A 144,179-nucleotide genomic window follows, 5' to 3' on the forward strand; every position below is an offset into this window, starting at 1 on the left:
TATTTATCTAGAAAATTTCTTCCCATTGATGGTCACTCACAGCCTATGGATGGACCCAAGCCAACGTCACTATGTAGGTCTAGAAATTACATATTTATGTAATCAAGAAAATTTTTGTTGATTTACATTTGTAAACATCGCTTTCACGAAATCATGCACACAATGATGACAAAATCTTGCTCGTCTAAAATAATAGGAAATCGATTACTTATTGTCACCAATAAAACAATTAAATACCTCTGGTAATATTACTAATATCAACAATAAATGTAATAGTATCAGCTAATTTAGGCATGATTTTAATTGGTGCTACTATGTTTGGCACAGGTGCAAGGAGGTGCTACCCCGATGTTATCCTCATGGCATCCACAAAAGACTTCCATAATCGTGGTTATCTTTCACATCATTGGATTCATCTCTAACTTCTCTATTCCTCGACTCAAACACCTATCTTTGGAGAATGTCACAATGAAAGGTCTCAATCAAAAAAATTTTAGCTTTTATCAATGATTACAATGTGTAAAAATACATGCGAATCTTGTTCTTGCAAGTCATTGCAACATTGTGGACCCATCTACTAGTAGACAATATAGTCTCACCCCATTCACACAATCAAACAAATTTCATGATTTCATGCACTTTGCGTACAATCTCCTTAAATGATGGTACATGCTTGCACTAATTTTGCATATGATTGGGGAAACTAGAGGAGTCCACTAGCCTTTTGCAAGTCCCTTTGTAGCACTCTACTAGCATTTTTACAACTCTTTGCATTATCCATGATGACAGTTTGGGCAACTTCGTCTAGGCCCATCTCCCCTATGGTTTCTGCCAAAATACTTGCTATATGAACCTTGAATTTGTTTCATTTTGAATTTATGGACTTATAAAACTCATTTCCTCTTTGATTATACAATCATCACATTCAAAAATTGGCATATTTTAATATTTGTCCATCCATCTGAGATCCCATCTGAAATAAGTATGCGCATTAAGTGTTATGAAAGAGCTGAAAATACTATGATTGATGTGATGTGGTTTGATTAATATAGTATTCCACAAGGCAGGGTAACTAGGAGGTCTAAAGCTTGCACCATATCTATGAAAAATTAATAGATCCAACCATAGTCTCATCAATCACATTTTGCATAGCATCAAATGAACAGATCCATCCATAGTCTCATCAATCATATTTTGCATAGCATCAATGGGTGAGCCCTCTGTGTTATCATCTTGATTTGTAATAGCTTGCCTCCTACTTGATCTCATTCTCTTGTTGTGTACCATGCCCATCAAAGACTCATGTTCAAATGTGACACCCCAATGTGTTTGTTTTGACAGTCATGCATGATGGGTGGTGAGAAACAAAGAAAAATGCATCCTTGACCAATGAAAATGATATTCGATGGGGATGGCACTTTACAAAGGCCTTAAAGGAGATGATATTAAGGCCCATGCAAAGTACCATGCCCATTGGAGGTTCACATGATTGAATGAGGCACTCTGATATGCATTTTAAATGGCAACTAATTAACTTCTTTCGAGTAAGGGCTTGCTTTACGTGTTTTTTGATGACAATAAATTAGCTTACTTCAAACGTTTTTGACATTTACAAGGTGGATGGGGGGAAGAGGGGATCCAAGGACCTACGAGTCTAAGGACGGGTTGCAAGGGGGATTCAGGATTCATGGTGCTAGCCAACAACTCTTTATAGCCAATAAAAGCAAGGACAATTTAAAAGTCAAGCCATTTTTCCATCTCAATACATACATATTTATCAATTTGTAAACTAAATTATTAAAAATTATTCCTACTATTCTCAAAACATTAAATACATTAAGTCCAAATACATTAAAGGACGATTTCTTTCTAGCATAGTTTGGGAATCACTTTGTGCCCCTTGGCTTCAATCTTTGACAATATTATAAATATGGCCTCCTCCAACACCTCCACCTCGCTCATTTCCATGTCATGTGGATCTTTGTTGGAGTCTTGTAGACTCCTTGTAGACTATAAAGAAGGTATGATTTCTAAAACTCTCTCTCTCTCTCTCTCTCTCTCTCTCTCTCTCTCTCTCTCTCTCTCTCTCTCTCTCTCTCTCTCTCTCTCTCTCTCTCTCTCTCTCTCGCTCGCTCGCTCGCTATATCGCTCTCTCTCTCTTCACATACATGAATATGAATTTTAATGTCATGCCACCAAATAATTTTAAATAAATCAACAACTAATTACAATTATAATCTTTCTCTCTCTCTCTCTCTCTCTCTCTCTTCACATACATGAATATGAATTTTAATGTCACACCAAATAAATTTAAATAAATCAACAACTAATTACAATTATAATCTAGTAAATAAATGACAAATCAATTAATAATTATAATCAAGATGTAATTACATAATTGGCACCCCATCCATGTTCGAAAGATGGTTCAAATAGTTGTCCCTTGGGAATATTTCTTTCCAGGACACCATTATTTCAACCAAATTCTACATCATGTATAAAGGGGAGGTTAGGGACCAACCAATAGCAAAAAAGCATCATGCAAATCATATTTCTTATAGTTAAAAGCAATGCAACACAACTTGAGTTGCTTCATGAGTGGATGAGAATGACTAATCACAACACGCATGTAGATTCAGGGACTGATTTTCATATATCCAAGTATTTTTGTTAACTTTTGCATCGAGTACCTCTTGATGTGGATTCTAGAATGTGCACATCAACAAGGCCAACCATCCATGCATGATGCTGATAATTCTATAGAACAAGCCCTTGTATTTGTGTTTTACATAATCTTATAGTGTTGATAACTACATAATAAATTTAAGGTGATGAAAGGTACATTTCAATACTTAGTGACTTTACCCATATGTGCATTATAGTGACAAAAAAAGATAAATTTCAATTTATGAATGAATAAAAATATCATTCAAAAAACTTCGTCACATACCTTTACAAGCTTTCATAAATCTTTACAATCTTTCATAAATCAAAAACCCACCATCTTTACAAGCTTTCATAAAAATCATTCACTATATACCTTTGAGTGGCTTCCCACAACTTTTGCATTGGAATTTGAGCATTTGTTGCATGCCATTGTTGGGATGTTGATTGAGATTTTGGCCTGAGTGTAAAGAGTTCTGGTCATGCACTACACATTCAATTTAGCCATCAAAAGATTTTTATATTTCCAATGTTTTATTTATTACAAGACTAGCTTCAGTGAGCATCCATGGTGCAGAGCATTGTGTATTAATGCAATGATTCATTTAAAACTACATGCCTAATAGCATGGATGTTGATTGAAACTCATATCAGAGATGCTGTAATGCAGTTTAAAATTATCAGAGCCTCTTGTGACAAAGGGAACCTTGGAAGTACAAGCATCTTTTAATGGGCAAGGTTATGTGTATACCAAATGCCCAAACTGTTGTCAACTCACGACATCCTCAATTAGCATGCTAGTAATGGTGTACACTACATGCTCAAATTTCAATGCAAAAGTTGTGGACAACCATTCAAAGGTATATCATAATAGTGAATGATGGTTATGAGGGCTTGTGAAGATGTGATTATGTGCATAAATAAAGTGACCATTTTGTTACCATAATGTGCATATAAATAAAGTCACTAAGTATTAAGATTCAACTTCCATCGCCATGAAGAAAACAAACCCAAGTGTTATTTACATATCAATACAAAAAGACTAACGTAAAAGATAAGAAACAAAGTGGGTGCTTGCACATGAGTTTGGCGCCCTGCAAAGTTCCATTAAGAAGGACATTAATATTTTAATTAATTCATTAATTTATATAAATTAGGCGAATTTGAAAAGTATTCCATATTTAACTTCTTAAGAAATTCTTAAAGGATATTTTTTATTTTTTTATTTAAATCTAAAAAAAATTTCCAAATGACTACATAATTTCTATCACTCTCCTCCCTCCCTACCTCTCTGCATGAGGAGAGACTTAAAAATAAGACAGAAAATGTGATTTCATTACATCATCATAAGAAATGTAGGTACAAAGATATTGTTCTCTAGTACAATTTGTTAATCCACAAATCTTAGAGGAAGATCATTTCTTCAATAGGCCACATAGCCAACTCCCCATTACAACCAAACACTTTGTGTTCTTGCACAGGATCATTTCTTCAGCTGTTAGCCTTCTCTCCGATGGATCATTTTCCATCATCCTTTTTTTTTTTGGCACATATAAAAGTTTGTTAATTAATTACATAAACAGATTACATCACATGAATCTTATTAAAGATTCACCAAAAGAGCAACTTTCACATCTAAAGTGATTTGCAAAAGCAACAAAAAAAAACTCTTTTGATCATCAATCATTCAAGCCTCTTCATCCTTAACCTTCTGATTTTCTACAACTTTCTTTTTCTCGGCAACAGCCCGTGGGGTTGTTCCATTTCTTAGGGAGAGGTCTCGCTGAGTAGCATTGAGAGGGACTTAGGGAGGATTAGGCTTAAGCTTCTCAATTACATTTCCTATAGAGTCGGGTTCCATGTAGCCAGGCCCATAAGTAGCAAGGAGAAGGTTCTTCTTCTTGGAGAGGGGGCTCTGAAGAACCACTCAGCAGAGGTAGGGGTACCAATAGCATGAGTAGAGGGACCTGGGGAGGCTGCACAATTAAGAGGGATCTTCTTGGCTAAGACATGTCGATCAGCTTCAACAGGTAATTTTACGATAATGGTATGTGAGTCTTCAACACAGCAAACGGCATGTAGTTCAATTTCCATGTTCAACTAAGCATGTGCTTTGTGTAAAGCTCTATGTCCTTGTGGATGTGCTTTTGTTCATGTCCCACCAATCAGCACAAAGATAATTGTGTTATTAAATTGAAAGTTATTTCTAGCAATCCAAATGGACTAGACAGCCTTTGCTTGTGTCGAATGCCACAAGTCCTTCTTGACGTTGCTTGACTCCCCTAGAAGAATAGTGTTCCGATTTAAGGTTCCCTAGTAACCAAATAAACTAGTTTCCATACTTTCCTTGCATGAGGATAGGCCACAAAGAGATGAAATATATCTTCCCTCACTCCTAGACATCGTTTGCAAAAATTGTCCCCTTTCCCAATTGTTAGGCCTCCGCTATTTTTCCACACAACCATGTAAATAATCATCCATAACAAAATTGAGAAATTTTCTAGTGTGTTTTTGGCCTAGATGATCTCAAATCTGCTCTTCCACATGGCCGCATTGTCTCCAAACCTCCACCTTCTATTAAGTTCCTTGTAAACCTCATCAATGGTGGAATTTGGCATTGGTATAGGAAAAAAGAGAGAGCTAGCCACCCAGCTAAATTCCTTCATGTAGACCATTTGAGAACAAGCTGACATTGAGTTTCACCTTGTCAGAGAGCGAGCCTATTCATGTGACTAGAGCCTTGTTAGCAAGCAAGAATTCTCTCTGTATTTCCTTCCAGCTCTTCCATTTAAGATTTCCTCTCTACCATAGCTCACCCCAACATTGTAAGCCCTTTTTGAATCGAAGGCTTGCTCTCAAGAAGTCTTCATCATTCACAATTTATCATTGAAAACCATTTGAGACCCAGATGGAATCGAGCACCATAAAAGCACCTTTACTTGAAAACACAATAAATCTCTTGATTTGGCTCAAAAGCAGACCAAAGAGATCTCCATAAAGGGCTCCCTTTTGTGGTGCACGGTTTTGGGGAGCAAAGAGCCAAAAGAAGAGGAAATTTTTTCCACATAAGGGCTCTACGAGGACAGATATGGATTGTATTTCTAAGCAAGAGTAGGGCCCAATCTTCAAAGGGATTAAGAATCGGTTTGACTATCTAGGAGGCAACAAGCTTGTGAGTAGCTTGTTCAATATCCACTATCCCCAGCCCTCCTTCCCCTTTGGGTTTAGTGCAAAAAGACCACCTCACTGTAGAAAATCTAGAAGTACCTCCCTAGAGAAAGTATCTACACAGCTTAATAAAACTCTCAATCCCAGTCCTTGATGGTGCCCAGCAAGATAAGTAGAAGATGGCCACAAGGTAGAGGCAATGGTTAAGAATAACCTCCTCCCAGCTAAGTTGGCTTGGTATCCTCTCCGTCTATCAAACTTCTTCTTGAATTTATAGAGGAACCTATCCCATCTCCGTTTCATTGAAATTTGAAATCCAATAGGAATCCCAAGCAGGTGAAAAATAGAGCCATGGGAAATCTCAAATCATCTTGTTCATTTCCACTTAACGTTGCGTATCCAGTTTTTAATTGATTGATGAGGGATCCAAACGCTTCATAGAAAACATGAAGGCACTTCAATACATTTTGGATGTCTTGTCTTGTGTTCTTAGGAGTGAATTTAATGTCATCTGCAAACTACTGGTAGATTAGTTGTTTACCTAAGGGGAGCTCAATTCCTTTGATGGTACCACTTTCAATGTCCTAATTTGAATCCTTTGCATACTCATACCCTTCCCAAATATTGATGATTTCTTCTAGATCTTTGAGAATCCAAGAGTCCATTCTGTTTTTGAATTTGAAGGGAGAGGGCTTTAGCAAAAATATTGTACCTACAGTTCAGCATGGTGAGAGGCCTCCAGTTTTTAAGTTCTTCCCTAAGATCATCTTTAGGGATAAGTTTAATAACTCCCCCATTTATATGAGCATGTAGGGAAGAGGAAGCAAGGCTTTCATTCTAGACCTGCAGCAACAAACGTGGTCCTATAGTTTTCCAGAAGGACTTGTAAAATTCTACATGCAAACCATCTTCACCTAGCATTTTCCATTCTGCCACATTACGTGTACTACCTATTTGAGCTCTTTTAGAGTGAGGTTTTTTCAAGGTATATACTCTCAAAATTTTTGATAATCTCAGTCTTTCTCCTAGCCTCTTTGCATAACTACCTAGCTTGCATGATAGACTCATTAGGCAGAATAGCATCAGACAAGAGTTTTTGAAAGTGTTGATGGATGAGCAGAATGTTCTCTGTTGGTTCTGCTGCTATAGAGTTATCACATTTTTTCAAGAAAGGAATTTCTTCCTAAGCTCTCTTTCTTCTTATTAGCTTGAAATTTTCCTTGGTTGGTGTATCAATCTTACCTTCCCACACCACTCTCTTAGATAAGTTTTTAATTCATTGAGCTTTAGTTGCTCTTAGAATCTTAAATCTCATCAGTAGTAGAAGCAGTTCCTCTTGAGCTCTGGATTCCCTTGCCCTAGATACCCTCTCTAGTTCATTGATGGTGTCCCTTATATTTTCTATTCTATGTGCTCTAATTTTGGCCCTGTCTCACCTCACCCTGCAATAGTAGTTTCTGAGTCTTTTTTTACTACATCTAACCAGGAGACCTTAGCTGGTCTTTGATTAGTGAAGAAAACCTCCCAAACATGAGTAATTCTCTCTTGAACACTTCTAAGACAAAAGAGTTTAGGATCAGCCTTAAACCAAGAGGTGGAAGGTCTCCCCATTCCAAAGTCACATTGAAGGGTGACAGGCTTACAGTATGAGAGGGACAAGGTAGAGTGAGTCCGTTCAGTAAGAGAAGAGACCTCCCTCAACAGATCCTGAGACATAAAAATTATGTCTAGTTGAACTTCTCTTCTATTGAGTCCTATTTGGATATTGCAGCAAGTGAAAGTGCCCTCTTTGCCCGTGTTAACCAGCTGAAGTTTCTCCTTTACATTTTCCCAAGCATCTCTTTTTGAACCCTTTACAACTGGTCCTTTTTCCATCCACTAGTCAGTACCAGATTCAACCATATTAAAGTCCCCTAGGAAAAAACCTCTTTCCCCAATTGCATCTAGAGAATCCCAAGTGCTCTTTCCATCTCGATAACTATTGGGAAATAAATGGAGGTGATAGTAGTAAAGCATTGTCCTTTAATAAGGATGGTTAATGAGACCCATCTCTCCTGAGTGTCAACCTGCTCATGAAGGATACAACCCTCAAAGTGGGAGAGAACTCCCACCTTTGCCATCCTTGTGATTAGTGACAAACCAAATTCTTCTTTTATCTATTCTTTTTCAGTCTATCATGAAGAGTGAGGTCAATTACTTTGACCTCCCGAAGGGCTAAGAAAAGAGGAGAGAGCAAATTGGCTCTCAGCCAAAAAGAAATCTCCTCACTTCTACCAGGGTTAGTTAGTCCCTTGACATTGCAAATGAGGAGGAGACTAATTTACTTGCACTCTTTTTGGGTCCCTTTTTTAGCCCTAGGATTTGGGCTATCACTTTGAGGACTAGCTATTTTGTACATTCTTCTTTTGTTCTGCACAACTATAAAGGCACTATTCTAGGGGGTTCCTTGACCTCTTGGGTAGAATTGGGGAGCTTCTCTGCTGAGTTAGTACTACTTGCCATGTTGTTTGTAACCATATCATCACTTCTAATAATGTCTTATTCAGAAAAATTGGCCCATCTAGGATCAAAATCATCATCTTGCATTTTATATTGGTTTTCTCTAATCCACTCTTTAGCCTCTTCATCAACTAATGCTTCAAGAGAGTTCTTAGTGAGAGGAGCCTGATGGGGCTTAATCAAAGCTTATTTTTTAGTAGCTATGTGAGGATTGGAGAGAGATCCTGTAGCTATAGAAGTCTTCTCTACACTTATAACAAGGGCCTTGAGTACCCATTTCTTATTTTGTGCCATTGGCGGCTTGGGCGTGGGAGGGACCTGAGGTTTGGGTTTATTTTTCTTCTGAGGATAGTTCTTCATCGAATGGCTTGCAAGTCCACACAAAAAATAGGAATTGGAGAGATTTTTATACAACAAATGTTGTTCTCTAAATAAGCTCCCATTCCTATTGAGAATCACCAATGAGCTAAGCAATTCCTCAGCAATGTCCATATAAATACAAATATGGGGGTGAATCCCCCTCGGATTTATGAAATTTTCAACTTCTATGCCTAGCACCTTACCCAAGCCTCTACAGGGAGATGGAAGTTGATACAAAGGGGCAATGATAAATCAAGCAGTTCAATGGATCTTGGATTGTCTGGAGAGAATTCATGAGACCACCAAGAGAGATAGAGCGGTTGGTTATGGATGGTGCAAAGACCATGCTGTAACGCTCTTGCAACCATGTCAGCTCGTTCAAATAGAAAGACAGAGTATCCCTACCTGAGGAATCTAACGTTTGTTACCACTAACCCCTTCCTCATCCAATTGGTTCATATCCACATTTCATTCACCGTGAAAGGGGGCCTACACCTCATAAAAACCTAACCAGTGCATATGTGCTCAACCACTCCATAGACTCGAAAAGGAGTTCATCGTCGAGCAGTGACATGCGTACCTGGATCAGAAATCAACACTATTTAACTAGATTGAGCATTCTCTTTCAGAAGTGGGCGTGAGCTTTTCGGATAGCTTCCTCCCGTTCCAGAGCCTACGGGGAGAGTTTGGGGGGCCTAGACATCTTATGCTTTCGTTTGGCCTTCAACTACCTTGGTAGTCTTTCGTTCATCATCTCTTTGAACTTCTTCTCTGCTTCTTGATCTTCTTTCATTGTCAACTTCTTCTTTAGCATCTCTGTCTATGGGGCTATTACTGGCTCTCCTATGTTTCCTTCTCCTCCATGTGAGTGGGCTGCTTCCTCATCTTCATCATCTTTTCTTGAGCAAGAGGAAAATTCAAGGACTCGATCACCATTGCCACCTCCACATCCTCTTGCATGGGGACTATTTCCCCCTCTATTTTATTGGCTACAGAGAGACTTGACCTAGTGAACAGAGGTTCTCTATCATTTTCAGAGAAGAAACTTGCATGCAAAGTCTACAGTCTATTGGTGAAAAGATTTTGTTTGTCTTTCTTTGGCGTCAGGGGAGGGAACTCTAAGTCATCAGCGAGTAGGTCATTCTAACTTGGAAGTTGTCCTTCAAGCTCAAATCCCATACTAGTTTTGTCTGTAGTTCAGGCTCAAGATGTGAGAGGGTACGATGTAGATAGGCTTTCTCATCAAAATCACCTCCATCGTGCCATAACCATCTTCTATCTGCTCTTCTAGTCCTTTCCATCCATCATCCTTTTGCAAGTGTTTCTCTTGATATTGTCCACAAGTACTTGGTCAGGCATATTAAGATCCAAATTTGACTAATTTATGGGCATCCAAAAAGTATTGGCACATTTCCTTGATAATCCAACCATGGGCAAAACTGTCTGCCTCCAAAGTGTATCTCCCTCTTCTTGCAAAATCGTGCAACTTTGTTGTAGGCCAGTATTTTGCGCATGTTTGTGCTTGCATTTCTTAATCCATTGATGAAAATCCTATGAATCCTCATCCTACAAGTGCTTCAATTTCCTAAAGGCATTTATGGGCTCCCTTGTGATATCATGTTCTATGCCCCCCAAAAAAATGATTCGAATGCAACATGTACCATTTGAATTAAAATCGAGCAAGCTATTGCTAGGATGTAGTTCTATGTGGAACCATTAGATGCAATCATGCTACTCCTTGTAGGAGAGCATGAATCATATGGAGGACATTCATACAAAAATAGTTTATTCTTTGCCACACTTCTCCTAATTTACTAATTGCATCAACAAGCCTTCATAGTGCCTAGCCCTCATCTATACTCCTCCTTTTAAGTGCAAATTAATGTAATGCCTAAAGGACCCTTCATTATATGGCAGCTAGATGAAAAAAAGGAATAGGCTCCCACCATTGAAATATGGCGTGATGGTCCATATGGGCTCTTGATGTAATAACTTTCATGGCAACTAGGTGCACTATTTGCATCACCCCCTCTCTTGGTGCTTCTCATCTATGCACACCAATATTGCCCTCGTATTTCTTGCCAATATACCATCTGTGTTCAATGAAACCCAACAAACCTATTAAATGGATCTTATACACGGTCACGTATTCATCTCTCAAAAAGATTTCTTGCACTATAAGAGTGCAAAGAAAAGTACATTTCCTAATGTGACTATCTCGATGTTGTAACCTTTGTGCGGTACCTCCACGCACTCTCAAAACTACAGTTCTTTCCTTGGCTATCTGCTAAGCTCATTCCTTTGGAATTCCATATCTCTAGGATGCCTTCTTCACCCAAGTCTCAATATTATGATGCTTCTTGTGTGATCAAAGTATTGCATCCCAATCTTTCATCTTTGTTTTACTAATATCCTTGACAACAAGTAACAGATCTTTATCATTCATTCATCTTCTTAGATGGTGTATACACATTGCCGATTATGGAATCAATCCAAAGAAATTTGACTCCCAATCGACCATATTGGCCAGCTTATGGTTTAGGACATCCTATTCAAGCATTGCCTTTGTGCAATGTAAAATCTTCTCCTTGAAATTCCATAGCCCATCCGTACTTTCTAGCTCCCTCTCCAAGCCATTTATATGATCTAAAATTTCTCTTGAAGAATCTAGTTATTTAACAGCCCTACTTTGTTTCATTTTGTTAACCCATGCTTACACGCACTACTTCTAGAAGCTTCCATCTTGCCACTTGTAGGAAAACCTGTATGAACAATATATATATATATATATATATATATATATATATAGGTTTTAAATTTGAAATAAAAACCCCATGGGCCAAGGCCACAACAATGTTGTGAGCCAGCCTGGCATGGGACTCACAATTTGTGAATTTCCTAGAGTACATTATTTTATTTTCTTATAGTCTAACTTTTAAAAAAAATACATAATAACTACATAAACCTCTAGAGATTTAGATTTATTTTTTTATTTTAAAATAAAATATATAAATTTAAAATTTAAAAGGTGCAAAAATATTTACTTAGAATACAATGCATGAGACAAAGTACATGGCCAAAAAGAAACGAGAAAAACGGCATCCCTCCTTGAGAGAATCCAAGCACGTGATCCTTGAAGTTGTCTCATCTAGCTCTTATGCCTTGTGAGCACAGGGGCCAAGGACCACCCCATGAGCCAAACCTTGGCGTGCAACTAACAAATTGTGAATTACTATATCTTCATTTTTTACTTGGAGTACATTATTTAAAATTTTAAAAGCTTAAATCCCAAAATGAATTTACAAAATAGCTACACAAAACTCTTACATTCAAAATATAAGAGTGAATGAGATAAACCACAATAAAACCCAGCTCCCCCTTCGAGAGAGTCTCGGGATTAGGCCCTTGGAGTGGTCCCATCTAGCTCACATGCCTTGTGAGAGCACAAGGTCAAGGAAAACCCTGTGAGCCAGGCTTTTGCATGGGACTAACAATTTATAAATTACTTGGAATACTTTATCTACCTTTTTACTTGTACATTATTTTGACTTTTAAAGCTTAATTCCCAAAAAATATACAAATCTCTATTTATATTCAAAAAGATAAACTCTTAAAAAAACAATTCAAAATTATGTACAATGTTTGGACAATTTTGTAATTATGAAGCATTACTTACACATGATGTAGTCTTTTATTTTCTTAATGTTATCATGTTTTTGCAAAAAATTTACGAAGCAGGTTATTGGAAGAGATTCATCTAAGAGACATTATGTCGTAAAGAGTGAAGTGAAGAAGAAAGAATTCATTTCTATTCTTAAGGATCCCCATCACACATCATTATGACATGTACTATTAAAGGAGGTTGCAATTGATTTAGAGAATCTTGTAGATCCATCAAAAGTTGTCTGCGCATGCGATGTTGCTAGCATTACTCGTCATCATAGCAAGGATACTTATCGGTATATAATGTCTTTGTAAAAAAAAAATTAGGGTCAAGGTGTAAAGAATCCTTTATTGCCAAGATTGGTATATGTTAGAAATGCAAGGGAAAAAAGAAATTTTGCTATCCAAGATTGTTTGGTGGATTTATTCACATTTCAGAAAGCATGATGTTGGAGGGCACAAACAAGATGAAAAGCCAACAAAGAAAAAAGAAAGGTAGACCAACTACCAAAGGGAAAAGGCAAGGACCAAGCACCTATGAGTACACAAAGCATAACAATGTCTTTGTGGATGTACACAGGGTTAAAGCTCCAAAGGTAGAGTTTTACAATGTGAAAGCATCGGGTAGGTGGCATTTACATTGTTTATTTGAGATATAATTCATACATACATACATATGAATGTATGTATGTATGTATGTATGTATGTATGCATGTATGTATGTATGTATGTACGCATTTACATTGTTTATTTGAGATATAATTCGTACATACATACATACATATGTATGTATGTATGTATGTATGTATGTATGTATGCATGCATGCATGCATGTATGTATGTACGCATGCATGCACGCATGTATGTATGTATGTATGTATGTATGTATCTATATCTATATGTATACATAAACATATATGTTTGCATAGATATATGTATACACACACACACACACACATGGATACATACATACATATATATATATATATATTTTTTATACATATATAAATATATAACATACACACACATACACACAGTCTAGTTTACAGAGATAAGAATATATATATATAGATATATACCTATATCTATTTGTGTATTCTCTCTCTCTCTCTCTCTCTCTCTCTCTCTCTCTCTCTCTCTCTCTCTCTCTCTCTCTCATCCTCCTCCCTCTACCACAATTAAATTAAAAGGAAAAGGAAATTTGAAATCATACAAATTTTTATATTATTTAGAAGTTGGTAATATTAGTTTCTAATTGTTGGTGCAGCTTGCAAAGGAGATAGCAACAATGCTTGTTTCATACATGGAGGTGATTTTATGTTACAAGAGAGAAGTAGTTGCATTTGCAACTATCCATGATAGTGATCCAAAGTATCTCTGCCATTTTAGAAGACTTGGTGAAGATAAGATGGTTGTTATTGTATCAAGGATTCTTAGCCCGCATGTTGAGCTAAAGCATAAATGTAGAGCTATGGAAACACTTGGAGATGCTATGCCCTATAATACATCGTGCAAAGATTTTATCTCATTGGATAGAGATGAGACTTATCCAAAGGACTCCATGACAAATACAAAGCACATCTCATTGGATTTTATGGTGCAAAATATTGTAAAAACAAAGTCATTTGCAAATCTGGATCTAGCAAAAGGAAAAGTATTGGGCTTTGAACAAGTGGATCAGTTCTCATTTGCAAAGATGAGAATCATGAAAGTCACTCATGTGGTATGGATGATAACAGAACCTCCTGGGATGATCCCTACTATTAGTAGGTAAGGTTATGAGATGGAGTATGCAATTTCTTTAGATTAAGAGGAGGCATGTGGAGTTCAATGACAAAGACAAGATATATCACAATATGGAAGGGAAAGAACAGTTTCAACTCGAGGATTTGAAAGGTTCCATACCTTATCTGGAGTGGATGAATTCATGCACATTGAGAAAGAAAAAAGTTCCAATAGTGATGTTTTATGAGGCGTGGATGAGTTCACTATATCAACAAACTTAGTAAAAGCAATTGTGGAGTTACAACAACCATGCAAGGTGTGCCAATGAGGGATGTTTTCTCAAGAGTAGATGACTTTTAAGCTTCTAAACATTCTCAATGAACTTTTAATGCAAGTGGTTCTACTACAATTGACAATCCTAGTGAAAGAAGAACTGTTGAGTTTCGACAAGAATGCAAGGTGTGTCAATGAGTGATTCTCTCTCTAGGTTTGATGAGTTTGATGCTTCTCAACACTCTCAAAGAAAATTGAATACAACTCACCCTAGTATGATTGACAAACTTAGTGAACAAAGTTGTGGAGTTGTAACAACAATGTAATGTGTGTCGATGAGTGATGTTCTCTTTGACATATATAAGTTTCAAGGTTCTCAACACTCACAAAGATAAATTATTACAAATGGCCCTAGTTCAATTAATGAACTTGGTGAAAGAAGTCGTTGCAACAGCCGTGCAAGGGTCCATGAGTGATGTTCTCTTAAAGGTAGACGACCTTCAAGATTCTCAACACTCTCAAAGCACATTTTATGCATGAAACCATTGAGATATTATTTGGTATTTGACTTTAATTTTAAATTGATAAAGGATGCAATATGCCATGGATGCAATATGACAGACACGTATGAGGGAGAAAATAATGCAAATACAAAGAACTATGTACACAAGGAACAAAAATGGACATACAAATGCATGAAGAGAAATCGAATCCATGCCAATCCACAAAAGCAAACAAAGAGAATAAGAGTGTTGAATGAAAAGAATATGCTCAATCTATTATATGGTAAATCACTTTAACAACCACAATGAACACTCTGACTCCCTTTAATTACTCAATTGTGGTCTACTTTACCCCACCATCCTAAGTGTAGAAGCTATGGACTATAATATTTTCGAACGACGAGTGCCTGTAGCCACTCGCAAGCCTTCTATATGCAAAACATTTATCAAGAAATAAAGTCAAAAATACCGCTAATATATGTAACAATACCATGGTATTAATATTTATATAGGTGGTATGTAGGCATTTATTATGCATCAATGATGTAGAAATAAACAAGTTCTCAATTATCCTTACAATACCATGAAGTCCACAAATGTATATCCTCTGCAGGGGCGAATAGCCAAGGTTGGCTTCCAAGGCTTATCCTTTTCTATAATGTCATAATTTGGTGGCTTGGTTTGGTCAACGTCTCCAAGTCTACCAACCCATAGTCTCTTTATGTCCTTACCTTTCTTCTTTACTCTTTCTCCCATGCACACTATGCAAGGGTGCTTTCCAATTGCTCCATATGAAAGACCATACATAAATTTTATAGTTTTCAAATCAATAGTTACATGTCATTCGAACTTGCTAGGATCCAAATCCTTCAACTCCATTTATCACACAATAGATTGATTTTCAACATATCTTGTAATTATACAACTAAGAAATTAAATCCGTGTTACCTTAGATGAATGTAGCCACAAAATATCTTTTTCAGATTGAATGCATAACTACTTTGGGTCATCAAGGGTAAGTTCCATGTTCAAAATCCTATTCATTAGTATTAAACTTACTCCTTTTTATTTTTACTTTGACCACCTCCTTTCCATCAAGTTGAAGGAAAACCATTCTTCCACAACTATGTCATAAGACTTGGTACTCCATTAATTTCTCCATTAGCTCAAACTTCTTTATCTTCCATCATGAAATTCAACAATTATTGTACTACAAACATGTTGAGGCTCACCAACTAGTTCAAGTATTCCCAAGTTGAGAGTATGGAGAGTTTTATCAACATACATTGTCTTTGGTAGTGGGACCTTTACTATTTTCCCAACTTAAAGGCATGCTTGCTTTCACTTTTGAAAGAAAAGCCAAGACAATATCACACAATTCTTACGCATAGTTGTGAATTGTTCCCAACTTTTTGCATTGACTCAAATGTTATATTTGATTTGACTAAGTCAAATTTGGGGTGATGTGTAGTGAGTTCTAGTGTTATTTTTGTGACCACTTATCTAGATAGAGATAAGCTCTAAAGTAGTCCTACAAGCTCTTACCCTAATGCCCACTCTTCTTAGCAAATTCAGCCATTAGAGGTAATATTCTTAGCCACTTTTCTTAGCCAATTCATCATTGGACAATTTTATTTTGTGCAAGTGTGAACCCATTCAAGTATCTTTAAGTATATTACTTTTCGTTTTAAATTTAATACTCAAATTTTATTGGCATCTAGGATCGCAAAGCTGTAACATCGTGATCGGAACATGCTCTTTTTTTTTGCAATCTCTCTTTTTCTAGGTTATAACCATGTATTGGCTTAGATGTCAATAAATCTTACAATTTTTCCAATAGGTTATCCCAAATTCTTTTGACAAGCTTTCTTCAATTGCCTTCCATTCAAACCATATTTCATTCTGCATTCTTAACATGCAATATTTCAAATGACTCAAAGATGTCAATAAATCTTACAATTTTTCCAATGGGTTATCCCAAATCCTTTTGACAAGCTTTTTCCAATTGCCTTCCATTCAAACCATATTTCATTCTGCATTCTTAACATGCAATATGTCAAATGACTCAAGATCTCAATAAAGCTTACAATTTTTCCAATGGGTTATCCCAAACCCTTTTGACAAGCTTTTTCCAATTGCCTTCCATTCAAACCATATTTCATTCTGCATTCTTAACATGCAATATGTCAAATGACTCAAAGACAGCACCTATGCTAATATAGTAGCATCAAAGCAAAGCCATTTGTTCTGCAACATACAGAGAACAGCGCATTGTATCGAATGACAATGCATTTTAAAGGGTTCCAAAGCAGCAGCAGACTTTTATTCCAGGATTCCCAAAATTCCACGTCATTCAAGTCAAAGCCACATAGGTAGCTTTAATGGGTGTCATCCCGAATGATCATCCATTAAACATAAAAACAGAGGGATGATCAAACATAAAAACAGAGCCCCTTCCACTTGTGAAAAAAATCTCGGAGGGTGCACTCCATTAACCAGTTATAGACCAACCGACATTCTTTATTGAGATCCCCAAGAGAGAACAAAGGGATCATTGTCAAATGACCTGCTATTGTGTTTCTCGAGTATTGCCTTGTATGTCAACACTGGTCAGTAGAGCAACCCAGTTTTGAGGGAAAAAATCACTAGTTAACAGAGCGGCTCACATGTAGTTACGGTGGTCAAGGCTCCTGATGTCTACTTGAATATTTTCCAGTTCATGCCTGCAAAGCCATTTGTAAAGGGTGAGATGCAAATTGACTTCATTCCTACAAAGCTTCGTGTATAACTGAGGATCCTGTGCCTGCTAATCCTTCAAACCTATCATTTACATACGAAAAACCACATACTTATAAAGCTCTTACACAGACACGTGCAAGTAATAAAATGTCTTTGAATATACCATGCAAAATCTTCCCTCGTAAAAAGAACTTCAACTTCAATGCAGTTGGAGAACATGGGATTCTTTATGCAGTTGGAGAACATGGGATTCTTTGCAACTAAAGCTAGTCCCCTAGATACATCATACATAATTTCAAATATCTATGATACATTTTGGAGCTTATTTTCTTTCTCAAAAAATTTTATGGACAATCCTGCAAGTCGTACAAAGAAACGGGAAGAGAGAGAGGGGGCGGGCCGGGGGCGGGGGGGGGGGGGGGGGGGGGGGGGATAAGTGTAGGAGACATATCACAAATAGCCCAACTACCTAAAAACAGAGAGAGCTCAATTTAAGGGCAAGGATACACAACAGGTGAAAAAAGCCAAAAAAAGTAAAAAGCAAAACAGCCAGCCTTATTAACTAGAAGTAATTGAATAGTTATTATAATCTATGCTAGTATAAAAGATGCTTGATTATCTTTTAAATCATTTTAATCCTTGATTATCTTTTAAATCATTTTGCCTCTAGACCCATGCAAATAACTAATTAAGCATTAGGCCTAGAACAAAAGATTACCCAAGGCTTACCAGGCTTGCAAATCAAGCTAGATAATCACCTTTAACCCAACTAAAACTAACAGGTAGCTCTTGATATGCTCTATCTAATGTGCATGTATTATGTGACTAGATCGAGATGCAACTAAATTAACAAGGATAGGTTTGAAAAATAATTGGTTCCAAATATCACATCCACCTCGCAGTTAAACACTAAGCAGTCTCAATTAGTGCACATTAGGCTAAGCATCATTTCTTCACACACCAACGCTTGCCCTCAAGGCCAACTGAAGAGACTAGGTACCTAAATAAGTCCTTAGGGTCTGGATGTACAAAGCCTCTAAATCTTGTACCACATACTGATAATCTATCATCAATTGAAGGGTGATCCAATATGACAATGGTTTAAAAAGTCATAACATCACTCAATGTAAATTGCACCTCATGCACTAGCTTCCAACATCATGTCCTCGAATTGCAACCGACTAGAAATTATCTCATATGTGTATTATACCACTGAAAGGTCCAAGGCCACAAAAAGTCCCTCACCACATGGTTCAGCTATATTGTAGGTCTCACACCCACACATCTCTAGGCTTGAGATGGGATCCAATTGAGCTCAGCACTAAAGAAGTCATGCAAGTACTCATGCGATTCGTAGCACATGGCCTTCTTGGCCAACCAACTGGATTCTGAGTCTCATAGCAGGAATCTCACAAAGAAGCTGTCCTTGAATCCAAAGGCATAGATTTGAAGTCTGAAGTGGGAGGCACACGACTCAAAAAACGGGACAGAGAGTTGAGTTCAGTTGGACTCCGTACAATTCTTTTGAGATTCGGAAATGACAACTTTGACAGAAGTGCAAGACAAGCCCCAAACAACCAGGATTTCAGATTGAGGATGTCAATCCTTCAGCTAGGTAGCAATGAGAACCTGGCTACTCAGCAGAACAATGATGGACCTCACGTCCATGGAGATTCTGAATCCCCCAAAACCTACGACGAGTTGCTCAACCAACCAATCACCTTTAAAAAAAGCAACATGACCAAGCCAAAGGCGAGAAAAATACAAAGAGAGTGATGAGGAAGAAGACCCGCATTCATCTCAAAAAAGCAAGGAGGCCTCGATGGACAATCAAAGAAATCTCTAAAAGAGTCAAGTATGCGAAGCAGACCCAGAACCAATGAAAGGTGACTCCTGAGGCGAGCACGCAGAAGTAAACTGTCACACCACGTATTGTGAAATCGGTGTCAAACATGGTCATTGACTTTTAATAAGAGACTATGGGAGCGACAATGAAACCATGAAACCGTCCCTCAATAAATTAAAGGGCAGTAATAACCAGCCAACACTGTTACATTGACAATTCAGCAAATATACAACTAGCAAATTTGGGAGCTAGAGTGCCCCTACACCAAGTGAAAGACACAGATTGGCCCCAAACCTTGGCACCCCTTTTGGTATTTCTTTAATTAAGTGAGAGGCCCTGAATTCCAGGCTACATAAAGGATACATTATTTCTTGCACCTGGGGCATTCCACATCCCATTAGGCATCCACATACCCTGCATAGCCTCTACTCTTCACTGCACTCACCAATCCTAGAAGTAGGTCTTCATCCCTAATCCAAGAAGCTTGCACACAACCTGGAACTGTCACTAGTAAGCACGCTTGGCCACACAGTTCCCCATAGCTGTCACTAGTGCCCAATTAACCACCTATCTGCTCAAAGCAGAAAAGGAAAGCATGAAAGAGCTTTCTCCACTGTCCAGGACTGCCACACCCTATAGTCTTTCACCCTATTGGCAGCATACATCCTGGGACATCAATCTGTTTCCCATAAGAGAACTTGCATTCTACACAGCAAACATTATGGCAGTCACACCTGTACTGTCTCTCTCTGGGGTCCAGGGATACCTTCCAATCTCAAACATGGATACCCAACCCCTGTCTATTCAGTCAAGCTGTACCAATCGTGTGCCCTCTGCCTAGCAACCACTGCCTGTATATACATTATCTCTTAAGGAAACCATAGCATAATCACTACTGAAATTGTCCTCCATCAGCATAGCAAAAGAGCATCCATTTCAGTTCCAAAAGGCACACACTCAGCCTAGGATTGTTTCTAGCAGCCAAGACTTGGTCACACAATCCCCTGCAAATGCCTTAAGTGCCCACTTGTACACCCACCTGCTCACGTGGGATTCCTTACAGAGCATAGGCCTTCCAAAAACAGCTCGCAAATAGAGCAAGGCACTCCGTGTGCTCAGCCCGCTCTCCAAGGTAGCTCACAGCAGCTCTTTGAGACCAGCCCGAGCCCAAATGCTCAAAAATGATGACCTTGGTCACACAATCCCCTGCAAATGCCTTAAGTGCCCACTTGTACACCCACCTGCTCACGTGGGATTCCTTACAGAGCATAGGCCTTCAAAAAACAGCTCGCAAATAGAGCAAGGCACTCCGTGTGCTCAGCCCGCTCTCCAAGGTAGCTCACAGCAGCTCTTTGAGACCAGCCAGAGCCCAAATGCTCAAAAATGATGACCTTGACCAGCCCAAGAGCACATATGTACAGCTTGTGCTCCAAAGCATCAATCAACAGCAGCCCATGAATGCACGTATGGACCTCCTTCCAGCCTCAGCCAGCTCGTGGTCACACGTACAAACCAATCCCAACAGCTTGTGGGCACCGTACAACGTGTAATTGAGAGCGCCAGCCTGCTGTACAAAATCCTTGGCTAAGCCCTCCTCAGCTCTCCTATCAGCCATACGAAGTGCTTACGTCAGCCATGTGGTCGCTTTCTTCCTGGCTCCCGTGGTTCTACGCCAACCAGCCTGTGTGCCCATGAACCAACCCCAACCAGCCCTTGCACCTCATGGTCAATGCGTGCTCTCAAGCGCCAACCTCGACCAGCCCTTGATCGCCAATAAGCACACCACCGTGGCCTTCATCCAGCCTTAGGTGATCAGCCCATGCACTACCTACAGCCTGAGCGCCGTACAGCTCCATACACGTCCTGCTCCAGGCAAGAATCTCCGTACGTGCATACCCGTCAGCGCACAATAGCTTCTCTCACACCGCCCATCAGCCAGCCACCTTCTTTCCTTCGTGATTCTTTCTCCGAGCTTCCATGGGCAACCTTACCAAATGCATCCCAAGCATGGAAAAATGCCACATGGCATGCCCACATTTTACTTTGCCCCTTGGTCTTGAATTTGCCTCCAAGCCCTATGGGGTCAAATCAATGACAAACTTGAAGTTTAATTTGCCCCTTTCCCCCTCTATGCCCCCCCAGGCCTTACTTGCTGGGGGTTCTAGCACACCAAGCAACCCATGACCTTGCTCCTTGTTTTCCCAAGGTCTTGCCCACATGCATGCGCCAGAAATCACGCCCTCGTGATAGGCAACCGGATTGTCTCTGGCAAGCATGTAGGATCGATAAACGAGAGAGCAAGCACAAGATTCAAGAGTCGATGGATATCATCCGTCATGTCAACTAGATAAACAATGAAAAGAGAAGTACATGGTACTTGAAGGTAGACCCTAGGACTAAGTGTCCTAGGTGTCACACAGAACTAAATGTCCTATGTGGCATAAAAGGCACTAAAACACTAGAGTGCCTATAACTATGCCTACAAGGCACATACCAGGGCCCATAGGGCATCACTAGAACTGGGAGAAGATGGCCTACAAACCCCCCTCCATGGTATGGGCTGAAGTATTATGGAAACGTCTCAGAATACCTGGTATTTTCTGGTCATGGTGGCACATGTTCATCCAAAAGGATATAGCCACCTATGAATGTACAAGGGATGTCAGATCATGTAACAAAGGGAAACAAGTGTAAACCCTGTCGGAAGACTTCGAACTTGGGACGAGGAAGTGCCTTTGTAAACATATCTGCTATGTTGTCCTCTGCGGGAAGGTAGGACAACTCTCTGTCTCCTGCTCACAACCGCTCTCAAACATAATGATAGTGAACCTCAATGTGCTTGGTACGCGCATGAAACACTGGGTTACGCACAATGGCCAAAGCACTCTGGCTGTCAGTGTAGACCATAGTGGAGGATCTCTGGCGAATACCAAGATCTGTAAGTAACTGTCGAAGCTAGGCACACTCTACTGTAGCAGTGAAGGCTGCCCTGTACTCAGCCTCACAGCTAGATGTGGAACCTGTTGGTTGCTTCTTGCTGAGCCAAGAGATACATGAACTACCAAGTAAAAAACAATTGCCCGTATGTGACACTCTGGTGTCGGAACAAACTACCTAATCACTATCCGTGTAAGCATGCATGGTAAGTGAACCTTGATCACCATAGAAGAGGGCTAAATCCTGAGTGCCTCTGAGATACTTGAAGACTCTCTTCACTGCCTACCAATGCTGTGAATTGGGCATGTGCATGAACCTGCTTAGCTGAGATACTGCATACTATAAGTCAGGTCTGGTGTGACGTAAGTAAATGAGGCATCCAACAGCCTGCTGGTAAAGAGTGATATCACATGGTGGGCTCCCATCATGAGCTGAAAATCTAAAGCCAGGGTCCACTAGTGTAGAGTTTGGCCTGCAATCCTCAAACTGAAAACGATCAAGGAGCTGTCCAATATACTTGGACTGTGACATCATGATACCCCCCTCAACATGAGCAAACTAAATGCCCAAATAATAGTGTAGCTGTCACATGTCTAACATTTTAAAAGCCTGCTGCAAATCAGCCTTGAAAGCTGCAATATGCTGAGTATCTGGGCCCGTGATTAGCATATCATCCACAGATAAAATCAGCACTAAAAAATCAGATCCACTCCTACGGACATAAAGAGTGGGCTCTGTGGGGCTATTCTCAAAACCAGGGGAGAGTAAGTGTGCCTGAATTTTGGCATACCATGCCCTGGGTGCCTGCTTCAAACCATAAAGGGATTTTCTAAGCCGGCATACCTTGTTTTCAGAATTAACAACCTCAAAGCCAGGAGGTTGTGTCACATAAACTTCCTCCTGCAGATCCCCATGAAGAAAACCAATCTTGATGTCAAGCTGGTGCACTTGCCAATGGTGATGGGCTGCAATGGCAATGACACATCTAATAGTAGTAATCCGGGATGTGGAAGCAAAGGTCTGCTCAAAGTCAATGCCATGTTGTTGGGCATACCCTTTTGCAACAAGACGGACTTTGTGTCGATCTATACTGCCATCAGATTTCCATTTTAATTTGTAGACCCTACCATCACTCTTTACTGTCAAAAGCATCTTTATGGCACAAAGGCTCTTCATTGCAAGCTGTAGCAAGGAGTGCAAATTCAAGAAAGTGACCATGCATCTGTCTATTCCCTGATCTTGTCCGGGCAGCAAAAGGTTGATCTTGTTTGCTATCCCTTAATGTATCAAGAAGCCATCCGGGAACTTGCCTTTGCTATCTATTGACAGCTCTTTCTTCAATCACTGTATCATGAATAGTGGGATCATTTTGTGGTGGAAGAGAAACCTGCAAATCAGCATGTGATACAGGCTGATCATTGCTTGTTGGAGGGCCCGCAGGAGGCTCATGTTGCTGGTCAAAGTCTCCCTCTGAGGAAGGAAGGAAGAGGTAACCAAGAGTCAAAGGCATCAAACATGTCAACTTCTGGCTTAGCTTTGCAGTCCACAAGAGGAGAAGCCGAATGTTCAGCAAAGATTACATCTCTACTGACAATAATCTTCCCAGTATTTGGTTGGTATAACCTATACCCTCTGCTCTCCTAGCTGTAACCAATAAATATGCATTTGATTGCCTCGTCATCAAGCTTATGTCTCAGCTGAGATGGTACATGAACATATGCAAGAGACCCAAAAACTCTCATGTGTGAAAGTGAAGGCTTGTTGCCTTTCCATGCTTCATAAGGTGTAACAGTATTCAATGCCCTTGTAGGTGATCTATTCAGCACATAGTTGGCACACATTACTGCATCAAGCCAAAATTTATTGGGCAAGGACTTAGCCTTAAGCATGCATCTAGCCATCTCCATAGTGGACCTGTTCTTCCTTTCACGAACGGGATTATGCTGAGGAGTGTAAGGAGTAGTGCATGAGTGAACAATGCCCCGTGAAGACAAAAATGCATCAAACTCCTTTGACATATACTCTCCCCCCCTATCTGTGTTGAGGGTGACAAGCTTGCATCCTGATTCATTCTCAACCATATTCAGCCACCTCTGAAAGCATGAGAACAATTCAGATTTGGCTTTTAAAGCATATACCCAGCAATATCCTATGAACTCATCAATGAGAGTCATGAAATATTTGTACCCCCCAATGGCATTTGTCCTCATTGGGCCACAGACATCACTGTGCACTAGCTGCAATTTCCTTTGTGAGAGTTTTGGACAATTGTTTTGAAAAGGAAACCGATGCATCTTACCCAAAAGACAACCCTCACACACATGTTTGGAAACTGTGTGAGTTTGAGGTACATCATTTGCCATGTCCTGTGAATGTAACTTGGCAAGAGGTCTATAATTGAGATGACCCATTCTCTCATGCCAAAGATGAGTTTCAGCAAGCTATGAATCTAAAATAGCAAACGCTTCAATAGAGAGTGCAGTTGAGTGATCATCAAGGTGATAAAGCAGTGCCAGTGAGAACTATGGCATTGTCATCACGAAGATCATATACTAGGCATCTGTATCCATCGAAAATCACTCTGAAACCTGAAGTGGCAATTGCTGAAATTGAAATCAAGTTGACTTCTATTCCAGGCACGAAAAGAACATTAGTCAGAGTGACAGGATGGCTTGTAATGGATGTGAGCTGCACATCTCCAATTCCTTTTACAGCATAGGAGGCATTGTTAGCGCATGTGACAGTTCCCCCACGAGGTGCATCAGCTAAAGAATGAAACAACTGTCTGCAAGATGTGACGTGCTTGGAAGCACCACTATCAAAATAATAAGACTGAGCATCATTAGCAGTAAAGAATGCATCAACTTGGGAGGGATCAAAGGAGCAATGGACAGCCCATGCCCAATCATCCTGGAGAGCATGTGCGTGTGAAGCATCTGCTGGCTCGTGGGATTCAATTGCATGTGAGGCATTAACTGTCAATCCTGCTTTCTTTTTCTCCGAAGCAATGCGCTTTCTACATTCTGAAATGTCATGTCCAGGCTTGCGACAATAGTTGCATCTTTTCTTCTTTGACTTATCTGCTGTATTTTTAGATGCATTGGAGGAATTGCCACTGCTAGGCCCATATTTAGGCTTGCCCATAGGCTTGGAAGCCTTGCCTCTTCTTGTCTGCTGTGAAGCAAATGCATGATCAGGAATAGTGGCTTGTCTAATAGCACGACTTTGCTCTTCCTGCAAAAGCAAAGTGACTAGCTGATCAAAAGAGTAGTGGTTTGGATTACCCATGGCCACTATCCGAAGGGTTGTAGCAAACCCTTGATATGTATCTGGCAGTCCATTCAATGTAGTACTGACAAGCTGAGAATTTGGCACCACCTCATCAATATTGGCAAGTTGTTCCATGAGGTCCTTAACCTTTGTCAGGTATGCATCCATAGAGTCACCTTCATTCATACTGACAACCTACAATTGCCTTCTTAAATATGCAACACGTGCCTCATTGTGAATCTGACAAAGAGAAGCCAATTTGTCCCAAGCATCCTTTGCTGTCCTGCAAGACCGGATGTGTGGAATAATGATTCTCTTCCATGATAAAGCAATACAGGAATGTGCATTTGCATCTCTTGCATCCCATCTTGATTGTTCCTGAGTTGGAGGAGCCGCAGCAGGGGTGCTAGAGGATAAGGCATCAGGAGTACCCTCTGCAGAGGGACCAGCAGTAGGGGCAGCCACTGGAGAATTGGCTGGCCTCAAATCAATCCCAGAAACAATATTCCAAAAATGCCTTGCAAGAAGAATATGTTTCATGAGATAAGACCACATCAGATAGTTGGTGCCATCCAACTTATCATCTTCACGAAGAATGCCAAATAGATCATCACTGTTGCCAACCATTGCAAATGGGATACCCTGAAAAGAAGAGACCTATAAACCCAAAAGCCTCAAGGCTATCACTGCGAAGAGCTGGCTGTCCAAAAATGACAGCAAATGTCTGCGAGTAAATGTTCTGCAAATTTCCAGCCCAAATCAAGGGGCAAATGCAAATTTGACCCAAATGTGATTGTGTCAGGCAATGTTCACTGCAAAAAACAGCAAATCTAGCAAAAGCCCCAAATTTAATGAGGGCAAATAGGCCAAAAAGAGGGCAAATACAAAAAGCCCCAAATTTTGCTGAGATTTTGCAAATGTGACCCAATGTATTGCACTCTGACCCAATGTCCTCCAAATGTGACTCAATGTCCTACAATCTTACCCAATGTACTGCAATCTAAACAAGAAATTGCAGATTAAATCCCAAAACTCCAATGTTCTTGCAAAAGCCCCAACACTGGTTCACAGCCAATGCCAAAACAGGTACGGAACCTGAAGACAGTTTCGCACATGCAAAACTGTATGGAACACCTGTACAGAATATCACTGTACGGAATACTGCAGATTGTACGAAAGATGATGCAGGCACAAAGTGATCGCACGTGTGGCGCAGGGCTTCTGTTGTATGGAAGCACAAGTCGTCTCCAACATTGTACGACAGGTCTTCACGCAGCTCTAGGCGGGTCTTCACACGTGGCTGTACGACGGAGCAAGTACGGATCGCAGTGTACGAAGTAGGTACGTGGAGCAGTTACTTTGTACAGCGGGCGTCCTATTTGCATGTTGTTTGTACGGGCGTCCGTACAGTCGTACGGACTATACGGATGGAGGTGCAGGTAGATTTGATATCTAGTTGACGTGATCTGCAGCACAAAAAATGGCGATAGATGGCCACGGGTGCTGTAGGAGACCTTGAAAATGCTGCAGCAGGACCTAGAAGCAGTCACCTGAGCTGGAAAGCAGCATTGAGGTAAGATATGGCGACAAAAAAAGCTCTAAAAGCCTTGGACAGCAGCTGAAGAGCCTCGAACAGGCTGGAAATGTGACGACCAGCAGGGCAGCAGACTCCCAATGAGCAATGGAGGACTCGGGGGAGGCTAAGGAGAGCTGGAACGCAAGTGTAAGACTGGCTCTGATACCACTGTAGGATCGATAAACGAGAGAGCAAGCACAAGATTCAAGAGTCGATGGATATCAACTGTCACGTCAACTAGATAAAACATGAAAAGAGAAGTACATGGTACTTGAAGGTAGACCCTAGGACTAAGAGTCCTAGGTGTCACATAGGACTAAATGTCCTATGTGGCATAAAAGGCACTAAAACACTAGAGTGCCTATAACTATGCCTACAAGGCACATACCAGGGCCCATAGGGCATCACTAGAACTGGGAGAAGATGGCATATAAAGCAGACCTGTATGATTGGGTTTTGGGTTACAGTCTAGCTACAAGCTTGAGGCTAGATGAGCATAATTATCTTACCACTCCTCATGTATTGAAGGGACACAATAGTGCGATAGGACGAGCGACCAAGATTTTCAGACCACAAGATCTAGATCTACAAGCACACAACTCCAGTGCCTTCCTAAAGGCCCTTCTAAATGGCTAGTCACGCCCAATCCCCATGGCAGAGAAGGCATTGATTACCCTCCTAAACAAACCTACAAGATCATGGCAAAGGCCTTGAATCTATATTTCACCCCTTCCTTCCAAATACTATCCACAACACAGAGCCACGTATTATTAAGGAGTGTCAAAACTCTACCATATCCGAGATCTCCTCACTCTAAGAAACAATCATGGCGGTAGAAGACGAGGCAAAGCCAGGGGTTTGTGTGCCACATAGAGAGGCAGCCTAGGTAGAGGGCTAGGGGTCAATTGAGAGCAAGGGTGAAGGGAAGTCTAGTGAAGAGTCTAAACAAGGAGATAGGCTACGAGGGCAAGGGTGAGGAGCTAAGGGTCTACACAAGGAGGATGGCTTAGCAAAGTGGGTTACTTGAAGGTATAAGTGATTAGGTGCCATGAGAATCAAATGGGCTACTTGGGCTTGAGGGGAGGGACTAGCTATCGTGACAACTAAGGGAGTTGATTGGGCAAGAACGGTTGGATGGCAGAGAATCAAACAAGGCTTGGGGGTTAGTGAGGCCCTCGGGGAGTATTGGAGCGCAATTCCAAGGGAGGATTATTTAAGGCTTCGGTTCAGAGGGATCCAAGGGGCCAAAGCAAGGGGTATGAAGTTCTTTTGCTAAATCTGATATTCTCTAGTCTTTTCCTTGGTCTCCTAGCTGATCTGCATCTACCCGATCTATGACCTAATTCTTGGCATGTTGACTCTACTCCTGGCATTCTTAGCTAGATACTTGCTTCCTTTTTCTGTGTACCTTGATCCAAACCCCATATTCATCACAATAGGGGCTTGAGGAGGGAGCCTATGGCTGAAATAGTTGGGTTGGATGGGCCCGTTCTGGCTGCAAGAGTGAGTCCTAAGAATGAAAAGGATAGTCTAGGGAAGTGGCTAGACCCTCTACAATAAACAACACACCCGGATAAACTTGCCACCTTTACCTTTTGTCATAGATTTCCTCCTCCCACAGACTTTAGCAAATCTCAATACTCCCTCCATCAGCACCATAACTGCAAAAGTGGGGGACTCTTAAGGCAAGCCCAAAACAACCACCAAGGGAGGGGTGGATACTGATATTCCTTGAATAAGCATATGAAGCGTGTAGTGACTGGAACCATGGCACATAGTGCTTCATTTCCATGTCATCTAGGGGGAACTCATGGTAACATTGGAGCGTAAAAACCAAGTGCAAGACCAAGTAAACTGGAATTGTAGGAGCTAGGTAGTTGTTCAAAGTGAGCTGGAGAAGAAAGACTCTCTTATGGATAGTGACCTCCTAAATGTGGTGACTGTTGATGGATTTTTCCTCGCATGTTCTCTCGATGTGTACTCGCATGCAAGCTACTCACCTGTGGGAGAATCTCATGCACTCAAAGGGAGGAACATGTGTCAATATATACACAAGTTCATGCTATCAAATAAGTGCATAAGTGTATGAAGACGTGCAAGGACCTACCATGTGTGAGGTGTTCGATGGACAGAATCAAATGCAACATAGATAGAATTCCTCATTTGTATTCCTAGGCATCATGGGCCGTAAACATTATGCACGCAGATCAAGTCTGCGTGCAGTCGTGCACAAAAGTATGTGCATGCACCATTGCCTCACGGCTAGAACTTCCAAACTTTTGAGTTTTCGCCAATTTCTGAATTTCAAAAGAACTGAACGAAATTCAACTGAACTCAACTCTTTGCATTGTTTGAGGTGCGCACCTCCCTTTTATGCTCATGCCTCGGGCTTCAAAATCAGCCTCTATGGATTCAAGAACAACCACTCTGTGAACTTCTTGCCACAGAACTTGGAATCCAATCGGTTGAACAAGGTGGCCATGTGCTCGAAATCTCACGAGTACCTTAGGTACATGCAACGTTAATGCAAAGTTCGAGCATGTGGGTTTCGGGACTAACATTCAACCCGACTTAGTCTAGACCAAGTCCTGGTGGTCCAAATCTCCGAGGGAACTTGGTGTCCTATGGTTCGCGTGAGCTGGTATGGGAAAATTGGGAGGCTTCCGTGAGCTATTGGTGAGAAAAGGGGAAGGGCCTGTGGAAAAGGTGTGACACCTTGGCTAGCTTGCAGTGAGGTTTTGGCTGAGGTTGCTAGTGATGAGGAGTGCCAAGATAGCAAGCTTGGTAGCTCGATCGAGGCAAGGGCGTTAGCTTGGGGTCACCGTGGCATGCTAGATGGTCGCTACCATCTAGCTGGTACGTGATGGTGAAGGGACACTTGGCTCGACCGTGAGAAAGGGGAAATGGGGTCCAAATTTGCCAAGGTATAAAGTGTTGATCTACATGGTGGTATTCGTGCAAATGTGCCACTCCTCCTAGATTTGCAAACCTTAGCTGCATTGTGTGGGCTTCGATCCACTGGTTGAGGGGTCCCCTGCATACAAGTTGCAAGTGGATCCACATAAAGCAATGCTCTGTGAGGGTGATGGCCAGATATTTTTGAGTTGCCAAAGAGTAGCTAGGTGAAGTAATCCTTTAGGGATGCCCGTTGGGCTTAGGTAGCGCACCGATATTAGCGTGGATTGCATGGTACTCATCCTTGTAATTGACCTTTCCCATTGTATGATGGCCTTCTGATTGTTGTTGAAAGCATGAGCCACATTATCGTATGGTAAAATAAGCTTGCATCCAGTAATTTCCCATCCATCGATGCAAGAAACAAGGTAGGTAGCCCTACGGTGTCATTAAACTTTCCATTGGAGCCTTACAGAATCCTTCCTTGCAGCTTGATATATAGCAGTTAGCTAGCAACAAGACAACATAAGTGATGAGCATGAGCATATGAGAGGAGTGCAGAGACTGAATGAAGAGGCAGAACACTGCGGACACCGAGTGCAGGGGAGGCATGAGCATTGAAAAGGCTAATAGCTGTGCAAGGGGGGATATTCGCAATGTCGGCAGTAACATTTAATTTGGGGGCCTCCTTTTCTGAGAGGCCCTCAAATGCCCCTATAGTATGACGTGCCTCTAACCCAACCTTGGATCTCACATATACCTCTAAATTAAAATTAAAAGTATCAAGTCGGCTAAAAGGGTCCAAAATAAAAGGCACGCCTCAGTGGGGGTGTCAATGTGTTTTTAAGTGATAGACAAACGTTCTTAATCTTCTGCCAATTTTGCTTGAGAAACTAGATGCTCAGCAAAACTCCTTACTAAAATAATTCAAACACAAGATCACAAGTTATTGCACAGTAGCCTCGTATATGGCCATCTCTCTTTAAATATATAAGAAAAGCCAATAATTAATCCAGAATCCAACAAAGGCATTGGCACAACACATTACCTCTTCTTGTGAGTTTCAATCGTTTCAACCACCTCATCCTTCATGTGCTGAAGTTCTCCTTTGGCAAAGGCATGCTCGACCTCAACTTCCAAGTCTTTCACCATATTTGTATTAATCCCCAACCTGCACACAAACAGGTTCCCCATCAGAATTTCCTCTAGAGAGGATCTGTTCAGTTTATCAACATGAGGGAGTAAGCCCTGTGAAAACTGCAAGTGCAACTGTCCAACCCCTTATGATCATTCACCTTCACACATACCAATTTTCTGCATTTTGAAATACCAATTTTCTCACAAATGCAGATGCATCAATGCAGTCCCCAAAAAAAAAAGGTTGAAAATACCTTCCATTGTCATTCAAAATTTACAGACTTGTTTGCATATTCTAAATGTCAGCTTACTTCTTATTAATAGCTTCGAACTCTTTCTTGAGCAAGGCCATGCCCTCAGTGTCTTTACGAGTCAAAGTTCTTCCGATCTTCTTCTCTATTCTTTCTACTGCCTCCAACATCATCTTATCTCCAATATACTCCTCTTTGATACCCAGACTACAAGCCAACATTGTGGAAAGCGTGTGAGTCAAAGGAAATTTTGTACAATTTTAAAAAAAAAACAGAAAAAGAGAAATTTATTGTTCACATATTTTGATACCATTAAATCTTCTTCTAAAACTCAGAATATAGACACTAACCAAATTAAGAACAGCCATTCATTAGAGCATTCACCTGGCATTCTTATCTCATCTATCCTTCACAAGCCAGGCTGTAAAATCAGACAGCACATGGAAATAATTGAAATCTAGACACATACACAAAGAAAAAGAATTTTGTAGCTACAAGGTATTGTTAGACTGAACGGCATGAGCTGACTCATCTGATGAAGGGTGCAGATTTGCACGCATAGTTGAAACATGGATAAGATACGATGGTTCAATCACCCATCTTCATTTAATTCTGTTGCAGGGATCAGGCTAAAACGTCTCTGGGTTGACATACCACTACACTATCAGCCCCCTTGTCAGACCCACATACCTCACTGGGTAGCTACAAATACTATAAAAAAGAAGAATTTTGGATTTTGGCACTGTAACTACAAATTGGAAAGCACCCTTTCCCAATGACAAACACTGCATTCTGAATATTAATTCCTAAGTACAGAAGATTTTTCGACATCAAGCCATTCAGAATAACTTTGAATAAGAGGTGCACACGTGCAGAAACTTAAAACCCAGCAAAAGGAACTCAGAACAGAAGGATTACACCACCATGAACAGAATAACACATACCGTGCCTTCAGCTTTGGCAGGAACTTAATGAATGTTTTGACATCTGGAGCAGCCGCAGCTTCACGATCAAGAATCATTGCGATCTTTTGTGTTTTAGATGGTGCTCCCACCCTGCAAAGCAGGTCCAAGTGATATCTGAGCTTACCAGGAGCCACTAGGAAGAAAACTTAGAGATAAATGCAAGAAATATACATTCAAGATTCAAATCTGAGAGCTTCAAAAATGCAAGAAATATACATTCAAGATTCAAATCTGAGAGCTTGAAAAAGTAATGTACAAAAAAATGTCATCTAGAACTTTCCACAAATAGAGCAGCATTTTTATAATAAGAACCACGAGTCCCAAGGAACAGAATTCTACAAGACAAGTAAAAGGGACACAAAGCAAAACAAAGGAGCTCTACTAATCACAACAAAGCTTGTGAACTCATTAATCCACTAGCAAAACCACTCTCACATTTGTGACGTTCTGACTAGATCTAGGGGCTCTGTTCATTACAGTAAAGCTCATAAGCTCATCAGTCCACAGGTAAAACTGCTATCAGGTGTAGAAAAGGGGTAAGGGGGAGATTAGAGAACGGGGTTAGAAAAGTGGAACGGAGAGAGAGGAAGGGGGAGAGAAGGGAGATGGCGAAGGACACAGACACAGAGAGAGAGAGAGAGAGAGAGCATGTGTGTGTGTGTGTGTGTGTGTGTGTGTGTGTGCAGGCGGAAAGTAGGAGGAAGAAGGTGGGAGAATAGATTAATAGATGTCACATCAAAAAGTGTTACAATGAGTGGTGGATGTGAACTTATATAGTCCCTCCACATTTCCCTTTAACTCCCACTAGAGTGCTACTAACTTACCCTGTTTTTCCCCCTTTCTTACAGCCATCCCTTCCCATAGAATTTTTCCCTCAAAAGTACATGTAATGGCTGCACCACAAGGGTGCTGAGACAGCAAAGTGAACAACTGCATTTCCATATCCATTCCTATGAGAGCTACTACTGCATTTCCATATCCTTCACCTCAAGAATGCTGCCCGTATGAGTCACTGACACATTTGATGCATTTATGGAACTTTCGTTCTTGGGCTCTCTAGCAAAATGCCTTGCTGAAATGAGCTGCAGTTTTGGGGATGTCAAACCATGTAATACCACTATTTTGTCATTATGTACAGAGCGGCGAGTCATGGCATTCAAGTCAACATTAAAGTCCCCCCCAGGGATTTCATCCAATCGCATCCCCAGACAATGTCAATTGGACCATGTCTATGCAAAGAAATTACCCGCAAAATCATAATCATGAGAGAGTCAAATTCTTGCACTTGGCAACATCGTCATTAGCGACCTCAATTCTCAGCCCATAGTCTATCTCTGGGCAACAAGCCTGCAGCATGCGGGGACTAGCTGAGCGGAAACATAGATGAAGATACAAGGAGAACTCAAGCATGAGAGATACAAGAGATCTAACTAACTATAGAAACTGATTTATTTATATGTGGTTGCCAATCGGCATACAAAACTGTGCTGAGACCACTCCCCTAACCACGACATGCAGGAGATGCAACTATGCTACGGAACTAGGACCCCAAACCTCGCTGATATACTAGCTGAAAGCGTTGTTCGAGGCTGGAAGCTGCATGCTGAAATGAGGAGCAAGCTGGCTGGAGACTTCAAGGTCCTTCAGCCTGTGTAGTAGCGACGCCTTCCCCATGAAACCAAGAAGCGCATGGTGCATACTCTCTGTCGCTCACAGGCCTCTACATCGCTCTGAACCTCCAGCCAGCAGAAGCACCTCAAGCAACTACCATAGAGTTTGCTACAAGACTCCAGCCAGAGCCAATTGTGCCATAAAGTTCATCAACATGAAGCACCTGGAGCCCATCTACTCCAAGCTCCTCCAGTCCAAATCCCAAACCTGTCACATACGCAGTCACCACCACAACTTCCCTAGCTCACAAAGCTCTCTTTGTCAACACACACGATGTCTTCATGCACAGGTTTCAGCTTCCTGTTCACGCACGACCTCCCATCAACAACTACGAGCCTCTCCCACCTCTTTGATCGTTCCACCTTTACTTCTCAGAGCCCCTACCTACGTAGATTCTTGCAACGTAAAACCGAATCTGCTCCCAGACGCCATCTCCATGTAGCTCCAGCTCACAGCCTAGAAGCTCCCCTTCATCCATCACGTAGCCACCTTGCATGTGCAGGATGCCTTCCCAATCAGTCCAGCCACCTCAGCCTAATTTGCCACCTCATCAGTGACATTTTACCACTCTCAAGACATTTTCCCCAAATCACATTACATGCACATTTTGGACCTTTAGTCACACAATTCCCACACACATTTTAGCATGCACATTAAAGCTTGCATGCAACCCCGTACACACACATGAAAAGCCCTTTGACATGGACACCATAACATATCAAATTCCTGTAACATGCAAGTGCACATTGACTCAAGAAAATATAAAAAAACCCTTCATGACTTGACTTTACATGACCCCAAAAACATTTCGCTTGATCACACACTAGACACCCTTGCTCTGGAAGTCTGGTACAACCACATTGCATTTCATCATTTCCCATGAAGTCCCTGAAAAACATTCTTTATTATCTCAAAAAACTATACATCAGTCCATCATGCTTGTGAAAGAAAAATCCACAAATGCCAAAAGCCTACACCTACCCTAGATGTGTACAACTATGTGCCTACCCACAGCTATTTACAGTGCTCAAAAACTTGATACAGATTTTGTCCTATCATTTTGCCCATCCCCAAGTCTGCAGACATTCATGTCTTGCAGATAGGGGTATATAAGATTTGCATTTCTTCAAAGATATCCTCATCCATGAGGTCTTCCAGCTTGTCTGGTTTCATCACAGTAGGTCCACAGCTGCCCACACTCATGATCCTATGAAAGTATTTCTTTAGTCTGAAGCCATTGACTCTATTCTTATGCTGCTGACCATCCAAATTCTCAAGTTGATATGAGCCATTTTTTAATTTCTTCGTCACACGAAAAGGTCCATCCCATTTGGTCACAAATTTCTTCTTGAAGGTAGAATCCAGAGTATTGTTGTATCTCAAAATTAGATCACCCTCCTTGATTTTCTTATCCTTGAATTTCCTGTTTGCTCTCTTCTGATTCTCCTCTTGAATTAAAGCATAATGTTCCACCGCCTTTTGTCTATCTAGTTGTGCTTCCTGCAAATCCAATAACCGGTTCTGGAAAATAGAATTTGAATCCTCGTTTATCTTCATTAACATCTGTAATGGAGGAATTTCTACTTCCAAGGGTAATAGAGCTTCTTTCCCGTAAACAAGATGAAATGGTGAAAACTGGGTGCCTTCTTAGAGACCGAGACGCACGGCAAACCTTGACGGGCGCCAACGTCCCATCACCGGCTATGTACCAGCCAGGGCGACATGACATACAGAGGATTCCGCTCCGCTCCAGTCCTTTTCTTTTCTTTTCTTTTCATTGTTACATCCATATGTATTTGATTATGTATGATCAGACTTAGGGTTCAGCACGGGTGATGATGCTCGTTTCAGTAGCTCCACCCTTGCTGTGATTTGTATCAGGTTTTCTTTCAGTCTCATAGACCCATTGGTCTTCCGAAGACTCTAATAAAATTTCTATCTTTCTTTCTTTCTTTCTCTCTCACTACAAACACACTAGGGCCCAAGACAAACGTCGGGCTGGACCCCCCCGAAGGTTTTTATTTATGAAGAGAGAATCTGTTACAAGAGCTCACCGTAGAGCTGTCTGATACACATTTCAAACGTGAATTTATTTTACAAGAGCTTCAAGCTCATTTCAAAATGGCAACATGCCACTTGTCAAAAAACTAGACTAAATCCTATTACATGCCTCTAAGGGCAATTTATGGAATCTCGTAGCACTTGGTCACGTAGGTGGCCTTTAAAATGCTTGCTATGCTCCAAATTGCTTGGGTCTTTAGCCCCTCATAGTACCTGTAACAATTAATTAACGCGCACCACCATGGCACCCATTAATTGTTAGCACTTTGCATGCAAATAATAAAATGTCGACTAATCCTAGTCACACATGGGCGTCCCTACTAAACAAACGTGTGAACAAACACAGAACACAATTCTTGGTCGATCGAAGTCAACCCTCTTGGTCGTAATTAAGGGGCTTTGACCAATGGTCGTGACGCCTTAATTATGGCCAAGTCTCTCCAACCGAGGCTACCGAAGTTGGCACAACTTGGTTAACTGTGGTTAACCCTCTTGACGCATGTCAAGTCTCGTTGACCGAAGTCAACACTCTCTGACCGTAGTCATCTCTGTGGTTCTCTAGTTAACCGTAGTTAACCCTCTTGGTCGTAAACCAAGTCTCCCCAACCGAAGTCGGGCTTACTTGACCAGAGTCAAATATCTTTGACCGTAGTCAATTCTTTGACCATTAAAAGAACTCTTTGATCATAATTAACACATATGAAAACTCTATAATTATGATCACATAAATGGTCAACTGTACTTTAACTTAGGATATTTACATTGTGGTGACAATATCCTTTGGCAGCTAGTCGTGCCTTATACCGATCAATACACCCATATGGATTTCTTTTCACTTTGAAAACCCATTTGGTACCAATGGCATGTTTTCTTAGTGGTAAATCCACAACATTTTTTCTCAATGGACTGGAATTCATTGTGCATGGCATTCATCCAATGCACATTATTATTGGCTTCTTCATAAGTATCAGGTTCTTCCTCATCAAGAAGAGACCTGCATAAGCTGATTCAATAGAAAGCGCCCCCCTTCGTGCCTTACTGCACTACGAGTCCTGCGAGGCAAAGGTGCCTCAAGTCTACTCTCCCTAAGAGTTTGTAGCAGCCAGTTTGGAACTGTTTTGGCTACATGTATCTCTTGAATCTCTTGCCTGAAAACATCATCCACTGCCTGTGGAGGAACAAAATCAGCAGGTGGCTGAATTGGGGCATGAGGCTGCTGTAAATGCTGATTTTCAGCACGAGTATCAGCTGGGGAACCAAAGGAAATGGGAAGGAACCCCTCAAAAACATCATCTGAAGAAGCTGAAATAGTGAATTGAGCATGTATATGGGCTGAATTCTCTGAAAAGATTACATCTCTACTCACGAAAATCTTGCGTGTGGCAGGATTGTAGAGACGATGATTGTAGAGACGATAGCCTTTGCTTTGTGCACTAACGCAACAAAAATACACTTCAGTGCCTTATCTGACAACTTATGTCGAAACCCACAGGCACGTGGGAATATGCAACACATCCAATGACACGAAAATGATCCACTAAAGGCTTTCTCCCATGCCAAGCCTCGTAGGGAGTGATTGTTTTCAAAGCCTTTGTGGGAGCCCGATTCAAAACATAATTAACACACATGAGCCCTTCGAGCCATGAGGCAACTTCTTGCTAGTGAGCATGCATCTATCCATCTCCATGAGATTCTATTTTTCCGCTCAGCTTTGCCATTTTGCTGAGGGGTAAGCCGCACTGTAAGCTGATGTGTGATGCATTTCTCCGTAAAAAATGCCTCAAATTCATGAGACATGTACTCCCCCCCTCTGTCAGTGCGAAGTGTCTGCACCTTGAGTCCTGTTTCATTTTCAACCTTGTCCACAAAGTGTTTGAAATGCATAAACACATCTGATTTTTTCTTCACCTTTTTTCTTCAAGCCATAGACCCAAGGGTAATTTGTGTAGTCATCTACAAATGTGACATAATACAGATAACCACCCAAGGCAGGTGTCCTCCAGGGACCACAGACATCACTATGTATGAGCTGTAATTTCCAAACAGCTCGTATTGCACCATCCTTTTTTAAGGGAAATCTATGCATCTTACCGAGGATGCACCTTTCACAAGTATGAGGAGGAGGTGACTCCAAAGGAGGCAATGCATCAACCATAGCATGCTTCTGAAGTGTCATCAAGCTGCCATAGCTCATGTGTCCATATCTAGCATGCCATAACTCCGCATTCTGCATGGCAGCAGTGGGAGTGGTTGCTGCAAGTGCAAGATCGGATATTTTCTCATAAACATCAAGGTGAAGACCCTGATACAAAGTGACAGACAACATCAAAGCATAATCATTTTCTGTGTCTCGGACTGCACACTTGTCATCTTCAAAGCTGACCTCAAACCCTCCTCGATTGAGCGAGGACACTAAAAGTAAATTCTTCTTGATACCAGGCACATAAAGAACATCAAAAATTCTAAAATATGTGCCATCCGTGCAAGTAAGTACAACCTCACCAACTCCACAAACTGAATAAGAAGAATTATTTGCACAAGTCGCCCTCTTTCCAGCGGGTGGTGCATGCAGAGCTTGGATGCACCACTATCAAAATACCATGTGTCCAATGTCTCATTGACACTGAAAGTGCATGCATCCTTCGAAGAAACATAGCTGCAAGTCAAGAAAGCATATGAGTCATCCTCAAAAGTGGTTGTAGTATCTGGACCAGCCACTTGAAAATCTGAAATGCAAGACAAAAAGGCATAATCCTCTTCCACAAAGTTGGCTGTAACATCAGCTCCTTCATGTGCACAAGGGGCTGATGCATCTGAGATAGCCATACCAGGATCCTTTTTCTTTTCCTTTGCTATTCTCTTCTTGCATTCACCAATGTAGTGACCCGGCTTCTTGCAGTAGTGACAAATACCCTTCTTCTTTGGCTTCTCTACATCACCTTTAGCCTTGTGAAAGGGCTGTCCGGAATCAACTTTATGCTGATGTGTAAGCTGATTTGCATGTTGCTTTTGCCGCCCTTTCCCTTTGGACCTGAATTTTGAAAGCATGGCATGCTCACCAGCCCGTGTGGCCATGTTCTTCCTAGTTTGCTCCTCCTATAACAAGAGTCCTACCAACTCGTGAAAAGAGAGAGGATTGCCACCCCCCCTCAACAACAAATTCAGCGAGGTATGAAAATCGAGATACGACTCAAGAGAGAATTCAGAGTGGTGGTAATCATCTCTGAATCAGGAATGATCTCATCTATATTCAGCAATTGTTCCCTCAAATACTGAAGCTTAGTGAGGTTATCATGCATTCAGTCACCCTCATCCATATGATTGTGAGATAGCTCTCTCTTCAAGAAAGAGACCCGGGCATCATTTTTGGTTGCAAACATGCTCTCCAAAACATCCCAAGCTGCCTTCTAGGTCTTACATGACCGAATGTGCGGAATGTAAACCTTTTGACTGAAAGGGAGATAGCTGAAAGTGCTAGTGCATCACGTGAATCCCACCTTTTCTGTTTCTTTGTAGAAGCCACGGCTGCAGCTGTTGCTGAAGGTACGAAACGAAGAGAGAGAGAGAGTGCACGTACAAGACGAATCGATTCAGAGTAGTCACGTCAAATCTTAGATAAGATGAAGAAACACAAGTACAAAGTACTTGTACCTAGACCTAGGACTAAGTGTCCTAGGTGTCACATAGGACTAAGTGTCCTATGTGGCCTAGAAGGCACTAACACTACAAGTGCCTACACTTATGCCTACAAGGCACGTACCATGGCATATAGGGCATCACTAGAACCACCAGAAGATGGCCTACAAACCCCCCTCCATGGGATGGGCTGAAGTACTCTGGAAACGTCTCAGAATACCTGGTAGTTTCTGGTCATGGTGGCACATGTTCATCCAAAAGGATATAGCCACCTATGAATGTACACGGAATGTCAGATCATGTAACAAAGGGAACCAAGTGTAAAGCTTGTCGGAAGACTTCGAACTTGGGACGAGGAAGTACCTTTGTAAACATATCTGCGATGTTGTCCTCTATGGGAAGATAGGACAACTCTATGTCTCCTGCTGACAACCGCTCCCGAACATAATGATAGTGAACTTCAATATGCTTGGTACGCGCATGAAACACTGGGTTACGCGCAATGGCCAAAGCACTCTGGCTGTCAGTGTAGACAATACTGGAGGATGTCTGGCAAATACCAAGATCTGTAAGTAACTGTCGAAGCCAAACACACTCTACTGTAGCGGTGAAAGCTGCCCTGTACTCAGCCTCACAACTAGACGTGGCAACTGTCGGTTGCTTCTTGCTGAGCCAAGAAATACATGAATTACCAAGCAAAAAACAATTGCCAGTATGTGACACTCTGGTGTCGGAACATCCTGCCCAGTCACTATCCGTGTAAGCATGCATAGTAAGTGAACCCTGATCACCATAGAAGAGGGCTAAATCCTGAGTGCCTCTGAGATATCTGAAGACTCTCTTCACTGCCTGCCAATGCTGTGAACTGGGCATGTGCATGAATCTGTTGAGCTGAGATACTGCATACTATAAGTCAGGTCTGGTGTGACATAAATAAATAAGGCATCCAACAGCCTGCTGATAAAGAGTGATATCACATGGTGGGCTCCTATCATGAGCTGAGAATTTGAAGCCAGGGTCCACTGGAGTAGAGATTGGCTTGCAATCCTCAAACTGAAAACGATCAAGGAGCTGTCCAATATACTTGGACTGAGACATCATGATACCCCCCTCAACATGAGCAAAATGAATGCCCAAATAATAATGGAGCCGTCCCATGTCTGACATTTCAAAAATCTGCTGCAAATCAGCCTTGAAAGCTGCAATTTGCTGAGTATCTGGGCCCGTGAGAAGCATATCATCCACATATAAAATCAGCACTAAAAAATCAGGTCCACTCCCACGGACATAAAGAGTGGGTTCTGTGGGACTATTCTGAAAATTAAGGGATAGTAAGTGTGCATGAATTTTGGCATGCCATGCCCTGGGTGCCTGCTTCAAACCATAAAGGGCTTTTCTAAGCCGGCATACCTTATTTTCAGAATTAACAACCTCAAAGCCAGGAGGTTGTGTGACATAGACTTCTTCCTGCAGATCCCCATGAAGAAAAGCGGTCTTGATCTCAAGTTGGTGCACTTGCCAATGATGATGGGCTGCAATGGCAATGACACATCGAATGGTAGTAATCCTGAATGTGGGAGCAAATGTCTCCTAAAAGTCAATGCCTTGTTGTTGGGCATACCCTTTTGCAACAAGACGGGCTTTCTATCGATCTATGCTGCCATCAGATTTCCTTTTTAATTTGTAGACCCACCGCGTTCCAATGGCATGCTTGCCAGGTGGGAGATCTACTAATTCCCATGTGTCATTTTTGGCAATAGATTGTAACTCACCTTTCATTGCATCCATCCACTCTTTGCTGTCAAAAGCATCTTTATGGCACAAAGGCTCTTCATTGCAAGCTGTAGCAAGGAGTGCAAACTCAAGAAAGTGACCATGCTGTCTATTCCCTGATCTTGTCCGGGCAGCAAAAGGCTGATCTTGTTTGCTGTCCCTCAATGTATCCAGAAGCCATCTGGGAACTTGCCTTTGCTGTCTATTGACAGCTCTTTCTTCAATGACTGCATCATGAGTAATGGGATCATTTTGTGCCGGAAGAGTAACCTGCAAATCAGCATGAGGCTGTGGCTGATTATTGCTTAGTGGATGCTGCTCAAAATCCTCTTCTGATGATGGCAGAGGTAACCAAGATTCAAACGCATCAAACATGTCAATATCTGGCTTTGCTTTGCAGTCCACAAGAGGAGAAGCTGAATGTTCAGCAAAGATCACATCTCTACTGACAATAATCTTCCCAGTATTTGGTTGATATAACCGATACCCTCTGCTCTCCTGAATGTAACCAATGAATATGCATTTGATTGCCTTGTCATCAAGCTTATGTCTCCGCTGAGATGGTACATGAATATATGCAAGAGACCCAAAAACTTTCATGTGTGAAAGTGAAGGCTTCCTGCCTTTCCATGCTTCATAAGGTGTGATAGTCTTTAATGCCCGTGTAGGTGATCTATTCAGCACATAGTTGGCACACATTACTGCATCAAGCCAAAATTTATTGGGCAAAGACTTGGCCTTAAGCATGCATCTGGCCATCTCCATTGTGGACCTGTTTTTCCTTTCAGAAACAGGATTCTGCTGAGGAGTGTAAAGAGTAGTGCATGAGTGAATAATGCCCCGTGAGGATAGAAATGGATCAAACTCCTTTGACATATACTCACCCCCCCTATCTGTGTTGAGGGTGACAAGCTTGCATCCTGATTCATTTTCAACCATATTCAGCCATCTCTGAAAGCATAAGAAAACTTCAGATTTGGCCTTTAAAGGATATACCCAGCAATACCTTGTGAAATCATCAATGAGAGTCATGAAATACTTGTATCCTCCAATGGCATTTGTCCTCATTGGGCCACAGACATCACTGTGTACTAGCTGCAATTTCCTTTCTGAGAGTTTTGGACAATTCTTTTGAAAAGGAAATCGATGCATCTTACCCAAAAGACAACCCTCACACACATGTTTGGAAACTGTGTGAGTCTGAGGTACATCATTTGCCATCTGCTGTGAATGTAGCTTTGCAAGAGCTCTATAATTGAGATGGCCCATTCTCTCATGCCAAAGATGAGTTTCAGCAAGCTGTGAATCTGAAATAGCCAATGCTTCAATAGAAAGTGCAGCTGAATGATAATCAAGGTGATAGAGCCCTTTCTGCAAAGTGCCAGTGAGAACTATGGCATTGTCATCACGAAGATCATATACTAGGCATATGTAGCCATCAAAAATTACTCTGAAACCTGAAGTAGCAATTGCTGAAATTGAAATCAAGTTGACTTCAATGCCAGGCACAAAAAGAACATTTGTTAGAGTGACAGGATGGCTGGAAGTGGATGTGAGCTGCACATCTCCAACTCCTTTTACAGCATATGAAGCATTATTAGCACATGTAACAGTCCCCCCTTGAGGTGCATCAGCTAGAGAATGAAACAACTGTTTGCAAGATGTGACATGCTTGGAAGCACCACTATCAAAGTACCAGGACTGAGCATCATTAGCAATAAAGAGTGGATCAGCTTTGAAGGGATCAAATGAGCAATGGACAGCCCATGCCCAATCATCCTGAAGAGCATGTGCATGTGAAGCATCTGCTGGCTCATGGGATTCAATGGCATGTGAGGCATTAACTGTCAATCCTGCTTTCTTTTTCTCCGAAGCAATGCGCTTCCTGCATTCTGAAATGTCATGTCCAGGCTTGCGACAATAGTTGCATCTTTTTTTCTTTCCCTTATCTGCTGTATTTTTAGATGCATGGGAGGAATTCCAGCTGCTATGCGTAGAGGAATTGCAGCTGCTGTGCGCAGATTTTGGCTTGCCCATAGGCTTGGAAGCCTTGCCTCTTCTTGTCTGCTATGAAGCAAATGCATGATCAGGAATAATGGCTTGTCTGTTAGCTCTACTTTGCTCTTCCTGCAAAAGCAAAGTAACTAGCTGGTCAAAAGAATAGTGGTCTGGATTACCCATGGCCACTAATCGAAGGGTTGTAGCAAACCCTTGATATGTATCTAGCAGTCCATTCAATGTGGTACTGACAAGCTGTGAATTTGGCTCCACCTCATCAATGTTGACAAGCTGTTCCATGAGGTCCTTGACCTTTGTCAAATATGCATCCATTGACTCACCTTCATTCATATTCACTTCCTATAATTGCCTTCTCAAAGATGCAACACGAGCTTCATTGCGTATCTGATAGAGAGAAGCCAATTTATCCGAAGCATCCTTTGCTGTCTTGCAAGACCGGATGTGTGGAATAATGATTCTCTTGCATGATAAAGCAATGCATGAATGTGCATTTGCATCTCTTGCATCCCATCTTGACTGTTCTTGAGTTGGAAGAGCAGCAGCAGGAGTGCTAGAGGAAGAGGCATCAAGAGGAGTACCCCCTGCAGAAGAACCAGCAGTAGAAACAACCACTGAAGCATTGGCTGGCCTCAGATCAGCCCCAGAAACTCTATTCCACAAATGCTTTGCAACAAGAATATGTTTCATGAGATAAGACCACATCGGATAGTTGGTGCCATCCAACTTATCATCTTCACGAAGAACTCCAAATAAATATTGATTGTTCCCAGCCATAGCAATTGTGATACCCTGTAAAAGACCTGAAAACCCAAAAGCCTCAAGGCTATCACTGCAAAAAGCTGTCTGTCCCAAAAATGACAGCAAACATCTGCAAATTTCTGACCCAAATCAAAGGCAGATCTGACCCGAATGTGACTGTGACAGGCAATGTTCACTGCAAAAACAGCAAATTTAGCAAAAGCCCCAAATTTATTGAGGGCAAATAGGCCAAAAAGAGGGCAAATGTAGAAAAGCCCCAAATTTTGCTGAAATTTTTGCAAATGTGACCCAATGTATGCAAATCTGACTCAATGTCCTGCAAATGTAACTTAATGTCCTGCAATCTGACCCAATGTACTGCAATCTGACCCAATGTACTGCAATCTAAACAAGAAATTGCAGAGCAAATCCCAAAACTCCAATATTCTTGCAAGAAATTGCAATCAAAGGAGGTGTAAAGAACTGAAAACCCCAAATTTTCCAATGTCCTGTAGATCAGCAAAAGCCCCAAATTTCAGCCGGTGGCTGTACATAAGTACGATGGCCGTACGGTGTACGGTGGCTGTATGGCTGATTTGTACGGTGATATCACTGTAGGTACGACCTACGTACGGTACGGTGTACGGAATAGCGCGATGTACGGATGGAGTACGACGCAGTGTACGGTGCACGTACGGAATAACTCGATGTACGGATGAAGTACGCGCGCAGTGTGCGATACACGTACAGAAGAGCGCGATGTACAGATGAAGTATGCGCGCAGTGTACGATACGCGTACGGCGATGCAGGTACAACGATGCACTTCTGCTCACGTACGGACTGTACAGCGCAGATCATGTAGGCACAGAAGGGAATACACCTTTGTAAGAGGTTGTGGAAGCTGGACGCCTAAATCTTGGACAACAGCTGAAGAGCCTCGAACAAGCTGGGAATGTGTCAACCAGCAGGGCAGAAAACTCCCAATGAACAATGGAGGACTCGGGGGCTGAGGAGAGCTGGAAGACTAGAGCAATACCTGCTCTGATACCACTGAAGGTACGAAACGAAGAGAGAGAGAGAGAGTGCAAGAACAAGACGAGTCGATTCAGAGTAGTCACGTCAAATCTTAGATAAGATGAAGAAACACAAGTACAAAGTACTTGTACCTAGACCTAGGACTAAGTGTCCTAGGTGTCACATAGGACTAAGTGTCCTATGTGGCCTAGAAGGCACTAACACTATAAGTGCCTACACTTATGCCTACAAGGCACGTACCATGGCATATAGGGCATCACTAGAACCACCAGAAGATGGCCTACAGCTGCTGCACCTACCACTTGTCCTGCACCTTGTCCTCTACCCCTTCCTCCACCTTGTTGAGGAAACCACATTCTCTAGACGTGGCTCATCCCCATTTGGCATAGTCCCATAAGTGTTTGCCAACTAGGATATTGCAAACCATAAAACTCCATAGGGAGTAGTTGGTACCATCCAACTTATCCTCCTATGTGAGGACACCAAAAACCTCATTGGGATTGTTTTGAGCCATATCTGTCTAGATAAAACAAAAAAAGCAACAAATCTGACAAGTGAAATCCCTTCCTGGGATCAAAGATGCACAACCGAAGTCTGCAAAAAAATCTGCCCAAAATGACAGCTTGCTGCCACAGCCTATCAAAGGCTTAAAATGCACCAGAATGCTCTGCAAATGCCCAAAATCTGCAAAATCTGTCTGCAATGTGACTCAATCTGAGTCCAAAATTGCTTGCAACCCTCCCAAATTGTCTGTCCACTGCCAAATTGCATCCAAAATACAAAAGCCCCAAATTTTTGCAAGAAATTGCAACTGAAAGAGGGCAAATTGACTAAAAGCCCCAAATGTTGCCAAAATTGCACTTTGCCTGCAAAAGCCCCAAATTTGTCTGCAAAATTGGAATGCAAGACCAAAAGCCCCAATTTTTGGACAAATCTGCAATCTGGTTGCAATGTCTGTCCAAGAATGCACAAAAGCACTCCAAAATTGCAATGTGCCTGCAAAGGACTCAGAAGCCCCAATTTCTCTGCAAAAAGAAACACCTACAAATAAAAGCACCTGCAAAACGATCGAAGCAGCATGGAGCTGTACGTGCGTAGGTGCAATACGGACGCAGTACTTGTATGGACGCAAGTACGACAAAACAATTGTACGGATACCTATACCGAACTGCTGTCTGATGCGTCGCCCGTAGACCTGCACGAAAATCTGTACGATGTACGGATAGGCAGCAGACGTGTATGGAACGACGCAATACGAAATGACAAGCGTGGGCTGTACTACGGACGAATGGCGAGCACGTTGTACGGGCAAAACATGTTGGACGGAAAGCTTGCACAGGGTGTACGGACAGAAAGCAACAAGGGATAAGCAGAAGCAGAGGCAGGTCCGAGAGGTGCTGCTCTGATACCAAATGTGAGAAAGGAGCAGACAAGCAGGAAGCAGAAGAGCTGAAGAGAAAAAAGTAGAGTGTGCAATAGATAAGATAGATACAAGAGTGGAGGTGGTTTTGTATGTGACAAAACCACACTAACCCACTAGCTGTGGTTAGGGGGGAAAACCTCTAGTGAGGGAAAAGCGCCCCTAACTCACTTATGGATTAAATTGGTCACTGCCTAGAATATGTCAATAATTCTAACAGAAGTCCTAGAGAAATGGATATGAGGTATAATGAACCCCTTAACGGACAAGGCAATAAGAAGCATCTCTAGCATCCAATCTCCTCTGATCCTAAGTAGGTGCAACAGGTGCAGTTGGTTGTTCTGAAACTTGTTGCCTACCACATGGACTACCTCCTTAGTTAGGTGTAGCAGGAGCAATATTGCATCTACCTCATCACCTGTGACCAAGTCCCAAAGACTCTTTGCCATAAAACTCCACAAGGAATAATTGGTGCCATCCAATTTACGCCTATGGGCCAAAACCTCCAACACATCTCCCAAATTCTGATTTTATTCTGAGACATCTACACAAGTAAACTGCCATAAAAAAGAAACGTACTGTGAATGGTATTGCACTAACAAAATCAAACTAACCCAGTCAATGCTTGGCTACACAATACACAAAACCTCTGTTAATTATAACTGTACCAGCAATAAACCTCAGACAGATGTACAGCAACACACCTCGAAAAAAGTCCCAAAAATGACTGAGAATGCCAAATACACAAATGCACTTTGAGAAATCTTGACAGCCCAGGCAGAAATAGTGTTTCTACAACCTATGTCAGGGCTGGAACATGGAAATACAGAAATCTACAAGCACAAGAGGAACCAGACGAGGCAAAACTGAACTGGTCAAGTTGTCCAAGCTGGAAAAGTGAACAGTCCTGATTTTGATCTCCAAACTGAAGCAAATATTCAAAAATAGAGGCGATTTGACAGAAATCGAAGGCAGCAGCTCCAAAACCTCCAAAAAAATCAGTAGACCAGTTACAGAACCAGCTTGAAAACCAGTCAAAAACCACCAAAACAAGGTGCACCCAGGTACAAGAGGTCGTACTTCACACTAACAGGCCCAAAAACACGTCACACAATACAGTAGCACTTCTAGGAGTGCGACCATGCCTGTAGGACAGGCAGTTGATGGCAAAACCTAAAACTAGGTCTCAAAACCCTGTAGCAGCTGGAAATTTCATAAAAACGAGTCTGAAAACGCTGTAGCAGCTGGAGAAACTCTAGAAACAGGTCGAAATCGCTGCAAAAGCCTCTGAAAATCAGCTTCACAGGTCTTGAACAGCAACAGCCAGGTTCAAAGCAACTCCAGGAACATGCAGAAGGTGGTGGCCAGTTCAGAAGAGGTGACAGCTGGCTTTTCTGAAGTGACAGCTGGCTGGAAACAGTTTGAACAGCCAACGTCTTGCACAACAAAAATGCTTCAGTGGGAGGAATGGACAGAGACTATGGAGGCTAGAGCAACCTACTATGATACCAAATGATGGAGATGGGAGCCGAGTACACAACATAGAGAGAGCAAAGACCGAGAGTCCATGAATTGAAATTGTAAGAATGAAAGAATGAATGAGTACAAGAGTTGTCAGCATGACCAAACCCTAGGGCAAACCCAACCTAAAATTAGAGCCTTTAAAAACCCTAGAACAAGAGTGAATGAGTACAAGGGTTATCAAATGACCAAACTCTAGGGCAACCCAAACTAAAAATTAGAGCCCACGCCTAAACTCAACCACGAATTGTGGTTAGGGGAAAAACGTTAAATAAGGAAAAATTGCAGTCGCTACAGTTAGTCAAGTACCCCAGCTCTTACGCTGATCTCTTTGTCGATCAAAAGGTTTGTCATCCACACGTTAGGTCTTGCAGGACCTCTTTGCGTGCATGACATGTCTTACATACCATGTGTCAAGCAAAGAATGAGACAAGGGTTTCATTTCTCAAGAAGGAATTTGAGAATCTGAATATGCAAAAGGGTGACAGTATGTCAGAGCATCTGACTAAGGTCCACGATCTGAGAGAGCAGCGCATGAATAGTGATGAGATTCTCTCTGAAAAAGGCTTGATCTCAAGGACATTGAAGTCATTGCCGGAGTCCTACTTGAGTTTCAAACTTCTCTCAATCTGTCCTTGAGACAGAATGCTCAGCCTCTTCAGTTTGAGGAAATGGGCTTGTTGTTGCAAGAGGAACAAAGAACCATAGCCATCCTTTGCATACCAACTTTGAACCAATAACCCAAGAACTACACGGCCAACTCTCCAATTATAGATGGGCTTCTCCAATAGAGTTTGGGCATACTTCCCCAAGGGTGCTTGGACTAACCTTTCTAGCGTCCCTTATGGTGGCAGACTGCTATTTGATATGTGTGTGTGCGTGTGTGTGTGTGTGTGTGTGGTGTGGAGGGAGCGATGGAGCCCAATGTCTCTCTCCCTGGCGCCGTTCTGCCCCTTTCACCTACTCAGCCTGTACAATCTCTGTCTGATTTCCGCCTATGCCCGTACAGTTTATGCTGCATGTACAGTTTGCGCCTGTACAATCTATGCCGCCCCGTTCAATCTACGGTACAAGCGTCCGTGCAATTTACGCCCCCGTAACGTCTATGATTCGCCCTGTTCTGCTCAACCTGTTTCAGCGCCCTTTTCTTTCTCCACTTCTCCTTTGTTGGATGTTGACCCAGAGATTCGTTGCTATAATCGCAAACGTCATGGTATCTCTCAGTCCTTTGTTCTCCAAGACAAGATGCCGAAGTGTTCTGCTTTGGCTTTTCCTTCTTCTGTTTTTCAGAAGGATCTCCTTGCCTGTGTTCTGAATCCATTCAAAGTAATCCTTCTCACGGTTTTCTACTTTCTCATGCCCTTTCCTCACAACCAATGGTAGAAGGAAATCTCTTGGCTGGGATGGTCTCACTGTTGAATTCTCTACCTAGCATATTGGGATCTCCTCAAGTCTCCTTTGCTGCAAATAATAAATAGTGCTTAGCAAAATCAATACATGCCAAAGTCTTGGAAGAAAGGGCTTGTAAAGCTTCTGCCTAAGAAGCCAATCTGTGAATCTTTGGCTGGTTGGAGGCCTATCACTCTGATGCCTGTCATTTATAAGATCGACACCAAAATGGTGGTTTATCGTATCAAAGAATATTTACATGATGGCCTTCATCCAGCGCAAGATGGTTTTATTCCTCATAGGCATATCAATGACAATATTGCAAATGCTTATGTTGGGATTGAGTATGCCAAATATACAGAGTAGGATGTTCTCTTGTTGCAAGTGGATATTGCAAAGGCTTTTGACACTATCCAATGGGATTTTATAGCTCACACAATGCGATCTTTAGGGTTTCGTCAGCATATCATTTTTTGGCTTTACAATGACAACAAAGCTACATGCATCTTGTCGGGGGATATTTATGAACTTTGGACACTCCGTTGTTCAGTTCGCCATGGCTATCCTCTTAGTGCTGTTCTTTATGCTATAGCCACACATCCTATGCTTCATTATATTGATCATTTGGTGATGAATGGCATGTTACATGGCTTAGACATTCTTGGAAGTCGCCCTCTGGTTGCTCAAGCTTATGCAGATGATTCCTTTTTGATACCATGGAATACTAAAAGGGACCTTGCTTCGCTTATGCACTGTATGGGGCCTTCATGTCAATTTTCAAAAATCTCGCTTGTTGCGTTTGCATACTAAAGATTGGCATAGTCTGGTATGGCCAAGGAAATTTCTCCCGCCAACTCAACTAGTACGCCATCTTGGTTATCCTCTGGGTTGGATTACTCGTCGTCAACAGATTGATTGGGTTCTTGCCAAATTAAAGAAAAAGCTGGAATATTGGAGGTTAGCTACTTGGCCTTTGCATGTCCGGCTCAAAATTGTTCAATCTATTTTGGTAGCCTACATTCAATTTTACTACCAGTGATCTTTTTTACCAAAGGTGATCTTACATCCTTTATGTCCACCATCATGGAAATTTTTTGGCGTTCAAAGCATGGCAGGAAAAGCTTGCACTTGCTTCCAATACAGCAATTATATTCGCCAAAATTGCATGGGGGGTTGAACATTCTCAATATTCATTTGCACATTCTAACTCATAAGGGAAAAATGATGCTACAGTTCCTACATGGTGATCACCCTTGGGCAGCTAAGGTGCACTTCTTGCTTCTTCAAATTACTACTCCTACTTTTGGCTATTGGAAACCTACTCAGTGGAATTTTCTGTTGGGCAATATGAAGGCAAGGTCAAAGGTTGCCCTCTCGTTTCTCAAACGTTTTTGGATTGGAAACATATTCTTTCACATTTGGCTTGGCATGGCCGTGACTCTTTGCAAAGTAACTCTTTGAGAGCTAAGAGCATCCACTGGTCACGGGTTTTTTCTCCATCTTTGGCTTTGCGAGAGAGCCTAAACGCTCATATTTTCTTAATTCAAAAGGGATGTCCTCTGTGGCAAATGCCATTCATGATGATGGCACTCTTCTATCATTTCCTTTGGCTGCTGAAAAATATGGTCTAGGAATGCATTATCGTCCTGTATGGCAAGCCATTACTCAAATGCTTCAACCTTTTCAGCCAGTATTGCCTTTAGAACTTCAAGACAGGCTGCAAGATTGGACTCTTCTTCCAGCACACTCATCCATTCGTCCTTTGAAGTTGGGCTCATATTACACTGTCACCTTTATATAAAGTTATGCTATCTCCACCTTGGGCATCAAATAGGGCTAATCAGATTTGGGGTTTGCATCGTCCAGTCAAATGGTGGAGAAAAAGATTGAAACACATTTGGCACTCCAACGCCAACAAGTCTTTTTATGGCGAGCTGTAATGAAGGTGGGAAAAAGAAGGATTTTAAGGGGGAAATAGATGGGAGAATAGTAGGGGAAATGTGGGAACTGTGGGGGACTATACAAGTCAACCCAAAAGGATTGTAAGGGACTTTTTGATGTGACATCTAATCCTATCTACTATCCCTCCTGCTACCTGCTGCCTACGCTCACACTCTCTCTCTCTCCCTCTCTCTATTCCCTCATTCTTCTCTCTCTTCCTCTCTCCTTCCCCTTCTTCTCCCTCCCTTCTGCTATTCTCTCCCCATCTCCAAATCTGCCCCTTCCCCCTTCACTACATTGGTATCAGAGCACCGCTCCCTGGCACCTTGCTTCCGTTGGCTTCCCCAACCCTGCCTTAAAGCAATCAGTACGTTGAGACGTCTACAGATGCAGCAAGGTACAATCAGCTCGTAGGCTGCCAGACGCAGCAAGGTACCACCAGCTCGTCGGCTGACGAAGGCCACCGATACCCGTTGCTACGTGCCTATCTAAGCCTATCCTCGCATATTCCACAAGCCCACGACCAGTCTGGGAGCCGAGAAGCGTCCACGACGCTCATGCACTGCTCAGCTTTTCGTTGCCCCTTTTCCTTTGCAGGCGTCCCGTAATGAAGCAGCCCAAGCTACAAGTCGCCGTCCGTGAGCGTCGCCCTTTCTCTCCACACCGTCCGTGGCATCTTGCTCGTGGCATCGCCGTCCGTGAGCGTCGCCCTTTCTCTCCACACCGTCCGTGGCATCGTCGCTCATGGCATCGCCGTCCGTTAGCTAGGGTTTAGGGGGGGTTGGTTAGCTACTTGGGTTTGGTTGGTTAGGTTAGTTTAGGTCTAGTTAGGTTAGTGATTGGATAAGGTTGGGTTTAGTCAGTTTGGTTTAGCTGAGACTACCCTAGGTGTCTTAATTGTCCTAAGCTCCAAAAAAAAAAAAAAAAAACCTCTTTTAGGGTACTCCTACAGCCCTATTCTGGGCCTTTCTAAGCCACCTTCGTGGCTCATTTTGAGCCCCGTTTCCAGCCTCTTCACCGAGCTTTCTTCGAACCTCTTCAACGACTGCATTTGAGCCTCTTTACTGACACCTCTCGAGCCTCTACATCGAGCCTTCGACACTTGGCACATTTTCCTCATGTCACTCATGGCACCCAAACGTGCACCCCGGTCGGATGAGTCATCTCAGCACGGTGACGATGTTGCTCAGCAGGAGCAGATGCCGGTCCCAGAGGGTGCATCTCCTTCACAGCCAGTTTCTGCTATGCCTACCGACACACAGTTTCTAGATGCATTGGCCTCGATGCTTCAGGGGGCTTTTCAGCAGATGGGTCAGCAGTTGGGGCAGCAGCTCACCACTGCTATGGCTATGCACGATACAGCTATCACCCAGATGGGTAAGAACCTTGGGCAACAGATCACTACCGCCATCAGTATGCACGATAAGGGTAAGCAGCCCGCACCCCAGCACGGGGATCAGTCGGATAGCCAGGGTGATTTTCCTGACCCACACAGGGGATTTATGGCTGATGGCCGTCGCACTTATGATGTTGGTTCTATGCATGCACCCCAGCATGGGGATTATGTTGATTTTGGTGATGCCTTGCCCGTGCCGCCAAGCACTTCTCTTATTGATTCCAGGCCTCCATTTGGCTCGCATATTTCATTGGCTGAGCCGTCCATTTTGGGCCGGCCCATTGGCACATTTTTGCCAACGGCGAGCATGCCTGGATTGGGTGTTGGGTTTCAGGGTAGTTGGGAGAGGGGCCAGTCCTCTTCTCAACCTTTTTCTATGCCATCCACCCACCGAGATGTTTATGGCAGGCAGACTCAGCAGGGATTGCATGCTTTGATGACACCTCCTGTTAATACATTCAGTCAGACTCAGCCTGCGTATCAGGGAGGTAATGCTTTCAGTCAGACGCACTTTATGCATCAGGGGAGTGGTTCTCCTAACCAGCATGATGCTGGAAGTGGGCAGCATGCAAACATGGATGATATGCTTTCAGATGCCTTACGTTCATATAGGGCTTTGCCTGAGGATGTTCGTAATGAGATGCCCTTTTCACAGTATGTGAGCTTCAAGCATGAGTATGCTGGTAGTCACTATAGGAATAACGCACTCGCACTCCCAATGAGTTGGAGGAGTGGCTCACGAAGCTTGAAGATTATTTCCGCTTCTACCCTAAGAATGATGAGGAGAGGATCATTTTTGCTGGCATGCATTTACAGGATTATGCACATACATGGTGGCGTTACATGCGAGAGTCACCTCAGAAGCCTACCACCTGGAAACAGTTCAAGGAGCTTATGGTCACGACCTTCGTCTCGGCCCTGATCCTTGAACAGTACCTTGCTGAATTCTATGCACTGTCACAAACAGGTATGGTCCAGGAGTACTTGCAGCGTTTTTGGAGACTTTCTTTGTTTGTACAGGATATTTCTGAGAAAGGGAAGTTGCTGCGTTTTATACAAGGCTTAGATCCCTCTCTAGCTGCTGATGTGAGAGCTCACAATCCTCTAACCATTGAGCGAGCAGCCCAGCTTGCTGAGGTGTTTGAGCCAAAATATGCTGGCAAGTACAAGCATGTGTCACATAGCTTCTATGGTACTGCTTATGATGCTGACAGGAAGACAAATTCTGCTGATTGGATTGATAAGAAACCAGCAGCTGCTTCCTTCCCACGATATCCAACGGTTTCTGGAAGTAAGATGCCATATGCAAAGCCATACAGGCCCATGGATGCAAAGACAGGTGTCAAACCCAGCGCTGGTTTTGGCAAATCAGAAGTTGAACAACATTCTAGAGCCATAATGGACAGTAGGAAGAAGGCAAATTTATGCTTTAGGTGTGGAGAGAAATGGACACCTGAGCACCGAGATGTGTGCAAAATGAAGAATGTCAGCTCAGCCAAACTCAGCATGATAATTGAATTATCTGATGATGATGAAGTGGCTGATGTAGCAGACCCCCATGATGTCTCTCATGAGGAATTGACAGGAGTTCATGATGTAGATGAGTCTCCTGACACAGATGCCACAAAGGGGACTGTTTTTCCTTTTGATCCGGGTGGGGCTATTGAGCAAACCACTCGTGTGATGCATGAGATTGATATTCAGCCTACATGTAGCAGGAAAGGCCGTAAGCCAACACTCTCTGTGTTGGAGCATCAACCTACAATGCCTTTTCCTGTCAGAGGTGATGCTAATGGTAATGTTCCTGTGGATGATGAACAGATTTATTGGGATGCCCAGTCTACACTGTATACCATCTCACTACATGCCTTGATGGGTGCCAAAAGTGCTGACACAATCAGGTTGAAGGGAATGATTAATGGCAGATCTGTCCATGTATTGGTAGACAGTGGTAGCACTCACAGTTTCATTAATTGTAGAACATTGCAAAGATTGGGATTAGTTGCTACAGAGATAGACCATGGTCTGAAAGTGGAGATCGCGAATGGACAGCACATGATCAGCAAACATTGTTGCCAGGATCAAGTTTTCTGATCATTATGAGTTTGCAGGTGATCTTTTGGCATTGGATATGGGACCCATAGATGCTGTTCTGGGTTCTGATTGGCTGAAATCCCTGGGGAAAATCAGTATAGATTTGAATGCTTTATCTCTTGAGTTTTGCCACAAAGGTAGAACTGTTACATTGCAGGGCATTGTGAATCAGAAATTGCAGGTCATTTCAGCAAGGCAGCTAGCTAGGGAGCTCAAGAACGAAAGTGCCATTTATGCATTGAATGTCTCTATACCTCAAGAGGGTGGTATTCCCCATGTGGATAATTGTGAAATGCAGAAATTGCTCTTAGAATTTGGGGATGTGTTTGCTGATATGCCATCTCAGTTGCCCCCAAAAAGAGATGTTGATCATGCCATAGTCCTGGAACATGGTAGTAAACCAATAAACAAGGCCCCGTACCGACTCTCTAAGGTTGAACGGGAAGAAGTGGCAACACAGGTGCGAGATTTGCTTGAGAAAAACTTCATTGCTCATAGCACCTCGCCATTTGCATCTCCAGTAATCCTGGTGAAAAAGAAGGATGGCTCTTTTCGTATGTGCATTGATTACAGAGAATTGAATAAGACCACCATTAAGAATAGGTTTCCTATTCCCAGGATTGATGACCTGCTGGATGAACTCAAGGGTGCTCAGTATTTCACGAAGATTGATTTGAGGTCAGGTTACCATCAGATCAAGATGAAAGAGGGTGATGAGCATAAGACTGCCTTTCGTACAGAAAGAGGATTATATGAGTTCAAGGTGATGCCTTTTGGTTTGACTAATGCACCAGCCACCTTCCAGGCACTCATGAACAAGATCTTACACCACCTTCTTTTCAAATGTGTGCTGGTATTTTTCGATGACATTCTCATTTATAGTAAGGATGCAGAGGAACACATTGACCATGTCCAACAAGTGCTAGAAATCTTGAGAATGCATCCGCTTTATGCCAAGGCCAGCAAGTGCACATTTATGACAGAGGAGGTTGAATATCTTGGTCATGTTGTAAGCAGGCACGGAATCAGGGTAGACCCAGCTAAGGTGAAATGCATTAAGGAGTGGCCGCAGCCACAAAATACCACGCAGCTCAGAGGTTTCTTGGATCTTGCTTCTTTTTACAGGAGATTCATTAGGCACTTCGCCAAAAGGGCTGCCCCTCTCACTGATTTGCTGAAAAAGGATGCCTTCCAATGGTCAGAAGCAGCACAACTCAGCTTTGATAACCTCAAGGATGCCCTTAGCAATGCACCTGTATTGGTGTGCCCTGATTTCTCACGGTATTTCATTATTGAGACGGATGCCAGTGGCAAAGGTTTAGGGGCTGTCCTAAAACAAGAGCATGGTGTGATTGCTTTTGAGAGCAGGAAGTTTAATGCCAGAGAAATGAATTATCATGTTTATGATCAAGAGATGCTGGCAATCTTGCATGCTTTTGCAAAATGGCACCACTACCTGTACGGTAGCAAGATTAAGGTCAAAACAGATCACAGGACACTCAAGTACTTCTTAACGCAGCCTAATTTATCCATGAAGCAGAAGAGATGGCTGGCTGCAGTTCAGTCCTATGATTTTGACATTGAATATAGAAAGGGGAAAGAGAATGTGGTTGCTAATGCCTTGTCCAGGATGTGGTCATGCAAACTGTCTGCCATTTCCACGCTTCATCAGGAGTGGATACTTGGGATTCAGGAGGAATACATGCAAAATTCTGATGCACCTCCTATTTTTGTGGAGTTACAGAGTCCGTCCAGCCAAGGACATGTTCGATTTCAGCTCCGCAACGGACTGTTATGGTGCAGGGACAGAATTTATCTTGTGCCAGACTCCAAGTACAGGTTGATGGTATTACAGGAAATGCACTCATCCCCTATGTCAGGGCATACGGGTATCACAAAAACATATGAAAAAGTCGAGAGCTTTATTTGGGATGGTTTGTGGCGAGATGTGGTTAAGTTTGTCAATGAATGTTTGCCCTGCCAACAAAATAAAGTGGACAGCCGGTTACCCGCATGCCTTCTGCAACCGCTACCCATTCCTGAAGGCATACAAGCTCAAGTGAGGCTTGTTTGCAAGTGCATGTTTTGAATGTAAGAAGTTTGGTCACATAGCTACTGTGTCCAATGGGAATGCCTCTCCCTCTATGCCTTCCACCTCTCAGCCCAAAGGGAAAGACAAAACTTTGTAGGAGGTTTGGCAGACTCCCAGGAAAACTGTTGCAGCTAGTCTCATACTTGGAATGGTGCATCCTCAACTGGTCGTACTCCTGAAGAAAATTCAGGAGTGGGTGTTACATGGGCAGCCGTGACAGCCAGTCGGACTCTCTTTCCCGAAGAAGATATTGTTGGTTTGCTGTCCACTTCTCAACCAGTTGTCATACCTCAGGGCCGGGATCCGGATCTTGAGGTTGATATGCAGGCCTGAATTCAGTTCTCCCTCTGCTGTACATAATCTGTAAATATGCTGTCAAAACTCTTATGTTTGACACTTAATGTACACGGTTTGTGTGATGTACACGGTTTGTGGTAGCTTTGCAGGAATATAATCAGCATGTGTATGCTGGACAGCGTGGTCATTTTCATGGTTATGAGATTTTCTATGCTGGACAGCATTCCTTTTCGGGAGTGGTCTTTTTGATCAGGCATGATCTTCAGCCCTCTGTGGCCTTCAATGATTCACAAGGCAGATGGATGGTTATGCAATGCATTGTACAGGGTGATATCTTTGACTTTGCATCTGTCTATGCTCCTCAATCCTCCCGTCATCAAGGACAGATTTGGAAAGATATGCAGAGGTATCCATGGAGGCAATATGCTTTTCTTTGTGGTGACTTCAATAATGCTCCTCAGCCAGGTGATAATACTTCTGGCCATACCATATGTTGGCCTCTGAGAGGCAAAGCTGGTCAAAATTGTTGTTTGATTTCAATTATGCTGATCTTAGGACACATTACTGCCGGGGTTTACTTTCCAGCACAATGCTCAATCTACATATAAAGCTAGACTGGACAGGTGGTACAGAGTTGATCCTCAGCACTCTGATACTTTTACTACTACCTTGTCACTTGATTATGCATTTGTGCATTCTTATGTTTGACGATTTCTCTACATGACATGCCGGATGATCGGCTTCCACACAGAAGGCTCCTCATGGTTAACAATAGTTATTTAGATCATGATCTTTTTAAGGCTATGGTGTATGATGCATGTCAACCTCTTTCACCTCAGAGTTTTATTGATACCAATTATGCCTGGGATGCATTTGTTGCTCGTATGCAATCAGTTATTCGGGATTATGGCAAAAATTATCTCAAAACATTGAGAGATACGGTTGCTCGAGCAAAATCTACTTGTCTGTCTTTGACTGAACTCAATCATTTTCGGTCTTTGTCTCTTGAAGAAAACACATCTTTATGCCAAGCTAGACATTGTTTGCAAAGTAATGATCATAGAAAATTTGCCAAATGGGAGACAAGAGCTCGTCAGCAAGCTTTCTTGGATAAAGGTTGCTCGTCGAAGAGCCTCGACGTTCGTATTTTCTGAGTATTAAGGGGATCCATTCTGTTACAGATGTGATTCATGATGATGGGATCCCTGTTTCTTTTCCTCAGGCTGCTGCAAAATTCAGTCTTGGCATGCATTACCGTCCTATTTGGTATCTTATTACTCATATGCTTCAACCTTATATTCCAATACCTCTTTGGAAATTCAGGATCAGCTTCAAGACTAGACACTTCATTTGCCAGGGTCAGCATGTCGTCCCTTGAAGCTCTCTCATATAACAATTTCTTCTTTGTATAAGGTTCTTCAGCCCTTGCCTTGGGTTTCGCAACGGGCAAACAACCTTTGGCATATGAATCGTCCCGCAAAATGGTGGTGACGGAGATTGCGCGGGATTTTGAAATCTAAAACTCCTCTTCGACAGCAGGTTTTTCTCTTGAGAATATTGCTAGGAGTTCTTCCATCTGGACAGTTTTTGTCACACAGACATGTTTCTCCTCCTGTTTATCACAGATGCTTGGCTCCACGAGTCCGTGGCTCATCTTCTTTGGCATTGCTCTCACACTAGTGACTTTTTGGGATTGCTCCGCCAGCGTTTACAAACCAGATTTCCCAATGCAGCTTTTGGAAAATCTTTCTGGTTATTTGGGATTCACCAACGCCAACAGGGTTTTGATTTGTTTTTTGTATGGGTTCAGTATTGGGCACTATGGACTCTCTGGAAAGATAGAAATCATAGAGTCTTTGGTGATCCCTTTTTCCCCCTATACTCCTTCGGGCACTCTTTGCAGCAATCTTTTTTTGATTGCTTGCAAACAGGGACTTTTGATCATGATGTATATTTGTCATATATTTTGTCATGTCTGTGTTTGTTTTTTTTGGGGGGGCGGAGGGGGGGGGTGGCTTCCCCTTCGTATACTTCTACGATGTAGAGGTAAACATGCTACAGATTGAAAAATTCCCTCCCCCCACTCTCTCTTCATATGTGAAAGGGCTAAAGCACTAAGGCTCAAACTCTGCCCTTGTTAACATATGCTCAGATCATCAGTTGTAGATTTACAAACTTACCAATATGCATCAAGACATCTAATTGTGTCTCTTTGGTCGCATAGACCCTTTGGAACGCTTGAGGAACATTGACTACATCCTTTCTAACTTCTTAACTTTCCTAACATTACATACAAGCCATTAATTACAAGAACATTACATATTGTTTCTACCATAATGAGTCTATAAATCATAAAATTATATTGTATGATGGTAAAACCACCAAGCATGCAATGCGATCCACTCACTTTTTCCTGACGCCATCCATGATCGTTTTGTATTCTAGAACGGCTTTTGGATCATCGGGATCCAAAGTAATCTTTGGCTTTGTCAATTCTGCTATGAAAGTTTTGTATCTTTTCATCATGTTGAAGAAAATTCTCTTGAGAGGATCTGTGATTTAGAAAAAGAAATTAATCCATTGCCTTTTTACACGTAAATAAAAATTTGAAGTTTATAATATTGCAAATTTAGAAAGCACACATGGGCCCTTTATATTATAAAATCCAAGCAAAACACTAGAAGTCCTCATAAACAATTTGCATGCTTCGAATTACTTAGAATCAAGTAGTCCATCAGAACTATCAACAGTTCTAAACATAAACCAAATTTTTAGTACTCGTGTGAGCAAAGTCACTCAAAGAATAACATCATAGCACCAACGGGATGACTTAAATGGGCAAAATAAGTATCAAACCAACAAAACATCATGTCTTTAAAATAGAGGTGGAAAACAACAAAACAAACAAGCATACTCCTTAAAAATACATACGTACATATGTATATGTATTCATATACATACGTATGTATATATGTGTGTGTACATACATACATACATATGTGTGTCTGCACACACACATACACACGCATATACACACACTTATACTTTTACTTTTATTTTTACTTTTATTTATATTTATATTTTAAATACACGTATTAAGTATAAATACATTTATTTATTTATTTATTATATTTATATTTGTATGTGTGTGTGCATGCGTGTACATGAATGCATGCATATACGAGTTATTCACTTATTTGTTTTATTTATTTATATGCACACATACATATATATATGCATATATATACATACATATATGTACACACACACACATATATGTACGCATATACATCTCTCTCTCTCTCTCTCTCTCTCTCTCTCTCTCTCTCTCTCTCTCTCTCTCGCTCTCTCTCTCTCTCTGCTCTACCCCTGCGCTACCCTCCCTCCTCTCAGCCTAGCCTCTCCTCTCTCTCGCTACCCCCTCCGTACCCCCTGCGCTACCCCCTGCTCTCTCCCCCGCTACACCCTGCTCTCTCTGCTACCCCTCCGTACCCCTTGCACCCCCGCTACCCCTCTGTACCCCTAGCTACCCCCCCACTACCCCCTCCCTACCCCTCTCTCTCCCCCGTTACCCCCTCGCTACCCCTCTGCTACCCCTTCCGCTTACCCTGCTACCCCCCCCCCGTACCCCCTCTGCTACCCCCGCTACCCCTTTGCTAACCCCTTGCTACCCCTTGCTCAGCCCCCCCCTCTCGGTTTTTTTTTTTTAAGTCGAAACTACGAGCGGGGTTTCTCCAACTCCGACCTACTGCAATCCCTTCTTTGCCCGCTGCTGCCTCCCCCATAATAAAGGGAACAAGGGGATGAGGACAGGAGACTAGGCGGGAGACCCTTCGGTCCAAATTTGCATGCGCGTGGAGATGGGGAAGGGGAACGGTGACAAGGCGAAAACACAAAAGCAACTCAATCTGGAGGACTTCAACAAACGCAGCAACCAGAGCGGTTTGACAGTAGACAGCACCGCAGCCCAGAAGAGAGGGGCCCACCCAAAGTCCACGCCGCTCACCACATCCTCGACCTCTATGGTTACCACCACTATTTCACCACCATCATCCGCCTCATCATCTATGCCACCTCTCTCCTCCCCCTCTCCTGCATCATCATCACAGGTCTCCTCTCCAATAGCCTCACCACTAGCCCCACCGGCCACGGCTCCACAGTACTTTCCCCTCGTATCACCTCTACCTCTCAGTTAGCCACCCTTCATCACCTCATCCGGCCTCGCTACTCCTACATACCACTCCCCCGCCTAGATCATGCTGTCCCCACCCTCAGTACAACCTCAGCAGCCCACCTTCATTCCATAGGTACCAGCCGAAACGGAAGAAACGAAAACGGAAGAAACGAAAGAAACGGAGTTTTTGGCCCCCGCCAAAACGAAAACGGAAGAAACGGCAATATGATACAATTTATGTATAAAAATTTATTTTTTATACATAATATAATTATCAATAGAGTGCAAATCATACATAATACAATTATCTATACTTGAAGCTTCAAGCATCAATGCATCATTCATGCCTCTATGATTCTAAATTCTTGAATGATGCTTCAATAATCTAAAATCAACATGTATCATGACTAACAAGTTCGGCATTACAAGAATCTGAAATTTAGAAGTTTGAAGTACTTTAAACTTAGCACACAAGTTGAAACTTGAAACTTGAAACTTGAAAGCATCCAATGTCCACACTCCATAGATGATCATGATTCATGATCCACAAATTTCATGATCATGACTCATGAGTCATGCAAGACTCAAAATAAAAGCACCCATGAATGATATAAAAAAAAGCAGCTGCCACCTGGCACCAAGGTCCAAAGTATACTCAGTAGTAAGTACTGTATCTACTATCATAAAAAAAGAAATAACATAGTCTAGGAATCAAGATGCATCATGCTGCAGCCTGCAGGCTGCATGCATGATGCATCTGAAGTGTCATGACTAGGAGTAGGCTAGCACTGTAGTCTGTATAGTCGTAGTCAAGTGACAAGGACCGAGGCACATCACTACTGATCATCTGCATCATCCATGGACTCCTCGTCATCATCATCCTCTACCTCCTCAGATGAGCTTGAGGCATCTGTGTCACTGTCTGAAGAAGAATCATCAACATCAAGATCAGGACCATCGAGTGCAACTGAAGTACTAGCACCATCTCCAGATGGTTGAGTGTATGATCATGTGTGGTGTGCAAGTGCTCACAGCTCCTCATACAACATGGTGTATATGTCCAGCTCCTCCCGTGGGATATCTGGTATGGCCCTCATCTTCTCCACGTCCACCTTGTCTACATTCACTTGGCGAGGTTCGGGGCAGCCGACGGCGAACTCAAGGAGACCGAGGTTGCAATGACAAAACACCAACCGCTCCAATTTAGCCGTGCTCAATCTGTTCTTCTTCTTTGTGTGAAAAGGGCCCAAGTGCTCCAGTTCCTCTCACAAGGACCGGAACTGCAGTCCTGTGAGAGAACACGTATAGCAAGGCGTTTCTGCCATAAGCCAATTAAGCAGAGATAAGTATCAAGAACTTGATAACTTTAAACATATTTGTAGTAGATAAAACTTCAAATTACTTAACTACTAAGCTCTAACTAGTGGCGTTGTAACTTGTCTCTTACCAAAGTAGGAGTACAGTTGCCATATTTCTCCCACCAGGAGATAGGTTGCAACTGTGTCTCTCGGAGCCTAGCCGTAGGTCGACCAAAGGAGAGGCTGTGATTGCATAACAATAGAAGTTCATCCTCTATTCTTCGTTGCATCTCCAAGTCACCACCCGTCCAATTTTGTAGATACTGTTGCATCCCCTCCTCCTCATATTGCTCTTGACTGCGCCAGAGGGGATGCAATACATGTGCCACGGCATGGATTGGGCGGTGGAACCAATTCCACCGCTTATTCCATATAGCACGGATGGACTCAACCCTAAATCATGCCACAAGAAATTGGAATGCATTATGCATGCAAAATTCATAGACTATAGATGATAGTACATACATAATATATATCTTAAAATTCCAAGATTCATGATAACAAATTGCAATTTAGTAACTGCAATAATTATGCATATTACAAAAGTAAAAAGTCTTACTTATCAGGCGATAGGGAAGTGTTTCTATTGAGGGCCTCTCCAATCTTGTCCATAAACTCGTACAAGAGTCCTAATGTGCTTCCCTCCATGTCCGTGATGCGAAGCACCGTGTAGATAGGATTAATCGATTTGATTAATGCCTCCGCCTGATTCCACCAAGACTCATCCATGATCATGCGAAAAAATTTGATAGACTTTGCTTGGCCTCTATCATCCCAATCTCCCCACTCCCGAGACACAATCGTGCGCAACAAGCCCTGGCGCACTCGCACAAGCCTCTCCACCACTATGAACATGTAAGCAAACCTTGTGGCTGGAGGTTTCAATAGCTCAAGGTCACTGTAAGCCCGATAGATGCTGAGGACTTTGGGTCTCTTCGTGACAAACTTCACAATACTGCGGGCTGTGGAGAAGATGGCATCAATCCAAGGTATCTTCCCTAGGTCCTCGATCAAAAGATCAAGGCAATGTGAGGCACAGGGTGTCCACACAATCTTAGGGAACTCATCTTCTAACATGGCACCCATTGACACACAATTGATGCCATTATCTGTCACCACCTACACCACATGCTCAACACCTATCTACCTATCTCCATAATGGCTGCCGAAATGCTCCCAAATATACAACCCTGTAATCAATGTACCTGCAGTGGAAGCGTCTATTGGTTCCCTTGCAAGAAGACACTAAAATATTGTACACATTCCTCTTGCGTGCATCTGACCATCCACCGCATAAGAGTGTGCATCCATATTTTTTCCAAGTCTCTTTCAAGGGCTTCATTTGGACTTCCGCACATTCCCTCTCTCTTCTTAGCTCTCTTGTCCGCAAGGCCTCATATGTAGGCCCTTCCCATTCATACCCAATGCGGCTTACGGCTCTCATGGCCTTCCTCCATCGTGTAGTCTTCGCCACATGAAAGGCTATTGCACACTGTATGAAGAGCTTTGTGAGCTCACTAGTGGCCTCCTTCACTGCTTGCTTTTGCAAGCGTGCTTGAATGCTAGACCTTTGCAGTGATCCTCTTTTTCCCGCACTAGCATCCACACTAATTGATCCATGTGGCAAGGGTGTTCTTGTAGCACTAGGACCCGCGCTCGATGTAGTTGATGCCCCTCTACTTCTCTTTGCAGAACCCAATGTGCTGGCATCATCCAATGGCTCAGTGTCAGCACCCTCTTCTTCATCTTGCAGCCCTTGTCCTCCACTTTTTGCAGCCAAGGCTGCCATACGCACACGCTTCCATTCTGTTAGGCCACCTTTCACTGGAGTAGGCACGAACTCACAAAGTCCTACATCCTTGCTGGGAACACCTGCTAGATGGTCTTTCACCCGTGTGACAGACCCCGTTTTGCTTATGCCGCAATAGTTGCATCTCCACTTCTTGGAGCCACCGCCTCCTTTATAACTATTCAGGAGGAAGACATGGACCCAATAAGCATCTCTCGGCATTGCGGAGGATGGAGAGGTGAGGAGGAGGATGGAGAGGTCACAAGTGAGAAAGGATGGAGAGGTAGAAGGAGGATGGAGAGCTCAGAGGTAAAAGAGAATGGAGAGGTGGAAGGAGCCTGGAGGATCAGAGGTAGAAGTGAAGGAGGATGGAGAGGAGGAGGATTGAGAGATTACAGGTAAGATTAAAGAGAGGATGGAGAGAAGAAGGATGGAGGGATGGAGAGCAGGCTGCCAAGCTGCAGCTTGCAGGATTTTGAAGATGGAGAGAAGGATGAAGAGGATGGAGAGAGAAGGATGGAGGTCCAAGGAAAACGGGATTGAGAGTCCAAGAGCAAAGGATGGAGGGATGGAGAGAGCTTAGAGAAGGTGGAGACAGCAGCAAGGATGCACAGAAGGAGTGCCATGGGCGGGAGGCGGTGAAAAAAGAAGCCAGGCGGCGAAATCGCGATTTTGGGGGTCTAGGGCAAAAACAGGTTTTACGAAACGGTGTTTCTTCAAGAAACGCCATTTCCGTTTCGCCATTCCCATTTCCTGCCACAAAACGGCCGTTTCCTGCCACGAAACGGCCGTTTCATGCAACTATGCTTCATTCCAACTCCTCTCGAGATCCAGTTTCCACCTAGACCAGGACATCTTAGGCCCCCACCGGATGCTTGGGACTCCCTATTGTTGGGGTAAAGGCTCTATGGCCACCCAAGTACATTTAGTACACATAGTACTTTATTTGTTAAGTACACTAAGTACACCGTACTTAGTGTTGTAACCTTATCCTTTCATATAAAAGCTTCACTGTGTGCTAGGGGAGGTACACACATACCTTTTATCCCCACACTTCTTGTTGCTTATCCTACTGGTGTGTGTGTGTGTGTGTGTGCTCTCACACTCTCCCTACCACAACTGGTATCAGAGCCTATTCGTGGGTGTGCCCAAACATGGGTCTTACCAGCAGCCAAGGAGCACCGCCAGCCATCGCTAGGCAGCATCGACAGCCTGCAAGAAACTCGCCCGTACCAGCTTCGTCGATAGCTGCTCCTGCTCTCCGCGCCTACCAGTCTCGTCGGTCAGCCATCACTAGGCACAGCCATCGCTAGGCTTAGTGCCACGCCGTCAGCCAGCAGCCATCGGCGCCTTCAGCTGCTAGCGCTACGCCAGCGGCCAGCAGGCCACCAGCAACCAGCGGCACCAGCCAGCGACCAGCGGCCACCAGCAACCAGCGGCGCCAGCCAGCGACCAGCGGCCACCAGCGACCAGCGGCGCCACCAGCGACCAGCGGCGCCACCAGCGACCAGCGACGCTAGCCCGAGCCAAGGCCACCAGCAAATCCGCCATTAGCTCCATACGTGGCCACAGGTGCAGGTCCTCACCATCTCCATCGTCGGAGAGCTCGGGGACGTTCACGATCGTACAGAAGCCCGCTTCACCTGTTTTTTTTTTTTTGGTTCCTTCTGTTGTCAGTGAGGCAGATCTGCAGATCTACGCCTCCAATGTGAGAGAAATTCTCATTTCTGAACTGTGGAATCAAGGGGCTTTTGCAGCCACAGCCAAGCATTGGCTTCTACACGCACTTATTTGCGTATATCCTCCTGATTGGAGTTGATTTGTACAAGGATTTGATGTATTTTATGACTTACGGGACAGTTGCAGATGCATATGAATTGGGGCTTTTGAAATTGTTATGCATATCAGTGTTGGGTGAAACACCTGGATGCTTTATGTGATCAGTGGAGCTTTGGGAAAGCTGTGTATGCACTAAAATCTTCAAAATTGGCTTCTAGTCAAGGGGCTTTTGCCTCATTCAAGTTCTAAACTGTGTAACACAGTTATAGAGGCAAGAGAGAGTCTAATTCTGACAGTTTTGGACAGTTATACAGTCAATTTCTGTTGCTGTACTAGAAAGTACAGTCGGGTACTGTCCGGAGTCAATTTTTGGACTGTAAACAGTCACTTTACTGAAGTTTAAAGTGCATAAAACAGTGCTGTTTTTCGCTGTTACAGCAGGGACATACATTGTGTCAAATCAAGGTACTGCTGTACTGTACTACAGATGCATTAAGTATTACTTTTCTGGATCTGCAGCCGGCAGGAAACAAACAGTATTTACTGTTAAGTGGGAGAAAATTGCAGGAATTAACTTTTGAGCACAACTACAAGTGCAACTGTGCACTTAGTTTGCAGGGAGTCAGGCACCCAAGTGTGGGTTATATTTCTTGCTGATTGTAATGGCTTCATCCTCGGAATCTTCTCTTCTCAATATTAAAAAGTTGCAGGGTGCTGCTAACTACCCAATGTGGAAAAAGATGGTCCTGAATGTGCTAATTCTCAGGCAGTTTCATGCTCCTATTATACACAAAGGTGTGAAGCCCACTGGCACATCTGATGATGCTTGGGCACTAGCTGATCTGTCAGCAAAGTCCATAATTGAATTGTCACTCCATGAGAGTGTTGTTTGGAATGTGGATGGTGAGAAAACAGCCTGGGGTGTGTGGAAAAAGCTACAGGACACATATGAGCAGCAGAGTGTAGCCTACAAAGATATATTGGCTGCGCAAGTTCTTCAATCTGAAGATGAAGGAAGGGACCTCCATGGATGCACATCTCAATGAGTTTAATTCAATTGTCACTCAACTTGCAAATCAAAAATATGTGGTAGATGAGGAAACCAAGGGTATGGCACTCTTGATTTCTCTTCCTGAAAGTTGGGATACATTCACCACACCTATTGGCTGAGATACACAGCATCTGGGCCCGTCAGGCAGAGCTGACACATTACACCCACAAGCAGACCCGATACACCCAGGAGCAAGACCGCATTATACACCAACAGGGCACCCTTATCCAGGGACTCAAGCACGACATCACACAGCTTTGAGAGGAGCTCGAGACCCTCAGAGCAGCGCCTAGAGGGACCCCAGTCACAGAGATGGAGGCACAAATAGCCACGATACAATCGGCTGTAGCAGAGACGACTAGATGGGTGGATGTGGCAAAACGAGAGCCCGCAAAGGCAACCGTTTCAGCCGCCATACAAGAGCAGCAGCAAAGGGCTTCGAAGGCCCTTAACATCCGGATACGAGGGATCACGCGAGACAGCACCAGCACCACTACGACGCCCATGGAGGAGGCGATCACCTTTGTGACCACCACCATGGGGGTCCCCGACCATAGCATAGAGGGAGCATGGCGTGTTGGAAGAGATCGCAACCGAGAGCAGCCCCTAGTCATTCGCTTCAGAGATTCACATGCTCGACTAGCAACACTCCGACGCCGAGCCGCTCTACAAGAGCATCCCACCCTGTCCATGGACGAGGATTTGACACCACTACAGATTGAGGAGCAATGAGTTCTTCTGCAGCAGCGGGATGTTGCCCGCAAGGAGGGGAAATGGGCCGTGGTCCGAGATGGTAGGTTGTTGACCGGCACCCGTCGGAATCCCACCCGTACCCGGGGGGCTATGAGGCTCAGGTTTTCGAGACCCTAGAGTGCACCATTTGGACGTGTAACAATACCTTATGGTCAGACCCAGGGAGCTGCTCGGAGTCTTATATAGGACGAGGCATAGTCTTTTACACAAAGACACACCAGAGCCCAGAGCGTCCATTACCGATAGTCAGTGGCTACACATGGGAGTCAGCCTTCAGGGATGAGACAAGGGATACAGGAGGAGTCCGAGGATCAAGCGGGGTCGCATTATTATACAGATCTTCCCTCGTTGGCGCCAACTCCATTGAGAGGAAGGACGCACACTCCCGATTCATGTGGATCCAGATCCGACGCACAGACACCCGTGACTTTTTCATAGCAATATGCTACTTCCCGCCAAACACATCCCACTTCGCCAGAGTGGCACAAGAGAAGGGTGAGACATCGCCATATGCAACCTTACATCAGGATATCCCAGACATTTCAGCCCGCGGGGAAGTTCTCCTTGTTGGGGACTTTAACGCCAAGACGAGCACGCGCCAGGCACCACTCCTGGACTTCCGAGACGACTCTATCATGCTACTAGACATGGACCTAGACGGAGCAGGTATGACCAAGACCTCATTAGACCGACATGGGCCTGTTACACCATATGGACATGCGCTCCTTGATCTGGGCAGGATGCATGATCTCATCATCTACAACGGGCTTGACCTATTGCCCTCCTCAAGTGGCTTTACTTGCTTCCCACACCGGGGGGGCACTAGTGTAGTAGATTACATCATGGGATCCCCTACCTTCACTTCATGTATCACCAACTTCACCGTAGCACCACTCCCTCCAGGAGCTAATCACACATACCTATTCTTCATTATCGCCACCCCACGCTTAGCCACACCAGACACACCACATAGGAAGCACGACACCTACCACGACATACACTTTGATCACAGCCTCTCACCGGCCTACTCTGGATGCCTAAACAGACTCCTAACCTACATCGATCACATACCACTCATAGAGGACCGTGCTGCCCTGATTAGTCGCACACTCCACGAGGCTGCCCTCAAAATCTTTCCCCACACCACACGGTCCACTAGACAACCACCTCTTGGTTCTATACCCTGCAACAATTGGTACGATGCGGAGTGCAAGGCTTATCGCTGACAGCTCCGACTTGAAACCAAATGTCACCTCCCGAACACACCAGACACGATATGCAAGTACCGACGTCTCGTACGTCGAAAGAAACAGGCATTTCTTCGTCGAAATGAGGAGGAGCTGCTGCACATCTTGTATAGCAACAACTCTAAGGATTTTTGGCGGAGATTCCTTGAGTATAGGTCTCCATCACCCCTCACCGACACGAGAGTCTGGAACACGTATGCACACCATCTTTATGATGTCCCACACCAGCCCACTCCAAATCTCATACACACACGTCACCCCACCACTTGCACGTTGTTCACCAGAGGGGGAGTCAAGGACGCGACATTGAAACTGCACAATGGCCGAGCTAAGGATCACGAGGGGCTATGTACTGAGTTTATCGCATATGGAATCGACACGTTAGCCCCGATCCTAGAAAAGCTATTCAATAACGCTTTTTGCCTTGGCTTCCCTCGCACCTGGACACTCAACACCATCACCCCCATCCACAAGGCAGGGGATCCCATGGACCCGAGTAACTACAGGACTATCATGATTGGACATGTGATGTCCAAGATCTATGCAGCTGTATTGGATGCGTCGGTCAGCCTGTTCGCAGAGATGAGAGGGCTCAAAGCAGAGGGTCAGGCCGGTTTCAGGCGAGACCATGGGACTATGGATCACATACTCACACTCAGGAGTGTCACTGAGGAGGCCAGATCATGGAAGAAGAGGGTATATTGTTGCTTTGTGGATTTTCGCAAAGCCTTTGACACAGTACCTCGAGCTCGTCTCATCACACGCCTACAGAGACTGGGATTTGATCAGAAGATCATCTGGGCAGTCATGGCACTCTATGAGAGAGTCTCAAGCCGAGTTCGCACAGGCGCAGGTTGGACAGATGAGATCTTGAGTACCATAGGAGTCAAACAGGATTGTCCCTTATCACCGACCCTGTTTGGCCTCTACATCGATGAGCTTGAGACTTTCATGGGGGCGTTCGGAGGGACTGGTTGCTCACTGGCCGGGATCATCATCAGGATTCTTCTGTATGCAGATGACGTGGCACTCTTGTCATCCACACCCGAGGGGCTCCAGCGACACTTGGATGCACTGCAGGCTTTTTGTTTATCCCATGATTTGAAGGTCAACCTTGGGAAGACCAAGGTCATGATCTTTAACACCTCTCGAGCAAACATGCAACCGAAGCAGTTCACTTTTACTTTCGGTGGGTCACCAGTTGAGATCGTATCCTCATACACTTACTTAGGGGTCATCTTCTCCGGCCCAATCTTCACGATGAGACCAGCGATGCAGGCCAAACTGAGCAGAGGATATGCCTCACTGGCTCGGCTAGAGAGACAATGCTTCCACTCCCACTTCTAGGACCCTCGGACCAAGGCTCTTCTCTTCGACTCCTTTGTCCGACCAGCCGGTATGTATGGCAGCCCTTGTTGGAGGCCTGACATGTCAGAGATAGAGTGGACACTGGTGGAGCACCTGCAGATCCTCATGCTCTCACGGATGATCCGAGGGAAACCCTCTGTACCACATCACATCATTCAGGCCAAGTTTGGTGCTTCTCCACTCCAGCTAGATGCAACCTTTCAGACCATTATATATCTACACCGGGTTAGATCATATGGGGACTGCACATCAGGGAGACAAAGGTTGCCATGGTTGGCTCTCGATTCCTCCATGAGGTTGGCAGCAGAGGGAGACGAGCGATGCTGGTATGCACGAACTCACAGATGGTTTGTGAGACTAGGGTTCCACATCGATAGGATACATCCTTTTCAGTACAGTTTAGATGCCCCACCGGTACTCCCACCCACCATCCCGATCGAGCCACACACCAACCAGGTCATTCGTGAGGATCTCCTGCAGCTACACATCTTTAGGACCTAGTTGGAGCCAGGGGAGCTTCCAGTGAAGCTGAGTTTCTACAGAGATTACTGTCTTCGTATTTCGGAGGAGGGATTCATCACACCACCAAGGTACACTGAGCTTCATATGCCTCACTCACTACAGATCTCCATCGAACAATTTCGGGTATCATCACACCGCCTCCACATAGAGAGCGGCAGAGCAGAGGGGATTCCTAGGAAGCCAAGGTCGCTACCATTGCCTCTTCAGAGACAGCTCCGCGCTCCTTTCCAGATTCCTCGCCTACCCAGATCAGAGATGCCTCGCGGCCTTCATTCACGAGGGGGTCTGACACAAAGAGTACTTACTCAAGCAACGGGGCTTGGCCACATCATCAGACACCTCTCAAAGCAGGATCACAGAGTTCTTCCCATCGAGTGACATTGATCGTCCAGTCTCTAGCCGCAAACGTGACAGAGACCCCAACCTGACGACCGCAGCACGACACAGGAGACATCGAGGGGACACACAGATCACTTTGGGGGACCTCCCGTCATTGTTTAGACCCGGGATACGTCCCACCCACGGGAGTCACGGTGGCTCTGGTCTTGCGTCAAGCCTCGTCCAAGAGACCGAGACGTTCAGCACTCCTTGACGGGCACCAGCGTCCCATCACCGACTATGCACCAGCTAGGGCGACATGACATAAGGAGGATTCCGCTCCACTCCGGTCCTTTTCTTTTCATTGTTACATCCAGATGTATTTGATTTGATTATGTATGATCAGACTTAGGATTCAGCATGTGGTGAGGCTCGTTTCATTAGCTCCACCCTTACAATGATTTGTATCAAGTTTTCTTTCAGTCTCATAGACCCATCAGTCTTCCAAAGACTCTAATAAAATTTCTTTCTTTCTTTTCTTTCTCTCTCAGCCACCGCCACGATGCTATTGGACGAGAGGTGCACAAACCACATGCCGCCGTGAGAGTGACCAGAGCACACAAGATCGATGTCCAGTCTACCTCAGCCCTCCTCGTAGGAGACCCGCTAGAGGCAAGGTGTCATACTTGACAAAGGCCATCAGATACAGAGATCGAGGAGACAACTTCTTCCGCCACCTCGAGAGACAGCTCGACAAACACGGATATGAGAGCTCTTTGCGTCTCATCAGAGAGCCACCATGGTGCTTTGGAGGTCAACATCTCCTAATGTCACCTAGAGAGAGGGCCTTGTTTGTGGGTGTGCCCGCCTAGTGAGTGAGTCTAGGGTAGATGAGAGAGGGCAAGTGTTGTGGGTGTGCCCACCCCTCTTGTGAGGCATAGGTAGAGTAGGGTTTGGCAGGATGCTCAATACGGGAGGGCATGCTGGCCATGTGGAGGCTGTTCAGGGCCTTCTTGAGGCCTGCTTTGTTGCTGCGTGGAAGCCCCTATTGGGCGCCTAGAGAGTCGGCTGTTGCAGGTCCCTTATGAGCAGGAGGGCAGAGGTTGGTTGGCTGGTACAGCTCCCTATGTAGGGCTAGGGGCAGTCGGCCCGAGGGCCCTGCTGGTCGTCTGGCAGGCCCCACTTTAGGGCCTTGCACAGCCCTTTATAGGAGGCTGGTGGGTCATCCCTGTAGGCTGTTGGGTCGGCCCTAGAGGCTCCTGGTCGGCCCAGCTCCTTGCTGGCCGACTTGGAGGCTGCGGGCTATTTATAGACCCCGCAACTTGAGCATTTCATCATCTCTTGGAGGACCTGGCAGAGGAGCAGAGCCAGCCCTGTTATGCACCAGAGGAGCAGGGTAGTGGAGTAGTTCTTCCACTCCCTCGTGCTCCCAGTTCACTTTGATGTTGAGCTGTGTGTTCCGAGCTCTCGAGCAGCCCGTTGTTTCCGTGGTTTTCCCCTAGTTCTAGCGGGGTTTTCTCCAGAGATCACTTGCAGTCCTCATGTGCCTCTCTCTCCTTTCTCACATTCTCTCTGTGTGGGTGTGGGTGTGTGTGAGGTGTGCTCTCTCTCTCTCTCTCTTCCGTTCATTTCCGCTGCAGCCTCACATGGCATTAGAGCCACGGTTGTGAGACCCGAGGGGCCAAGGGAGTGTTGAGCCAACACACAGAGAGGAGGATTAGGGTGCTGTTCGGAGGTGCCTTTGAGGAGGAGTGTATTCGAGGAGTGGACTGTTCGGGTGACCAGCAAAGAGGTAGACTTTAAAGGGTGTATACAGATCACAGAGGTGTTTCCAAGGGATAGAAAGCGAGGTGTGAAGGTACATTGGGCTGTCAGCCCCTTCATCCTCTTCTTTCGCCTTCTCCTTTCTTCAACCCTCAGATCCCTTCCATCCCATCCACCTTCTCTTTAAGTACATAATCCTCTTCACTCCGACATGGTGACTTTGTCCGAGATGGCAAAGAATAAGACTAGAATTCCAATGTTGCCCACGTTCCCAATTGACCGCCAGTTAGATGGGCTCAATTACGGCGGGGGGTGATGATGGAATTTGTGTTACAGTCATACGACATGGCATATTTCATCTTGATAGGTGTTGCCCCGACCAAATCCCCTGGCAGAGGACCTTGGCATCCTTGCTCGGAAGGAGGCCAAGACTATGTCCCAGCTGTGGGACCGTGTTAATGCCAAGGTAAGATCCTTTATATTTTTTCAGCAAGGGTCTTAGTGAGCCCTTTGCTTCAGCCCTTAGGGGCTTGTATGAGTTACCTTTTGGCTTTGCATTTCTCTCATAGGCCCGCGAGGCCTCCCGCAGACATTAATACATCTCTCTCTCTCTCTCTCTCTCTCTCTCTCTCTCTCTCTCTCCCCATATCTCTCCCATCGGCCGTACTTCCGTACCCCCGTACAGGCCCGTCAGCCATCGTCAACGCCGTCAAACACCTCCGTACAGCCGTTGTCAACACCATACAGCACTTCCGTACCCCTGTACAGGCCCGTTAGCCGTCGTCACAAGGTACGTACGTCCAGCCTATAGCCAGTACCTTTAGCCGTACCTCCCGCTTTATAGCTCGCCGTACAAGGGGGGTTCAGCTAACCCAGCCTCAGGCTGAGCTGAGCCCCTAGCTCAGTCTGAGGTGTTAGCTCCAATAAAAGGGTCGCTGATTGCACAGGTCGTTTTCAATATGGAGTTCCCAAAAACGAAGCTTTTCCCATCGACCCCAGCCACCAAAAAGCCACTACGCCGCCATGGCATCGACGCCTTCCCCCTATGCTCTGACTTATCACAAATTTCAAAGTAAGCGTGATCCACATTAACGGATTTACTTCCTACAGCAAGAACTCAAAGATGCAAAGCTCCGCATTGCTTCTCTGGAGAAGATAGTTTCAGAAATGAAGAATGAGGCAGACAAGAGGTAATACAAGAAGTCCTACAGCAATGCAACACCGCGGCTCCGACACCACAGCTCGTAGTCAAGATCCAAGAAATGGTCAACACTCAGCTCAAATCCATGGGACAGGAAATTACAGCAGCAATACACAACAAGATCAACAAATGTGATCTCTATACTGAGGTAAGAGAGCAACAAACCATAGTGAGTAACAAGAAGATTTTACGGATTGGAGGATTGCAAGGCAGCTGCCTTAGCTGTTTTGGAATGGAAGAGGAAGAGGAACGCATTGATAAGAGCAAGATCATTCAACTCAAGAAAGCCGTACCATAAGTCCATTGGAATGAGAATGACATAAGCTTCATCACTCGAAAGGGTAAGCAGGCACAGATTTACTTCAAAGAAAAAAGCTCGAGGGTCAAGATCCTTAGACAAACCAACAAGCTGAAAGGTACAAGGATTTGGATATCTGAAGAGCTCACTATGACCCAACTCAAACAACGGGCAAAATAAACTCATCAAAGTGAAAGACGTAAGAAAGGAAGGTAAATGGGCGGTCTACCGAGATGGGCAAGCACTAATAAGAGATTTCAAACCTAAACCCAAAGACTCTCACTCTTAAACTGATGTTATTCAGATCACTCTTACATAGTACCTGAATGTAGTTATGTTATGCTATTATAATAATCTGGGGCTGAGTTGTTGTACTCACCCACAGACTCTTAGTCTCTAACTGATGCTGTAGTTTTTGGGTTTGTGTATTTTGTCCCATTGACCCGTGAGGTCTTCCAAGGACGTTAATATATCTTTCTTTCTTTCTTTCTACACACACACACAAATATATGTACATATATACATAGATACATATATGTATATATATATACATATACATAGATACATATATGTATATATGCATATATACATACATACATACATATATACATAGACCCCTCCACCAGCTTTCAAAGAACAATCGTAGTGATGACACACCACAACTTCACAACTTCCATCCTCTCCATGCGCTTAGACATTGATGTTTACCTTGTACATTGTGACATTGTCAATGCAGGTGGGGTGTTAGAAATATTTATATTTTCTAAGGCAATGACCAATGTTATGTAATAAGGGCTAGGGGCACTTTTTTCCTTTATTAAGGTTTTTTCCCCCAACCTCAGTTAGAGGTGCAGTTTGTGGGTGAGTTAGTCACCACAAATGTTTTGATCCTACTTAGGGTCCATCCTAGGGTTTTGCCTTTATCACTCTGTACTTCTTACTTGTTGCTGCAATTCCATTCCAGCTTCCTTCAACTCCATTCTCTTGCATCCTCTCGCTTCCATTTCAAACGAAGAGTCTGTCAAACCACCATTAGTTAATGGGAAGGAGAAGGATAGAAATAGCATACTCTTCATACCTTCCTCCACAAGTGGCAAAATTTGCATTGGTTAAAATCTATCCCTATTGAGCTGCAAGCTAGTAAAGCGTATTAAAAATGGATGATTGCAAGATAGTATGCAAGTTTCTAGTACCTGGTTGGAATTTGAAAAAGTCTTTCTCAAAGAGTTCCTTCCAAAGAATGAGCAAAAAACGTCTTGGGATTGTGGGATTCTTTGAGTATGTGGAAGTTCCCGTTGAATCAATACATTGCTAGGGATCGTGAGTTCATTCTTAAGTTAGAAGATTTTAACTCCATAAGATTAGGGGTACATAGGAATGTTCCAAAGTCTTGGAAAATACTAAATAGTTATTAGATTTACTTAGATCTTTATGATTCTAAAGTAAAATCTAAAGCTTCTACTGAAAGACCAATGAAGCAAATTGCTCAGTCTACAAAGGCCAATTTTAAACTAGGCATAAATTGCCCTAAGCAATCTCACGGTAATAAAACCCTTTGGACAAGGATAAGCAAGCCATGAGACAAGTTCGCAATGTTTGATAAAGCACATGCTTGCTTTATTACTCGGCCATATAGTAGTCAACCTTTGGCCTCCATGCTCTAGTTAGAATGCATGGCATCCTCGTTGGAATATGAAGCCAAAGTGAGTCTAAAATGAGTGTTCTAGGTGGTCTAGATGTGGTTTTATAGTCTAGTGAGTCCTGGGAGATATCTCATAGACATTGTGACTTTCTTGAGTCTAGTGGCACACTATATAGTGTTGTACTTGACTATTGTCTAAAAAATCAGTGAACATCAAGCTTTATATCATGTGAGTATTCTGGTTATCATTGCCTAGCACTTGTTCTTTCATTTGCTTTCCATTTTGCCTTTCCATTATGCTTTCCATATTTCCATTCTGTTCCTAGTTAGCTTGGCATTCTCGTACTTCCATGTCTCTTCATATGGTATCAGAGCTAGCTTTCCTCAAGGAATGAGGAGGCCTTGAAGCCCATCTCAGACCTATGGAGAGGCTAGCTCCTTCCACTCTAGTTCCACTCTCCTCCTCTCCTTCCTTGAGCACTCCCTCTTCTTCCTTTGCCTCTCCACCTTGAGCTCCCTTCCAATCCCAAGCCTCAACAACGTGAAGCTACCCATCTACGACATGATGCTGAGATTCTATCACGACTTGGAGCTGCCACATATCCCGTGCTTTGCCTGCCATTGCTTAACCAACTGAGCCGCCAGCCTCTTCTGCACTCCATTGACCTGCAAACAGGCCGTACAGCCCGCTGCAAGCAGGCCGTACAGGCCGTATAGGCCATACAGACTGTACGGACTGTTTTCGTGCAGTCCCGTGCCGTACAGCCTGCCCGTACACCTCCTGCTCACGCTCCCTCGCCATTTTCCCTCAGGACTGCCACCAACAGTAGCTGCTCCAGCCTCGATATGCATGTCCAACAGTAGCTGCTTCTGCTCTCGCCATTCTGCACTCGAAATCCACACCATCTCAGCTCTCTTCTGCTCACCACAAGGTCGCCTTCCCTGCTCACTTGCTGCCCACGCTGCTTCTGCTGCCCACACAGCTCTAGCTCCTGCTGCCCACACTGCACTTGCTGTCCACGCTGCCTACAAATTCCGCCTATCTCCAGCTCTTCCCTGTCCTGCAACAGACCCTCTTCTCTGCCCGTCACTTGCTCCACATTCCGTCAACAACAAGTGAAGCTGCTCCGAGCTTGATGTGAGCTTCAAACACTTCCCAACTTCTCCGATTACCACCCCGATTGTCCTTGGTGCCCGAGCTCCACTTTTGACCGACTCTCTGAGTGCTCGTGACACCTCCGGCCTCTACTTCAACATCGGTGACTCTCACTTAGCCATTTTGAGAGTCACTATGTGAGTAATCCATTTAGCTACCCCATGGACTTCACCGACACATCTTTTGGGGCATTCCTGCCTAGCGCTTCATCGACATCGTCATCGACTCGCACGGATGTGCACACATGTGCATTAGCTACTTGGAGGACATCTCTTACTTCTAAGAGATCTATTTTTTTTATTCCTACAGCTTGATGTATTTTGGGGTCCTCTACCCTGGGTAGTCCCCCTAAAATGATATGTATTGAGTGTTTGGTTTTCATTGAGTCTAAAGGTCCTCTGCCTTGGATAGTCCTCCTAAAAAGATATATTCGTTTTCCTATTTTGGTGTGTGGCTTCCTAACATGTCCTGTTATGAAGCCAAGGGGGGGTGTACTATGGGAGCCAAATGTATTGGCTTTGATAGGTCTATTTGTTTATCAGGCCTGGCTTGAGAGTTCCAAGATGTTGGTGCATTGGTCTCCTAGACCTCTGAGTTGGTCATGCATCCATGCATGATGAGCCTCTGAGCCATTCTAGATGAGATTTCTATGTTATGCTCACTAGCCTCTGAGCCATGCTCACTTGCCTCTGAGATTGTGTGGGAACCATGTCTAGTTCTAGACCGGCATGCACAGTTTTAATGACCATCATTGCCATTATCTATTCTTGGTTCCATTCCAGTAGTCTCTCACCTTGCCTTCATGGGGGGGTGTTGGAATATGAAGCCAAAGTAAGTCTAAAATGAGTGTTCTAGGTGGTCTAGGTGTGGTTTTATAGTCTAGTGAGTCCTAGACATGCCACATGTCATATTGGGAGATATCCCATAGACACTGTGACTTTCTAGAGTCTAGTGGCACACTATATAGTGTTGTACTTGTCTATTGTCTAAAAAATCAGTCAACATCAAGCTTTATATCATGTGAGTATTTTGGTTGTCATTGCCTAGCACTTGTTCTTTCATTTTTCCTTTCCATTATGCTTTCCATATTTCCATTCCGTTCCTAGTTAGCTTGGCATTCTCCTACCTCCATGTCTCTTCAGTCCTAATAAAAAGAAGGTACAATTATAGTGGATGATTGTCCCACCCATAGCTTTTTGAACTACTCTCTTATTAATAAATGTGTGTCACCTAAGAGTGCCAGAGGGAGTAGTGTGTCCCTTCGGAGGCGGGGTGCAAACCTCTTGTACATATGATGAATAAAGATGGTATTTGACATGATGGTCTCTCTCTTGAACATTGCACATACACACACCGGAACGTGGGTGGGTTAGAGAGCACGAACAGGAGGTGGAGGGGAGCGAAGCCAGGCAAACTGGCAAGCACGCCACGCACAACATGTCTAGTGCGAGACATGGCCTGCAGGAACTTTCTACATTTACATGGATCAAGGAATCCGCTAGTTGTATATGTTAGAAAATAGGAGGGAATGAATCACTCAATCCTCCACCCAAGATCTCTCCAACTCTCACACACTCAACTCAGATAGATGATCACAGATGCAACAAACACACACTCAGAAATATTGACGGAGAGAGAGAGAGAGTATATTCATCCACCGGATGGTGGGCAGAAAATGGCTCCAAGGGAGCAATACAAAACTCAGCAGGGTGCTGGAAAACAATGATGAACTCTCTCTCAGAAACTGCTCCAGATCTGAGTGCAGAACACAGCCTTGGAGAGGGGCTTTCAGTTTCGCACTGGATGCTGGGCTGAATGGAGAAGTGGGCCTTTTATAGGCACTGCCCAGGCCCCTTCAGATGACCGACCAGCAGGGTCAGTACCCTGTTTGGTGGCCGACCACATGGGCCCCATTAAACCGCCCAGGGTTGGCCCTGGTTGGGCCGACTTGGCCTGCCACAGGCCCCTATCTAAGGGTGCCCTGTGCAGCCAGTCTGTGCTGCTGCAGGAGCCTCCACGTGAGGCCTAAAGCCCCTTTATACCTGCTGTTGCAGGCAGCGACCAGCCCATGTGCTGGTCGCCTATATCTGCCATGCTCTCCTCCCTCTGGTTCTGGCCTGAGTCTCTCTCCCAGCCCTCCTACCTCTCACTGCCCCTTGTCCCCTCAAATCAGGGGCTCACAGGTGGGCACAGTGAGAATCTAACACCCCCCCTCAATGTCACAACTGTGGGCCAATCCCCATACGTCTGATGAGGTGCTCCATCTGTTCTCGAGGGAGTGCCTTCATGAAGAGGTCGGACAAGTTGTCGGTGGTTGGGCAATACATGAGCTCGATCACGTCGTCAATGATGAGCTCTCGAACAAAGTGGTAATGAACTTCGATGTGCTTGGTCCGCGCATGGTACACTGGATTCTTGGCAATGGCTATGCAACTCTGATTGTCGCACATCAGCACTGTTGCGTCCTCCTGACACACATCCATGTCCTCCAGAATCCATCTCAACCACGTACACCCGGCTCTGTACTCTGCCTCTGTAGATGAAAGGGCCACTGTGGGTTGCTTCTTACTCAGCGAAGAGATGGCACCAGATGCAAGTAAGAAGCAATACCATGTTGTTGATCTTCTAGTGTCAACATCACCTGCCCAATCATTGTCACAGAACCCGCCTAGTTCGATGCCTTTGGTGTAGGTGATCCTGTAGGTGCAAGTACCCTTTAGATACCTCAATACCCGTAAACCTGCATCCCAATGACTCTTCCTGGGAGAAGCAGAGAGCTGGCATAATAGCCAAACTGCATAACAAATATCAGGTCGAGTATTGGTAAGGTAAAGCAAACTTCCTACCAATCATCAGTACAAAGGAGTATCGACCGGTTGGGATGTGTCGTGAACGCTTAGCTTGAGCCCGACCTCCATGGGAGTTACTGCTGTCCTGCAATCCGCCATCTAGAATCTCTTCAAAAGTTCTCTGCAATATTTCTCCTGTGAAATGAAGATCCTGTCTTTGGCCTGCTTTACTTCTATCCCAAGGAAGTAGTGTAATAATCATCTCAAACTCAGACATGAGTAGCTCCTTGACCTGAGAAATCTTCTTGACATGGTCACCTGTCAAGATAAGATCATCAACATAGAGGATGAGTACCAATCGCAACCCCTTCTCAATGAACAAGTAGAGGTTTGCCTCAGAAGGGCTCCGACTTAGCCCTATCTTCTGAAAGAATACATCAATCCTTCGTTACTTTTAGCCAAGCAATACACCCAGGTCATTCTACTGAAATCATCCACAAAGAGAAGTGAGTAACTAGATCCTGCCCACGATGCTGTAGACATTGAGCCACAAATGTCGGCATGAACCAACTCAAGTGGTTTGCTGGCCCGAAACAAGGCCTCTTGTGGGAACTTGTCCCTGTGATGCTTGCCTTCTAGACAAGCCCTACAGACACCATCATTGCCTGTAATGGGTGAAAGTCCATCCACCATCTTCGACTTTGACATTTCAGCCAAGGTTCCATAGCTAACGTGACCGAAGCGCTCATGCCAAAGTTTGGACTTTCTGTTGTCTTCATGAACCAACATTGCACTGAGGCGGTACAGTTCATTTTCTTCAACTCCTTGGGCCACCATTTGTCCATTTGCTTTGGATGTCATGGTGACCTTGCCGTCCTCAAAGAGAACTGACATGTTGTTCTTGTCCATCTGACTTACAGACAGTAAGTTCTTGCAAAGGTTGGGTACATAAAGTACTCCAGAGATATCCTTCTCCTCACCCGCGGTCGTAATGAAAGGAATGCTACCAATGCCCTTCACAGGACATGTCCGGCTATCGCCGACAGAAACTTTGGAATCCGGGTGTGTACTTTCCATGGTTTTGAACCAAGTCTTTCTGTTAGACATGTGCTTTGAAGCGCCGATGTCAACATACCAACCCTCTTTTCCTTCACTGACTGCATACGCTGAACAATGTTCACTGATTAAAAACAATTGTCCAGTCGTCACATTGGCAGAATCATTCTTAGGCTCTTCTTTGTTCCTGGCTTCTCTCTTCCGCTTCTGATCCGCCTTCTTCTTTCGGCATTCTTTGGCGGAGTGGCCAAGCTTTTCACAGTAAAAGCACTTCATTTTCTCCTTTCGGTTAGCGTCCTCTGACTTCTTGAACTCCTTTGATGTGCCTTTTCCAGGCTTGTCTTTGGCCACTAATGCCTTCTCGTCGGTTTGCGTGAAGAGTTTCTCTCGAGCCTCCTCCTGAAGCAGTAGTAGGCCAAGCTCCTCAAAGGTGATTGGCTTAAGTCCGTTGACCCGCAGTGACCGTAGTCACAAAACTTTTAAAACTCTGTGGCAACTTGTGGAGTGTGAGCAACGCCAATTGACTCGAGTCCACCTTCTGACCAACCGTTGCGAGCTGGTCCCGCATGACTTTCACCTTTGTCAGATGGTCATGCACACTATCACCTTAGCTTTCCAGCTTCACCAAAATTGGGAATGAATGAAGAAGGAAGATGACTAGAGAAGGAGGAAGGACGAGCAGTGGGTGTAGAGGCTTCTGAACGCTGATCCATCTCGGTGAATAGCAAACTGAAAAACTTAAGCAAAAAAAGATGTACTGACCTCCCGTGCTAGCTTGAGCTGAAAGCGGAATCGCCTTTCTGCCAAGGGACTCCTTCCTTCAGAGAGTGCTTTGATGAGGAAGAGTTGAGAGCCTATGCCTCTGATACCATGTTAGAAATGAAGAGGGAATGAATCACTCAATCCTCCACCCAAGATCTCTCCAACTCTCACACACTCAACTCAGATAGATGATCACAGAAGCAACAAACACACACTCAGAAATATAGACGGAGAGAGAGAGAGAGTATATTCATCCACCGGATGGTGGGCAGAAAATGGCTCCAAGGGAGCAATACAAAACTCAGCAGGGTGCTGGAAAACAATGATGAAAACTCTCTCAGAAACTGCTCCAGATCTGAGTGCAGAACACAGCCTTGGAGAGGGGCTTTCAGTTTCGCACTGGATGCTGGGCTGAATGGAGAAGTGGGCCTTTTATAGGCACTGCCCAGGCCCCTTCAGATGACCGACCAGCAGGGTCGGTACCCTGTCTGGTGGCCGACCACATGGGCCCCATTAAACCACCCAGGGTTGGCCCTGGTTGGGCCGACTTGGCCTGCCACAGGCCCCTATATAAGGGTGCCCTGTGCAGCCAGTCTGTGCTGCTGCAGGAGCCTCCACGTGAGGCCTAAAGCCCCTTTATACCTGCTGTTGCAGGCAGCGACCAGCCCATGTGCTGGTCGCCTATATCTGCCATGCTCTCCTCCCTCTGGTTCTGGCCTGAGTCTCTCTCCCAGCCCTCCTACCTCTCACTGCCCCTTGTCCCCTCAAATCGGGGGCTCACAGGTGGGCACAGTGAGAATCTAACAGTATAGCCCTCCACCCTGGCTGTTGGCATTTTTCTCGCATTCCCTGGGCAGTGATCTGGGATCCTGAGAAGCAGACTCTTTTTGGTTAGAGTCTCACCCTATCTGTAGGAGTTTTTCCTCCAAAAAAATCTAATAGATGGTTCTTTTCTCGGGGGGGGGGGGAGGAAATAGTACTTTTGGCGTCAAATAAAGCCAAGCCTCAAAACGATATGTGGCATCTTATTCTTGTCATGCCCACATAGCAGCTCTTCTGTTTCCCCAATCCTATGCAGGTACCATGGCCACTTCAATTCTAATAAAAATAATACCCACTTGTGCAACAATTCCTTGAATTAAAGGATAACCATAAGACCAACCATTTTAATAAATTTCAGGCCCTCCAATTCCAATATAAAAGTAACACTGTGACTCATGTACAGTCTGAAGGGCAAATCTTTGTATAAATATTTCATATAACATATAATCATAAAGGAAGTGTTTGAATTAGTAAGTGCAAAGGATGACCAAAAGAATAATTGTTTGGGCTAACAAAGCATGTGTCCAAGAGTGGCTTGAAATTGACCTTGGGTCAACTTAATATACTGCAAAGGGAAATTTCGGCTTTGACTTCATTAGGATCTCAAAGGATAACCATGACAGCCTCAAATTTAATTAGCAATGATGTACATGCTATGTCCAAGACCGCGACATGGAACAAAGAATAAACATGGTAACCATGATCGCCTAAAAGTTCATTAACAATGATATGCATGCTGTGTCAGGGACTGAGACATTGGACAAGGGCAGGCAAGAATGGCCTTGTCATCTCAATCCTCATGGACAGTAAGCAAATATATATGCTGAGCCCTGTGATGCTTCTTCGTAATCCAGAAGGTTCAGACTGGCATATTTTGAAAACTTGGTGTATGAAGGAGCTAGAGTGAAATTTCAGATGAGAGGAGACAACTATGGACATATTAATTTTGTACCTCTTCGAAATAACAAGGCAGCCTCACAAGGTAAAGTAAAGCCTCAAAAGACTTTTTTGAAAAAATCTCGCTGTAGTTACTTCATGTATATATGTTTTCATGCTGATCTATGCAATGTGCAATACCAAGGGCCTCAATAAGGAGATTAAAAGAGCTGGTTCGCTGTGTATAATATATTACTGGGAGAAAACTATATCTATAACCCCTATTAGCACTACACCTGTACATAAGCAATGAGTTGATCAATTATGCCATAAACCCACAGCCCCAAGGATGGATAGACGAAATCAAGAAATCAAAAATCAAAATTGAATATATCACATACCATGCTCTTCAGGAGGTGCAGCACATACCATGCTCTTCAGGAGGTGCAGCTGCAGATTCTGCAAAATGGCGGATTGAATAGACCAATGCAGGCTGTTGTGCTTGCATCGCATTCACAGCTCCTAACTGTAACACATTCAAGCACACAATGCCTCAGTTATTCTCAACGATTCACTGCTAAAATTCACAAATAAAGCACAGCAGCAACCAAAAGAGCGATTTGCACAGAAGGATACTCCAACATGAAGCCAAGCATACACATTTGAACAAAGCGACAAAGGAACAGCAAAAACTCGTGTGATATGTCATAGAGCCCCTGCTCTGTGTATCGCCAAGAGTCATGCCAAAAACTCCACCACGTCGTGCGATAGAGGAACAACACCAACGCGATACCTCCTAGATCCCTTGTTCCCTGCTTTGCCAAAAGCAGCACCAAGAGCCACCGACATGAAACTCGTGTGTTTCGCCAAAAACCCATGCGATGTGTGTTTTGCCAAAAAAAACATGCGACATGAAGCTCCAACACCCAGCTGACGTAAAGCTGGACACCCACGCGAGGTGAAGCTTCCAATTGCCATGCTCATTCCCAATTCAATAATGCACGTAGTGATGGGACGTGTCAGCCACTGTTCTGTTCAAGGTGAGACAACGATCAACCAAATTTAGAAGCGACATTCAAATGGGATGAGAAGTGTTGGAGTCGATCATTAGATGCAGGAGCAATGCGTAGAAGCCATGGCTAAGAAACCTAGATTTGATGGTGAAGAATCCAAAACTAAAGATGATTAGTTATAACTTTGAATCAGAGTGGCACATGTGATGCTTCACATTGCAAGGTTTGGTGCTATGATTATGTCGAGTTTGGGAAGCAATTGTTTGTCTCAAACTTCACACAAGCCTATATAGACATGAAGGAATACTTTGTGGGTCTTGGAGGTGAAAGAAAAATAAGAAATGGGTCATAAAGTGCCATAACAGCCCAAACTATCTCCGGCCCATACCCCAGCTCCTATAACCACTTGATGAGGCGTGCTCAAGGTTCTGTATCGAAGGCTTTACGAAAATCCGCAAAGCAGCAATATCTCCTCTGTCTCCGTGTCCTGGCTCCCTCTATGACACTCCTAATGTCAGGATATGATCCATGGTCCCATCTTCATGTCGAAAGCCTTCCTGTCCATCTCCATGCATCTCTGCATAACAATTGACCTCCATATACAGCACCGAAGCATATATCTTGGACATGACATGCCCGATCATAATGGTCCTGTAGTTACTTGGATCCATGGGATCCCCGAACCCCTGCCCAATGGATAGGTGTGATAGTGTTGAGGGTCCAAGTGCGTGAGAAGCCGAGACAAACTGCTTCATTAAATAGATTTGCAAGGATAAGGGCTAGGATATCAATCCCGTAGGCAACAAACTCGATGCATAATCCCTCGTGATCCTTCGCTCGGCCATTATGAAGCTTCATGACCGCATCTTTGATGCCCCCCTTAGTGAAAAGAGTGCAAAAGGTAGGTCGTGGTATGTGCAAGAGTCAGGTGTGAGCTGGTCGAGGATGTCATAAAGTGTGTGGGCGTGCCAAACTTGAGTGTCTGTGAGTGGTGGGGGCCGCCATTCAAGAAACCGTCGCCAAAAGTCTTTGATATTATTACTTAAAAGAATGTTCAGCAATTCATCCTTGTTTTGGCGAACAAAGTTTTGTTTCTTTTAGCAAACTAGACAGCGATACTCGCGTAACGTGTCTGGTTCACTTGATAGGCCATGTTCGGATTTGTCAGAGAAGAGCCTTACACTCATCATTGTACCACCTATTATTACATAGCAGGGACCCTGAAGGCGGTGGACGGTTAGAACGTGTGGTGTATGGGAAGGCATAAAGGGCAGCTTCGTGCAGTGATCGGCTAATCAATGCAGCCCGGTCCTCTAGGAGGGGTATGTGGTCAATATAGGTGACTAGAGTGTAGAGCCGTGCAGAGTTTATGGGTGAGAGGTTGTGGTCAAGTGTATGTCATGATAGGTAGTGTAGGTGGGTGGTGTGGTGAGTGGTAGAGCAAGGCAGGGAGTGGTGATATTGAAGAAGAGAGATGTGTGATCAGCCCCAGGTAGTGCTGGTGAAACGGAGGAGTTTGTGATGTGTGACGTGAAGGCAGGGGATCCCAAGATATAATCAACTACACTAGACCTCCCTCCATGTGGAAAGCAGGTGAAGCCGTTGGAGGAGGGCCATCGATCAAGACCATTATAGATAATGAGATCGTGTGCCATACCTAGATCCAGTAGTGCATGTCCGTAAGAAGTAATAGGGGCCCGTCTATCAGCAAACACTCGTGATATATCAGCATCAACAAGATCTATGTCGAGAAGTAAAACAGCATCCTTTCGAAAATCTAGTAGTGACACCTGGCGTGCTCGTCCTTGCGTTGAAGTCCCCCACTAGGAGAACATCTCCAAGGCTCGAGAAATCGACGATATCATGGTAGAGGGGTGTATATGGTGATGTCTCAGCCTCCTCCCGTACTGCCCTGGCAAAATGTGAGGTCTCTGGTGCGAAGTAGCAGATTGCTATGAAGAGATCGCAGCTGGTGGTGCGTCGTAGTCGGATCGGATCCAAAGAAACCTAGAATGAGGATCTCTCCTCTCCACTGAAATCGCCCCAATAAGAGATGATCTATATAAGACTACTACTCCTCCTGATCCCCGTACTCTACCTCTCTCCCTCGTCTCCTCCCTGTACGCTGTCTCCCAAGTGTATCCACTAACCACCTGTAAGAGGCGCTCTGGGCTCTGATGTGTCTCTCTGTAGAAGACTGTCTTTTCCCGTGTGTGACGAGAAATTCCCCAGGTTCGGACTAAAGGATACCATTACAGTTCCAAATGGTGCAAGCAAAGGTCTCAGTATTTGAGTTGGAAGTCTCTGCTATGACCGACTGCATGGTGGCTATCTAAGCCTCCACGGCTGCTGCAGGTGTATCCCCCGAGGCCACGCTCAAGGAAGAAAACTCCTTCCTGAGCTCCACAATCTCTTGTCTGAGTTCCTGGATGAGACTAGCCTGCTCCTAAATAACAATCGCTTGCTCCTAGGTGAAATGGGCCTGCTCCCATGCAAACTGGGCTCATGTGCCCGATTGCTACGTACCTTTATGAGGAGAGACTCCAATAGATATGGGGGGTCCGCCAATGACTAGCTCGGACCTCTCGGGATCTTGGATCGGTAGAGGCATGGTGCAAACGTAGAGAGGTGGGGCTGGATGGTGGATGGTGAGTTGAGCATAGAGTGGGGATATCAATGATGAGGGGATTCCAATAGAGTACTAGAAAGAGGGTTGGCTCAGAGGGAGAGGTAAGAGGGAAGAGAAAGAGTACTGTAAACCAGTATGCATATCTAGGGACTGTGAAGTGGGTGATGGAACAGTCGTCAGTGTAGCAGTCGATATGGTTGTCGAGGTAGAGGCACCTGCCGTAGCTGTCGAAGTCGATGATGAGGATCCCAAGGTGGAGGCAAGGGATGAACCTTGGAGGCAAGGGATGATGAGCATGAGGATGGTGGCCCCACTGAGGTAGATACTATACTAGTCTTCGTATCGCTTTGCTGTCCACACCAAGTCACCTCCTATTGACGCGTGTGTTCACGTCCTTTAGAGTAGTTGCTTTGAATCCTGTCATCTTTCTTTATCCTTTTCTGTGTCATTCTCTCACTCGCCTTTCCCCATCTTGTGATGCTAATTCAAAACTTTCTTTGTTTTTGTTTTGGCAGGTGCATGGGGCATCACAATCTATGTAGCTGCAACCCCTCATGCGAGCCCATCAGCCCATGCATGCTTCATCACTAAAAGCAAAGAGGCTAGGAATGGGGAGTGGAGAGGCTAAGAGCGGGGAGTGGAGAGGGAGAGTTGAGGGCGGAGGGGTGGAGGCGGCAGGCTGCAGGAGGAGGCGGAGGACGGGAGGCTGTAGGCAGAAGTGGGAGGCAGCCAGCAGCAGCCAGGTGGAGGGCTGTAGGTGGGGGTGGAAGGCAGCCAGGTGAAGCTGCAGGTGCAGGTGGAGGGCTGCAAGTGGAAGAGGAGCAGCAGGCAGAAGGCAGGCAAGGCGGGAGGGCCGAGCAGGAGGAGTGGAGCAGCAGCGGGGGGGCAAGCAGGAGGGGCGGAGCGGGCAGCAGGAGCAGCAAGGGGAGTGGAGCAGCAGCGTGGGGGCGAGCAGGAGGAGCAGAGTGGGAGCCCAAGGTGGAGGGGCGACGGGAGGCTGAGTGGGTGAGCCCAAGGCGGACAGGCTAGCGGGAGGCCAAGTGGGTGAGGCCAAGGCAGAGGGCGAGCGGGAGGCCAAGCGGGGAGGCGAGCAGGAGAGGTGGAGCAGGGAGGCAAGCAGGAGAGGCGAGCAGGGAGGCCGAGGGGCAAGCAGGAGGCTGAGCAGGGATGTCCCAACAGCAGAACCACGAAACCGGCCTTCAGTATCTATCAAAGGGCAGTAAAAAATAGCTTGCAAACACAATTAACTTAACTCAGCAAATCAGCAAATAAAGGCACAGCAAAGGGAGCTAGATGGCCCCTGCACCAAAGCAAAAACACATATTGGCCCCAAACCTTGGCACCTCTTTGCTTTAATTGATTGGGAAAATCCTCGAAACCAGGCTACACGAAGATTACAATTCCTTTGGCATCTCGGGCTTTCCACAACCCATTTGGCACCACCATCAAAAGCATAGCATTTGCTGTACACTGCTCTCACCAATCCTGGCAATATGCATCCATCGTTGTCCCAGAAAAACTTGCACACGGCCTAGAACTGTTACTAGCAGCCCACTCTTGGTGCAACAGTTCAGATTTCAACATCCCCTCTCAATGCCAACATGTGGCAGACCATGATGAGCATCGACACTCACCGTCAATGCATTCAAGACTCCAATATCTGTGTAGATCCCTATTATACCTACACTAAAAACATAGGTTTTGTGTCAAAAGATCCCATGTTTCGTACATACGTAATTCTCTTTCCACTAGAGAAGTCCATTCGCACTATCATATGGAGTGCTTACTACTTGGCTACATTGTGCAGCTTCTTGCAATACCATACTATCATATGAAGTGTGACACTTCTCATCTTCCTTATGTCATTGTTCTCCCATAAATACATGCTTGATCATCAAGAGATTGTGAATGAGTATCTGCCATGCTTGAAAGCTATCATTAAAGAGGGTTGCCTAGAGGGGTTAATGACTAGGGCCCTTTGGAAGGACAGACCGCATCCTATGGGCCCACATGGCATACCACAGCCGCCACCAGTGCCACGTAGCCACCTAGTTGCTCAGAACAAAGAGAGGGTACAGACAAACACTTCCAGCATCAAGAGGATCTTGAAAAAAAAACGACCCTCCCCTCCATGTGCTCCATGCAACTGGCCATGGCAAAATAGGAGGAGTCTTTCACTATGAGCTCCGCCATACTAACCCCCTAAGAGAGAGAGAGTGTGTGTGTGTGTGTGTGTTCCTCTCCAAGTGAGGCTTTACTTGTAAATTTTTTCCTTGTACTTATTGGTGGGTTTTTACCTCCTTTGAGGTTTCCCACACAGAAATATAAGATTTCACTAAAAAAAGGTACTTCTTTACAGATTGAGACTGATAAGGAGGAAAACGATCACAAATGGCGTATTTTGCCACAGTAGACAGGGTAGATCCAGCTGCCATAGAAGCAGGTCAGCCACAATGGGGCGGGTCAGCAGCCATCCACAGGTCAGGCACAAAACATCAACAAGGATGCAACAGCCTTTTATAGGCTCAGTCCCCATCGACTGTCCGCATACCAGGTTGGGTCAGTGGACAGACTGATTCAGTCAGTAAAGATGGATAGACTGATTCAGTCAGTAAAAATGGCAGTTAGATGCCTGTTACAAGAGCCTTCGAAGTTAATTAAAGGAGGCCAGAGCATCATTCCTCTGATACCAATCACTGCAGCAACTCCCCCAAGCAGCCCCTGCAGCCTCCAAGAGCACTTCTCAGCCATCTGCCGTAGCCAAGATCTGCCATGTTGAGCCAGCCCTTCTTCAGTCAGAAGATCCAGCTTTCCTAGTGAGGAACCAGAAGTTATATTCATCCCCCTTCATAAAGTTATGCCTTCAATTGTATTCAGTGCCTCATTGGCAATAGCTAATGCCAACCAGAACGAAGATAGTAGCTACCAATGTGTGCATGCGAGCATGTATGATGCTCTAGCTAATGTATCCCTTGATACATGTAGCTAGACAAATACATAAAGGTATAGGTAGAGATAAGAGGTAGAGGTAGAGGTAGAGAATAGATAAATAGGTAGAGAGGTAGAGAGGAAGATAATTGTGTGTGCACGTGTCCCCAAGAGTGATCCACACTATCACCAGAAAACCAGACCATTTGACTCCTAATACTAATTGAGGTTTTCACCCTTTCAAAGCAACTAGGTGCAGGCAATCCCTTCTTACCTATCTCCCCTCTGAGCCTATCAATCTGTCACACTTACATCCTCTATCCCCAAGATATCCCTGGTATTGCACAATGCTCGCAACGAATTTCCCACATTGTCACATTCCTTGCTTGCGGCCCTCATGACACCTCCCATCATGGCATTCATTCTCTTTTCACACAGGGCCTGAAACTCAGGCCGATGGGTCAATATGCTCATCTTTAAGAGAGATTAGCAATAGAAGGCTGAGGAAATCTACTTGGGAGTCATGATTTGAACGTTTGAGTCTCAATATGAGCTTAGCCAGAAAGTTCAAATTGATAGCCCCCTAAGTTAACATCAGGGTGAGCACGCTTCTTCCACCTTTTTCAGGTCTTTTGGTGGAGTCTGTAAAATCTGTCTTTTCCCCCATGAAATCTCTCGCATGAAAAAACGTCAATCATCAAGCATACTTTTCTATTCTGTCTCCAAGTGGAGGTTCTGGCACCGTTCTTGACTCCAGAATTTTCACATCTGAAAATCACTATTAATTCATCCAAATAATCCCATCTTTGGAAATATAATTCCGACTGACCTTCCAACTATCTTGACTAGCTTTGTTACCTCTGAGATTGCACTATAAGCCCCCCCTTGAACCTTCCTTCAGTGATCAAAGACACCAAACATGTAGTCGCAGTGCAAGAATGGCTTGGTTTAGGTAAAACTGCCAAAATACACTTGAGCAAGACGATCTAGCTCTGCTCTAAATTTGTAATATATCCAAAGATCCTGCTCTTTTAAACCATTTGATGGTTAGATAATGTTTCTCGTAAGGAATTCCTTGAACACATTTCCATGTCCAAAAAAGTTCACGATAAAATCTCGCCTCCTCAAAGACTTGTACCACCATACGAAGCTCTGAGACTAGCAACTACGGTCTCAACTGAATTGGAAATTAGTCTCAGTTGAGCATGAGGACAAATAAGAACGAACTTGCAACGGAACAACGGATCTTGAAATTGTCAGATAGCAGTAATCGTGCTGGCACAATCGTTTGGCCAACGCTGCTAATATATGTACACAATCACAGAATACGCACAAATAAGGAGTATATTACATTTCATGGTCAATGTCCCTCACAAATGTGTTCATGCCTTATGCAGTCCGTCACCTTTCATTAAGATGGCATGCAAGCATAGCAGAAAGCAATACCTGATGCTGCCAAACATTGGCTTTCCCGAGCCGTGAAACCACGCCGAGTCTGCTAGTTCCACCATTCCCCAGAAGCATCTGTCAAAGTCCCACATTACCACAATAAGGACAGACTACCGCAACGATTCGCGCCGGATGGGGAGAATTACGCGATTTCTGTCCGCAGGCCAGCTGGAAGCCCAGAGTACCGCAAAGATAACTCGATCAAAGCCGATAACAAACAGTTTTACGGAAGGATGTGTACTCGAAAGTGAAAGGAGCAATCCGAGAACAAAAACAGAAAAATTAGATGATGTAGAGAAAAGAATGATGAATCGATCGGAACCCTAGACGATCAAGACGTGGGAAAAAGAGAGAAGTAAGAAAATGCACCCGTTTGGCTTGCATTCGGAAGGCCATTCCTCCTTTTGTGAAGAAGGAAAAATCGTTCAAAGTGATGACGATGATAGAATGTGGCGATCTCTGTCGCCCTTTAACGCAACAAAGGTTTCCCTCTCTCTTCTTTCCTTAACCATGGTTTCATCGAGGTTAGGCTTACCCTTTCGTGCCACATAATTTTCAAGAAGGAAAGTGACTGGCCAATGGTGAGCAATTGCCGCCCAGAAATCACCACGAACCACTACACTTGCGAGGTGGCTGGACTAAGCTTTAGTCACGAATTTCTATTTGGGGAAATACAAGGTCACTAAATCCAATTTTCCTCTCTGCTTCAGGTTAGGCTTACTCTCATATGTAGAGGGGGAGGCACACTTTAAGGTGCCAATAGTATTTGGAGAGATTGGATTTATACATGTCTATGCTTTTGTGCATTTTGTTAGCACTGCACCGCTAGGGGCAGACTATAGCAACGGGAAGGATTCCCGTCTAAAGCAGGGATACCATCTCTCTTCTTGATTTTATAAAGGAAACTTCTAATTTCTCCCCGTTACCTTCTGCATCGTTCTTTTCCATTCCTGTATAGCGTTTCTGAAGTCTTTTGTATGTCAGCAAGAAGATCAACGAAAAATCTCATTTCCCAAGAACATTGGTGCTCTTTCGTGGCTCTAGTTCAGGAAATCCTTTTTGTTCGTTTGGCACTGGATTTGAAGGACTCTGCCAGTGGATTTCAAGTGGCGAAGATATTCAAAGTTCTACCTTTCTTCTCGATCGTTTCTCGGGTAATTTTTGTTTGCAGATTCTTTATGATGCTTTTCATCCCAATCCATGATGCAGACGATGGATACAAGTGGTTGCAAAGGCGAACTTGAAATGCACATAGAGAGAGAGAGAGAGATGAATTGTGTTATCATCATCGGTTCGCGCACCTGAGTGACTGTGTGCTTGAAAGTTGGTTTGGATTAAGGGGTTACAGCAAATTTGCCCCCTCAATCCGCAGATCTTGTGTGGTATCTTGGTGTTCGTTGACTCAATGTAAAGGTTATCTGTTCGAATAAGTTTTGCTCCTTTGCCTTGCACTGAGTGAATTTTATTGCTTGGACGAGACGAATGGACTATGATGTGCGTCGACTTCATGACTATATGCAACAACTTCTTACGCATCCAGATCTATTTGACCTTCTCTGCTTTTTGAAATTGAATAGCATTGTCACGATGTTGTGCCTAGTCACATAAGTTCTAGTCCAAACAGTAAGAGTGTGGTGTCGCTTTTGCTGAGATTTATGGCTGTGGCAGAGACGCTTGCAGCACTCAAACCATTTTGTGATGCGAGTGTAGAGGATGCAATGGCGTGCTTCCAATTGTGCACATCCATTGAGCAAGCAGCACTTGAAGACTATTGCCGGCCATAAGGTCCTTGGCTTCATGGACGACTGGTTCATCTCTCTGTTGGAACGACACTACGTGCTACGCAAATGCCCTTCTTGTAATAGCAACACAACTCCTACAGGCCCTCGCGAGCGCCTTACCAACAAGGAGCTAAAAAATGGACTGGGAAAATTTGGCTTCCGCTTCTCGAATGCATTTGATTCGTGTCAAGTCTTAGCGTCGACGTCACATCAGAGATTATGACAGCTATTGAGTGTTCTTTGCAGGGTCAAATGGAGCATGGGCTAGATTTGCAAAATACTTTATTTGCTCTTGCTTCCTTCTTCTCGGCTTTTCTATTTTCCTTGATCTCTTTCACTTTTTGTGCCTTCGCCACCACCACTTTAAGCATTTCATCTCCTTTAATCAAAATTTGGTGGAGTGTTGGTGAGGATTGGAAACAATGCATAAGGAAGAGGGCAGAAAAGCTTCCTTAGATAGTGCTTCGATAATCGCTATTCGGCAAGAATGGATGAGGAGATTGGTCAAGAACGACGCTTGGATGGGAAAGCCTAGATCACGTTCCCAATGGCTGTAGCTCCTCGTCCAAGGGCTCGAATTGTCAAATGAGGATGCAAGATAGAAGAGAGGATGTGTAGCAAATGCATCATGGAGCAAGCTGTCTAGCACTGGCCCTCCCACTTTTGTGCTCTGTTAGCTTCCATTCTCACTGTGAGCCTCGACGCTTCCTACTTCTCTTGACATACAAAGGCTTTTTCTTCATAGGCTCCCTAACCATTTTTTCCCCATCCTTGAGCATTCATGGAATTTACCCTCTTGAGCCACAAAGATGAACTATTGCTGGTTTCTCTGAAGGAGAAGATCGAACCATTCCCGTCAAGAATCCCCACACATCCATGCCAAAATCCACTCAAAGCAGTCACATGCAAGGAAGGATTGAATAGGCCAGATAGAAGTAGGAATCAATAGGATAGCACCTGGATTGCTGATTTACCTAGTACTCTTGCCACATCATTGTCCTACACTGGTTTAAGGAACCATGTTCACAAATCTCCACAAATTCTAGTTTGATCTCCATCATACTTGGTCAACACCCTCTAGATGGATAGGACTGAGACAAGAAAATTGCATTGAAGGATTGTAGATCGCAATGGTTATTAGGGTCCCAACCCGTCCAAATCCTTCATAGTTCTCTTGTGCAAACTCTGATTTCAAACAAACTTCTGGCATATCTTCTAGATCTAGGGGAGATCAAGATGAGGTGTACATTGATGAATTTAACTCAGCCAATCTGCAGATCATCATTTTTTGGTTTTCCAGCCTAGATCTTTACCTTTGCCTGTTTCATGACTATTACAACTTCAACTCCCAACTTCTGTTCTTTGTGGAGTCCTTGTATGAGAATCTATTGCCAGAATTTGAGAGCATTAGATGACACTGGATTTGAAAGCATTAGATGACGCTGGATGTCGATTGGCTTTGTCCAATAGGAAGGAGTTTTACAAGCAATGTGGTTGTGTCCTTTTTTTCCTTGCTACAGTTTCCTCTCTATGTATAGACGCACCAGAGCAATCCGCCTTAGCCCATACATACATACCTATGTTGCTTCCAATAGCATTGACTTGGCAACTTTAGAGGACAAGCTTTAAGTCTCGAGATCAGCTAACCATTGTTGACGGTTTTGTGAAATTATGTTTGACGTCCTATGTTGGGGTCCTATCTACCCTTGGGTCTCATGAGCTAGGATCGAAATCCGGTGACCTTTTATACAAACAATCCAACACATGGTGGTCAATGACTAGACTTTTAACCATGTGCTTGTGAGTAAAAAAGCAATGGTGTTGTCCTTCAATCTTGTAGTATCTAGGGTATGAAATCCTTTGTTTCCACCAGTTCATGCATGCTACAAAGGATGCATAATTGAAACCTGCAAGTTAGCTACCTTCAGCTCCTTTTGCATGAGTGACCTCATTGGTGCCATTACCAACTTCTTTGTCTTTCATTACCAATTTCTTTGTCTTCCATCATAAATCAGCAAACAAATGTTCGATAGCATCAGTTGTGCCATATCTAGTCTACTACTTGATTTATCTTTCACTACCCATTTCTTTGTCTTCCATCACAAATCAACAAATAAATGTTTGATGGCATCAGTTGTGCTATATCTAGCCTACTACTTGAAATCACAAAGGCTCATATTTTGAGAGGAGAGCTATATTAACTAAGAGCATTTCAATTACCTTCATAGCTTATTAAGGCTCCCTCATACATGTTTTTTTCTAACTCATTTCATAGTCACAAAAATAATACTACAAATTGTTGGGATTCGCTATTCCATATCTTTAGACAATCTACCTTCTTAAGTGTAATAGTAAGGACGAAAGTAAAGGAATAAATTTTAATAAAGACAGCTAAGGTTTGTGAGTGACACCATATTAATACTTATGTTTAGTGGTGATAAATGTATGTATTATAATTTTTTATTCATTATAATTATTAGCGAGATATACTTGCTTTGTCTTTGTTGATGTGCAAAGAAAAAAGAACGAGATGAACTTGTCTTGCCTTGGTTGATGTGTAAAGAGAGAGGAAGAGAGAGAAAAAATGAAAGAGAAAGAACGAAAGAGAGAGAGAGAGAGAGAGAGAGAGAGAGAGATTTCTATGTTGATGTTTACATTACTTATATTTTTGTTTATCATTTAAAATTGGGTGATGGCCTGCACATGCTGGTCAGAATCATCTCGCTTTGAGTGATGTATATATTTAGGTAATACGCAATCATGACCGGGCAACAATTTGCTTTTGCCAGTTGAATCACCTCGTTATGATTTAGTATATATATATATACATGTACATTATCTGGGTGATGGCTTGTTTTTACTAGTCAGTTCATCTCGATAGCAATATTCCCAACCAGATGTGTGATCATAAATGATGATCTGCTTCTTTAAGAATGTTAAAGCTCTAAGGCACGTTGAATTATCACAGATGTAATCTACAAGCAAGTGGGTCATCTTGTCAAAGACAGAAACAACAAAGTAGTGTAGCTTGGAATTTGGTATCGTGCACAAAGTGTCTTGACTCTCAAAATTGTAGGGGCAATTTAGCGAACTGAAACTATGGGCACAGTTGCTACAGCGCACCTAGATAGTCCCAATCAACTAATACATTTGTGGTAACATCCCGACTTAGAAGTACCAGATTATGGAGATGTTTCAAAATTTTAACCCTCTTGAGCCACAAAGCTGAACTATTGATGGTTTCTGTGAAGGAGAAGATTGGAGCATTCCGGTCAAGAATCCCCACACATCCATGCCAAAATCCAAAGAGAAAACATGCGTGCCTCAGGATCTATGGAGCGCTCTAAGGTGGATGGAACCTATGTGAAGAGAGTGGTCATGACATGTACCTCGAGTCAATTAGGTTCCAAGATAGATTAGCTTGGACTCATAAACAGAATCTTGAGTGAATGTGTATTTCTCTATTCAACGATACATGATAGGCTTCTTATATAGACAGAGCCCTTTAAATACACTTGAACACCTGTGGGATCCTCTGATCCATATCTCTCCTTATGGATATCCTTGATCCACATCCTTACATCATGTAGTCCACATCCTAGGGTGGCTACTTTAATTCTCTCCTATACCATACCTTAGCCTCTAATTATGTGCTCATGGCACCATATCTCAACATCCACTCATAGCAGTCACATGCAAGGAAGGATTGAATAGGCTAGATAGAAGCAAAAATCAATAGGATAGCACCTGGATTGCGGAAATACCTAGTACTCTTGCCACATCGTTGTCCTACACTGGTTTAAGGAACCATCTTCACAAATCTCCACAAATTCTGGTTTGATCTCCATCATACTTGGTCAACACCCTCTAGATGGATAGGACTGATACAAGAAAATTGCATTGAAGGATTATAGATCGCAATGGTTATTAGCATCTAAGCTAGTCAAAATCCTTCATAGCTCTCTTGTGCAAACTCCGATTTCAAACAAACTTCTGGTATATCTTCTAGAGCTAAGGGTGATCAAGATGAGCTGTACATGGATGAATTTAACTCAGCCAATCTGCAGATCATCATTTTTTGGTTTTCTAGCCTAGATCTTTACCTTTTCCTATTTCGTGACTATTACAACTTCAGCTCCCCACTTTCGTTCTTTGAGGAGTTCCTGTATGAGAATCTATTGCCAGAATTTGAGAGCATTAAATGACGTTGGATGTCGATTTGCTTTGTCCAATAGGAAGGAATTTTACAAGCAATGTGGTTGTGTCCTTTTTTTGCTTGCTGTAGTTTCCTCTCTATGTATAGATGCACCAAAGCAATCCGCTTTAGCCCATACATACATACCTACGTTGCTTCCAACAGCATTGACTTGGCAACTCTAGAGGCCAAGCTTTAAGTCTCGAGATCAACTAACCATTGTTGACAGTTTTGTGAAATTATGTTTGTCGTCCTATGTCGGGGTCCTATCTACCCTTGGGTCTCATGAGCTAGGATCGAAATTCGGTGACCTTTTATACAAACAATCCAACACATGGTGGTCAATGACTACACTTTTAACCATGTGCTTGTGAGTAAAAGAGCAATGGTGTTGTCCTTCAATCTTGTAGTATCTAGGGTATGAAATCCTTTGTTCCCCCAGTTCATGCATGTTACAAAGGATGCATAATTGAAACCTGCAAGTTAGCTGCCTTCAGCTCCTTTTGCATGAGTAACCTCACTGGTGCCATTGCCAACCTTTTTGTCTTTCATTACCAAATTCTTTGTCTTCCATCGTAAATTAGCAAACAAATTTTCAATAGCATCAGTTGTGCCATATCTAGTCTACTACTTGATTTATCTCTCACTACCAATTTCTTTGTCTTCCATCACAAATCAACAAATAAATGTTTGATGGCATTAGTTGTGCTATATCTAGCCTACTACTTGAAATCACAAAGGCTCATATTTTGAGAGGAGAGCCATATTAATTAATAGCATTTCAGTTACCTTCATAGCTTATTAAGGCCCTATTAAGGCTCCCTCATGCATGCATTTTTCTAACTCATTTCATAGTTTAAAAAACAATACTACAAATTGTTGGGATTTGCTATTCCATATCTTTATTCGTTTCTTTTGACAATCTATCTTCTTTAGTGTAACAGTAAGGATGAAAGTAAAGGAATAAATTTTAATAAAGATAGCTAAGGTTTGTGAGTGACACCATATCAATACTAATGTTTACTAGTGACAAATGTATGTATTATAATTTTTTATTCGTTATAATTATTAATCAAGACTAGGTGATCCTTCACATTAGCGACATAAACTTGCTTTGTCTTTGTTGATGTGCAAAGAAAGAAGAACGAGATCAACTTTTCTTGCCTTAGTTGATGTGCAAAGAGAGAGGAAGAGAGAATAAGCAAGAGAGAGATCAAAAAAGAAAGAGAAAGAATGAAAGAGAGAGAGAGAGAGAGAGAGAGAGATGTCTACGTTTATGTTTACATTACTTATATTTTTGTTTATCATTTAAAATCGAGTGATGGCCTGCATATGCTTGTCAAAATCACCTCGCTTTAAGTAATGTATATATTTAGGTAATACGCAATCGTGATCGGGTGACAATTCAATTTTGCAAGTTTGAATCACCTCGTTATGATTTAGTATATATATATACATCTGCATGTACATAGGTGGAAGTAGAGCTGATTGTTATCTGGGTGATGGCTTGTTTTTAGTGGTCGGTTAATCTTGATAGCAATATTCCCAACCAGATGTGTGATCATAAACGATGATCTGCTTCTTTATGAATGTCAAAGCCCTTAGGCACATTGAATTATCACATGATATAATCTACAAGCAAGTATCTCATCTTGTTAAAGATAGAAACAACAAAGTAGCGTAGCTTGGAATTTGGCATCGTGCACAGAGTATCTTAACTCTCAAAATCATAGGGGTAATTTAGCGAACTGAAACTATGGGCACAGTTGCTACAGCGCACCTAGACAGTCCCAATCAACTAATACATTTGTGGTAACATCTCAACTTAGAGGTACGGGATTATGGAGATGTTCCATAACATGTTTGGCTTGCCATAAAGGGCACGTAGGTTGTGCATAAACTATGGTTTTCCTATTCAAATGAAACCCTAGTTATGCATAAAATTTGGTTTTCCTTGTCTAGCCTTTGGGATAGGTAATCTACAACTCTAGGCTTGGGTAGAAAGTCCTCTGTAATGTAGCACATCAAGTTCATTTTTTGGCAAACCTTCAGTGCATACATGTTTCAATAGTGGGTCAACTTGACCTAATTGCACCCATAGATGTTGAGTTAGGGAGGAGGGGTCATCAACACTTCATATGGAAACCACTCATGCTCAATTGATAGAGTCATCAGTCTCTGTAGGTAGCACTAATGGTCGTTCTCCCACTACTTAGCTTGCACATTCCATTTTAGGTGCAAAAATTTTCCCTTGTCTTCATTGCTTGGCATTATAGGATGCTGTAAGGCTAGAGATGTTGGTGGTGCTTGTTGCCACTACTACTAGTGCTACTCCATCCCTAGTTTAGTGAGTGAGGTAACCATTCAATTCTTCATTCCTCTCAAGGTCATATCTCCATATAAGTCATCCAATAAATTCATTGATGGGGGAAGATTCATGTGACTTGGTCATTGATTTTGCAAAGCCACAACCTTTTCCCAATCAACCCGTGATCATCCCCTAGTCTTTAAGGACTTTTAAACAGACATCCATAACTTGCATGTGTCAAGAGTCTTCCGCTAAATTCATTTTGACAAAAAGCAGAAGAATATATTTGTGTCTTCATCTTTTGCCTTGCTAGTGATCTAGCCTCACCCCTACAATCATGCATCATCATTAAACAAGGCATCAGAGTTTATTCCTACCATTAAGTCGAGTGTGTCGTCATTGATCTTGGGGAGCTTGAGCATGCATGACACTATGTCATCATTCAGTATCACCAGTTAGCCCTTTGTGTGAAATGCCTTTGTTTGTCTATTGTAGGATTCAATGAGCTCAATTGTGAGGCCTTGTGAAATGTTGTACTCCAAGGTAGCTCATAAAATATATCAAGTTCCGTGAGGTGTAGCTAGTTCATGGATGTTATCTACCATTAGAAAACTATAAGCAAGTTTAGCTCATGGCTCCTTGGCTTCTTTAGCGTTAGCTACTTTGGTATAGACCATTCGACCTTTGTGCCCTTACACTTCAATGGCTAGCTGGAGATCACATTGGTTGTGCAATGGAGGTTTGAAAGTGTAGGCATGGGTTTGGAGGCTGTGGAGCCAAAGGAGTCAAAGCTCTTTCTTGGATAGTGAATGGAGAATTGAGTTCACTTGCCTTGGGTAGTTTATATATGCATGATTATAGGGCTTGCCTCCCCAATCATTGATTCATGGTCTATTTAGCCCACATGGAACTGCATCCATTAAATTGTATAATTTACTAGGATGTTGTGCCCAACTTTGGTGCTCCCCATAATCATTATTTGGCAAGATCAACCCATTAATGCTAATTTGATGGGTAATGGCTTCTCTAGGTTGGTGCCCATAATTTGGCACTTTAAGACATCTACAAGGAATTTTTCTTGAGTAAACTGCACTTGCAACCAAAACACCTTGATCTTCATTTTGTTGATTCACTTAAGGAGTTTGTTACTTTTCCAAGTAATCTAGCATGGCTATTCCATTTTTAAAGCATGTTTTGATTTTGTATGGTCCCACCCATGCCTAATGTTGTAGAATTTATTTTATCACTCCTAGCATAGCAACCAATGAACTCCAATCACCACTTTGGGAATGGCTCCAACGAAGAGCCCATGGATAGGTTAGTTGTAACAACATTTGACCTTGGAAGGTTGGCCTGATCTATTGACACCCATCATAGTATTTACATTGTTTCACCCCATTGTCATAAATAGTGCTCCAGCATAATCATACACTTAGATTTTACAAACCATGACCTTAATGGGGAAGTGACCACACCCCCTTGATGGGCTTCTTCCATGACCATTCTCTTTGCCAAAGGACCATGTCTCCCCCTTTTTTGTACAAGTAGCTATCTATCAGTGAATTCTTTCAGGATTTTAGTCCAATTCTTTGTCATTCATCCTTGCATACATCTCCAAGGGATCTTGTTGTCATGAGATATGAATGATCTCTTTGTGTTTGTCTCCATACATCAATATGCAAACAAGTTAGCATCAAGAAGGCTATCTTGTCAATCCCTCACTGGATATCTTATCTTTAGTGCAAGGAAAGTAATTAGCTCCACAATGTGACAAACTTGGCTATAAACGATCTTGAAGTTGAATTCTTGGAGAAATAGCATCCACCAAATCAAACATGGCTTCATCATTGTCTTGATGATTGTCTTGTTGATCAATATAGGAACACTTGATGATCCATATAGAAGATGAATGGGTTACCAAAGAGGTAGTGCCAAAGTCAGTGCCCACTATACACCATCCCCAAGGCTTCCTTCTTGGTCATTTAATAATTCATCTCTAGCAATGAGAGCATTTGGCTCAAGTAGTAGATTGGAAGATCCAAGTTACCTTTAGGCTAAGCCAAAATGGACCCCATCACCATACTTAATGCATCAACATGAAAATGGAATATCAAATTCTAGTCGAGCCTTCAAAGGATTGGTGCCTTGATTTCCATTACTTGCAAGACTCGGAATGTTTTCTTTTGTTTTTTGCTCCATTCAAACTTTGTATTTGCTCTTATTAGCTATGGTGAAGCAATTTGGTGACTCCTCCAAACTTCTCGATAAGGCATTGGTAGAAGCTAAGGAATCCCATGAATGAGCAAACTTATCGATGTTTTTTGGCCCTATCATCTTTTGTATGGCATCTATCTTGGAGTTTGTCATCATGATGACAAAGATCATGTGACCTAGCAACATCTCTAAGAATGCACAAAATGCACAATTGTCTACCTAAATTTTTGGAGCATCTTTGATAAGCATTCCACATGTGCTTGCTTCATGCTATAAATCAAGAAATCATCCAAAAATATTGCAAGAAATTCATTGATGTACTCCTAGAACGTCTTTCCCATGAAGCATTGAAACGTTTCCGGTGCATTCTTCACCCAAATGGCATCACTTTGCTTGAGTATACCCCCCATTTGATGATGAAGCTGATATTTTGTTGGTCTTCTTTGGCCAATTTCATCTAGTTGTACCCACTATATCCATTCGTGATAAACAAATCTCATGCCCTCCTACCTTTTCAGGTATGGTGTCTATGAATGGTAGTGGGAAAGGGTCTTAAATGGTTTGATTGTTCAAGTTTTCATAGCTAACATATACTCACAATGTGCCATTCTTCTTTAGTATGATTGGAGACAACCAAATGCTTGGTTGACTTGGTAGATGAATCTTGCCTTGAGTAATTGGTCAATCTCCATCTTCACATCTTGGCATAGTTGTTCATTCATTCAATGCCACTATTGTTGAATGGGTTTGGCATTGGGAATGAGGGGGATTCGGTGTTGTATTGAGCTTGTTTTTGGGATCCCCTTCAAATTCGTGCATTCCCAAGAAAATACATCTCTGTACTCTTTTTAACTTCCTTGAGAAATTAAGCATGATGATTTGGAACAACTTTGGTTCTTTGCAAGATCCCACATTGATCTCTTTGATTGCCTAACCTTCAATAATTTTTAAATTACCATTGACCCTATTAATTTGGTCTAGTGGTTGTTCTTGGACTTATCTTTTTCCTTCTTCATCTTTGGTGAAGCTTGTTATAAAATCCATGTTTACCTTTGTGACTTCCATCATCCTTTTGGTTGCTACCCACAATGCATCAATAATTGTGATTGGGACAATATTCAAGGCAGGTAGCTTCTCCTCAATGTTTGAGGCATAGTATTCTTCCACCTCTAGACATTTTAGGCTTGTAGTTTTTCCCTTTTTGCCCATCAATATTTGCATGCCCTTCTTGTCTTGGGCAATTGTGAGTGTCTCCCCTCCCTAATTTTTGAGCACCTTGTTACCCTTCAACCATGGTCTTCCTAATAGCATCAAGGGTACCCTCATTTTCTCTCCATCTAGACCACGATGAACATGATCATGAAGTAGGATCCCCACTGATCGTGATGCAAATGTCCAACATCCTTGTGGCTCTCAGTACTCATTGATCTACCATCGAATTTTTTAATGGCAAGGGCCTCAAGTTCTTCAAAATCATTCTCTTTTACACTTTCTTAGAGATGATGTTCACTCCCAATGAATCCCCATAGATAAGAAGTCCCTTCACTATATGATTTCAAAATTTGATGTTGATCATGTGCACCTTTTCATCCCAGATCGCTATCATCAAACATCTTGATCCTTGATGTGAGGGTTTTGGTTACTAGTTATTGGTCCATAGACTCTAGAAGAATTTCATGTAGTGGGGAGCAAGTTTCATCAATTGACTGATCAAGAACATCACATTCAATTCTTAGAAGATCTCTCAAGTTGAGTTAATCTACATATTCCCCATGGGTTTCTTAGTTTATCTTTGCTCATGGGTTTGTTGCCCCTCTTTGCTCATTCATTTGGTCCTATTGATCTATCGATTTGTGGTTGTCAACCCAATGATTCTCCCACTTTTGATGAGTGGTTTGTTTTGCTTGATTTTGTGGTTTATCTTCATCACCATCTCTTCTTCTTCCTTCCAATGAAATCCTTGCTCTCTCAACTTCTTTTGGTTTGTCTTGGGTGCTCCTTGTGATCTTGTCACCACCATTATATCCATCTCTAGCAACAACACACCTGCTTGTGGTGTGTGGTCATGTTGGTCACATGCCTTTTGTAGCATGTTGAGTTGCTTCTTCCACAACTAACATTCACTCTTTCAATGGTCTTCTTTTGTCACAAAAGTAGCATGCCATGTTGTTGCTCTTCGTTCTTTCCTCTTGATAGGGTCTCCTCATCTCTTTCTCTAACTGGTGGACATCTATAGTTTGTTTATTATTGATAGTTGAGCTGAATTCATGCTAGAACCTTTTTAGGAATGTAGCCTTAAATTTGTCCCATATGGCAAAGTGTTCATCGAGATACTAACCATAACATTTGATGGTTTTATTGGTGAAAAGTGCACCAATTGCTCTGTCTCCCCCTCATGTCCCATGAATATTTGGAACTTTAGTCCTTGTGGTGGCCTTAGTGGTGAATTGTATTTTTTCCTATCCATCTCTACTTGCTCTGCTTCATTTTGTCTTTTCCATTGTGATGGCGCGATGAGGGTCTATGCCTTTATCCTTTCCAAAAGTTGCCCAAATTTGCTAGAGTGTGGTTATTTGACTCTCTTGATCAATCCTTTCTTTGTCTCCTTCTTTGGCATGTATGATGGTGAGCTGGTTGGCTTGCTCACTTCCCTCAATGAATGATTCATCTTCTTGAGTGATTGTCTTAGGTGTGCTTGTCTTGGATTTGATTTTAGTAAGTTCTCTTTATTGTTGATATCTTAGTTGACAATCTATAGTTTTGTTCATTGATTTGTCATTCACCCCAAGTAGATTTGTTGCAATCCATTAGATTCTCCAGCACAAGCCACTCTACATTCCCCAGCAAGACTCTTTGTGCACTTCAGTCTGAAAGCAAGTACAAGCTCTCTTTGCCTCAATGGCTTCCAGTCTCATTCAGGATTGAGACAGGGAGAGCAGCACGTATACCCAAAGAGCACTGGATCTACATGCTATGCACACTAGGAGTGATTGAGACAGAGGAGCACCTTCTCTATGCCTGCCTAGCCTACTATGAGATCTAGGGGTGATACCACTGCCTCTATCAAGATGGGAGTGGGTTCGGCCCACTATCACAATCGATCCACTTCCATGACCAGATTTGCATTGGGCTCTATTTGATGTGCTGACACAGGGATATCCTATTATGATAGATCAGAGAGTAGCAGGAGGTCACCAGACCATAGGATGCAGAGGCTAATTAGACACAACGGCACGTTACAGACTTCAATGCATTTGAGTTAGCTCCAAGACGCAGTGGGATAGGTAGTTGATATGTGGGTAGTATGGATTGCTGAGAGAGGATTGTAGAGGCCACCCGTGGCATGGAGAGTGACGAGAGCACATTCAATTGAGGGCCGACCTATCGCAGCTTTCCTTAGAGGAGATTGCTTGAGACAAGGGGTCACTCTAAACATAGCTCAGTGGGTTCAGAGATTGAGGAGCACACCCCCCCTTTGCCACCATAGCATGAGACAATCAAACAAATGCAGATCCGAGACATTTCCATCACTCATAAACGAGCCACCACAATGCTAGATTTCAGATTCTGAGTTCTAGTCTTGGACCACCATTCTCATTCTAGTTCTAGCTCCATCTCTCATCCTACTTCAGAGAGTACATGACATGATATGATATGATAGGTTTTGTACTTGATTTTGCTTGAGGTTTTTAGCTCTTTATTTCAGCATAGTACTCAGCAAGGGCCTTAGCATGCCCTTTGCTCCAGCCCTTTGGGGTTTGTATAAGTTTTTCCCTTTGTTGTATTCTACACTTTGTCCCATAGGCCCACAAGGCCTCCTGTGGATGTCAATCTGTGTGTGTGCGCACCTCATCTTATGTTACAAGCTCTATATTTCTCATACATCTTTCTCTATAAAAAATGAAATGGTAGGTGCTTGTGCAATAAGAAATACATTGACTATGATGAGACCGCTTCAATCTCTCTCTCTCTCTCTCTCTCTCTCTCTCTCTCTCTCTCAGGTTTTTAGGTTGGGGAAGAGAATGAGGACTCTTTTCCAAAGAAGGTGGGAGATGGAAGCTTTGTAGGTTGTGTGGTCTAAATTAAGATAGAGGCAAATTTCTTGAAATACAATCATAAGTGCTTGAAGTGCTTGCTGAGGATCTAAGGGGGTAATGGGAATGTGATTGAGGTCAAAAAGGATATGAGATTTAAGAAAGGGATGATGAAAGAAGTTGGAGTCCGAAGTGCAAACATGTAATTAATCATCAAAAGTTTTAAGAAAGGGTTTAAACCTCTTAAGTGAAATACATTGACAAGTGGAGCAAAAGGATTTTGCTAGGAAGGTGAGTTTTGGTTTGTAAAGTAGAGCTCTAAGGGGTGGAGTATATCTCCAGCTAAAAGCGAAAGAGTCAAAAGTGTGGAGAGTGTCGGAATCAGTGTTAAAATGTAGCAATAGTGTATCTCTAAAAAGAGATTTAGGGGGGATTTTAGTGAAAATTTTGTTAGCATAAAGAACATGAAAGTAAATAGAACTCTTCTTTTTTGGAATAGACTAAAAATGAAATAAACCATTATTGAGTAGTTTTAAGGAACGTACCTCGGGGTCCTCTGATTGAGCGCTCTGTAAAAGAAAACACATTGGAGATGATTAGTGTTTATCCCACTCGATGGAGTAGTGTGATGTATCATCATTATCCGGTGCTTTTCTTTTGGGAGTAGAAGTTACGGAGGACTCCGGTTGGGAATCTTTGACATGCAAGGCGAGAGATGGGTTGCTAAGAGGGGTAGACGGGGTAAATTTCTAAAATTTGGGGCTGTATTTTTGGGGGGAACTATGCCTTCTTTTGGGTACAGGAGGAGTGAGTTTGGTAGTAGAGGAAAGGGAAAGAATGTTGAGGGCAAGGGAGGGACCTGGGAGGTTGAGAAAAGATGAGGGGAGTGAGAAGTCGATGAAGGGAGATAAGGATTTTTCAGTTTCAAGGAGTAAGATCCTAAAGTGGTAAAACGTGACAAGGGAGAAAATCACCTTTTTGGGTAATTCCACCATCCAGTTTAAGAAGGCAAAGAATTTTGCTTGTAGGGAACCAATAAGAAAAACGAGATCCAAATGGTTGAGTATATGTGAGACCACATGGTCAAACCATCCAATATAAGATTTGCAGGAAATGTTTGTTTTCTTTATGAGACAGGTGCACTTTATGTAAGGCTTGAAGACGTTCCAACAGTTCTTGACATAATAGTTGTCGTCTTTGGTAGAAGAGTAGGCATCACTTCGAATGGAACCTTTTGAACAAAAGAAGACTTCCTTGGTGGTGGAACCACATTTTGAATGGTCAATAGCATTTAGGAAGAAAACAATAATTTGAATTTAGATGTTGACGTACCTAGTAGGCATCTTGATTGCATTGATCCACCTCTTTTGAAGAGAGGTTACAAATGAAGGCAAGCAAGGATATGGAAAAGGATGCGAGAGAGCTAAGGTTATCCAGACACTAGATTTTGTGATCCACAGCTGGAACCTTCATTTCTATTTGTCTAAGAGGAAGAAGGGGAGCATATGAAGCAAAATTTTTAAGCTCTCTACTGTGGAGGGGTTTTGGTGGTTGAGAGAGGGATTGAGAGAGTGTTTCAAAGGAAGCTTTGTCTTTAGGGTAAAGAAGATCAAGATTTATGAAGCTATGAAAACTAGAATTAGCAGGAGCTAACCTAGCAGAGATGGGGAGTGGAAAGGCACCATTGAGGACAAGGACGTTATTGGCGAGGCCAGAGAGGATGGTATGGTAATCGTTCAAAGCCTTTGTGTCATTGAGATTGATAGCGGCTAGGTTTGGGGCAACTTTTTCAAGTCTAGCGAGGGCACCATTGCTCTTCACTTTGTGAGAATTTAAGAAGCTTGATCCAATCATTAAGGGAAAGCATTTCTAATGAGCAAAGGAGTGTTCTTTGCAAGAGCCTCAAGATCGTGCATTCTAATAAAAGAAAAGAACTCAAACTTTTGGAAACATGAGAGTACCACTTGAGTCACGGGAGAGGGAGTGGGGAGAGGAGTGTTGAGTGACTTGAACTGGAGTATAGTATCCCAAGAGGATTTCTACAAAGATAAAAAATGAATTAATAACAATGTTACAAAAAAAAAACAATTTTAAGAAAGGAGTCAAGAGGCTAAGAAGCCTTGAATTACTAAAGTGTACTATGTGCAACCGTCCAGAGTTGTAGGGGAAACAGACGTGTGTGGCAGACACAACAACCCCTTTTGCATAGTTAAAAGACAAAGGAGTTAGGCAAAATACAAAATAGAACATTATAGGGTGAAAGGAAGTGCTTCCATGAGTAGGTAAAACACCTACGAGAATGTCTAAAAAAGTATGTAAGAGTTTAATTGACAAGGAATGCCAATAATGTTTTAGCAAAAAATATTTACAAACAAAAGTAAAGTCGTTGAAGTCCTGACAAGCATCTCTTTTATTGAAGAGGAGAATCTCATACCTCTGCTACCATCCAACCAGAAAAGCGATAAGAACCAGCTTTAGCTTTAGTTGGGAAGACAGGTGTCATAAATACCTCCCTTGTTATCGAGGTCACAATAAAAAATTAATGCTTAGCCTCGGACTAATAAAAAAGGTGACAAACAAGGGAATGTGAAAATTTTTAATAAAGTATCAATAGGGAAATACAGGGAGTCAATGCAAAAAAAAGGGGGAACCATGTAACCATTTTTTAAGTCTAAGAGTAATAGAAGAGCATTTAAAAATTTATAATGCGTAGAACAAGGGAAATTTAAACGAAAATTAAGAGGAGGAAATTAGTAGAGAAGGGTTAGGGTTAGAACTAAAGGTAGATTACAAAGGGATCTTAGAAAAAGTCCAGGGGTGGGGGGATAAAGGTGATTTTTAAAGGGATTTTTTGAATTTAATGAAAAAAGGAAAGGGAAGAGGGGGGGGAAAGCATCTCTTACTTAGGGTGTGAAACATACATATTAAGGTGTGAAATGTTTGGCTCTTTCATCATGTTGCTTTGGTACTCTGGACAGGTAAAGATTGGGAGAGTTGGCCCCAAGCTACTTTCTCACCTTGATGGTTCCACTTTGTTTGCAGCAGCAAAAAGAAGTATTATTGGGTGGTAGCAAGCTAGGGGTGTCCACTTTTTGACCACTTTCCATGGCTTGGGAGGGGGGAGAACATCCTTTTAGCACACGAATTGGGAAATCTGATCTAGTTCCCTAAGTATTTAGTTCTCGAAGTCTTAAGATAAAACACCACACATGCCTTTGTGCACATAATGGTGTAATCCAATCAAAAATTGGAGCTACTCATAAAAACTTTTTTTGCATCCAACTTCAGGGTCATAGTGCCTGTCACACTTTTTCAGAAACAGACACTATGACACTAAATTCACAATTTCTCCCTTGTTATACGTCAAATGAAAGTGAAACTTGATAGGAAGTGTGTTCACATATGGGGGAACTTAACTTGATTTTTTGGAATTTTTTGGAAGGGATTATATAAATAATATTAATTTTTATAAATTTATGGACAAAAAAAGGCACATTTTTTTGTACCACAACATTTTTTTAGTATTATGATTTTGAACAAATCCAATTTGATAGAGGGTTAGTGGACACACAAGGTTATGTGCTGCAATTGAAAGATCACAAATTTAACGGTTGGATTTTGAGAGATCTGAGATTAATTTTTACTTTCACTTGTTAGAGGAGTGGTAAAGGGAAAATGAAATAAATATAATAATTTGTGCACATAACCAATTATGTCAAAATTCACATAGGTTAACCTCCTCTAGGTGATGAATCCAAGGAAAAAATTTTGGTTAAAATTGACATAGGGAAGGGTCAATTTTGGCCTCCCCATGTTAAAATCTCCCCTTTTAGGGAAAAGGGGCCAATCAAGCCAAATACCAAGCCTAATTAGGCTTGGAAAGGTAGGCTTGGTAGATCACCAATCCTAGTGGCCACCATTTGGGGGGTGGCATGGTGCACATGTGGAAGGCTAACTCATTAGACAGCTCATCTAAATTGCGTCATCATCCCACCATGTAAGCAAGTTTCACTATGGTCACCCATGCCACCTCCCCACCTCTTGCCACCTCACACATCATCAATGTGCACCTCATCAGCTCACCCTCTTCCACATCATCACATGAGTTGCCATATCACAACGATTTGCCACCTCACCATTCTACATTTTTGCCACCTCAGCCACGTGTGCCACATCATCAAGCCACATCATAGGCATATGGTTGGCCACCACCTCAGTCTTCCACCTCATCTTTGCCAACTCATCATTGCCACCTCGTGCTGCCATATCATAAAGCCATGTCACATGCTTGGCCACCTCAGCTTGCCACCTCATGCATGATGACCTTAGAGGCATGACACATGATGTGCCACCTTAGCAGTAAGCATGGAACCACATCACCCATCAACCATGCTCATGCATGCATGCCCATGCCAATCTTCAAATCCGTGGCTATGCCAATATTCGTGGAATTTCCCACACCAAAAAATATGCGTGGAATTTCCCCCACCAAAAATTATGCATGGAATTTGATTCAATAATTAGCATAGGTGAATTGTATTGCTACATAACTATACCAATACACCATTTTTAAAGCATAGGTTAACATATAATATTTGCAACATAATCAAGATGTTAGAACATAGCATTAGGTTAATAGGGAAATAAAACTAAGTGAAAGCATAATATTTGCATAACATAATCAAAATGTAGGACATACCATTAGGTTAGTTTGGAAATAAATTAAAATTAAACATAATAATATACCATTATATTATGCAAACATGAAATCTGATAGGATTGGATTCCTTTAAAATTAGTGTAAAAAAATAAAATTATGTCAAATTAGAAGAGCCACTTATTTTGAGACTCGAGAGCGAGAGCGAGAGCTCATGCTGCTGATGATACACCCTTACCCCCACCACCATCTCCCACCTCCACCTCCACCTCCACCCCCAACTCCCTCCCTCCCTCCCCCCCCTCCAACCCCCCCCCCCCCCAACCACCTCCACCTCATCACCCCCACCCCTCCCCCCCCCTCCCATGCATACTCTCTCCCCTCCCCCTCCCCCCAATACACTCTCCACCTTACACCCCTTCACCTCTTCTCCCTCTACCCTTCCTCACCCCCCTCCCCCATCCACTTCCCTCCTTCACTCCAACGGGTCTCCATTTGCCTTACATCCCTCCCCCCCCTTCTTCTTCCCCCCTCCATTATTCCCTCTAGCTCTTCCCCCTCCACTCTATCTCCCCCCCCTCCCCCCCCACCTCTGTGAAGATAGTGGGAGAGAAGGAAGGAGTCTCACTTGCGGCTTTCTCACATACACAATGGGGGAATACACACAAAGGTGGAGGCTAAAAACAGTTTTCCTCTTCTTAGTTGTGTAAGCCAAAAGAACTCTAGTACAAAGAAATAGGAGAACCCTATATGTGGGTCTCAAACCAAACTCAGCTAACTAAGGTGGCATACTAACTGAGCCACGAACTAGAGTAGATAAGGATAGCTGTCATCCAGCTATTATTCATGGGCGGTGTACAAACCGCATCTGTAGCTAACAAGTCGGTGACATAAATGCACAATAGTCACCTTGGCATATCACGAGTGGACCTCGATATCTCAACACTCCCCCTCGAGCTCAATCCCAATTCCTGCACGCCAAGCAGGTCTCTGAACTTGCGCAGCTTCTCTGTGCCCAATGCCTTCATGAATATGTTAGCTACCTGATCCTCTGTGCTGACATAAACTAGATCAATAAGACCTAGTAAAACCTTCTCTCCCGCACATAGTGATAATGCACCTCAATGTGCTTTGTTCTAGCATGATAGACTGGGTTATTTGCCAAGTGTATACTGCTCATGTTGTCACAATAAATGACAGCTGGCCCATCTGTAGACTGATGCATATCATAAAGTAGCTTATGCAACCAAGCTACCTCACATGTAGCCATTGCTGCACCCCTGTACTCAGCCTCTGTGCTCGATAAGGCAACTATAGGTTGTTTCTTGCTGCTCCAAGTGACTGCAGCACTCCCAAAAGAGAACACATATCCACTGGTAGATCGTCTATCAGAAATACTACTAGCCCAATCAGCATCAGTGTATCCATGCAACTGTATCTGAACCCCAGCCTCATAAAATAGTCCATACTGCAATGTGGACTTCACATACCTGAGTATGCATCTAGCCACATCCAAATGCAGTTTCCTTGGAGCCTGCATAAACTGACTTACCAATCCAACAGCATAGCTCAAATCTGGCCTGGTAATAGTCATATAAATCAAACTTCCTACTATGCGTCTGTACATAGTAGGGTCTTCCAGAAGCTCACCTGCATCTGTGCTCAGCTTCACATTCTGCTCCAAAGGAACTGAAACAGGCTCACAGCCTGTCATCCCATATTTGGACAGCATGTCCAATCCATATTGCCTTTGCAAGAGCCGTATCCCACTTGGTGATCTAATCACCTCAATGCCCAAGAAATAACGCAGCTCTCCCAAATCCTTCATCTCAAACTTCTGCTTTAATAGCATTTTCACATGAAGGATATCTTCATCACTATCACCTGTGATGATCAAATCATCAACATAAATGACAAGCAGCATAATACCTTTCTCTGTTTTTCTCACATAAAGTGAGAAATCTGCCTTGGAAATCTGAAAGCCAATAGTAACAAGATACTGTCCTATCTTGTCAGACCATGCTCTAGGTGCTTGCTTCAAGCCATACAAGGCTTTCTTCAACCTGCAAACAAACTCAGGATGAACAGCATGAACATAACCTAGTGGCTGCTCCGTAAAGACCTCTTCTTGCAAATCACCATGCAAGAAGGCATTTTTTACATCCATCTGATGTAAAGACCATCCCTTTGATGCAGCCATAGCAATGACTGCTCTTACGGTTACCATCCTTGCAACCGGACTGAATGTTTCTTCATAATCAATGCCATATGTCTGTGCATACCCCTTGACAACTAATCTTGCCTTGTATCTGTTCACAAAACCATCTGCATTGTGCTTCACCTTATAAACCCACTTACAGCCAATTGCATTCTTGTCTTTAGGCAAAGGCACCAATTCCCATGTAGCATTTGCTTCCAAGGCATCCATTTCTTCATCCATGGCTTTCTCCCATTTTTCTTTTCCCATGGCTTGCTCAAAAGAAGTGGGTTCTGGTTCCTGTATCACTTTGACCATATAGGCATAGTGAATGGCTGTAAATCCATCATATTTTAGCCTATCCACAGGATACCTAGCTCTAGTAGACCTGCACAAAATAGGCTCACTTCCAGGTGCTCTCAAAACATCCCTGGTCTTCCTTACTCCAGGTGTAACAACAGAAGGAATACCCAACTCATCATCAATGCTCTGTTCTGAGCCACTGGATTCACCATCCACATAAGAGTGACCTGCATTCACATCAAACATGGGCTGATCTACCTTCTCTTTTCCTTTTCGTGATACCTGCATACCACTATCTGCATTGCTTTGAGGAGATTCTCCTGATCTCAATCTACTTGTCCATGGTGAAGTATGTGAACCACTGCCAGAGGACACTGCAGGTCCACTAATATTTTGCGTTTGCTGCTGTGAATTCTGTGCAGCATTACCATTTTGTGCATCTATATCATCAATCACATTTACTGGTTTGTACCAGCTGCTCATCTCATCAAAAACAACATCTTTGCTCACTATAAACTTACGAGTAGAAGGGTTATAGCATCTATACCCTTTCTGCTGCAAAGAATAATTGATAAAGATGCACTTCTCAGCTTTTGGATCCAACTTGGACCTCAACTCATCTGGCACATGAACATAGGCAATGCAACCAAAAATTTTCAAATGAGAAATATCTGGTTTCCTACCAGTATACATCTCCTCTGGCATCATGCCATGTATTGCTGTAGTGGGAGTCCTGTTCATTATGTAAACTGTTGTAGCAACTGCTTCAGCCCAATAATAATCTGGTAGATCTTTTTCATTTAGCATGGCCCGAGATACCTCTCCAATATGCCTGTTTTTCCTTTCTGCAAGTCCATTTTGCTATGGGGTATGACTGCATGAATATTACTGCTTTATGCCATGCTCCTGCAGGAACCTTGCAAACTCATTTGAGAGGTACTCTCCCCCTCCATCTGACCTTAGGCATTTTATTTGCAGGCCTGTTTCTTTTTCAGCCATAGCTTTAAAAGCTTTGAAATGCGACTTCACTTTTCTTTTTCATAAAATACACCCAAACTTTTCTGCTATAGTCATCAATAAAAGTGACAAAATAATGACAGCCTCCAATAGATGTAGCTTTAGTAGTCCATACATCAGAGTGGATTAATTCCAATGGCTTCTTACTCTCTTGAACATGCCTAGGAAATTGTTTCCTTGCCTGTTTTCCAAATTAACAGGCTTCACATACCTTATGCATTTCTGCAACCGTGAATTTAGGCAATCCTGCAATAATATTTTGGACCTGCATTGATTTAAGTCGTTGTACATTAACATGACCAATGCGTTTATGCCAGATATCAATATCTGCAACTACACCGGTTTTGCAAACATTGCTGCACTCAATTCAGGCATGTCCGCATCCAACGTAAACATCCTGCCCTTCTTCTTTCCTTTTGCTATCAAGCGACCGTTATTTTTCATATCCTCAACAAAGCATCCATGAGGATTAAATCTGACCTACAAGCCCTGCTCAACCATTTGACCAACAGAAACCAGGTTCTTGGTGATATTCGGGACATGAAATACATCAGACAGGTATTTCTTTTTCCCATCCTGCATAGACAAAGGAATTTTACCAATCTGCACAATAGGATGTGCAGTATCATCACCAGTCTCCACAAATCCTGGTCTTTCCATTTTCCTTGCATCCTGCATCCATTCTGTATGACCTGTCATGTGGTTTGATGCACCTGAGTCAACATACCACACATCATTACTTTCTTCTGCACTTGTCACAGAATTGGTCATGTGCTGCACCATAAACAAATGCTCATTTCTGTCATCACCCTGTATACTAGAGGATGCATAATTGCCTTGCTGCAATTTTTCATTCATAATGTCATTCTGCTTTTTGTAGCAGTCTTTATCCATATGACCCATTTTACCATAATAGTAGCACTCAACATTGCTGTTTGCATTTCAGCCTCTCTGCCATCCCCACGACCTCTTTGGCTCCCCCTGCCTCTAGAGTTACCACGTCCTCCTCCAAAGGACTGATTTTCTTGAGTTTGCTGCATATTCTGATTTCTACCACGGCCTCCAGATCGTCAGCCTCCTCTACCTCTGCCTCTACCTCTTCCGACATTTGAGTAGAAGACAGTTTCTTTTGAAGTTCCTCTTGAAGAAGATGCACCACCATTTCTTTGCTCTTCAGAAATTAGAAGAGCAAACAACTCCTCAAAATCAGGAAATTTTTCACGGATGGCAATGGATGTCCGAAACTGTGCATAATCCTTTCCTAGACCATTCAAGGTCATAGAAACCAAATCATCTTCCACTGGCGACCCGATGGAAGCAAGTGCATCTGCAATTTTCTTCACCTTCATGTGGTAGTCATTGATGCTCATATTTTCTCTCTACACATTGTGCAACTCCTGCTTGAGCTGCATTTTCCTAGCTTGCATATTTGTGCTGTACATTTTTGCCAAAGTATCCCATGCCTCCTTTGGCGTACTTGCATCCTGAATATGCACAATCATAGAATCTGAAATACTGATAGACAGCCAGTACATAACTTTTCTGGCTCTCTCATGCCATCTTTAAATGCCTACATTTCCTGTTGATTGGGAACATTAGGAAGAACTGGTTCTTCTTCATTTCCTGTAATGAACTCCCAATAGCCTTTTCCCATAAGGAAATTCGTCATTCTAAACTTCCATGCTTGGAAGTTGTTCTTGTCAAGCTTTTCAGTGACAATCTGTGAAAGAGAATCAGACGCCATTACGGAACACTGCAAAATATTCTGTCACGGAAAAATATTTTGCCCTTCCCGCAGCATATATTGCCCTTTCGCCATACTGCGAAGGGCGTCTCAATCTGAGACAATTCACTCTTGCACTTTTCGACTGTGCTACCTGCAGAGATTTGCTCCCAAACTCAAAAAAGGAAAGCAACACTGGTCCTCTTACCAAGACACCGCGAACTTGGTTTTCTTTCTTGAGCTCCTTACCACAAACCAAGCGCTGATACCATGTGAAGATAGTGGGAGAGAAGGAAGGAATCTCACTTGCGGCTTTCTCACATACACAATGGGGGAATACACACAAAGGTGGAGGCTGAAAACAGTTTTCCTCTTCTTAGTTGTGTAAGCCAAAAGAACTCTAGTACAAAGAACTAGGAGAACCCTATATGTGGGTCTCAAACCAAACTCAGCTAACTAAGGTGGCATACTAACTGAGCCACGAACTAGAGTAGATAAGGATAGCTGTCATCCAGCTATTATTCATGGGCGGTGTACCAACCGCATCTGCAGCTAACAAGTCGGTGACATAAATGCACAACGGTCACCTTGGCATATCATGAGTGGAGCTCGATATCTCAACAACCTCCCCCGTCTAGCTCTACTCCCTCCACTCTACCTCCCACCCCTCCCCCTCCCCCCTCACCTCCCCCTTGTGATGGATCACGACGTGACTTGCCTAGGACTACCTTTTGTCATCGTGCTAGTAGGATAGTGGAGTCATTCTTTAGTGACATTACACCAGCTTCACAATCAGCTCTACTATCTTGCTTGATAGATCACCCTGCCTTGGTGGAGTGTAGGAGGTTTGCTGGTCTTGTTGCATCTAGAGATAGGGCAGTATGTAACGAGGTCCTTTCCAAAGTTCATCGGTCCTACGCATCCATCAAGTGTAGGAACACCATAGATGCCTTGGTAGCATGTCATGCCATTAGTAGACCGTAGATGGCTGGCCATGTACACACCACATCGCGTCTCCTTGACATTGCACTGTGCATATTGCGAGCAGGTATGATTAGGAGGCAGAGTCTAGAGGACCATGATGTTGATGCTCTTTGGGCTTAAAGTGGTCGTGCACCCTGTAGCGATCGACTATTGGATGATCGCACTAGGTCCATCATACAACAGTTTTGGGAGGAGCATTGCAGGGCATTTCTAGTGTTCAAGAAGGCAGTGCAAAAGAGGGTGTCACGTGGTGTGTACATTGAGCATGGTGCATGTTTTTTGGAGTGTACCCAAACTGAGTTGTACACTTAGTTTGTAGAGGCGCACATGGAGGTCAAGATTGGGCAGAGGTCATTTGAGCAGTGCAGGCCATGGTTTGTGTAGTGCTCTAGAGAGCGTGACACATGTTGTTGTCGCTATCATGTTGATTTTGGATTGATGTATGACGTATTTCATTCCCTTTATGGTCACATGGGAGTGGTTCCTACTAGCCCTTGTGACTTCATTCACTCCATATTGTGTGCACGAGATGGCAATACTTTGTACCACTCCCTTGATTGTGTAGAGGGGAAGTGTACGGTGTGTGGTCACTTTGCTAGAGTGCCGCGAGTTCCGCTAGATGTCAGTGATGTGGAGATTGTGTGTTGGCAACAGTACGAGTACATCACGTTGACATTAGATGGTGGTGCACAGTCCAAGAGGTTGCAACTTGTGGAGCGGCCGACTCCACGTGTTGCTTTCATTGATGCTTTCTAAGGGAAGTTGTACCACTACATACGGCACTCCCACACTCTGCAAAGTGGGAGGATTGACAGTTCCTTGCTTGCTTGAGCACATTTCCCATAGGGGTGGTTGTCTCAGTTGTGGGCTTTGCGGAGAACTATACCTTTGCACAATAGCATGAGATCCAATCGGAGTATTATTTTTTCGAACAGCTGACATGTGAACGAGTATTGTTCTTACTTGTGTTTTCTTTTTTATGTGGATTGGATATCATTTTCATGGTTGGGAATGCATATTTTCACTATTATTACCATGCATCATACTACTATTATTTTCATTATTATTTTCATGTGTACTTTCACCATTATTACCATGTATTGTGCATAAGTGTGCTAAAAATATGTATCCATGTGTTTGTTGGATGGGTATGATACTTTGCACAGGTAAAATAGTAAGATCCGACAATAAGATCCTTGCACTTTATTGTTAGATTGGAGCTACTAGTTTCCTTATCTACATTGGGTATGTTAAAATTTTGAAGCATTGCCTATGATTCGTTTTTGTTAGAGTAATAATGGAAGTAAGTTTGTATTCTTAGGTTGTATAAGTATAGGTTATGTCCTAGATCTTTTTTATAAGTCATGAAACCTTATGAAGACACACATAGTTGGTACTATCCTAGCATATTCAATGATGAATAAGGTTGTGATGTCTTTTTACTACTAAACTCATTAAAGATTTTAAAAATTCTTGAGATGTTGGATAAAAGCTGGTACTATATGAATGGGCATAGTTTGGATTATTGCATTGTGGTGTAGTTTTTCTAGAAGGTTATTGTTCTCAAAACCTACCATTGGTGGATTTTTTTTGAAATTTTCATTGAGTTTTGTTTACACAAGATTGATGCTATCTTGAGTCGATGGTTTATGCTCTTAATGACATGTTTTAACATGATTGAAGTACTTGAATTGACTGTATACCTTCAAATGCCATGTGCATGGTTGAGTTGTTCCATGTTCGATATCAGATGTTCTCATCACAATATATCTAGTATGGTATGGTCGTCATGATGGTGGTCCTTGGGAATATGTGGGCCCTCTAGGAGCTACAATTGTGGTGAAGATGACCATCGGGCTAGGGATTGCAAGGACGTAGACTCGAATAAAACAAGTGTTATTGATGTGGCTGCATGGCCACATTGAGATAAACTATCACAACAGTCCAAGGTTCTTGATTATCTATTGGGTGCTAGACTAGCCCTCATTTTTTTTTTAATGGCATCATTTGTGCAGGCACAGTGGAAGTGAGTTCAAGATTTTGTGTGGGCTCGTGTGTGGGTGGGGGCTGCAACTTGAAGTTGTAAATAAAGTTGCAATTACAGATTTGTTAGTTCAGCATGTTTTTTTGTAAGGAGACATTATATGAAATTTAATATCACCTTTTGTTTTTTTGCAATAGGCCTTTATGGAAATAAGGTTAAAATCTTGATGGACGAAAGTGCCGACCTAGGGATGGAGCCTTAGTCTATCTCCTAGCTATATTGGATAGAAACTTTTGCCATATTTAAAACTTGTATATTAAAATGTAACTTTAATGTCAAATTTATTCATTAGAATCTCATAAATGAAAACTTGAATGTCGACTTTTTTTCACCATTTGCTACATTAAAAATGACACCTCTATCTAAAATTTTCCATTGAAAATATAAAAAATGATAATTTTATGCCATTTATGACCTAAGAAATGGTAACATTTATTGCCATTTTAGCATGACAAATGGCAACTTATATGTCACTATTTTTTCATTTTCAACATAATTAATGGCCACTTTTATGTCAAAATTTACCATTTCAAACATATTAATTGGTAGCTTTCATATCATACATTTTCCATTTCAAACATAATAATTTAAAACTTTTATATTATGCTTTTACTATTTGTTACACATTTAATCTCAACATTCATGCCATGTCATACATCAAAAGTGGCCAAAATATGGAACTTTTTGTTACCATTTCATACATTAAAAATGGCACTTTTAGTTGCCATCCCTAAAAATGGCAAAAATATATGGCACTTTTAGTTGCCAATTTCAAAAAATGGCACATGTGGAAGTGGCAGCATGAAAGTGTCATTTAATAATGTAGAAATGGCACTTTTAAGCTACCATTTCTACCTAGTTTTGTAATAGTGATATATTTTACCCTTAAGAGATTCTGAAGGGTTGCATGTTCAAAATAACCTTTCAAAAAAAGAGTAACAAAAAAAGAGTAACCCTTCCTAATGAGAAAGCTAAATATTATGAAGTTGCCTAGCCCTTCTTATTGAAAAAGTTGGTTTTGTTTCTAATTATCAATAGAAGGGCTAGGGATAGTAGAGTTGCTCTCCCTAGCAGAGTTGCTCTTCAAAGACTAACTCATTATTGAAGGTAGAGGATATTTAATTAAAGTCCACTTTGGAACCTTAGGGAGTGACAAGTGGTCATGCCAAGTACATGCAACAATAAGTAACTCTACCTGCATGTGTTGGCTACATATGATAGCCAACACCATGGGTGTGAAAGTGGTTTGATGGAGAAGAATATGTGCATGATGATGACAATGATAGGTTGGAGATCAAGTCAAATGGACACATGTATGTTTATTGCAACCAAAATTTTCAACCAAATAGTCCCTATATTGCACCTTAATCTTCCTTGTATTATTCAAGATCGAGACTTTAGAAGATAGTGACTATTTTGGTTGAAACATAATTTGATGACAATGACCACATCTCCATTTTTATATCTTTTCTTTTTTTTAAAAGTCATGTGCCTCTTCATTTCCTTCTCTTATACATGATCGCTCTACTTTTGTTTTCAAACTATTTGCCATCTTTTCCATCTCTCTCTTTGTTCTTGCCACCATCAGTCTACTTTCATACGCATGCTATTAGTATTTATATATATCCTACTAGGATGGTTAACGCCCTTTTCTAATGTAGCTGAAACTAAGCTTTCTAATATGTACTTTTATTTAATGACAAATAGTAAAAGAAATAACGTTGTCCAAATTTGTCTTCCTTTATTTCTCTTACTGTATATTTTGCATGAATATTCAAATGACTAGTTTTAACTTAACATGTAGTTTTGCGAATTGTGCTTTCCAACTTCCTCCAAACTTCTCTAGCAATTGGGAAGCACCACATAAGATGAGGGACCAATTCGAAGGAGGAGCCAGTGACACTTCTCGACATAGTTGGTTGCTATCGCCAAATCATGTTGAATTACCAGGAGCCTAGCATTCCAAGTGCGACATACCAAGTTCTCAGCTTTGCTTTCAACTTGTCGAACCTCTATTGAACCTTGCATTTGCTTCTCTGGAAGATTGGGATGCTGAAGCCTGTTCGCGCAGGATGAAGGTATTTTTCTAGCTATACTCTGAACTAGACGCCCTGCAGAAAGTTCCAGACCCACTACTAAGTAGAAGCCTTTTGGAGGTGTGGTGAAGCCTACTTCTGGGATAGGATGCAACACAAAGGTACATGCAACGTAGGCCTCAGGCTTAATGCCCACTATAGGCCAAGTGTTATAAAGGTCTTTTTTGGGATTGTCCACCCGTTACTAATATTGTTGAGAGTTGTGGTGCCATGAGCACTTGTAGAGCAAAGGTATGAGCAAAGGATAAGCTGCCACATGGCATGGAGGAGATATCCCACATGTGAGCAAGCAAATGGATGTAAGTACCCTCACCTATAAAAGGGAGGTTCATTTGAAGGAATATCAATCAAGCACTTTGCACTATCTCAAGATTCTCTTTATGAGTCCAAGCTAATCTATCTTGGAACCTAATTGACTTGAGATACATGTCATGAGCACTCTCTTCATCATGTTTCCACATAGGTTCCATCCACCTTAGAGCACTCCATAGATCCTGAGGCATGCGTGTTTTGTCATGGTATCAGAGCATAGGTTTAGCTCTCCTAGTTTAGCTCATTAGTAGTTCACTAGGATTGCTCCCATTCCTAGATTAGTTGTAGGCATGCCTTAGGAGCTCATGTTTTTCTCCTAGGTTAGTTTTAGTTTTAGATTGAGAACATATTTCCGTTCACGTGAGAGAGAGAGAGAGATATGCTCCTTCATTTCTTTGATAGAATTATGATTGAGAGAGCATCTATATTCTCCTTGTTGCAAGAGAAAGTGAGACAGGGAATGTTTTCAAAGGTTTTGTGAGAGAAACAGAGCGCACAACTGCAACATAGGCAACTTTGCAACTATATGCAAGAGAAAGGCCTCCCAAACCAGGCGACTCTAGCACCACGGCCAATCTACCTTCTACCTGTAATACCTCTGAAGCTCTCGTGGCATGCATCTTCACAGATAAGGACTTAACACCGTCAAGTGCAGCAGCTTCAGCAACCTTAGCTGCATCCGCCTCCTGCAAAGCACTCTGTAACTGGCTTTCTACATCTTGCAAGCCGCTCCTACAAGCTCCTCCAAGGCTCGACTGTTTACATCTTTTCTGTTCCAACGACCAGCAACAGTAGTGCCTAAGCTTCTCCAATCTAAGGCTGAAGCATCTACAACAACCATCAACAGTGCGGACTCCTAGCAATAGCTGGCTCTTGTGCAAACTCCTGGCTCATAGGCGGACTCTAATACTAGTGCTTCGCACCAGCTCCCTAGCTTCAACGCTCACAACCAGCCTACGGCTGTCTCTAGCATCGACAACCATCCAAACGACAGCCACGGCAATAGAAGTTCATCCAGAGAGACAAGGTGCCGCAATCTGGAAAGGCCACAAAGAGGCTTTGCAGAAGGCCGATCACATCGCTTCTGCAGTTCGGGCTTCCAACGAGTCTGCTCCCACTGGAGGACGTGATTGAGAGCGTCTATGTCCAAGAGACGGGCTACATGTAGATAACCCAAAAGAAGAAAGTGGAGCATCAGTTCCAGCTGATCAGCAAACTGGTGAACTACGACACTGAGATCAAAGGCTATATCGAGAAGAACAAGATCAAGAAGCTGAAGGGCATGAAAGCGAAGGAGCTGATGTTGTGGCCACCTGTTGGCAAGATCAAAGTGGACGAACCTGCCACTGGCAAGATCCACTTCAAGAGTCTTGCAGGAATCACCACGACTTGCACCGGCTCCCATCGACCACTGAGTGTTACCGTCCGCGTCGCCTTCATCCCACAGAAGTTTCAAAGCTTCTTCTCTGTTTTCTCCCTAAGGTGAGACCTTAGGACACGTGGCCACTGTTGCCAGAGACAAGTGGCAAGATAGAAACTCACCCGGGTAAGGTTAGTTAACCTTGGGTTTTGGAGTGGTTAATCGTTTACCACGTGGCAGAATTTGGTCAAATTGTGGTTAAGTTAAACCATGGTTAAGGATTAAGGTTAGGTTAATGCCACATCGTCATGCCACCTAAGCACACAGTAACCTCTTGCCAAGCACAGTTTTGCAAGCAGCATATGAACTTCTATGCCACATCATCAAAGGCCCTCTTCTTCACAGAATCTTTGACAAGCCATAACTTGCAATCCAAGAGGAATTTGCACACGCTCCAAAAAGGAAAAGTGATCGTCTTTTCGAGCTCTACGCGCATGTCAGATCAGAATCATTGTATGCAATTAGCCACTGCCAATATTGAAAGAAATCAATTGGTAAGACCTTTGCAACAAATGAAAAAGCAAAGCATGAATGCAAACATCGATGTAAAAAGCAAGCCAAAAGCACAAGTGTATGAGATGACCATAGCAGGAAGCATGGCATCCACACAAAAAGCATTAAGGCACATGGAAGAACAAAGCATCATGCATGAAGCTACAAAGAAGCAAACGCCATCGACATGAAGCATTGAAAAGTAAAATCCTTGCCAACCTTTCCTATGTTTTGTAATCAAGCCTGACCACCTGAGAGTAGCTATGAAAGCACCCAGGGGAGCAATGTGGCATGGAGGAGATATCCCACATGTGAGCAAGCAAATGGATGTCAAATATATTTTGCATTTTATTTTTATTTATTTTTAATTAACATGTAGTTGGACTATGAAGAGTGTTTCTTTAGGTATTGCTTGTCATATATCATTTCAATCATAGGTGATTAAATAAATACAATTTTTTATTAAAAGAATTCAAATTATAATTTAATAATAAATTATGCAAAAAAGGCTAACTTCTTTTCCTTTACAAAAGAAGGGCGGTCTTTTTTTTTCGTTTTTCATTTATTCCCTCTAACCCACCCATTCACACACCCATGGAACACTACAAGGCCCAACACATCTGCCCGAGGCCTATGCTGTTTGAGCAAGATTCGAATGAGGGCAGCCACTCAGGTAGGGAGACACCCTAGTACGTAGGGCGTTGCTGAGATAGGGAGACACCCTACTAAGGCAGAGTTGGTTCTCAAAGGGTGGCCTTAAAACTTACCCTTATAATGGGAAGGGTTCAAACGTGCTCCTCCTTCTTGGTCAGCCGTTTGCTTCAAGGTGGAGGAGGCTCGGATGCCTCTAATTGGTTGTGTGGGGATCTTTAGACTTTATTAGATTAGATAAGAGCGAGCGCGAGAGAGAGAGGCTCCACACTCTTGGGACTTTGTGTGTGTTTGTGTGTGTATGTGTGTGTGTGTGTGAGAGAGAGAGAGCGTGAGAGAGAACTCGCATCTGGATTCTGCTTATTGCCCTTTGCACGAGCGTGAGAGAGAACTCGCATCTGGATTCTGCTTATTGCCCTTTGCACGAGAACTGCCCTTCCTAATTCTTTGCGCACCCAAGCACCACATTCCAAAATGGTACACCCTATAAGTCTGCGCTTGTTCTGCTTGCTTCAGAATCTCTTGATCGCTATCGTTGTGAATTCGTTTCCCGTTTCCCAAGCTGAAATCATCAGCCTCTCTCTCAACAATGATTCTCGCGATCTGATCGAGATCGGGAGTTTCGGCTTCACACACAAGGGGGTCATTGATCTCCAAGTGTCTGATGTCTGTTGGTCAAATGATACTGATACCAACCCAGATCTCTTGGGCTTCTCCCTCACCTCCGGGGATGAACCAACGCAATATTGCATCCCGGAAACAAAATTCGTCAAACCTCTGTTCAATTTCAAGGACTTGAACAATTCCAAGGAATTCCATCGCAATTTCGCTGCACCGAATGCGAATCGCTTAGCACTGATCTTCGTTAATCGCCTGCCCGGTATCCAAGTCTCATTTAATTTGAGAGCTTCATTCTACAATCTGGAGGGTGACGACGAAACCAAGGATTATCTCTCGGATGGGCTGACACAACTGCCAACAATTTACTTCTTCTTCTTCCTTGTACATGTCAGTCTTTTAATCACGTGGATCTACGTTTGCGTGAAGCGGAAACTTACCACCCACCGTATCCACATGTTAATGGGTGTATTGATCTTTGGCAAGGCCCTCTATTTGTTGTCGCAGGCAGAGAACACTGCTTACATCAAGCGTACAGGAACCCCGCACTTTGGCTGGGATATTGCCTTCCACAACTTGAAGAAAGTGATTCTACCCCCAGTGTTCATCTTGATTGATGCTGGCTGCTCCATCCTGAACCCTCATCTTCAAGACAATGAAAAATCGGTTCTAACGATTGTGATACCCGTACAGCTAGTTTTGGCTAACGTAGCAGAATTTGTCATCGGAGAGACTGGACCGTCTTCTAAGGACTGGCTTTCTTTGGGCAGAGTAATATTCCTCGTAGATGTAATTTGTTGCTGTGCCGTCCTATTTCCAATAACTTGGTCAATCAAGCGCCTTCGCCAAGCTGCTCATGAGGAAGCTGCAAGAAGTCTGGGCATGCTGACCCTGTTTCGTCACTATTTCATGGTGGTAATATGTTATATCGACTTCACGAGATTCTTGGTTTTGGTTCTCGCCGGAGTTACAACATATCGTTATTGGTGGCTCATCTTACTCGCCTCCGAGATGACAACCTTAGCTTTCTATGTTTTCACTCTCCTGACAGTCCTTACTTTGTTTTTGAGGATGAGAACACTGCCAGCTATAGCATATTGAGCATTTGCCCCTTGTGCCAAATTGAAAATGTGAAAGATGATATTTTGTGGTTCCCCTAGTTAACTTTAAATCAAAACTCAATTAATTAGTCCCGCCATGGCATGATTTATGTATGCAAATAGGTGCCCACAACGTTGGAAAAATGGGCATTTCAATTAATCAAAGGGAGCGCAATGCCCGATTAACCTAAGCTTTGTCAAAGAATTAATCGAAGGAGCGATTAACATAAGCGACTTTACAAAAATACATGCGCTGGGATGTACAAAACTCGAGAAGGTCCGACGCAGAGAAGTCTAGAATGCCCTCCTCTACTGCCATATCTCCCTTATATCTCCACTTTCACTCCCTGCTCCGTCCAAGGCCCCCCTCCCCCCCCCCCTCTCTCTCTCTGTCTCTCTGTCTCTCTCTCTCTCTCTCTCTCACTCTGTCAACGAGATGGTGACCGAAAAGCTCACCATCACAAAATAAAGAAAAGACGTGACGAAAAATAGTAAAAACATTTAACGTGAGAAATTTTGAAATTGAAGAAAAAGGAGGTGGAATGTTTATGTTTATTTTCTTTTAATCTCTTATTAAATTAAGGCAAGTTTATTTTTCTAGTTAAAGCAAATATTAAACAAAAAATTTCAAGTGAAGAAAAAGAAAAATGTACATCTCCTCTGTGTGTGTGTGTGTGTGTGTGTGTGTGTGTGTGTGTGTGTGTTATTAACCTTCCTTGAAATTTAAAGAAAAGGAAATATTAAAGTGGGCATAAGTTGCCTGGAACACTACTCTTTTACCGTACTTCAATAAAATTTGCAAGTAAAGGACTAAGTGGAGCTCAGAAGCAGTCCATTTGCATGATAATATGAGAATGTATTTTAAACGTGGGTATTAAGATGTATGTGCATACATAAGGATGTATGTGATCATTTATGTAAGTGACAGTATGCTGCATAAACGTATATGTAGTTTAACAGAAGCATGCACACACATGCCAGATAAAGAAAAGAATAGAATAAGTCAAGCCCCAAGCAAAGGCACGAAAGCTGTCTTTCTACCAATCTCTTCCCTCCCTCAATGCCATCTTGTCGCCCTCTCGCTTGCCCTCTCTCTGCCCTCTTCTTCCTCTTCCTCCCCTTTCGCTTTTCCCTCTCTCTACCCTCTTGATTTACCCTTCCTCCCCTTTTCATCTCTTTGCCTCCGCCCAACCCTCTGTCTGCCTACAGTCAACATTATCTAGTATGTCTCCTGCCAGTTTTGTGTGCTCCAATGCCCTCTTGTCAACATAGCTCTTTCCCTCAAAGTAAGTCTCTCTGCTTCAATCTTGATGCTCGCAAGAAGGTCCAACTAATGCCTCACATTCATAGAGGTAGGCAAGCATTGTACGGGGGAGAGGAGGGAAGCAACAGCTTGGGGCTCAAATGGAGGGTCTGCAGTAGTGCAACGATGGAAATCAAGCCCTTGCTAGTGTGACATCAAATCGTGTCTCATTCAACGAATTTGTGCTGAAGTATGCAATTTCGATCATCCTTCTATTTGCTTGTTTTGTGGGAAGCGAGAAAAGGAGGAGAAAGGGTGGTGACCATGCAGTGTTCTCCCAACAATTTGCGAGGTTGTTCATTGTTTGTCTAGAAAGGGCTAAACACTACTTGGGATATTGATTTTCAAACTGAATTTAGTATGGTAAGCATTTTAAATATTTGTTATTGTCATACCTCACAAGACATAACAAGGGCTAAATAGATGATTCATGGAGTTCATACGTTAGGCTTCCCAAAAATACATTCATTGATTGCATGTAATGGCCAAGAAAAAAAGTTAGTTCATGATCCATGGAGCTGTAATTGAATACCAGAGCATTTCGTTGAGTTGTATGGCATTAGTTCCACTACTTGTGCATGTCCTTAATGGCATTTTTTATCATCGAATACAAAATTGTCTCAGAGTCTCAATACACAAAAAATTACACATTTATGAAAATCAATTTTACTTGACAATTTTTTGCAAACTTTTTAGATCATTCCTTAAATATAATGTTACCATTTCAAATGTAATCCTACTAGTAGTTATGACTTTTCATGAACTAGAAATTCAATTTCATCGACAAATTTATATTTTTGTGCACCATTATTGGCATTTATGCCTTTCCATCGAACTCATTATTGTATCTTTTGGCAACTTGTAAGTGATGGCATCTAGTGGGTCCACAATTTGTAAATGCCATGCACATTTACTCCCATCTTTTGTAGTGCATAGGAACCTTAGGTTGCAAAATAAGGCTTAATGTATTTGAAATTTCATTGCAAATGAATTAAAAAATCAAGAAGTGGTTTGGGTGGTTGAGAAAGGCACGCTTCATCAAAGTGGAGGTGTCTCTTCTTTCTTCCCTCTCTTGCTTTCTTGCTTCTTGCATTCTCCAATCTTGCACCCATGACTTCTTTTAGTGATGTAGTGGGTGAGGCTCATGAAAGCTTCCTAGCTTAGTGTGTATGCGGTCTTGAGCATTTCCTTGTGCAATCTTCATTCCTTTCTCCTTCCCAAAGCCTAAAGCCAAGCTTTCAGCATAGACTTTGCTGGCTTCTCACCCCATTTCTGGACTACAAAGAGGGCTCTTCATTGGTGCATCTGCAGGGAGGAAGCAGGTTTTGGAAGGTGCAAGGATTTTGGAGGTTGAATTTTTCATCATGCAGAGAAGAAAGGAAGAAGGTGTTGGCTGTGCTTCGAAGTGTTTCAAGGGAAAAGAATGGGTACAAGAAGAAGAAGAAGACCTATTGTGCATAAATAGGAAGAATGACCTTCTCACAAGCATGCAGATCTTTGAAATCAATTCAAGACTCATCGCCATCCACACAACCTGCAAATCATAATGTCCAGCCATATACGTTGGACGATTCTGAGTTTCATCTCTGCAGCAAGCATATCTTGAACTTTGAAGCATGTAATGGCCAGCAGAAGGAGGAATAGTGATGCAACATGCGACATGGTAGCCAAGAACAAGAAGATCATATAGGTCGTTCAGCCCAAGACATGAAGAGTGGCACGTCTCAAAGCAAATGTTGCCATGCAAATCGTCATACTGCTAGATATGTATGTGCCATGTATTTTGTCCAAGCAAATGGTGTAGTAGCTTGCTACTATTCCTAGAGGCATCCAATCATGTTTGCAGCCTATAATAACTGTTTAGCCCAAGAAATGAAATCAGCAAGAGCTCGGCTGTTCTGCAATTTGTAAATGCCATGCACATTTTTGCTCCCATCTTTTGTAGTGCATAGGAACCTTAGGTTGCAAAATAAGGCTTGATGTATTTGAAATTTCATTGCAAATGAATTAAAAAATCAAGAAGTGGTTTGGGTGGTTGAGAAAGGCATGCTTCATCAAAGTGGAGGTGTCTCTTCTTTCTTCCCTTTCTTGCTTTCTTGCTTCTTGCATTCTCCAATCTTGCACCCATGACTTCTTTCAATGATGGAGTGGGTGAGGCTCATGAAAGCTTCCTAGCATAGAGTTTAAGTTTTTTAAGTAAGATAAGAGCAAGGTGGATGTATCATTGAAACCGAGGCACATGATGCTACTATGACCGTGAATGAGTATGGGTTCTCAAAATCTAAAAAGGATCTGCAAAAATATTTTGACTAAGCATTCTTGAGCTAGAGGATAAGCTTTGTGCAAAGTTTGAGGCTAGAATGTTGCTAGGTTGAAGAGCTAACAATCTCCTAGCCTTTTTGGTGCCAAAATTGGAGGCTTGCTACTTGATCCCCAGAACCTTACATAACTTGTGTATGTTATCACACATAGACCAAGCCTCTATTACATGATTGCTGATTAATTTCTAGAGTTCCCATAAAATCTTGCCGTAGTAGATGGGTAACTCGGAAAGAATGCATCGCAACGTTTGCCACTTTCCAGCTGCTTGGAATTGGAATGCTGCTTCAATCAGAACCCCTTCCTCAACAGTTCGGAGGTAATCCCGATGTGCATTTTGTTGATGCTGTGGCTATGGTCTTTCTCATCATAGGAGTCCAGGATCTCTTCGGCCAACTCCTATCATAAACATCTTTCCATGGCACCTAAGCAAAATTCAGGATCCGGTTCGACGCCAAGATGCTAGTGAGAATGTTGCTAGAGAAATCTTCGATGGGGTGTGGAGGGGAGAAGCGAGAGCTACGTTTCCTCTTCTGTCAAACTTGATGATCTGCCATCACAACAAAAAGAGCAAGGCTAGATACAGAGAACGAAGGCTATGAGGGAAGCTGTAGGTGAAGAATAGATTTGCTTGAAGGGGATAGAAAGCTCAAAGGAACAGATGGAAGAGTTAAAAAAAAGAGCATAGAAGAGCGCAAAAGTAGCTGTTGGAGATGATGAAGATGATGACGACGACTGAGTGTTTAAATGAATCTGAATAGTAGAGTTCATGTCCAAATGTAGTTGATTGGAATATGCATCTGTAGTTCCTGTCAAATCAATGGTTGCATGAGCCTCCCTTGCTTTAGCATGATGAGTCTTCATAAATAAGCCCTTGACATTAATCATGCCACATGGCAAAACATGATGCATTGGGTCCACCACAATTAAACAGCTAGCTATGGCACGCTGTCTTGTGAAAACTTCACCAAGGCATTATCAACCAAGTGATTAATTTTCGAGTTCCATATGTCTGAAGAACTCGTTGTGCTTAGTATGGCTGTACTATTAAAGCATACATAGAATATCATATCCATGGAACAAACATACATATGCTAGAAGCACACCGATGCATATTTTTAATACTCATGCACGATGCATGGTAAGAATTGTAGAAATAGGCATGCTTGACCATGTAAATAGTACCCAATCCACATCAAAGTTTGCAGGCCTAGAATTAGACTAATGAGAAATTAGCACTCAGGCATGATGCATCATAAGAATTGTGAAAATATGCATGCCCAACCATGCAAATGATATCTAAATCACATAAAATCTGCAAGCACAAGAATTTTAGTCTCACAAAGGCCTACATATGGTATCATAGCCCATCAAACACACACATATATGCTAGAAGCACATTGCTGCATATTTTCAATACTCATGCATGATGCATGGTAAGAATTTTGGAAATATGCATTCCCGACCATGCAAATGGTACCAACACGCATCAAATCTTTCAATCACAAGGACTCTACTCTCATTAAGAACTTTGCAAAGTATCATATCCATGAGACACACAAACACATGCTAGAAGCACACTGATGCATATTTGCAGCACTCAAGCACATTGCATGGTAAGAAATATGGAAATACAGATGGCCACCATGTAAATGATATCCCATCCACATAAAACTTTGCAAGAGCAAGGATATTTCTCTCATTAATGCATGTTCAAAGTATCATGACCATCAAACACATATGTTAGAAGCACACCAATGCATATTTTTAACACTCATGCAGAATGCATGGTAAGAATTGTGGGGGTATGCATTCCCAACAATGTAGATGATATCTGATCCAGATTAAATTTTGCAAGAACAAGGATATTATTGTCATTACATCCTAGACAAAGTATCATATTCGTCAGAGACACACACATTTTCTAGAAGCATACCAATGCATATTTTTAACACTAATGCATTTTGCATGGTAAGAATTGTGGAAATATGCATGCCTAACCATGCCAATGATGCCTGATCAACATAAAGCTTTGTGGGAGCAAGCATCTTACTCTCTTTAAGGCCTCTGCAAAGTATCATACCCAACAAACATGAACATTAATGCTAGAAGCACACTCATGCATATTTTAAGCACTCATACATGATGCATGGTAGCAAATGTGGAAATACACATGTCCAACCATGCAAATAATATATGATCCACATAAAAATTTTCAAGCATAAGGGTATCACTCTCATTAAGTGTTATGAGCAATGCAATAAAGGAGCAACAATGTGAGAAGTGAAGAGGAAGGAGGGAAGGGAAGGGTGAGGAAGGGGGAAGGGAGTAGGGAAGGGGAGGGTGAGGAAGGGAAGGAGGGGGAGGGGGAGAGAGAGGGGAAGGGGCGGTGTGGCTGCAGTTGCAGACCCCCCCCGCCCCACCCCCTCGTCCATGCCCCCTCCCCTCTTTCCCTTCTCCCTCTCCCACTCCCCTCCCCTCCCCTCCCCTCATCCAATCTCCCTCCCCTCTTTTCATTCTCCCTCTCCTTCCCCCCTCCCCTCCCCTCCTTTCTGCTATTGCATGGTTGCAGCCGCTCGAGAGGCGAGGGGAGGGGAGGGGAAGAAGGGGAGTGGAGAAGTGGGAGAGAGAGAGAGAGAGAGAGAGAGAGAGAGAGAGAGAGAGAGGCGAGGGGGGGGCAAGGAGGGGGGCACAGTTGCACACTCCCCCCTTGCCTCTCCCTACCCCTCCTTACTGCTCCCCCTCCCCCTCCCCTCCCTAATACCCCTTGGCACGTGGACACACCCGTGCCATGCATTGGCAAAGAATTTATTTATTTGCACAGCTGTAGTCGCGCTCTAGCCATGCGAGTATGGTGTTTGGAGGAGAAGGGGGAGAGGAAAGAAAGGAGAGAAGAGAAAAAGGGGAAGGTGAAGCAAAGGAGGAGAGGGAGAGGAGAGGTGAGGGAGAAGAGAGGGTGAGATAGGAGGGGAAGAGAAAGGGAGAGGAAAGGAAGGGGAAGGGGACGGGGAAGGGGAAAGAAGGGGGGGCAAGGAGGGAAGGAGGAAAGCCTCCTTTGAGTTATGGGAGGGATGAGAGCCAATATATAGGCCACAAACCCCTAAAAGGATTGAAATTTCATGCTCTTCCTTCGTCTCCTTCTTCCCACTCCCCTCCCGTCCCCTCCCATCCCTTCTCTTCCCTTCCCTTCCCTTCCCTTCCCTTCCCTTTCCCTATCCCCTCCCCTCCCTTGCCCCCCTCCCCTCCCCTCACTTTCCTTCCCTTCCCTTCCTCCCCTCTTCTCTCCCTTCCCTTGCATTCCCCTTTCCTCCATTCCATCGATTCCCATTTTTCCCTACCCTCTCATCGCACAGCCATGGTTGCCTTTTTTAATTTACTTTTTCCACACAAAAAATCCTTGTGTAGACTTGGACTATAGTCACTCTTTTTTTGCAACCCCTTTCGTTGACTATATATAAGGCATGCTCATGAAAAACTTGCAAATACTTTCACCATGCTTAAATACTAAATTCTATACCCTATACCCCAAACTCTAAAATCTATATTCTAAACCCTAACCCCTATATCCTAAACTCTAATCCATATACATTAAGCCCTATCCCTATAGCCTAAACTCTATTCCCTACACATGCACAAGTGTAAAAAATCATGCATGAGGGGGTCTCATTTGCCCATGCAAGTCTCCGATGGGCATAATACTTAGCACAAGCTCAATATCACCCACTTTAAGTCTCATTCAAATAATTGCACCCATTAGATATTTTTTGCATGGCTAGAGACGCATTTTCCCTTGTTTTTCACCACTCGTCACACATAAGGGTAAATAAATCTGCATCGGGGCCTCGTTCACATGTGTGAGTCTCCGATGGGCATGTTACTTTACATGGGCCTCAATCTCACCAACATTAAGGCCCATGAAAAGTATTGTGCCATCGAATATCATTTGCATGGTCGGGAACACATTTTTTCTTGCTTTTCACCACTCGTCATGCACAAGGGTCAAATAACATGCGTCAGGGTGTCTCATTAGAATATGCGAGTGTTCGATGGGCATAATACATAGCACAAGCATAAATACTACCCAATTTAAGGCCTGTGAAAATAATCAATCCCATAAAATATTTTTTGCATGGCCAAGGACATATTGTTCCTTGTTTTTTACTATCCGTCATGCACAAGGGTCAAAATAAATGCATTGGGGCTCCTCATTCGACTATGTGAGCCTTTGATGTGCATGATACTTTTCACAAGCCTCAATATAGCCCACTTTAAGGATAATTCAGATTATCATAGGATATCATTTGCATGGTCAAGGATGCTTTTTTCCTTTTTCAACCACTTGTCATGCAGAAGGGTAAAAAATCACGCATCAAGGTGGCTCATTCAAACCTACGAAGGATACTAATAACGGGCCTTAATATATCTCTCTTTAAAGCCCGTGAAAAGTAGCATGCACATGCTAAGTATAATGCTTTGATTCTTGGTTTGGAGGGTTGTCTTCAAAGTCAAGTTAAAGAATTGGAAGTAAGAGGATATTCTCAGCTTATTATAAAGCAAATGCAAGGGCATTACAAGACAAGAAGTCCTCATTTGAAGGAGTTTAATCAGAAGGCTATGGCACTATGTAGTCAATTCGATTTTTGCAAGTTTGTTCATATAAATAAAAAATAAAATCAAAGGGCAGATGCGTTAGCTACTCAAGCCATTGTAGTACAAGACAGGGGGGGTGGTTTCTTTGGTAGACACTGGATGGCCAGAATTGCAAGATGTTTAGCAATATGTGGAAGAAGACATGTTTCCTCAAGGGTTAACTCCACAACAAAAGCAAAGATTGGTCAGGAAGGCTTGCCCCTATACTATTGTTGATGACATTCTTTATAAATTGGGAAAAGATAAGGTGCTCCGTCAGGTGGTCCATCCCATGGAAACTAGGAGAATCCTAGAAATGTGTCATGAATGCTCTGGTGATTTTGCTTCAGCGAGCATAGCTAGAAGAATTCTTAATGAAGGTTACTTTTGGCCATGCCTCCATAAGGATGTATATGATGGTGTCAAAGTTGTGAAGTATGCCAAAAGTTTGGAAGGCGACAATTGATCCTTGGGCCCTTGAAGCCTATTCTAGCATTTGGACCTTTTGAGAGGTAGGGCTTGGACTTTGTGGGACCACTCCCTTGCTCATCCTAGGGCAAGCATTATTTATTGGTGGCCACAAATTATGCGACTCGGTGCTCAGAGGCCAATGCCACAGTCAATAGCAAGGCAACCTGAAGAAGCTTCTATCAAGGATACTTCTTTTTCTTCTTTCTTTCTCAATCTAGGACACTCAAGGTGATAGTGACCTTTTTCATTACATTCATAGCAAGTGGCCCCACTCTTATCTCGAGGCCTATCCTCACTCTTAGGAGCTCTAGGTTGTCGTGCATTAACCAAATGCAATTTCAAATCAGCAAACACTGCCATCAATTGGGAGATATTATGATCTAACTCAAAGGACTTTGGTACCTAAGAAGTGCCCACCATTACCTCCACCTTAGAAGTTGAAGCTAGTGAAGACACAAAAGAAGATTCAATCTGTAGAGAAGCTTCTTTCTTGATCGCAATGCACAGTGCCTACATATTTGTTATTGGATCTTTACTCATTACTTCTGAGCAAAGACGAGGCTCCAAAGCCATCACAAATTTGCTCATCTTTTAGTTCTCCATCTCTGAGAGACTTTGAGTGGCCGATGATGTAGATGCCACAGCTCACAAAGCTTCCCTTTCATACTTTGTCCATAAAGCTTCATATTGGATTGCCAACGTAGAGACCATCTCACCCTCTCCATTATAGAATTGGTACAACTACAACATCAAAGCATTTGATGACTCCACTGCCCCAAATCTCTTCTTCATTGCAGCCACAACTTGGTCCCAGTCCTCCTTGGTAGAGTTCGGCAAGGTTTCATGCCAACTCAAGGTGACACCTTCAAGAAAATCGGGCAAGGTCTCATGCCAACTCAATTATTCAAGAAAATCGGGCAAAATCTCCACCCGATCCTTCATGGACCATCTAGAAAGTTAGCATCCTTGAACAAAATCCCAAAGATAATACTTAGGGTCTTCCCCTTGGGTCCCTCAAAACACTAGAATCTTAGCATCCAGATCCAAACAATATCCCAAGCAAGATCCAAACAAGCTCCCATGGAGCCTTAGTATACCAAGACCAACTTATTATGCATAACCACTTGTTAAAAATCCTCCACAATAAAATAATACGTCTGTGCTCAACAGATAATAGGATCTCGTACGCAAGAGAGAAAACAAGATAGTATGGAGAATTAAAAATTTGATTACTATAGAACTGATACAATAGATGGTGCTGCCTCCCAACCGCGCGCTCCTGTGAAAGAAGCTTCGATGGCGTGTTGGAAACAGTAGAAGATGGAGGCTGGATGCTAAGGAATCAGGGTTGCTGTAGCCACTGATGAAATGGGCTTCACGGTCTTGCTCTTATATAGCCACCAGTCGTAGTCGGTTAGGCTCAATTGGGTGACCGACCCAGTCCACCCAAAACAGTCAACTGAGGGTCGGTCCCGAAATAGGCCACCGACCATACGATAGAACCGGTGTGCAAAACAGAGCAACAAACCTACAGTCTCCTTTCGGCCCAGAGCCATCCGGGATCATCTGAGCTCCAAACACGCCCTGCAACCCGAGAGTGGGCTGCCTCAGGAAATGCTCCGTCTACCCTCAGTGCGGTCAGTCAAGGGATGCCTTCCCGCACTTGCATGTAGCCTAGTTGGTGGTGTGCCAACTCTATCTGAAGCCACATTAGGAAAAAAGGGAGCTCATTTTGGGGCCCTGTAAGAAATTCACTATTTTCCCTTTTCTCTCTCTACAAAAGCAAGAAAATATGGATACTTGCGTGAGAAATGTCAGTGTGAAAAGGAATAAATATATTCTTTCACATGCTTTACATTCAATGTTCATATAAGAGCAACACTTTTCTGTGCAGAATTTGGTGATTCTGACACCGCAGACGCGTCCGGAACGGCCCAAAACCCCAAGAACGGCACTGGAAACACTGGAATCGGACATCCGGAGGCCCGGAAACGGCCAAAAAAGGCCGCGCGATTTGCAGCAAAATGCGATATGGCACTTTCGCCACTCTGGTATGCCAGCGGGATAGATACAGACTATTCGCCTTCAAGCTCTTTTAAAGGCAACTGAGTCTCTTTCCCCTTAGCTACTTGTATGTGTTGGTCTTTATGAGAGGTTTGTCTTATAGCTATTTTGAGAGATGCATATACTTGTTGGGAAGAAACTAAAGACACAAGTATAATTAATTAAGGTCACAAAATCCACTTTCAAAAGTGCCATATCGCATTTTGCTGCAAATCGCATTTTTCGGCCTTTTTTGGCCGTTTTCGGGCCTCCGGATGTCCGATTCCAGTGTTTCCAGTGCCGTTCTTGGGGTTTTGGGCCGTTCCGGACGCGTCTGCGGTGTCAGAATCACCAAATTCTGCACAAAAAATAAATTTTTTAAAGATTCAAATCAGATCACCTCATTAATGTGACATGCTTCTACGAACATATAGTACTATTTCTTTTTCTTATTTTCATATTCTTTTGTTGAATTTTCAACGTTACGTTGGCCCACTCCTAATTGGTTGAGAGCCTATTTTCTCTCTCTTCTAAAAGGCCCCAAAATGAGCTCCCTTTTTTCCTAATGTCAAGCCACACATGGCCCCCATCTGGTGTCCAAACCAAGACCTACCGGATAACCGAGCTACTCAAATGCCTTCTCCTCATATTGGGGGCTTACAAGTAGAGTTAGCTGGTTACTGCATAGTTACACGAGAGTGGAGCATTGATATCTAACAATAGCCCCTAGTAGCCACAAAGCATTGTCACAATAGTCTTAAAGCACCTACATCCAAAGCCATTCAAAAAGCCATGGAATTCTTGGGGGGAAATAAATGTCTTAAATAGTGTTATGTCTACTTGAAGTACCCAATAGCACTCCCGTGAAAGCTACAAAGTAGTGTGTGCATTAGACCTGAGGTTCCTCAATATATAAGATGGATAGGGTGCTTCATGTAGCTTTTTCTTCCTATCCTCTTCTGATAGACATATTTGTTATTGGGGGACACCCTTATTTCCTGAGTCCAAAATGCAAAGACAATGTCCCTAACCTCCTATGTAATTTTGCTACATCATCATCATTGTCTTCGACACAAGGATAGCAACAAAATTCCTGAACTTTGATGAACAAAATGAGATTTGCACAATGAAAATTCCTTCTATGGAGACCAACGCTTTAAAGATTTTATAATGTTGAATTCATGGTACTCTGGTCCATCAGAATTAATCACCATCATCATCATGGTAGACCTTTTGAAGAAAACTTCATCACAAGCTCATGACAGCTTGACATGAGTTAAGGTGTTGCAGATGTTGGAGAAAATTGTTCCCTGCAATTGAAGTTCATCATCGGCATTATGCAAATGCTTGACACTGGTTACTGAATCCATTCCGCTTGTCTATCTCTAAAGCACACAACCTCACACAATATCTTTCATCTCTTGTCCATGTCAACAACAACATTAGCCCGATTTACTTATACTCTTTGACAACATTTATGTCTTATTCTCAATGGTCCATGTGCAAGTGTGTCCTTGCATTGACACCCTCTGGTGTTGAAGACAAGCATGCTAGACAAACTTGCAAAATAGAAATATAAATGATCACTGCAGGGACCACTACATGCCACCTTCATAGTGTCGGTCTGAAAGATCAATCAATAACAAAACAACCAATGTGTTTCTTATAGCACAAGCACCTACCATTTTGTTGACAGAGAAAGTCTGAGATACACAAAGCTTGTAAAATAGGACAGTGCAAACAAACATCAAGCAATGAGAGAGAGAGAGAGAGAGAGAGAGAGAGAGAGAGAGCTTGAAGCAGCAGTCTCACAATAGTCAATGTATTTCTTATAGAACAAGCACCTACCAATTCATTAGAGAAAGAAGTATGAGGAATACAGAGCTTGTAACATAAGATGCTGCACATACATGCACACACACACACACACACACACACACACATTTCTCCTACTTACATACACTCATGATGTGTGCACACACTTCTTCACCTATACTTAACAAACCCCCCCCCAACCCGCCACTTCCCCTTCCTTATCATCAATTATTTTCTAGTTCAAAATTTTCCACAATTCTTGCTATTTCTATCCCTTATACTTACACGTCTCGAGCTCCCTCTTGGCCTCTTGTGATTCTAAGCTTACCACTGTGTGCATATTCCTATTACGCCTCATTGCTAGTCTCCTCCCTTGTGCAGAACAATGGTTGGCTCACACCTATGACAAACCATTGCTTTGCAGAGTCTCCCTTAGTTGGTTCTTGTCTCTAGAAACTTGTTTATAATTTTGAGCACAAGATAGAATAGTCTCTTATGTCCTCTTACGTGCTCACTCTATCGTCTCCTTTTTTTAAATACATATATATATATATATTAGTCTTAGTCCTTTAGCATGCAATAGTCTTTTTGTTTAGTTGTTCCTTATTTTAAATGTTTTGAAAATCCTTGCTATATAAAAATAACTCTTTGTCTATCTTGCCTTAACTAACATTTTATCCCCCCTTTAACTAACATTTTTATTCTTTATTAAAAAATTATAAGCATCCCTTATGTAACCATGTCCCATCCCCCTTTAACTAACATTTTACTCGAACTTCCCCTTCCCCCGGCCATTTTTTGACACTTTTAACCCCCCCAAAATTCAAACCTTTTTTAGAAAGAATTTTGTAAGTGCCATAAATTTATTTGCTACCAAAACAATTATTTAAAGAGATGTGTAAGTATAAGGGACAGAAATAGCAAGAATTGTGGAAAAAATTGAACTAGAAAATAATTGATGATAAGGAAGGGGAAGTGGGGGGTTGGGGGGAAGGAGGTGGGGTTTTTTTGTTAAGTATAGGTGAGGAAATGTGTGCACACATCATGAGTGTATGTAAGTAGGAGAAATGTGTGTGTGTGGCTAACAAGAATTAGTACAAAAATGTGTGTGTGTGTGTGTGTGTTTAGTTTTAATAATCCCATACAATTAATTCAATCATTTGGATAAAAAAGCACTCACTGGAAAATATAAATAAATAAAACTACATTGAAGTACCTTTCGACAATATTGCAATCCAAAACTTTTGTAAAAAAGAAAATAGGCGAGCTGGCAAAAGAATTTTTCTTTATATTGAGTTTGTTGACTAGAATTAGTACACGCACGCGCATGTGTGTGTGTATGCACACACACACACACACACACACACACACACACTTCCTCCCTTTTGTTCAAACCCTGGCTCCCTTGTCTTCCCACCTTACAAAACTCTTCCCCCCCCCCCCCCCCCACCCCAAATTAACCCACTCATTCCTTTATGTCTCTCCTTATTTAATTTTTTCATTTTTTCCTAGTCTTTTATAAATTTCCCATGTCCCTTCTCTAATTTATCAACTATCCTTAAAACTCCCTTACTTTCCTTTTATTGAATTATTTTTCCTTGCCCCTTATTTACTCCGTTATATTACCGCTCAATTTTTTAAATATTTCTACTTTCCTCTATTCTTTCTAAACTGTCCCTTTAAAAAAAAAAAAAAAACTTATCTTCCCCTTTTTTCCTACTACATTTTTTACTATCCTATTGTCTTTTCCCTTAATGTTTTCCTTTTATTCTTAATTTGTTCCTTTTTTATTTTTTACTACTTTCCTAAATTCCCTTACTAATTTATCTTTTATTGTTTAAATTTTCCATCATTTATATATATATATATACTTTTGCTTATTTCTTATCTGCTAATATCCTAATTTCCTTATCTTTATTAGCTCTACTTAAATTTTTATTCATGGTTTGGTCTTAATTAACCACTATGAAAATAATTTATAATTTATACTAATATTCCCCTTACATTCTCCCCACCAATTTTTTAATACCTCTATTAAATTTTTTTAAACTCTTACTCTTTTCCATAGTTAAATTAATCCACCCCCCCCTCGCCCCGTCCTTCTTCTGCACCACGTGTTGGCTTCCCCACCCTCTGGCTCACCTATCTCGTGACTCTCTAGGCTCCCCCGACCCTGATTCTCTGCATGTACATAATAATTATACTTTCCCCCAAAATGATGCCTTCCCAAAAAAGTTATCATGACCGCTGCCTTCCCTAAAATGCTCGGGCTTCGTTCCCCTCCCCGACCCAATCCTCCCGACTACTCCCTATCTCCTCCTATTTAAACTCCCTCACACACACCCTATTACTCCCCTACCCAGTTCTCACTGCTCTCAGTACTACTGACCTCCATTGTCCTTAGTCTGCTGCCCACACCCCCTGTTCCGTTACCCGTCCTTTGCGGGATGCCATCTCTGATTTCTGGGCTCCTGCTCTTTGCCCCGTGCTCCAGAGTCTATATGCCATGCACTCGCCCACAAGCTTTGTGCTTTACGCATTTCGTGGATAGCCCACTGCAGTCTACTACCCTAAAATCTGCTCTACTCCATTCACCATCCACCATTGCCCATGCGGCTGTACTTCTTCTCACGCATCCTCGTCCCACGTGCGTGCCATTACTATAAGCCCCGTCTCTCGACTTCTATTTTTGCACGGCCTCCATGGACTCTCAGGTTCTGTTTACTTCCTACCCCTCTTCCTCTTTATTGTAATATATGTGTCTCCCCCTCACCCCCTCTCCTCTTCCATCCTTTACTTATGTACGCTTTTTTATGCTATTTCAAATTAAAAAACAAAATGGAGGTTCACAAAAAGAAGAATTAGAAGTGGCAATCTTAGAGAGGATGGTATATTGGAGAGCATTCATAGGGCCATATTTAAAACAAGAAGATGCTGCACTAAAAGGACACACAAATCCACACTACATTCGGTTTAGCATGCATAATAATACTCCAATAATGCAATGGAAGCACTACTCAGTCGATGGGGATAGTTTATGCAGTGAGCCATATGCTTTATTACAATGAACAATTCCATTGTAGGAGACAAGATTTGTTCTTCTCACAAAGAACAAAGCACTTGACATAGACGAAATAAAAGGCTTGGAAGCCTTTATAAAACATCTTGAAAGTATGATGCAAAAACATGTTGAGCAGCCAAGTTAAAAATTTGGTGATAATCAGGTCAAATGAGGCACTTGTCAAATCTTTAAAAAAATAAGAAAACTTAATGAGCATTGAATACTCTGAATCTCTGGCTCTTCAATTGATTCAGTTGATTCAGGCTCTGCTTTAAGGCACGATAGCTCTTCTCACTCTTTGGCTAGAAAAATTTAAGTTCACTAGGATCCACATTGGATAGAAATATAGAGATAGATGTGGAAGAAGCAAAGAAATGCCTTTTACCTCAGAAAGAAGGGTGACAAACCCTTACCAGAGTTTGTACCATCAGATGATATTGAAGAGGGTTTGTTTGTTGTAGTTTGGGCATCTAATCTAGATTTAGAGTTGGATGACCAAGATGGCCCAATTTGGGTGGAAAAGGCTACTAAGATAGTAAGGAATGACAATGGATTCCCATAACATTCATAGCTTTATGGTATGAACCAAAGCTGTTGAAAAGTCTCCCAAAAAGATATATACTACATCAACTCTATGAGGGTTTCTTGTAGAAGAAACATGAATGGTTCCAAATAAAGAGGGCCTAATAGAGGTGGAAATGAGTAGCATTGTTTTATTTTATTTTTAGCAGAGACATTTTTTTGCTTCATATTAGATTCAAAAGTCATATCTTTGTACATAATCCACCTTAAACCAAAAAGGTATATAGACATGCAAAGGTACATGATCAATGGTAAAAACAGCCCCAAAGGGGATAACAAAGGTAAGAACCAGAGAAACTGAATACATTAGCAGGTAACAACTAGTGAGAATAAGCATCAGAGGTGTCATTAGATTCCCAATCTAGGTCATGTCATCAAAACATGTGTCTTCAGAAGAGTAAGAATCATCTGCATCAGTACAAGGGATGGAGTTCAAGTCCTCTTTCTTGGGGGGGCTCCTAGAAGGGTCAAGATTGGGACTAGCTGGCAACAACATCAAAGTGAGCTGCATCTTGAGAAACTCTATTGTGTTTGGCCATAGGGTAGCTACGCATGTGGACATCCAAGTCATTGCTGATCTTGGTGAAGTCTTCTTTCTACTTGGCAATCAACTCTTCAGTTCTCCTTTTTTCCTATCCCACCAAGCAAGGAAACAGATGTGAGCAAAAAAATCAATTTGATTAAATTGGAAATTGTTCTTGCACAACGAGATGTACCATAGAGCATTGGCTCTACCTTGTGTCCAAGTGTCTTGCTTTTGTTGGGATATCTCAAGGTGTATGCCTCAGGCACACCTTGGTTTCTATGTGTGAGTGCTAGAGGCAGAGTTAGGTGCCCACAAGCACAGTTAGGTGGTGGAAAGCCACATAGGATGATTGAAAGAATCTAGGAGCAGATTGAGGAGATGATTGTGGAGCTCTGAAGTCATCAGTGATGTCAGTGAGCATGTATGAGGTGCCTACTTAAGGACCTCACTCTTCTTCATTCCATAATGCAAGTATTCTGAGTTTGTGTCCACTCTTTGCTTTCCTTTCAGTTTACCAACATGGTATCAGAGCCCTTTGATCCCCCTTGAGCCCATTTCTGCCACATCATCATCATCTTCTTCATCTTCTTCTTCACCATCTCTTCCTCTTCTTCCCAAACTTTGCTTAAGCTTGTTCTCCTCCGGTTCTCAACCATTTCCCACGTCCTTCCTGCTGGAGATCCACCTCAAAGGGGCGAACCCCTGGCTGAAAGGAATCGGAGAAAGACGCCCTCGTTTCGTCGCCATTACACGAATATCGTCGATTTTTGCTTCTGTATTTTCTCTCAGCATACTTCATCTTCCTCTAATTCCTTTCAGGGGTAGATTCTCCATGACTTGGGCTATCCTGTGATGAAATCTGAGCAGCAATGGCTGCATATTCAAGGAGAAATCAATGAAAAACCAGTCGACTTTGAAGGGGCAAGCTATGGAGTTCTGACGCGTGTTTGCGCCTTCTCTTCCCAGAGGACCTTTTGTGGTATAT

General features: G+C 43.0%; 1 protein-coding gene and 1 pseudogene across 2 annotated transcripts; one reads left to right on the forward strand and one right to left on the reverse strand.

The window, feature by feature from the left end:
• Window positions 1-17,084: 17,084 nt before the first annotated feature.
• On the reverse strand, window positions 17,085-92,767 carry MGP1 (MALE GAMETOPHYTE DEFECTIVE 1). The gene is made up of 8 exons (XM_087375279.1): window positions 92,669-92,767; window positions 92,297-92,374; window positions 84,710-84,806; window positions 59,963-60,107; window positions 32,451-32,561; window positions 31,567-31,713; window positions 31,167-31,289; window positions 17,085-17,578 (listed from the first exon to the last, which is right to left on the reverse strand). Exons 1-8 carry the CDS (start codon window positions 92,693-92,695, stop codon window positions 17,518-17,520), a joined length of 789 nt encoding a protein of 262 aa, XP_087231405.1. The 5' UTR covers window positions 92,696-92,767; the 3' UTR covers window positions 17,085-17,517.
• A 32,218-nt stretch (window positions 92,768-124,985) lies between these two features.
• Window positions 124,986-126,609, forward strand: LOC147901644 (protein CANDIDATE G PROTEIN-COUPLED RECEPTOR 7 pseudogene; annotated as a pseudogene). Its single transcript, XR_015541026.1, has 2 exons — window positions 124,986-125,058; window positions 125,117-126,609. The product of XR_015541026.1 is annotated as a protein CANDIDATE G PROTEIN-COUPLED RECEPTOR 7 pseudogene (transcript).
• The last annotated feature ends 17,570 nt before the right edge of the window (window positions 126,610-144,179 follow it).

The sequence above is a fragment of the Dipteris shenzhenensis genome, chromosome 5 (assembly GCF_047967505.1).
Source record: "Dipteris shenzhenensis isolate YYH24624 ecotype China chromosome 5, Dip_SZ_1.0, whole genome shotgun sequence".
In the NCBI taxonomy this organism is placed as follows: domain Eukaryota; kingdom Viridiplantae; phylum Streptophyta; class Polypodiopsida; order Gleicheniales; family Dipteridaceae; genus Dipteris; species Dipteris shenzhenensis.

Excerpts from the sequence above, each read along its gene's own strand:
- MGP1 (XM_087375279.1), bottom strand. The coding sequence starts at position 92,695 with ATGGCCTTCCGAATGCAAGCCAAACGG. Across the intron at positions 84,807-92,296 it reads CCAATGTTTGGCAGCATCAG|TTAGGAGCTGTGAATGCGAT; the intron begins GTATTGCTTTCT and ends AATGTGTTACAG. Across the intron at positions 17,579-31,166 it reads ATTGAAACTCACAAGAAGAG|GCATGAACTGGAAAATATTC; the intron begins GTAATGTGTTGT and ends ATGGCTTTGCAG.